The sequence below is a fragment of the Aquila chrysaetos genome, chromosome 4 (genome assembly GCF_900496995.4).
Source record: "Aquila chrysaetos chrysaetos chromosome 4, bAquChr1.4, whole genome shotgun sequence".
NCBI classification, from domain to species: domain Eukaryota; kingdom Metazoa; phylum Chordata; class Aves; order Accipitriformes; family Accipitridae; genus Aquila; species Aquila chrysaetos.
In genome coordinates, this window is record NC_044007.1 from 43,557,130 (window position 1) to 43,663,286 (window position 106,157).

The following is a 106,157-nucleotide window of genomic DNA, read 5'->3' on the forward strand; positions in this document are numbered from 1 at the left end:
ACGTTTAATTTGCAACAATTCCAACATGAGATATGCTCATGGGGCAGATCTCTGACACAGGTGGTAGTGGGGGGGTGTCAACAGCTTTCCCAGCCATTAAGGTTAATTAAAATAAGGATCAGCATTTTCCTTCTGGCACAGCCTCCAGCAGTGGACCCCTTGGGGGCAGGTTGGAGGAGGAGGAAGGCAGAGTGAAGGGAGGGTGAAGGGGGGGGGGGGTGAAGGGGGAGGAGATCTTTGAAACCACTGCTTCGAGATGTCAGGGGAATGCTTTCATGGGTCTGGCAGCTCTCTAAACCTCTGCACAGGTACAGGGAATCTGGTGGGTTTCAGAGAAAACTAAAACCACTGCTCCTTTTGCTGGCAAAGAAAGGTGAAAGATTACTATAAATGCCCCTCCCCCCGCCATTGAAAAGTAATAGTTAATAAATGCCAAACAGCAAGGTTGACAGAAAAATTTCTCTGGGCTTGTCTCCCAGGCTAGTTATTTTCAGGTTTGTATCCCAGATTTTGCAAATGTGAATCTCTACTCCAGCTTTGTGCCAGCATCACACCAACGCAGGGCATGTAATTAGCCACTAGCACCATAACAAGAGGAAACGTTACAATCCAGTTTTGTCACTGGATAGCAAATCAGCTTGCTGGCAGTTTGACCTAACTGAGCTCAGCTGGGTTTCTGAGCAGTGTACACTGCATTCAGCATATCCTCTGTAATAAAGGCATCCCTTTAATCAAAATCTGTACATTTTACACATGCCTGAAGCTCCTCTGTAACAGCTGAAAACTAGTGAATGAAGTATCACAAATTCCTGCATGTGCTAGACTTGCCATTTTCAAGCATCTTTAGGACTAACGGGAGCCAGGGTTTGTCTACATAAGGATACAATAAAGTTCAAAAGGCATGTCTGTAAAGTACTAGAAGTCAGTGTAGAATGTGGTCACATCAGCTGTGAAATCAGCCGTGTTAAAGCACAATTAAGGTTAAGGATGTTTTCTTCACCTGCGTATTCTAATGATCTTGTCACCATGTTAAGCTAATTAATTTACAAAGCTCCTCCCTTCTAGGAAAATTTCCTATTCCAGAAAATCAATATAATAGAGCTACTGCCAGTTCCCCCTTTCTCCACTCCCAGCAGCCTTACATTAGTGGGAAGAAGGAAAAAAAGAAAAAAAGTCTGGACCTATCTGTGTTCAAACATAGCAATCTCTAGTACTCAAAAGTCTCCAACCAGGTTTTACTTTCAGATTATAACCAGTAAGAGATCTGACTCTTAAATTGACCCCAGGCTGATGTAACACTTAAGCTCAGCATCAGTTTGGAACTGCAATTTAAAATGAAATGGCAGTCCTTCAGAGCTGCTCAGCTCTGCAAGTCAGCCAGGGTTTTTCCAGCTTGGGCTAGCTTAGAATGGTTCTGACTGTGATTTAAATTTTGTCAACACAGAAATGCTCTCTGCTATGTCTTCCCATGGCATTCAGTGGCCCTGAATTTCTGGCACTCTCCTTCTTTCCCTCAAAATTGTAGGGTTTTTATCTGATTAGCTCTAAATAATCTTGATAACTACTCAGATCTAGTTATTTCTTGAATTCATTGCTTGGAGATCAAACATTACATCACAAGAACTTAATCCTGTTCCAAATGAAGCCAAGGACAAAAGTCCCATTGACTTCAGTGTGTGCAGGATAAGGCCATAAATCCTTGAAAAGCTGAGTGTCCAATTTTCAAATTAAAACATAATGAACTTAATAGTCATGGATTTAAAGGCTGTTACATTTCACATCTTGCATGAGATTCTACAGCTGGGTAACAAACACTTTTAAAACTTTGATGCTCTGAGGGAGGGTCATTTTCTGGGAGCTCCCATCATTATCTATCAGGCCAGTACACAAAACACACAATGGAAGTGATACTGCCCTGACTGCAAACAATGTCTTTGGAAAGCTTCAAACAATTTCTTTGTAAACAACTGATCAGGGTAATTACATTTTCTAATCTGAAATGGCGCTGTGACATTGTTTCAGGTAACACATGAATCATGCTAAAGGGTTTTCCTCTGCTAGTGTTGGCTACTTTATCTAAGCAAGCTCTAGTCTAAGGATGGAGACCTAAGCCTGATGAAGCATTGTACTGGCACTGCAGGTAGTGGCTCCACCACCTGCCCCAGGACTCCTCCAATCCACTGCTACTGCTGGGCAGACAGCTCGCCAGGTAATTAAAAAACCTGAAGAAATAGTGGAGCTGTGCCTAATGCCTGATGATCCAAACTCATTCTCTCTAGGAGGTGAGGCATCAGATGGGACGACCTTGCTGCATATCTGAATGATGCTGAGGCCAGGTGAGAGCTACAGCTTCGCTTAGCAGAAGGCAAACATGGCTTTGATGACTTTGTGCTTGCTAATGAACACAAATGACCTAAACCACAATGAGTGTGTCTCCCACCACCTTTAAGCCAAGTTGCAATGTAATAATGTGGCTGTCAAATCCTCACCACTACATGGGATTGTGTTAACAAATTAGTCCAGGTTTATTTCACAAATCATGATTAAATACTTGCAGAAGCAGCAGCCCTAGCTTTCTGGTTTGTTTGGTTTTGGTTTTAACAGCAGTTACAATAGAAGAAATGCAGTATGACCTGCCCGTACAGTATTCTTTTATTCTTCAATCTCTTGTCATAGATGCAATCTGTACACCGCTTAATTTGTGTTATCATTGCCTTGGATATCTACCAGCTATGATTGTCATGATTAAATCAGTATTAACTTAATTACAAAGGGCTGTACTCAAGATAAACAGTAAAGAAGTGATCCAGAACAGTGAGAACTGCACTGCTGAGGATGTCTGGCAAAGGCCCTTCAGACACTTTGAGCTATCTTTTTTTCCCCCCAGCACATAAGTTTCTTTTTTTTTTCTTAATCCAGATGTGTTGTTTTTGTCAAATCACAGAAATTAGATCAGTCTGTCACCTCCAAGTCTGATCCTTGAAGCAAGCCCCATCAGTGCCTTTGGCCGTGATTTCTCTTTACTGCCATCAGCAGCTACATTTTTTGCTTCACTACAAACTCGATGCCACTGGTGGTCTGACATGAGTCAGACACTGAGGGTTTCCCTAATTTCCTCCTCACAGTGCCATGAACAAAAGACATCAGGATTTGGCGCACTTCCCATGTTCACCTCCTGTTCTAAGGTATTCCCATTCTGCAGGACGAACATGCAATCACTGATATAATTATGATGGAGGGAACCATTTAATCTCTGCTCACCTTTCTTTCTTGACCTTGCAGAAGTTTAGTTATGATTTAGACACTGGACTGTCCCAGCTGAATTCAACATCAAAACTCTCATAGATTTTAATATGAATATCAGTCCTTTTCTAATTGGGATAGTAATCATATATAGCTGACACAACAGCTGATGATCTAGCCTTTTAAAAAGTCTTTTAAAGAAATCTCATACTTTTCCACACATTTTTGAGAGTACTGCATAGCAAATATACATAAGTCACATGTGAACAGACAGCAAGGGACATTTCAGCATTTCAAGTGAAAAGCTAAGAGTTTTCCACAAATTATACAAGATTTGCTTAAAAGTTTAGGACCCAAACTAAGTTTTTCAGAGACTGTGGTCTGTATATTCAGCTGTTTGATACACAACCTGTGGCCAGCCACTATCTGTTCTCCAGGGAGAAGCCTGGAAGAACTTCCATCAGGTGTGTAAATGTCCTGGTTTTCCTCAAAGTCCTGCCTTCTCAATAGACTCCATTAGCATTCTCCTGAATACTATCAACAGAAAAGGAGACATGGCATTCAGTACAAAATTCAGTCCTCTGGGTTTTTTTCTGCCACCGGTGACAAAAAGAAAATACTTCCACATAATGAATCTTTCCTAATTTCTCATGCACATATGTCCAGAAATTTCTCTTGTTTTCCAATAGCAGGAGAAAGAGCTGTTATTACACCCTTTCTCACTTTCAAGAGCTGAAATAGGGTCCTGTTTATGACACATTTCCATGGGATAATACCAGAAAGGTCAGGATGAACTAACCGATCCCTTATGGTGACAATTTCTCCTATGCCAATTTGTTGTATAACTTTCCTTGTATTTTTTCTGGTATTTCTTCTGTAAATTTTCCCTAATTATTGAATACTTTGTCCAGAGGCCTGAAAATAACTTAATTAGTGTTGTGGCCTTTCTGTTCATTGGTATTTTCTTCATGTTGGCCAGTGGAACAACCATTTGCAATCCTCTCTGCTGCTTTTTGGCCTAACACAGGGTAGTATGCTCTTCTAAAGGAGTTAGACCTACCTAGCCTCATCTGTGAAGCATCAGGTAAATCCTGTCTGAGACTAACCACTCATATGCAGGTTGATTATAAAATGCAGAGGTTCTGTAGTGCAGAGCTGTTAGAAAGCCAAAGCTGTGGGATGCAGGCTAGTTTCTCATCCATGGGCTTCTGGCAAAAGTCAGAAAGCTAAAACTAAAAGACAGACACATAGAAAAGACCTTCCTCTGGAGGGAGGGATGATGGATTTGCTGATGCTGCATACATTGTACATCCTTTCTGGCTGACAAACTTCACAAAGTTCAACAGAACAAATGTAAGGTCCTTCACATGGGACAGAAGAAGCCCCTGCAACAAGGCAAGCTGGAGACCAACTAGGGAAGGAGCAGCTCTGCAGAGCAGGACCTGAGGTAGAGAAGTTGTTGAACATGGGTCAGCAGTGCGCCCTTGAGGCAACGAAAGCTAAGCACATGCCAGGCTGCATTAGCAAGAGAGCAGCCAGCAGCTTTTGGGAAGTGGCTGTTCCCTTCCAATTCGCACTTGCGAGGCCACATTTGGAGTACTCTGCCATGTCCACTTTTGGGTTTCCCAGTAAAAGAAGGCACTAACATGTTAGATCAAGTCCAGTGGAGGGCCACCAGGACTGTGGGGCATTCAAGGAGGGCTGAGGAAACTGGGTTTGCCCAGCCTGGAGAAGAAAAGGCTGAGGGTGGAGGGGGATCTGATTGTGATCTTCCAACTGCCTAAAGGGGTCCTACAGGCAAGATGGAGTCAGACTTCTCTCAGAGGTGTGCAGCCGAAGGGCAAGAGGCAATGGCCACATGCTGCATCCAGGGAAATTGTCAGCAAGTATAAGGAGAAAAAAAAAATCAGGTAAGAGTGGTTAAACCCAGCCAGAGAGGTTGGGGAATCTCCACCCTCATATACTTTCAAAACTTGACTAGACAAGGCCATGAATAACCTCATCTGACTTTTAAGTCAGCTCTGCCTGAGAGTTGGACTAGATGACCTCCAGGGGTCCTTTCCAATCTAAATTACTCTGTGATTCTATAAATAAGGTAGAGGTTACAAGGAAAAGGACCTAAATCAGATTCAGGAGTGGCATGAGTCCTTCCTGTGTTGAGGGGAGAGAACAAGCCTGCAGGCTGTTGCTACCGCTGACCTCTTAAGGGCTGGATGATTGAAAATCACTCCTGGATGCAGCAGAGCATGTGTTCCTGGCACAGCACTTGCATTGAGCCATTCCCAAGTTTCTCTAAGCAGTGGCCTTATCTGGGTGGAGTGCTGTCAGTCGGGCATTTTTTCCTTCAATTTTGCCTCACCCCTTGCCATCACAGTGCATTAAACCCAGCCTGTTGAAAGGACTCACCAAACTTCCACACTCCAAGAACAGGAGTGTGATTTTTTGCAATAATTTTAATTTTTTTAAATACAGTTTTCATTTATTGGGAAATAATTTGTACCTTTGATGACAGAAGTGTTGCTCAAGTAAATTGTACCAATTACATACAAATTCCTGTTTCTAACCTCAATTAAAACACCAGTTAGCAAGAAGAAACAAATGGACTTGCACTAGAAATATTTTCCTCTCTTTCTTTTAGCTAAAAATTATTCTACTTAAGATAAATAGAGCCATACATTTAATTATTCAGATGACTTCAGAAAGTAAAAGGCTCGAGTGACAACATTTTTCATGTTGGTTAATTAAACTGGTGGAATGTATACTCTGATTTCTAATAAAAAAAAGTTCTGATGCATTCCTTAGAAAAGCTTTACTCCACCATCAGCCACTCACCCAACACACACAACCCCCCCCCTTACCTGTATTGAATCAAAACATTTTACACTAACTAAAAAAAAAAAAAAAAAAAAAGAATTTAGTTTAATTTTCAGACTAGTCAGTTGGAGCAAAAAACTTTTTCTCCTAATAATACCAGCCCAACAGACTAATGACGCTGTCTTTTCTTAGCAAAAAGTATTGGTGTTTGGATTTTCTTGCTGTAAGTAAGGACACGTAAACCAATGAGCAGCCTTGCACATGCAAGTAGTTCTAGTAATGTGGCTTCACGTGGGTTTGAGTTGCTCCTGCTCATGTTTCATAGGTTTGGGGCCTATGAGAAGAGTAACAACCTATGGCAACTGTAAAAAGAAAAAGCTATGACTAATAAGTTCAATAGACTTTTTAGGATCGTGCATGGTTCATGAACAGTCTGTCACTCCATTGTTTCAAGTCCCCAAATTTTCACCTTTCAAAGAAGCTCTTTGTTTTTCTTTCTCCACCATAGAAACGTCATTTTGTGTTAAAGTCTCGCATTTCCATATATTCAGAATTTGACATTGGCATGCCACAGTTAGTCAGTTTTACATGTAGGAAAAAAGACAAGAGAAACATCTACACTACAAAATTATCAGCAGGCCTGAGAACAGGCTCGAGATGGGAAAAATCCATCATCCTGGTCCTCACTCAGTCTGTACCTTTGCCTTTTTGCCCAGGTGGAGCTCAAACTCCGAACACCCATATTGTGCTTATGATGTGCCAGACTCAAGATATCTTCCGGGGGCTGTAATATCACACCTGATCTGTCCAGGCTGTTGGAAAGGAAGCTCAGATCACATCACAGTGCAAGTGTGATCAGCCTTTCCCCTCAGCACACCCCAGCTGATTCCAAGCCTACACCCAGGGTGAATGTGGGCATGCATCGCACAGATGGCTGACAAGCTGAGTCTCAGGTAGGCTCATGGAAACAGCCTTGCCTGGCAGTGGAATTAGCCTCAAGCTGGTCAAAATCTCAAACATGATTATGAAATGTGTCCTCTGTTCAGCAGATGACCGTTTTATGAACTTCACTGAAACCTTTTCTGCTCAATCAGTTTTGTTTTCAGCTTGATTTGGGGTTCAGTTCCTCACTAGTCCTTACCCTATTTTCTTATAGTCAAGTGCCTGCTCTCTGAAATATGTTAAGGTGAGCACTTTTAGACAGAAAATTGACTTCTTCATTTTCAGGGGGACCCAGTTCTTAGCATTTTCTTGGCCTTTAAAACTGGGAACTCAAAAAGACATGCAAACATTACACACGATAAGACATGGAAAGAAAAGACTGCTAATGTTAGCTCACATGTCCCTAGCTCTTGCCTAAGTAGACTCCGGGGTCCAGCAAATCACACAGATTTTAGTGAATGCTGCCACATCCCAGTCCTTTTGCAACACATGGCAAAACTCCCAGCGATTTCAATAGGAGTAGGTTCTAACACAAAGTTGGCAAGCTTGGAAAAAAATAAAATAAAGCAAAAGTATTTCTAAGTCTTCATGTTAGAACAAAAAGCATTTTAGAGGCTCTATATCAAAAGTGAAAACTGAGGCTGGAACTTAACTCCAGCTTCATGCGTACTTCTAACCTTTACGCCAGTATACTGAACAGTTTCTTTAAATACAATAGAAACTCTGCCACTTTGAAGATAAGCCCTCACAGTTAGCTTAAAACAATAATTCTGTACTTTCTTTCCTGTTTCTAGATTTATTTTAAGTATTAGTATAAAATGTCAGAGTCTGATAGCAGCCAGATCAGTTTGTATAAAAATCGACTGCCTGTTTGTAGTATATTACGGGCTATATTTGACACAGGAAAGCACTTAATCATGAATGCTATCAGCACACCACACCCATCTTTGTAAGTGCCTTATAAGCTAGATTTATCACCATGAACTTGAACTGGATAGAGACAAGTAATAATTAATAATGCAAACCCCTTCTGCGGAGGTAGGGTTAAAGGTGTATTATCCACAATACGACTGCCAGACTATAGCTCAGAAGCTGTGCTCGTATCTATCAGTGGCACGGAGGCATCAGGACCGACTCTCTTTCACTTCGGACTGATGTCCAGAGGACTATTTCCACTGGGGTTATCAGGCTCATGTAAACAAAGTTCAGGTAAAAGAGAGAAGAAGTTGTCTCAAATATATGATCGCACAGATTCTGCCATTTTAGGTATTTTGTATCTCTCGGCTCATTGTATTTGCACAGCAGAACTGATGGCCCTTCGAAAACTTAAATAAAACACACAAACCCCTTTGCCATGCATTAAGTTTGATTTTATTTCACATGTCTAATTTTTTGTCTTTATTCTAGCTTTTGAGCTCTAATATGCCACAGTTTGGATGCGTGCACTTCAGAAACATCCTGAAAAACGCACACGTTGCATAGGGGATAGGACCTTCCTCCTTTTCTCTGTTGACTCATGCAAAAAGTACTGCTCCCTCCTACAGAGGCTGCCCCTGTAGCCGGCCCCTCCGTGTTGCTGTGCCTACCGCCGCGCAGAAGCTTTTCCAAGCTCACGTACAGAGTTGGCGATGGAGATGGGAGCCGAGCCAGGGAGGCCAAACAACTTCAGCCGTTCCCCCGGCTGCCCTCCCCTGTCCTTCTCATCTCGCCAGCTCCTGCCAGCCGCGCTCCCCGGAGAAGGGAAGGATTTTGGTGGCTGTAGGGGCTGCCTCTCCTCCGCGCTGCCTGTGACCCCCTGCCTGCTTCTTCCCTGCCACCAGCATGCTCTGTGCCAGCCAGCCCACGGGGGACGGAGGACAGAGCGGTGCAGCAGGAGGCTGGTGGGGCTGGGGCTAGACCAGAGATGCCTTTCTCCCCTTGGCAGAGCGTGTCAAAAAACCAAAGCCTTTGCAAACAAAGCCAGCAAAAAACGCTTCCCCAGAATCACAGCATTTGCAAAAGCTAACTGGGGAGTAAGCTGTGAAAGTCACTTTGAGATATGCTGTGGACATTCATATTTTCGGCACACGCTCTGAATACACACAAAAAGGAGCACTGTTATCTATTAATGACATTTGTTCACAGCAGCCCAGTTAGGAGCCACATTTTAAAATCTAAGCCCTTGAGTATTGTCTTGATTAAAAGAGAGGAATTTAGGCTGGATTTTATTAGTATATTAGTTAAACCTAGCTCAGTTACTTTTCCTTATAGAGGAAGACAAACCTTTTTACCCTGTATATCCTCACAACTTAAATGATACTTACTGGAACAGTGCTAAAGCCTCAAATGCTTTGCAAGTAAATGCATCCACAGGAGTGTTATGCATTTGTGAATCTCTTCAGCCTTCACAAGAACAGGGAAGCTACTGAAGAGCATGCTGGTGTATATTTCAGCAGTTCAAGAGAAATGCTGAAATAGCCATAAAAATATTCCTTAGGTAGAACATAATTTTGTCTCCAGTGAGAAAACACTCTGGAGTTTCCAAGGATCGGTTTTGTACCCCATCTAACAGATGTCTCCTTCAGCGGACGTTGCCCATCGTGCGGTGGTGAAGGACTTCTCCACGGTGACTCAGAGGGCAGCGTGCCACCTACCCCACTGAATCACCAACGCTTCCTGGAGCGCCCATGAGTTCCCAGGTGGCCCAACCTTGCCAGTTTGGGATGAGGTAATATGGCTGCAAACTAAACAAAGACAGAAACCACTGAATTGAATTCAAAGGGATATGGCAGAGTGAGATATTTTGGATCTCAATAAATTAAGGTCATTCTCATTCGGGGACAGGATTCTTTCCCCACCATGCAGAGCAGACACCCATCTATTCAATAACTTCTTTTTGGATGTTGCTAATAAATAATTTTTATTAAATTAGTACTCCCTTAATACACTTATTCAACTGCATAATGCTGTACCTGAAAGAAATAATGGGCTGGTACCCCTAATGATAAGTTTGAGCACTGAAAAACAACATGACACTAGGAAGTGTGTCTTTTACCTCATCACTCCAGCCCTAACTTTTTTAGTCACAAATGTCATTAGTGACCATACAACTGATTTACATCTAAAAAAATACAGATACATTGTCAGCTGAATCTGGCAACCAATACTCTGCACTGCCAATTCATTTATTAGAGGTAGTTACCAGATCTAAGCTCAAAACAAGGTACAGGAGAGAAAAAAAAAAATCTATTAATGAGATGCCATTGGTATTCAGAGCTTTACGTTACACAAGACATTAAATTAGAATCATAGAATCATAGAATCATAGAATGGTTTGGGTTGGAAGGGACCTTAAATATCACCTAGTTCTAACCCCACTGCCATAGATAGGGACACCTTCCACTAGACCAGGTTGCTCAAAGCCCCATCCAACCTGGCCTGGAACACTTCCAGGGATGGGGCATCCACAGCCTCTCTGGGCAACCTGTTCCAGTGCCTCACCAGGCTCACAATGAAGAATTTCTTCCTCATGTCTAATCTAAATCTACCCTCTTTCAGTTTAAAGCCATTACCCCTTGTCCTATCACTACATGATCTTGTAAAAAGTCCCTCTCCAGCTTTCCTGTAGGCCCCTTTAGGTACTGGAAGGCTGCTATAGGGTCTCCCCGGAGCCTTCTCTCCTCTGGGCTGAACAACCCCAACTCTCTCAGCCTGTCCTCATAGGGAATGTGCTCCAGCCCCCTGATCATCTTCGTGGCCCTCCTCTGGACCCGCTCAAGCAGGTCCATGACTTTCTTATGTTGGGGGCCCCAGAGAAAATTAGAAAGAAAAAAATCAGGATAAGGAAGATGCACAGAGCAATCAAGATCCCAGATCAGTTCACTCCAGGTAATAAGGAGGATAAGATATTGTCTTATCTAATAGGATAAGACTAACAAGTGGCTTCAGAAAAAGCAGGGCTAAAACTCTGAAAAATCTCATGGCTAAAACTCTGAAAAATCTTATAGAAGGCTCAAACAGTGGTTAAATACAAGGATTCTGAAAGTTGGAGGATTCTATGATAGACCTCACCCTCCAGGTCACCTGTAAGTTTCCCCAAAGCACTATTTAAGAAAATAATTCATATATATATGATGGATGCATTATACCTGGAGGTACATAAAACAGCAAAACCCACAGACAGATAAATAACAGAAAATAAAGGCAGTACTTGTGAAGTGGGAAAGCTTAAATTTGCTATTAAATTAATGGCAAGTGAATGGACACCAAATTAAATGGCAAAGGCCTATTTCTTCATACAGGTAGCATTAGAAAGAAGTATTAATCAATCTTAGCACATTAAATTGCTGAGCCAGCTCAGCCACTACTCACCCGTGGATTCCTAAATCTGCCATTCCTGCTGCGAGCTGCTTTTCAGGGGTTTGTGGCCAGATTTATCCTTAAGGGTACTGCTGTGACCTACAACTAATGACACAGAAACAGAAAACAAATTATTATGTCTAATAATCACTTCTAAGGCTACCAAGATCAATTAGCCCTCTTCATGTTTTTTTCTTTAAAGTGAGTTTGCATTATCTTTTTGTCTATCCTCTTTCGGTGTAGAAAGTGGATCACCAAAATACCTCTGTTTTCATTATGGCTTAAATGTTCCCCCAGAGAAATGGACATCAGCTGGAAAGGGGTTTTACAACACGAACACCTGGGAGGTCAGGGGCCTGAACTGAAGGCTGAAGAAGTCCCTTCCAAGTCTATGTTTGCATATTGCTGTTCTTACCTTCCATCACCTTGCCAGGCAATACTGCAAAGAGCAAAGGCTTCACCCTTGCCCTGAGCACTTAGTGTATAATTCAAGGGGTGAAGCAATAGCACTGGCCCTAAAAGAGGAACAGAGAGCTGTCAGTAGACATCCCCACTGGCACAGGCACCGAGCCTGGCTCCAAAACCCACCTATGAGCCGAATCCATGTCACTACCTCAGCACCGATGCTCAGCTACCCTGCTTGGTGCTACTAACTCTGGTGCCTACACCAGGCTGTAAAGCACCGGTATCAGCTGCCCCAGGGTCTGACCAAGGAATTTGTTCTTCGTGTGAAGGTGTCCAGCACCCACAACAGGACTGCTCTCTCCTGCTGCTCTGGCACACACACTTTTATGCAGTTAACCTTCTAAATGTCTCCCAGCAGCAGCAGCGCACTGACCTGCAGGAGATGCCCATGACCACTCGCCCGATGGCACTCACCAACGCACAGCTGCAGGAAGGAAAACGTTGGGAGAGTTCCCTCTCCAATGTCACCTGGCCAGGCTTTCTTCCCCCTGGCAATCTGGAGGTGCTGGCTGCTGCTCCCCAGACTACCCATATCCACACCTTCTTCTCATGGAGACAGCCTGGGTCCCAGGGAACAGACGTACCCATTGGCAACTCCACAAAGAGCCAACAAGAAGAGCATGTGGCTGGATGCCTACAGCTGCACGCTCCAGCCGTGGTCCATCTGGGCTGGGGGGCAGCTGTTTTGGGATGGGAGTGCACTGCCCCTTTCAGTCAGCTGCGCCCACAGCCCTCGTGATGGGCCCGCTCACGCAGCCCTGTGCTCAGCACACCAGGGGTTAGCAGGGGCACTACAAATGCCAACACTCCCTGCTTCTATTTCTCTAGTGAGGACCTGCAGCTGGACATCATGCTTGGGGCCGTCCTTTTTCTGGGGCTGCATAAATACATTGGGAATGGGAGATGGTGTCTAATCCCCACAAAGCTGTGATGTGCCTCACAGAAAAGTAAAGCATTGCCGTGGCAGGGTCGGTGCAGAAGGGCTTCTCTGTGGGTGGTGGTCTCTCTGGCTTCCCTAAATATAATGCAGCATTTCTAGTGCAGGGCAAGCAGCAGAGAGGGAAAAATCAAGTATATCCATGTATAAGAATTTTGGAGGTGGAAGTAGAAAGCTACCCAAAGAGCTCATCTCTCTTGTCCAGCACCAGGATGCATGAATAAAAAATGCCTTATAGACCCAGCATAAGGTATCTAATGCTGTCAGTACCCAGCACTGGCCACCCCAGCACCCTACAGGTACATAGCCAAGAAATTTAGTATTTGACTGTCAGTGTGATGTTAGTGATGGCAGAGATGGCTGGGTTATGTGCTGCACCTTGTGAGGAATGCTGATGATGCCCCAGTTGCAGAAATCATAGAATCATAGAATCATTTAGGTTGGAAAAGACCCTTAAGATCATTGAGTCCAACCATTAACCTAACACTACCATGTCCACTACTAAATCCTTTCCATTTGATTTCTCAGCTTTCACTCCTGTATTATTATTATTTCAGCCTAGTCACGGAGTCTTCCAGGGACAAGCAAACCCCAAATTCCTGACGTTAAAAAACAAACAAACAAAAGAAACACAAGCAGAGAGGAAAAAAAAAAAAACAGGAGGAAAACTAGCTGTCCTTTGTGCACTACAGCACAGTCAAAGCAAAACACACCCATGCTCCCCCCCACTTTGTAGTTCACTTTTAAGTCCTGCCGTGCCCAACAGCTGGAAGCTGTCTTGCTGTTGGGACTCTGCACAGGGATGTGCCAGAGATTCCCTCTTACTCCCTTGGGTGGGATGTAAAGAATTCCTCTCCTCATAGCTGGCATTCCTGCTGCACTGAGTCACTTTATAACCAAGACAATAACGTACAAGTCTCGTTCAAACATTCATAGGTAGATGCTGTGATTTTTTTCTAATGATATAAATATGAAAATGTCCATTGGCTATGAAGCTTCCTGGCCAAAACCTGTATTAAAAACAGAGTAGCCCATGCTCACCACCTGCAGTTAAGAGATGTACTTCCGTGTTCTTATCCCACCTCCTCAAGATTAATTATTCAAGACGCAGGAAGGGGATTCAAATTCACAGCATAGCTATTAAAATAAATTTTACTCCTGGAAGATGCAGGCATCAGTAATATGGTCACCTGCTCATTCCTCCTAGTAGCAACCAGCACAAGCACAAAAGTCTGTTGTGTTGTGTATGGTTCCTAAGCATAAGCCCGCCTGATGCTTTACCAGCAGCCTTAGAAGAACATGTCGTCTTGTCTGACATGTTTGTGCTGCAGTGGTGGGGTAGAAGTAGAAGGGTTTGGGGGATGTTTGGGGGTTGTTCTGGGGGTTTTTTTAGGTGACTAGTTGGAAATACAAGCATGAGTCAAAACCGAATATGTGTCACAAGCTGCCAAAGTGGTTATTTCTACTTTGAAGACATTATTAGAGATAGTTGAAAGCAAATATCCCTGTTACCACTGTTGCCACTGCTGGGTGAGATTCTGGCAGAACCCAGTGCAGACAAGAAGAGGAGGGGAAGGGGATGGTTCTGATCTTCAGTTCAGGTTCTGTGTATTAACAACCCACAAAAATTGACATGTTTGCATTTGTGGTTCTGGAGCAAACTGAAATGAAAGAGAAGTCTTAGCTACAGAATTAGGGTTTGCGGTTTGGACTAATTTCCTGCTGCCTTACCAGGCTGAGTTTGTCGATATTGCTGATTATTGTCCATCTGGGTTATGAGACTGTATCTATTCAAGGAGAGCATCAGATCTCTGTGTGCGCCAGAGAGACTCTGGGGTGTCAGACCTGTTTCACAGTGTGAAGTAGTCACCTGTGCTTGGGTTATGCTTTATTACACTCCAAAGATCTCAGCAAGCTTCTCCTTGTGCCTTTGCTCACATGAAGTTTCCTCCTTTCTGTGCAGATCTCCCCAACAGAAAACCCTTTCTCCTCTCAAGATTAATTAAATGTGTCAGCTTTTCATTATGTGGGTTTTAGATAATTTATTCAGATTTTTATAGCTTGTTCTTTTTTTTTTGCCCTGGAATCTGATGGAGGAAATTTGGAATTACAGGACAGCAGATCCAATTTAACTTGTACTCTGTGCAGAGTAAGGCTACCTTCCCATTCAAAAGTAGAGCTATGGAAAATAAGAGGGTTAACTGCTCAACAAAGTAAATTTTTGCTTAAAGTAGTTTACTGGTATTGTAGCCCATGAGTGAGAGAGGTACAGCTGCTCTACAGAGCAGCCAAAACTCTGTTGATCAGGCCAGACTCTTGGAATGTTCCTTAAATTCCTGGGCTACTTTGTGGTGGTTCAGTCTTTCTGATTTTACATACACAAAACCCAACAACTCCAGTCCCTCCACAAGGTCTTTGTTTCATCAGTGCAGAGCAAGAATCATTTTAGACTGCAGAAAAGTTTAGTGGTAAGCAAACACAATTTTTTGTTCAGTCTATCCAATCCCCATCAGAGACCCAAGGCCCTCCAAAAATTGACTCTGCATCTAACCACTTGTCCACACAGGAATGTGGATTCTGGATGACTGGAAATATATCAACACATTTTCACACGCAGATAAGAGCTCTATCTTCTGCAAGAAACCTGTATGCAGAGTATCCATGGGATAAGCTTTGGGAGCTATTTCACTACAAAAAGATAGATTTCTAAGTGCACGCTGATAGATACTAGAACATGCTAAAAGGACAGTGGTGCATGGTACAGGCTGATTTTCACAGAGCAGGCATCATCTGTGTTTAGCGTCTTTCTAGGCAAATCACTGGCTTTTAGCCAAGTAAAATTTTTTAAACACAAGAAAAATGAAATCACTTACTGGAACTAACCTACCGATTCACTTTTGGTCACTTTCACCACTCAGTCCAATGTCTAGGCAACAAATGACTCCTTTTCCTGAGCTAGTCAGGATTATGAGGTGCCAGCCAAGGCCAGGTTCTGCAGCGCTGCGTGGGAACGAGACACAAGCAGTAGGTGAGGAGCTCGCTGGGGAGTTGGGCTGGACCCTGCTGTAGGAGGGGCTATTTATTTATCCAATCTCTCATTAAAACACAAAACTTTGATTACAATGCATGAACACACACACAAATTTTTTAATTTTTAAAATTTTTTTAAGTAACATTTACTTACCTAGTACAAAATCAATTTTATGTGTAGCTTCCAAAAACCTTACGTAACTTCTTACTGTAAAAGTTAATACACACAGCTAAGATAACCTTTTCTTTGTTCCTTTTTTTTTAAAAAAAAAAACCAAAATCAAAAGCCAGATTGCAATGTAAGGAGTAGTGCTATACAATATTATATAGTAAGCACATGTCCTTTACGCAAAACTTTCATGTAGCTTTAAGTAGCACAGCAATTACAGCTCTACAACCCACCCAAGGTGCAGATGCCATGCCATGACTGCTGATGGGTGTGGGCCATGTGGTTCTACCAGTCATGATTTCAAGAGCCATTACACAAAATCTCTGCCTTGTCTCACTGTATAACGAAAAAAAGACTCCTCTGGTATTTCTGTTGTTCTTCCTCCTTCTTAGTGAATTTGCCAGTAACATTATAGCAAGCATGGATTTGATGTGGTAACCAAACCCCTACTAAGGGAAAATTTTGTATTGCTCATTTTTTGGGATACAGAATTAGGCAGCAAAGATGTTGCAAACAATCCTATTTTCCCACTGTAATTACACTATACTGATAGCAACTGTCCATCAACATGCAAATGTAATAAAAAAGTGCCAACTTCATTTTTTCTTAAACACAGAAGTAATGTGTAATAAGTTACTCCAGTGACCACTTTCCATAGGGAGAATTGATTCATGGCTATATCCCACTTAAATTTCCTGCAGTTTCTCCTTTCTGCCTCTGTATATTCACATTTGATTTTGATGCTCCAGCTAACACTGTTGTGACTAAAAATCATCTAGTGTTTCCTGTCTATGTATGAAGCCCTCTACATTAAAAAATTGGTCCTTTTAATAAAGAAAGTATGTAAAGATCTTGTCTCTCACTTTTTATTTAAAGTGTGTTGCTTTTATTTCTGTTCAAAAACACATAATACATTCTTGCTGCAAACCTCTGGAGGCTACACGGGGTTTTTTTGAAGATTTTTGTGAGCTCATTCACCAGTAACTTATGCATGAGCCTGCAAGCAGGAGCAGGTCAGGCAAGGCTCCAGGTGCTTCACCCACAACACTGTCTTTCTAATGGAAATGCAGAGCAATGTATCAGCAAGAAGGTTGAAGAAAATTTAGATTTCTTTGATCAGGCTCTGATGCACTCATTTAGTGCCGACAGTAGCCTTAACGCTGGGTGTTCCTCCAAATACTTTGCACCACTTCATCAGAATAGTGCTTTTGGTCCTGTCCCCTGAATGATCTCTTTTAACCAGATGAGGTGGTGGGTCTGTGGGAGTGAGCAGCTCCTATACACACTCTCCTCTCCACAGCCAAAAGAAGGGGAAACAAATAGCCACGATATGCTTCTAACCACAGCAATTGCTGCTTGCTATCGTTACAGCCATTACGTGACTCAGTGCTGGCTCCAGGTTGCTCTATAGATAGTATCATAGAAGCATCAGTGGACGTTGCACCGAGGACGTATTGCGCCAGACTCCTCCTCTGTTGATAATGAAGATCTGGCCACCGCTTTCAACATGACAGAGGAAACCAGATAAATCCTGCTCTGAAATGGAAATCAAATTCTCGTGATCACCTGAACATTTCTTTAGCCCCCACATTTCTCCTTTGTAAAGATGATTTTTTTTCATGAGTCTCCTTTACATAAGCATTTTACAGACAGCTTTACCTGCATTTTGTTTTATAACCCTGTCATGCTTGCTGCTCCCCCCTTTCTTGTCCATGTGTGTGTGCTTTTGTTACTTGTATTGTATAAGGTGCCTTGGGATATTCGCATCCTGTGCATTGTGTGGCATTGTGTTGAATAGGAGGTACAGAAATTAAAGGCAGGTCTCCTCCTACCCACATATGCCTTTTCTTTGCAGGTTTTCCTGGAAGTTTTGTGCGGGGAGGGAAGGGAAGAGGTAAAATATGACTTGGCTGAGACTGCCGGATGCTGAATCAGCTGCGATTGCCTCACGTTTTCCTTTCTTTTAAAATAAGGGGTACAGTTTTCAAAAATGCCCATCTGACTTCTCTACAGGCCCTACCCAGCCCATCACTTCTCAGTAAGTCACTTTTTAAAAATGGTGCATATGCTTCTAAGTCACATGGGCATCTTCGGAGTACTTCTTTATACCACCTTCTTCCTAGGTCTAGAGACTACGTGCTCTGGGATTACCAGAACCTGGTGCAGCTGCTGCAGGCTACCACAGTGCTCATGATCAGCCACAACTAGTTTTCCCCTCCCCGAAATATTCTTTGCAAAAAAAAGGAGGAGATAGCCACACTCATTAACTCAAAAAACCCACCACCACCAAACCCCCAAAACACACAACCTCTTAAAGCATAATTCTGTTCCTCTGTATTGCTCTGGTTAAAGGAGCTGATGCCTAAAGTGCTGGCTCCTTGCTGCTTGCACCTACACACACACTGGCACAGTTTGCTCCGATGAGGCTCGTCACCGATGGCATGGTGATGCAAAAGTCAATGAACCCAGGAGCAGCAAACAAGGAGTGTGGCATCAAAATCCTACAAGTGCCAGAGAGCGCCCTTTTCAGAAGGCTTACACATCCTGAGGTTGCAGACAGATGAAATCAGACATTGGTTAGAAGCTAATAGCAGCTCTCTGGAAGCATGTCATCTATTTTTAGCAGGGGTCAGTATTTTGCTTCCACGGCATCCCTATGTTTAAAAGAAAGGAGGAGTTTGATGCCTTTTAGTTAAAGGACCCACACCCCTGTAGCATCCAACCACATACATGGTGCTTATCCTTTCCAAGGCTGCTTCCCTTTTGTGCAGTGCACTAACTCACGCAGATAAAGGTTCATCCAGTCTTGCTCGCTTACTAAGGTAGCTACTGTGATCGGACACTTGAAATCCCAGCAGAAGAGCAGAGGAAAATGGAGTGTTAATGAGGGCTGTGCCTTCCAAGGTGTACAAGAAAAAGAATCGGCGTCTGACAAGCAAGGCCTTTGCATTCAAAGGTGAGTAAAGTAATTACCAATTGCTATTTTTCTTCTTTCTCCTTTGCAGAAATGTGTATATATTCCCCTGATCCAGCTAGCATTTGAGGTCTTGATAGCTGGTTTTATACGCTCTCCTAAAGGTTGTTAATTCTTCCTACACTGTTCCCAGTTAGATGGAGTACCTTATAATATAACTTCCTCATTAACATCAAGAGCTGTGATTATACAGTTGTGTTACCAAGGGCTTCAAAGACATGAAGCCTAAATATAATCTTACAGTACCTTGTTACAATACAAAGCACATCCTCTAATACATTTTTTTTGTTTGCATAAAATGCAGCACAATAATGGTTCACTTGACCTTTGCCCCCCCTGTATAGTTCATTTTAACATTGTTCGAGGAGCACAGAGTTTGCATTTTGCAGGGCACAGGTGCTCTGCCCCACACTGGAGGCTGAGGCTCAACCCGGCGGTGCGGTGCACCACTTCTCCCCCCCCCAGCAGCTGGACTCAGGGGACTGCTTTTGTGGTCCACCAGGAATTTCCTGTGATAGAATATCAGAAACCTACTGGTGACTAGTAGGAGGTGACTTCACAGGGCAAAAGTTCTCTCCCTACAATAAACATTCTCAGCGCCACTGTGGAGATTTCCTACTCAGACCTGACAGCCGCCAGCTACTTGTCATCTCGACAGAGAATGGCTCAGGGAAGGGATCGTCATGGCTTGCAAGCGTTTGTCACCTTAAAAGTGAAGCTGTGCCCCCGCTGCCACTTTATTAATGCCTCATGAGAAAAGGAAGAATTCAAACTACCCATGCTAATTTAAAAAATCCCAACAATATTGACTGAAAAAACTTCTAAAAATATAGAAATCCACAGTCAAAGACAGAATGCACTGTATCTATAGGTACCATGGTACGCATACAGTCCTTATATACCATGTATCCTGGTATCTATAGGTATCACAGTACACATACAGTCCATATACACCATATATCCTGGTATCTGTAGGTACCTTGATACACACACAGTCAGAGAACTAACACAATAATTAGGAAAACACAGTACTCTCTCTGTCAGCAGGTTTCCTTGGGAAAAAACCACAGGAATATTCAGCCGCCAGATCTCTTGCAGGGGACTGTCTTTTGGAAGATCCAAGTAGTAAATCTGAGCCTGACACAATTCCCTTGGCTAAAACTACTAAGAGGACTGTCGGGGGCACTAGATTCGTTTGGCTGGCTGAAATAACGTGCAACTGGGCAGACTGCAGTGAAGTGTACAGACTGAAATAGCTTTGGGGAAACAATACATTAATTTCCTGTGGAAAATACATCTATTAAAATGGAGACTAGCCTTGGTTGAGTCCAACACGGTAAAAAAGCGTTCTGTAAAGCTTGGAGGAAAATACAGCTCAGTGCTGGTTTGGAAGTAAAAAAGTGCTAAAAAGTAGTATCAGCCTCAGAATCAGGGTTGTGCCAGGGTCCTTCTTGGTAGAGGCAGTGAGAGAGAGCAAAGATTTCCAGAAGGTATCTTTAAGCTGTCTCACCAAGTCCTCCACATACTCTAGCACTTGTGCACAAACCCTGCAGCCTTGGTCCTCACCAAGTGCTTTCTGAGCAGGTTTCCTGTCCACTGGACAAAATTCACCCCAAAGCAGTGCTGATTTATTTTGCTTCTGAAATCTCATCATCAGCTAGTGGCCATTTCCACAGGTGAGTCTTCATCAGGGCTGGACGGAACAGATTTGTCTCACATCTCACCTTGCTCTGCAACTAACAGCACCGCATCAGGAAGAAGGAAGGAGGAAAAGGCAGTAAGAAACCTGTAGGAATACTCAGCAGCACTGGAGATGTTTGATGCTTCACTCCTTGTTTGTTGTTCCTGAAGTGCTCCTGTAGTCATCGATGTTTGCACAGAAATCACTGACTAGCCTGGTCAGAGCAGTCCGTGCCTGTACCCATAGCTCCCTGTGAGGACCAGGGGGTCAGCACTTCAGCTCCTTTAAGCATAGCAGCGAGGAGGAACAAAGCCCTGCTTTTAAGCATTGTTTCTCTTTATATTCTCAGATAAACTTTTATTTTTCCCCCAGCCACTTACAACCTTTAAAACAGCATGATTTCTACAAGAGCCCTCTCGGAGGGTTTAATTCAACGAAATAACATCTGCCTTACCCCACAGTCTGTTAATGATGCACTGGGAGACAAGACCATGTTATTTGGCCTCAGTGTACTCACCAAACTTTTGGTGGCAAATAGATGTTCCTGCTGAGGGAAGACTAAATCCATCTGTCAAATACTTCTTTTTTTTTTTTTTTTTTTTTTTCTGTGATGAAGGCTGATATTTTTAGTCTCAGTGACTGAATTTTGAGTCAGTCACTATGTACTCAGGAGGAAGAAACCAGTTTGGTTAGCTTTTTTCTGTTTCTCAGCAAGCAGAACACTGTATTCCATTTCTGTGGACCGTGACATCCCATGGCACATTAAAAGCCTTATTCAAACTGCAAGACAGCCATATTTTACACTCAGCAGGAGACTCTAGGAAGAAGTATGAGGCCAGGGTTATTCTGACTCTGGACAGCTTGTCAAACTGAGAGCTAGGAACAAAGCTTAGGACATTCTCTGCCAGTTCATGTGATCCTGAAATAAATAAGTAGAAGATTGCCTCAGCAGGGATTTTCTTTATATTACAAGAGACTCTGCATAGAGGAACGTTTAAATTGAGAAGTAGCTGAACCTGCCCTTGTGCTTTTGTTCTAAGTCTCCGTCCATTGTGCAGTATCGCAAAACCTGTGGAAACGCCGAGGACAGCTCTGAAATAAACAGGACTTTATATTCTTGTCCACACTTGAACAGAGCAATTGAACAGTAAGATCTCAGATTAGGTTCACTGATATCTGGGAACTCCTCTTCTAACTTGGGCCATGTCTCATGGGCTGGTCCATAGTTTTACCTCAAAACCATAAAAAAATCATCAGGTAGCAGAAGAGCTTGAGAAGTCCTTTACTAGTCTGCTCAGCATTTTATTCTGATTCTTTTCAAAGAGATGATGACAGAAACCACAATAATCACTTCTGCCTTCTGAAACAATAAATTGCATTTATTGAACTCTACTACAAAAATCTCATATGCCACTCATCACAGAAAAACACAGTACATTATATTTCTTATGGTTCTCCAGTTCTACTGTGCTGGAGAGGAGACACATATATTTCCACCTTTCTCTTCTTCTGTTCCACAGATGTTTAAGATAAATACAAACGGAAAAGGCTCTGCAAGGTGAACACTATGCTTGCTCTTTGACTTTAGCATGCAAGGCCGGATTTAAGCTGGGCAGAATCTGATCTTCTAAGTGTGCTGAACAACTTATCATTTTCTATCTGATATTCATTTTCTAGCTGATATTGCTCATGACTGTGTTGTGTAAATTAGAGCAATCATCCATGAGAAATAAAGTCACCAAGCTTAGTTTCTTGAATTTCACAATTAAGAGGCACAGACATCAAAGGGGCTTCTTGAGCAATTTAGTTCGCCCTATTCCAGAAGGCTTCAAGGTGGCTTCTCGTCTCCTGAAGCTCACTGCAATTCATAGGGCACATGCAGTCAACAAACTTTGCAGAGATTTTTGCCTTTGTACGTGACAGAAACTTTAAGGAGTCTGTTCTTCGTGCCATGCAGGAGAGATAACACATAGTTACTCATTCCCTGCTGGTATTAGCAAACTTCAGTCACAAAACTTTCACTGAAAATCTAAGCTAACCTTAGGGAAAAAGATTTCACCAAGTGAATGTGTCGTAAAAAGGTCTTGCTTGGAGCCGGGCACATCACTCCATGGGTACTTCATGGGGAAAATAAATCCATTGACTTTGGCAAATGACTACTTCCATCAAAAAGAAGCATAATAAATTATATGGTCCTTTGGCCCCTGCACCTACTACACTCAGTGGGTGTAGGAAGCCAAACAAAACAGCTCTTGCTTTTGAACATTTTTGAAGTTAGTAAACTTAATCTGGTTTTGTTGTGGCTGGAAGATCTCTTTTGAGAGGTCTCTAACATGTCACAGGAGATGTTACATTCTGTTGGGGCATGGAGGGAAGACAACAGTGATTGCTGTCTGAGCTTACATAGGCTGCTTTTCTTCTTCACCTTTGTCTTATTTCCGCAGGGCTGTAACCAGAGGAGTTGAGGACAACCAGTTTTGAAACCCTTGCTGTGCTTTCTGGAAGAAAATAGAAAACCTCCCAGAGTCAGCAGTGTATTTCCCACCTAACAAGGTATCTGCCAGTAGTGGACTTCAGGAAAGCAGCAGAGTTTATGGAACAATTAGGTTGCCAAAACCCAAACCACAAAATCTTGTCCTCAGCAGAGCTAAAACCAAGACAGTCTTTCTCTAATACACTTACATTGCACTACTATGCTAAAAATTTCCCAAGCTTGAGGAAATCTGGAGATCCTACTTCACTATACATTCACATCTTTCCTGAATGGGAGGTGAAAAGGAATTAGATGACTCACTGATGGTAAAAGCAAGATAGTTTGCTTTCTGTCCTACCTTAATGCTGCCTATTGCCAACAAGGAGGTGACACAGCTGTATGGCAGAAATACACTGCTCTCGCTCTTTGTGATCCTCGAATTGGCCATGTTGAGCTTGGGTCCACAGAACGGTACTTTACTTGATTTTAGGGTGAAAAGGAGAATAGATGTCTATTTCCCTTTCAGTAGGACGCTTGCAATGCCATGTTACACACATGGACTGCACATCACAAAATTAGTTTCCCATAACACTTTGGTTATAGAAATGAGCATGAAAATGTTGTGGTTTTGTATTGTATCTGATTTCCCAAGGCTACTGGTTCCAGTATTTGGCTGCTTGGTGTAGCTTTCCCACCTAGAAGACTAAATCTCAGCATACCGTCGGTTCCTTAATTTGTAAGCGGAGCGCTAGAGGAAGACGTTTACTCCCACTAAACAGTAACTTCATAAGCAGCTCAGTGGGGCTGTTTGTAGAGTGATGTAGCATCATGTAATTATTGAAAACTGGCCCGAAAATATCATGCTTAATGAATACTTTCCATCACCATTTAAATCTATTAAGAGAAAGAAAAAGTGTCCTTACAAGAAACATTTGCTTATTGTATTGTCAGTACTTCTTTTCCTGACAATCTTAAAGAGTTCACCACCACTTCATTATTTCAGTGTAATGAGAGTATTCATCTTACCATTTCTGACTTACAGATATCCTCAAAGACGGCAGTTTTTAACACCAGGAAATGTAAAGATAATAGAGTAGTGGCTTTCGCATTTACTGACCATTATCTTTCAAAACTCTCCTTTCCTTCCCCCCAAAGTTGTTGCCTCATTAATCTCCACGCGTGACTGAAAGCGTTAAAAGCTTTCACGAGCAATTAATTACAAAAAGACGGCTGGGGACATTTCCCACCGATTTAAACAGCTCGCTCTGTTGTGGCGCAAAGCACATTTTGAAGTATTCCTGCTTCGGAACACCCCCGAGACTTCTCCTCCCAAATTAGAGACTTTTAATCTCAATACCTGACCCAGAAATGGAGCCAAGCAGCTCGCCCCGGCGCTCGGGAGCCGTACGCGCCCCCGGGCCGGGGTAAGGTCTCCCCCCAGCGGCCGCTACGCTGTCGTCCTTCGTCCAAGTTTTTGTAGCTTAATTTGTGGGTAAAACCCCCACCTCACCCCGCTTCAGCCTTAATTCTAATTTCTTGTAAAGCGGTGGACGTGATGGGTGTACCTCTCGCTGTGTAACTCTGGATGCCCTTTCCTCCCGACAGCGGCGAATGCCACCGTACCCCGAAAGCTCTGCAGATCACCGCTGCGACTGACAAAACTGTTCCAAGTGGATTAACTGCAGATTCAGTCCTGTAAGTTGAATTTTTGCACGCTGCTTTGTTCCAGCTTTGTACCTGACTCTGCTTACATTCTGCATTTGTTTTCACTTGCCACTCCTAAACAAGAGAGATGGATTTTGTCACTCAAGTGTCAGAAAGAAACACACACCGGCCTCCTTATTCACTGATGGCACAAAACCCACAGGGCTGAAAAACACGACCGCAAGCTGGAGACTGCTGCCGCTCCCCTCCTTACCCCTGGCCTTTGTGGCGACGGGAGGCAGCCAGCTTAGCTCCCAGCCCTTGCAGGGCAGCCTGTGCCAGTGTTTTAGCAATAAGCATATTTTGGTGGCTAAATCCCCTTGGGAGATGCCGGGAAGTACCAGCCAGCCTCTTGAGCCCCCATGCGTAGCTGAATTACCTCCTTGTTTCCCACTGAGTCACACAAGCAGGTGCATTCTCCCAGCTCCAGGCAGGGCAGAAAAGGAGCTGGTTCCTCTCCCAAAGAAAACTAGTAGCAAAGACAGACATATTTTTTTAAGGCAATTTGGAAATGGTCCACATCTGCAAAACAAGTTTACGCAAGACATTATTCTTTATGTTTGTCTGAGTAATCAATAAAAGTCACAGCCACGTCATGCATAGCATAAATTAGGAAAAAGGGTGAATGATCATCTCACAAAAAGTTCGGAAATTATCTTGTCAATGAAAATCTTCTTCTAGGTTGACAGCAGCTTCCAATACTTTTTATTCTCTGTATTGTTTGTGCTTCACATGTATCTGTTTCTGACACCCATCAATAAAATCTGTCTCCCTTGTTTAGGAGTGGCAAGTGAAAAAAAATGCAGAGAGTAAGTGAAGACAAAACTGGAACAAAGCAGCATGTAAAAATTCAACTTGCTGAGCTGAATTTTTATTAAATAAACTTGGAATAGTTTTGGAAGTTTTAGACCTGTTGATGTGAAAGCAGAATGTTATAGTTATAATTTTTCTAACCTTAAAAGGCTGTCAACTTTGTATAAATTACACCACAGCTGAAGGGGTTGTTCTTACTACAGTTACAAGCAGCATTAAGACAGCTGTGACTGCCAAGTATTTTGGGGAAAAATGTTTCTGTTTTACTTTTGACAGGATATTTTGTGGATTTGATTTCATCGTTTCCCTCTCCAGTCAGTACCTTTATGTGCATCTTTCCAACAGCACCAGGGGCGGGAGACACGTGCCCTCACCCATGGCTTATGAGCAGCACCCCTGCTGAAGCCTGGCTTCTCTAGCTGAAGTCTGGGAGCTATGTTTGCTGGTGTCTAATGAGACGAAGTCACATTTAAGCCCATCTATCGTTTGGTACACATAAGCCTCTTCTCCCAGTCTGGCTGCTTGTCTTTAAGGGGCTTGTGGGACCTTTCTCTCTTTGACGCGTCCAATCCTCCATCAAGCAGAACTGAAACAGTTCAAAAAGTTTCAAAAGAAATGGCGAGGGATCCAAATGGATACGCAGATGGGCAAGCTTATGCTGTTGCAAAACAGTTCTTTCCTTAGGGTATCAGACTAAAACACAGGAAAACTTGACTAGCATTCTCTGAACCTGATTAAGGAAATCAGCTTCTGACTGTATGAGGTCATGATAAGAGCCATCATATTCTAGGAATGTCAGCTGTCATTAGTGTTACCTACCGAAGCATATCTCCTTTCCTCTCCTTTCTGGGTGGGCCTGCAGCTGAGAGCTCTGCTACCTATTGAAGAAGTGGCTATGCCAGCATCGCCAGCCCTTGCTCTATCTGTGCCTCCCAAACTTTGTGACCGATGGACTACTACCACCAGCCTTCCAGAAATACTATAGACTATCATGCATCCAGGTCAAAGTTTTACTTGAAAACTCTGTAAAGAATATATACAGGGATGGTATATTTTCAGCTGCCAGGATGCAGTTTGACAAAATCAGCAATTTATGTGCACCACGCATTTTACCAAAACAAATTAATAGCCAGGAATAGCTTGCTGATTGGATTTTGATTATCAGTCAAAGGGTACCAAACTACAATATTTTTGTAGTAAATAAGGGACATTGGTGTAGATTTGTTCTCAGATTGGATATGAAGAAAACCAAAGAAGATATGTAACCTAATTGATCCAAACAAATTAGTACAGAGGGGTTAATCAGAACAGAAATGTGCCATGAGTCAGGATGATCTGTGTCCTGTGGGAGCCTTAGACATGTCTTTCAAGTGGTCAGAGGCTTTAGCATCTTAGGAAGGATGGCACAGAAGGGGCTGAAATGGGCAAAGAGAAGAAACAAAACATCTGATTCCCAGGAAAACTAAATAGCCTTTAAAATTTCTTCCATGTCATAACTTTTTCATTCATATGAGACTTTTATATTCTCCCTTTAACCTCTTTCTTTTAGTGTTTTCTGTTCATGTCAATCATTTGAACAAATTGCTCAAACATACAAAAAGAAATTCAGTCATTCCTCAGTGAGCACAAAAGTTCCATCATTATTTAAGTAACACTGTAGTGTATAGCTTAATGCATAAGCCTATACTTCATCTTGATGTCTGTGCTTGGACTACTTGATAAGATTTTATAGGAAAGTGGAATTAGGAATTTTCAAAACTTCCTGTTTCAAAAAGGAGTCAATAAACCTATAGGCAGAAATTATCACAAACAGTTGACTTCTGATAAAGAATATTAGTGGGTAGCGATACAAAAATAGTGTTTCAGTGTAGAATCATGCATTTCATGGTGGTTTTCTGTAAAAAACCACCCAACAAACATACAATCTCAGCAGTGTAAAGTCTTCTACCTAAGGATTCATCAATTGGTATTTTTAGAACACAGCTCTGTAAAATTCAAGTGAATGTGCAGTGGGGAGACATCCTGAGTCATGAGAAGAAGAACTAAGATCAAACAGGTACATTTAGCTTTAACTTTCGTTTAACTTTAATTTTGGCTGTTACTGAAATTAGGAAGTGCCTTTGTACTTCGTATTTGCAAGTGTATGGTGGATCCAGCCGCATTATGAATAAAATACAGTTAAAATTCAAGTGAATTGATAGAAAAGCTTGTAATATAAAAAGGAAGTATATTTATAAGTGGCCCGACTCCTTGGATAGTCAGAAGTATCACTAAAGCTCTTGCAATTTTGTGTACAATACAATCAGAAGAAAAGCCACAGAGCTGCATGCCTTACTTGTTGGTTCCTACATTACCACATGCAAAGTTCTGACAAAGGCATGTGAGTCTGAAAGATCAGCCTCTTCTTTAGTATGATGGTAGTTGGTCGTATGAGCAGGCAGAGCTAGGCCAGTGACTGTCCTGGCTGGGTTTGCCATTAAGCGAAGAAAGGAAATATAATTCTTGCGGCATTACCACATGCAGCTGATAGCAGGGCCTTGCAGGTGAGCTCTGTCAGACGAGAAAAAAACTCCTCCAAGCCCCCTTGCTAGACCAGGAGGCAGGTCACCCCTTTGGCTCCCAACCCAGCTGCAAAGCAGTTCAACCCAGGGATCTGGGCGGCATGGGGAGGGCACACAAACTGCTCCCCATCCAGGTCACGGCACGGGAGAGGAGGACACGGCAGCACCTGCCTGGGTGATGGGGCTCGGGTGTGCCATCATCTCCAGGCTGGGACATCGCTGGAGGGCTTTATTAACTCCGTCTCAGCCAGACCCAATACACCACCATGCGAGGGAGGTTTCACGGGGAGTTTTGAACACAGGGGTTTGCTCTGAGTGGTTTCCCCTGGCTATGCCTGCACATGTTCCCATGTCTGCACTGCCAGGCTCCATACCAACCATTGTTTTGGAGCAGATGTATGGACCTAGCTCAACCTTAGGGCACCTGCTACTTGGGTACTACTCCTACCAGTGTAACTAGAGCAGCGCAGGACCGACAAAGACTATACAAGTTGCCTCAGGCTCTGAGTAGGTTTTCCAGAAGTGACATCTACCTGTCCACGGAGCCAGAGCCGTAACAGATGCCCTGCTTGATTCCCCGTAGGCACAAGAAGTTACTTTGGTACTGGAGAGCTTTCTTTTTCCCCATGACGCTGCTTTGAACAAAGGCAGGAATCCTGCACTTGTGGTCTGAAATAATGAAAACAATTGGCTTAGTCTGACCAATTAACAAAACTCCCGTTACCTGAAAAAAAAAAAAAAAAGCAAAAGAAAGGGAATATACACTGCATTCCTTATAAACTCAAAGATCTCATTCAAGGCCTTCAGGGTACCCAATATTTAGCTTTCAAAATGAAGAATTTGAACTCTCTTTTTTACTTATACCTGATCAAAGTCATATTTACCTGTTCTGTGACTCTCGTTCATAACTGATCATTATATTTTCAGTGTAAATGAAATTAAGTTTATAAGTCAGTTTTTGTGAATTTTTAGAATAATTATTTAAACTGACTATGGAAATGAACTACCCTTTAACCTTGTTTGTGGGGTCCTTCTGGAGAAACACCAAAGATGGCTGCAAACACGAGTAGGAAAACACAGTTTTCCCTTCAGGCAAATGTTACTGGGCGACAGTTTTGAGACACCCACTGAATTGCACTGTCAGTTTTTCAGATGGGGAAAAAGAACTGCGTTGTATGTATGTGTGTGGACAGTTTTGCTATTCTCATTCCTAGTGTCATGGCTCCATGAGGGGCCAGCAGGGCAGGGGCTGGCAGCCTGTCCTGTCCCACTGCCCCAGCCAGGAGCCGGGCACCCGGGGGCACCGGGACAGCCCCAGCCCCGGGGCATGGGGCATCTCCCTGGGGATGGGAACAGGTCACTGGCTGGTGGGTCAGGCAGGGATGACCAGGCTTGCTGGTCCCCTTGCAGCCCTGGAACAAAGCTGTGAAAGCTGTGATGATGGAAGAAAAAATAGGCCACGATGATGTGGACTGCTCCGCATAAAAAAATGAGTTTCTTGTACACAATGTCAGAGCACCTGAATCCCACACTTACAGAAAGACGATGGCTATGATGGAGGCTTGTATTGCTCAGAGACTGGAATCTGCTGCCTTTGACAGAGATATTTGCCTTGGGAATTTGTTAGTCCTCTCTCCAGAGGCATACCCCATCAGAGATAGTTAGCAGGTGAAAAATCAGTGGATTTTAGAATGCACAGAACCTTTGTTTTTTCATGGGCTAATTAGAAACATGCCACAGATACAGAACCAGAGCCATATGCAAAGTTCTGAGTCAGATATAAAAGATTATCTGAAGGAAAAAAAGCCTGCCTTTTCCGTTCAACAACACAGGGCTTGTGGAAGTTCCTAGTTATTTCATTCAGGAAGAATCAAAGTTTCCTTTCAGCCACAGAAAAACATTGAGCTCTGACTCTTTGTGTAGCCAAACACAGTGCTAGTAGCAAACAGTCATGCTGAATCAACCAAAATGTTTATTTCCAATATTTCAAGAAACATTTAAATGACAAAAGACATTTAAAAGACAAAAAATTCCTCCAGTCCCAAGGACCGCTCCAAGAAGGCTTCTTCAGGGCTTCAGTATGGGGTTTCAAGTGAAATGCATTAACATGGGGAACCACTGAGAACATCTGCACTCTACTTTTGGAGTCAGTGATTATTCTTATAAGGAGAAGACTGCTTTGGTTCACATTGTGGGGGCTGTTTCCCCAAATTTATATGGCTACTCCTTTTGGTAAAGGTCACACACAATTCTCAGAAGAATACTAATCTAGATAACCAAAGAAAAATCAGAAGCGTTCTGGAAGGGTCTTTCAGCTAGGTTTTACTCTTCCTCAGTTTGCTAAGGCACAGAACTCAAAGCATTTCCAGAAGGATCGGCAGTGATGATGGAACAGGTAGCGCTTTCCAGGTGGCAGTGTCATTGCAAGATGCTACCCCTGCTCAGCAGATTTCAGTAGACAGAAAATTCTGCAACTCAGAAAATAGCCCATTATGTTTGATTTTGGATTCTTCAAAACAGGATGAGCAAAGAGAATCCAAACACCAAGGTTAGCCATGATTTTATTAAGGAAAAAACCACAAAAGAACCATATTCTGAACTTACCAGTTCAGCCATCTCACAGTTTGCTCACAGCAGCTGCAATGCACAGCTCCCAGGAGACTACATGCAAAACCTTCACGGCTCCAATATCAAGCTTGAACAAGCTTTCAAGCTACCTTAACTTCATCGTTAGAAGAGTACACTAGAAACACTGAAAACAAAGGCCCAAAGTGATGATGAAATAAGTTAACTACTCACTTTGAAGTTTAAACCTTCCAGAAAGAGAGAATAGTGACTGAACCAGAATTCACTGAAATCCCATAGGAACAAATGCGTCTGGTCACTAGGTGTCAGCCTTGCCTGCACCAGAAGGACACTGGACCTTCTCCCTATCCCAGTGAGCAGTTGCAACTCTCAGCACTACAAATCATCATAGCAGCCTTGTAATTTGGGGAAAGGAGCAAAAGACGATGTTGTTTGTGTGGGATGCTTATGTACCTGGTAATATAGTATTCGTTACCCTCAGGTTTGGATGCTGGAAACAACAGCATGTTTCTTTCATGCTAAGGATATGTGACTGGAGGTCAGGTGCAGACACAGCAGAGGAGTTACGCTCTCAAACAATGAATAAATCAGCAGGGTATAAGCAATGAATCAGTAACTGTTTTGCAAGCTTCACAATATTTACTGTTTATCCTAAAGCACCCGTTCCTGGAATAATGCCATCACATGAAAATGCTGGCTCCCACTTCTTAAATTTGCTTCTAGCCTTGCTGGATACAGGAACAATGCTTGGAAACGAGGTCCCTGCAGGGCTGAAAATGCTAAGGACAACAAAGAAAACCTAAAATGTATTCTTTAAATAATTTCTTGAATACTTACAGTCCATAACAGTACAGTCAGCAAAAACAAAGAGTAATTAAATATGCAGTGGAGTTTCAGTAGTGTTTGCAGAATACTCGTACGTTCCTGATTTTGGAATCTCTTCAGATGGAGACTTTCATACCTTGATTCTCATGTTCCCAAGTCTGTGCAAATTATCTCTTCTTTTGCTAGGGCCAACTACAGTACCATAGCTGCATGTCAGTGCCCATAGTGGTCTGCTGCCATTGCAGTGTCCTAATAAGCTGCAAGCAAAGTCATCCAGCTCAGCTGAGAGCAACAGTTCATACTAGGAAAACATTCACTTTTCACAAGATGCAGCAAAAATTACTTGACAGGGTTTTACCTTCCATTTTCTTTTTTGGTTCTCTTAATAGACAGATAAGTTTTTCCACAACAAAGACAGACAAAATCATAGCATCCCAGTGCTTTGGTTCCCTCAGATAAATACAAATGGGTGTGGAAAAACTGACCCAGGTAGAATTTTGCAACATATTCACATCCTTGCTACGGTAATTCATCTCACGATCATTCCACAGTAAACACCTGTCTTTAATGGTGAACCTGGAAGGACTGGAACCTTCCAATAACAACAATAACAACAAAACCCAACAACAAAATCACAATTAGCCCAGACATTTCACAAGTCCTAGAAGTCAGGGTGGCAGCAGTGTCACCACAGCCAAGTCCAACATAAAACCAGTAGAATAATATTTTGACTGGAACAGTCTCAAGCCTAGTACATGGCCTATACCCAGACTGCCTGCTGTGGTGATTAGTGCGATTGCCTTGCCAAAAAGAAAAAAAAAAAAAAGAAAGAAAAAGAAGGGATAAATGGTTGCCTGTGCACTAAAAAACACATCTATGAGGTTTCAGGGACCCAGAAATCACTGAAAACAGGAGAAATAGCAAGTCCAAATCTGTAGAAGGATCAGTCCCAAATCTGTCTTTTATACAAACAACACAATTCATCACAGTAGTTGTAGAGGGGACCCTAAGAGATGCACTGGACTGCATGTTCTCAGAGAGCAGCGAGACAACATTTGTGTTTAGGTACTCAGTCACCTTCTCTATTACAAGCATCACTTGCTGAAGCAGACACCTCAGAGTGGTACTATTCTCCCCTCCCATTTTTTCTTTTGAAAATTCAGGTGACTTTAATTTCCATGCTTCGCTTACAGAGGAAACACATATGTTAGAGTTAGCACAAACATCAGCAACATATTACATGAGGGCCAAAGAAGGTAGGCAGGCAAATTTTGAATGGCAATACCAGTGCAGGGCTGGGAACTGGGAGTCATCCACCTTGAAAGAGTCAAAGGCTTCCAGGTGGGGTTATCACTGATTTCTGTATCCTGGAAAAGCTGCAGTCTCCAGTAGTTGTAAAATAATGCTGATTGTCTGATTGCCAGCCTTTCACCTCTTGTGGCTCCAAGATGTCCTCTGACTTGTTTTTTACTAAATCAGCATGCTTATTTTCAAAGACAAATACAACCTAGTACATCAAGCTTCAGAATTTCCCAATGGTGAGCTAGGCAATCCACACTGGTGATATGTGGATCCCTAAGGAGAAGTTCCAACCATCAACTTCAAGCATCTTGGGTCACTGAAAACACAGAGTGGCATTCAGCTCCAGATACTTAAGTTTTGGGTGTATACAAGTGTGCTATATGTTAAAACTATGGTCACAGTCAGTGGAGCCCACAGTGCAATTTAGTTGCTTAGATGTCTGCTTCAGGCTAAACACAGTAATTCTCCAGGCTCCACTGACTATATCAATCAGATTACTGGTGACTATGAAATGAGCTTGAACAACTGTCTACATGTGAGCAATGTAAATTTAGACTTGCATTAATTCTGAAGTTAAGACAATACCTCACTATACTAAATTCATAGGGAAGTTGGATTCCAACTTTTGAAGCTCTGAACCACAGCTACATTCAACAAAGTAAAGAAAGTATCTCCCTTGTCAGATATTAAGAGTGAATTTCTTTTCTTAATTTAAGGTACTCCACACCGGGAGCAAGGCAAACTACACCAGCATCACAAAAAAAATCCATAGAGAACAAGTGTACTGTAAATTTATACATCAACTTATTTTTCACAGGCTGCTCTATGTACACAAACCTCTAGCTGTCATCACCTGCCCAAGGAGTAACAATAAAAATATTAACATCAAGAAACGGCAGACTTTCAGGCTAACCTGCCCATATTTAGAGATTAGAGACCAGACAGGACAATCCTATCAGGAGACAGAATGAATCTTACAGAGGCTGGGTTTCCAAAAGTGCAAGAAGACTGATTGGGGCATTGATGTATTGAATGCAAAATTGCCTATCCATTCAGACTTGTACCTAGTGTGTGTAATTCTGAGTTAAGTGCACAGACACCCTTCTAGGGAGAGCTCCTTGACTCTGAGTAAACTCCGAATCCATTGCTCAAAGGGCCCTCCAACCCGGTCGGCGTGTGTCCTGGAATCTGCAAGGTTAACAAGTAAACAACATTGCTGTTGACATTTTTAACAACAAAAGCAACACCAGTCCAGGAAACTCAAGCCACGAAAAACCCTCTCGTATAAACAGATGCAGGAATGATCAACACTTTTCCTGCTCCAGAGGCACATAAAACAACCAGATTTTCAAACCCAGAGTGGGCCAGACAGGATGACACTGTGAGAATGATTGAGCCCTGTAGTTCCCACCACTACAACGGGAGAAGTGAGAAGAGACCTCGGGAAGATGCAGATGTGACAAGAGGGAATATTAACCAAAGGAGACAGAATAGATCTGAGGATAGTTTGCTTCCACTGAGAACCCAGTAATTGTTCAGGCAATGCCATATATTTTTGCTACAAAAGACCAATACGGGCCACCTGAGCTAGGAGATGAAGGAGCTTAAAAAGTTTGTAATTTTCCTCTAATGGGTAATAATTCTGTCACACCTGGACTTCTAACTACATCTTTTCATAAACTGAACCGTAACAATAAACTGAAGTACAGACTGTGAGTTATGCAAAACTATTCCCATCTGATCACCTATCAGGAAATTTTAAGAAATAAATCTGCATGTGGAATATTAAACTGGCCATTTTGGACAGACACAGCATCTTTCTTATTTTAGCAATGTGTAAATATAACACTTAAATATTTAAAATACGGAACTTGTGCAACAATTTCAAATTAAGAGACAAATTTTTACAGAACGTGAGTGTTCAACTGTGCAAAATTACCTTTGTATCAGCATTTTGAATTTTAGCAATAAAACAGAAAATAATAAAATAGCAATGGGAAGCTATCTTCATAATTGATCACTTTTATATGACTTCCTGGAGCACTAACATCAATTATACTTGTATGTCAAAACAATGTTGGCACACTGCCAGCGAAGATTCAGATCAGGGCCACTTATTTATTCATTTATTCCTTTTTGGAAATCAGTGAATGGCACAGTGAACTTTTGGTTGTTAAACACAAGTACTATAAGATGAAGTATAATGAATTAAAAGCCAGCATGATGTTGTTGTACATGTAACTAAAAGGGAAAATGCATATATTTTAACTTCCTTCATTTCGGGTCTGCAGTCAGCCACCTGTAAGTATAGTATTGACTGGCTGCTGTTAGTAAAGTCTATCTCCTAAGAAATAGGTGATTTCTAATTATCAAGGTATGATACAAGGTATGTACTCGTTCAAAGGCCTTTATTTTTATTTCAGTCTCGCATATGAAATCAGTTTTATCAAGGAACCATTCAAAAGTATGATGTTGTCAATAAAAATTGACATGGCTTTCAGTATTTTATGGCACAAATAACACTTCTTTTCCTCAGCTACCTGATAATGCTTTTCCGGTTACAGCAAATTGGGTGCTTCTTGCTGTGTAATACATTGTTGCATATGAAAAACCCCTATCAAAACAGGATATCCAAGGCAATCATTTATCTTATGAACATGAAAACACGGTACATATTCCTAAGTAAAAAGAATGGCCTTAGATGCCAGTGCTAGCTTAGAGCCTTGCATCAGTGAGCCTGACCCTCATATAAACAACAGTCCATTGGAAGGCTGTTTATTATGGATTTATTAGAAACCTTGTCAATAACTGATTTGTGCTTTTGATAATTCTGTATTCAGTTGCCAGGAGACTTGTGTTCCTGACGAGATAAAATGAACAGGAAATCCTCTATAGCCTTGTCACTTTTTTCACTAGTAAATAAAAATCAGAACAACCATTATAAAATACAAGCTACTGTAAACAGAAGAGAGGAAAAAAAGACAAGCGTTGCATATTTTAAATAAAGCAACATACAGCCCTTTTTGCCCTCTCCAATTATAAGATGATAAAAGATCACCTTTATAAAGCAGAATGACCGGATTTTGTGGAACGTGGCTGTTTTGGCTCCAAGGTATTTGTAGCGTTATAGTATCAGAGCCAGGATACAGCTGCCTTGTGACTAAGACGTCGTTCACTGAATAAGTGCTATCCAATCCCTCAACGTCACCAGACATCTGTTTCCTGTTTTCATTCTTTCTTTCACTGTTATCATTTTATCCAAGTTACCCTTTCACCTGAAAACCATTTAGAAACCTACAGAAACCAGCGCGTGCACGCGTGTGTATATCAAAGAAGTTGATTTAGAAAAAAAAAATTGCCAAGAGCAATTTGTTCATTTTAATACAAAGAGCAGGAGTGGAAACAAAGTTGCCCCCCCCCTTCTCCTCCCAAAAATACACAATGATACATAAACACTTTTGTCTTCTGGTCTTCACTAATATGACTAACTTCCTTCTTTGCTTCCAGTTAAGTAGCTTTCCTGTTGAGTACCACCACCTCCACAAAATACAATTGTGAATTGATTCATAAAAACAGAAACATTATGGCACAAATAAGGGAAGGCAATAAATACTCTTCCCCCCCAACTCCTTCCCAAATGGAGGCAGTAGTATTGTAATAACAAAAAGAAAAAAAAAAAGTATTACTTGTCATTTAAGGTTCCAAACCAACAATCATCAGGATGCAGAACAGGATACATCTAAAGTGAGAAAGTTATTTACTTCACATTCAAGTTAACACTAGCTATACTTTTTTTGGCACACAGTATTATTCTCAATGTGCCAAAAAAGTGTTGTGGACTTTATAAAATATGAATGTTAACGCCACTAAGACCAAATTCCTGCTATTCACAATCCAATTTTATATTGGTGTTGTTTTGCTGTTTCACCTATACTTAAACCACAAGTCAGGAGAACAACCATTACTGATAGCATCTAACACATATTAACAACGAACAATAGAAGCTGAAGCGTAAGTTGTCAAGAATTAGTGACTTTCCATTGTTAAGCTCTGGATTTCAGATTCTTTAAACAGCATGAGAATAGAAAACTTGTTTTATTTTGTTTTGTGATTACAGATGCTCATATTAATTGACAAGGCAGTTTGTTGAGTGAAGCAAAAATCTGGGCTGGTTGACAAACACCAACAAAATTCATCCACTTCTTGCTATTTTCTGAAAGAAAAAGAAGATCTTTTAATTTTTTTTTTTCTCACCCCCTCCAACCCTGAGGCACACCAGTGAAATACAGGTGTTATACAGGAGAAACAGGAGATTCTGGCACTCAGAGGGCTTTCCCTGGGAGATGGGATGGTTTGGCAGCTACAGAAAACCTTAAGTAGCATTTCCCAAGGCACATGAAAATTGGAAAGCAAGACTTCTTCTTGTGTTCTGATCTTCTGCACCATTTCCTGCATCCTAATAACAAAATTATCCTTATTTTAAAGCCAAATTCAGCTTCCATTAAAGTTCATGTAATTATGAAGCATCTCATTAACTTCTGAGGAGTCAGAGCAAGTTCTGATAGATTAACTTAGTCTCCTCTCTCATCTTCCAGTTTACTGCTTGCTTCACATCCTGGTTTCAGCTGGGATAGAGTTAATTTTCTTTTTAGTAGCTGGTACAGTGTATTTTGGATTTAGTGCAAGAATAATGTTGATAACACACTGATGTTTTAGGATAAGCGCTACTTAGCAACAATTAAGTTGAGGATTTTTCAGTTTCCCATGCTCTGCCAGCAGGCAGGTGTACAAGAAGCCGGGAGGGAGCACAGCCAGGACAGCTGACCCGAACTAGCCAAAGGGATATTCCATGCCATAGAACTTCATGCCCAGTATATAAACGGGGAAGTTTGCCGGGGGGGGGCAGATCACTGCTTAGGCATCAGTCAGTAGGTGGTGAGCAACTGCATTGTACATGACTTGTTTTTTTCTTTATTTTATTTTATTCTTTTTCATTACAATTATTCTATTTTATTATTGTTAGTAATATTTTTTTTTTTTACTTAGTTATTAAATCATTCTTATCTCAACCCACAAGTTTCACTTTTTTTCCAGTTCTCCTCCCCATCCTAGTGGGAGGGAGGGGAGTAAGCGAGCAGCTGTATGGTGCCTAGCTGCTGGCTGGGCTTAAACCATGACAGTTCATCATCCCAAATGCCCAATCCTAAGCTTCCTAGAATGAAACCTAGAATATTCTTGCATACTAATAGTAGAGTATTCTGGAGAGATTGACGAAACAAACATTTGTTGGAAAATATTTTTCAAGATTGTATCAAGTTGGTGTGATTAAAACAGTTTCCCATAAAAATAATTTCTTCATAACTTTTCACAACATCTAAATTCATTTGTCCACTGTCATATATGCAGTCTGTGATCAAGCTGAAAACTGAATCCAATTGCGTAAAACTGAATCCAATTGCGTACTTTGTCCATCACATCTCCATCCTTCAAAATCTACTGTCACTGCCTAATATTCTTTGACTCTTGATTCTGCTATGCATTTTTATTAATGACATCACATTTGTGTCTGGACAAGTTTTAAATTCTGTTTGAATAATAAAAGCCATTGATTTGTCAGGCATTGGAACAGGCTGCCCAGGGAAGTGGTGGAGTCACCGTCCCTGGAGGTGTTCAAAAAACGTGTAGACATGGCACTTCAGGACATGGTTTAGTGGGCATGGTGGTGTTGGGTTGGCAGTTGGACTCGATGATCTTAGAGGTCTTTTCCAACCTAAACAATTCTATGATTCTATGACTAAGATAGCTATCTTTTTTTTTTTTCTCCTAAATTTAGAAAGTTCTTTTAAACTGCATACCCTGTCTTTCTCAAATCCATCTGAAGGAATAAGTCAAAAATCAAGACCTCTCAAGCTCTAGTGCTATTGATGGCAGTGGCAAAATCCAAAACATTGCTATGGAATTGAAGAGGTTAATAAATTCCTCTGTACTTTGTTGTTTCTGGTCGTTCTTAATTTTCCCCATCTAAAAATAGATGGTCTATCTCTTAGAGGTATTCAAGATACCATTTTCTAAAACGTAAGTTATAATATTATGTAATACAACTGTAAAACTAATACTAGTTTTGTACTGCCACGTTTCTGATTTTAAATTTGGGGGGAGAGGGGAATATAAACTAATTATTAGGTCAAGTTATTCTTTGGAATCATCCTCTGAAATAAATGCAACACTGAAACATTTTGTCTGAAAAAATAACTGGCAAATCATTGCAAGAGAAAGTGCCCGAACACACACTTTATGTCAGACTCTACACTGTTTCCAAATGTTAAGATTTTTCATACACTGTATTATGACAATAAAGAAGTTGAGAGCTACACCAGAAGATTACATAAACAAAAATTTATGTTTTGTCTAGTGTAACAGGAGTCTTAAAAAAAACAAACACCACTTCGTATCCATTATTTCATACCCAGATGTTTCCTGAACACCTGCAGTTGTCTCCAGTCCTGAATTCATGAGCTATAGTATTTTAACAGCCTCTCATCAGTTGGTTTTAGAATTTTCTTGTCTGCCATGTTTACGATCCATCCTGGAGCAAGACCAAAAAATATCTGCCTAGGATCCTTGCGTGCACTTAACATTTTGAAGAGCTCATCCTTCGTTATGTCTGGTAAGACATAGCCGTATTTCTTGGCAAGTTCAAGCCTGGCTTCCGCAACCTTAGATGGATCTGCCAGGTAACCACGATTCCTGGCATCTGTGTAGTAACGGACTAGATCTTCCGGTGGAAGCATTCGCTTTGGAATAGGCTGGCCACGCAGAAAAAATACTACTGGCTTACATAAAATTTCTGTGGGTGAACATGAAAGAAAATTAGATACTATGCTTTATAATACATATTTAAAGACATTAAATGACACCTTCTTATTTAGTATTTTGTGCTAAATAGATTATTATAGTCTTATTAAAAAGCATCAAGCAAAAACCCAAATCTTAAGAATAATCTTGTTGAGAATGAGATAGTGGTTTACAAGTTTCACTTAACCAAACAAACAACTCTGTTTTAACTGGTATTTAGAGTGACAATCTGGATGAATCATTACTTCTAATATATTTAGAATGCCCACTTTGGAAAGACACATTAACTAAGCTAGATGCCACCATTTATTTAAAGGACTGACTTCCAGGTTAGAAGCAATGCATTTGCACAGCTATTTACACATTGTACCAACAAATGTCAAATTTAGTGCTTCTGTAAGTATTTTAAATAAAGAATCAATGGCACATGCACCTATTTAATCATTGTGAGACTATCCTCTCTTCCTCAAGTTTTACTGAATTTGGCAAATTACATTCCAGATCCTTTTAACCTTAGTATTTTGATTATTTTCTGGACTGGAAAAAAAGAAATTGTATCACTCCAGGGTAACATATTTTGCACACTAAAAATGTCTATTCCTCTTGTTCTCAGCCTCATTCATACATGAAAGCTCCATTATTGTCAATAAAAACTGCATGAATGAATATTAGGCAGGATGCAGCCTCAAGCAAAGCAAAGCCTCGTTCTTCAGTGAAAGTGTTCCGAAAACAATAGTCATTTTGACTGGAATGATTCTGAGCTTGTAACGTAGTTATTTCCTCACTTTAACTGGAAAAGTATTTTAAATTAAAAATATAAACATCCACCATGTTTTTTAAATCTAATTTTTTTCCTGAATTTTCTTAGTGTTATTAAACACGTGAGAAAGTTAGAAGACAAAAATTCAAAGAAACAATCTTTTATTAGTTCCTCTGTTTACAAAGCTACTTGGATTTCTTTAACTGGCTGATTGGTAAATGACTACTAACACTGGTAGGGCTAAACAGGTGAATGGTTAAAAAAAATCAAAACTGAGGATGCATTACAGTTCAACATTTGTATAACAACGCGTTGTTGAAGCTTTTAGAATAGAACTGGATTATTTTCCAGTAAGAACTATGTTTGAAACTATGATTTGGATTGTTTAATCTTCACACATTAAAAAAAAAAAAAAAAAAAAAAAAAAGGCAGAAATGAAAATAAGTTCTTACCCAAACTCCTTGGATCGTAGAACGATGTTGTTACAACACCTCCATTTTTTTCTATGGCTGCAATTGCTAATTCAGATGCCCACTGCACTTCAATATTTACCTTGGCTGAAAAAATATCAGCACCCTGTAAATTTCAACACATATTAGAGTACCATTAAAATGAGTATTTTTGGACAAACATTCATTCTTCTCTGCAAAGTTGTGAGAAACATTAAATCCTGCAAAACATTATTATTTGTCTGTTCCCTGCACCAAGGCAGGTAACCAAATTGCTCTAACTCAGTCACCTGGGTTGAATGAAAAAAACCCTCTGCCTTTCCAAAATATTCATACATTTCTTCCAGTACATTAGAGTCTTCTGTTTTAAAATACTAGTTCGACCTCTTGTTATGTGCTCCTTAACTATCATTTTGGTAGTCTCTCAGGTCTTAAAACATCACCCTGGATTTTTTTTTTTTTTGCGAACACACAGTGCCCTCTAGTGGATTTATTATCACAAAAATTCCACAGCAACCTAGTTTAGAGAAGCAAAGATGCTTCCAAAACATGGGAAGGACAATCTGACAGCCCGGTATGGAAAAACTGAAAACCCAAGGCTTTATCCTGCCTGAAGTAAAAAGTGTCTTGTATGCATACCTCCTCCACCAGCTGGACACCATAATCCCTTTTGAGAGGCTGCACTGTTACACCTCTGGCATTAGTGAGCTGTGTTAAGTCAATTGGTTGCATGGGATCAACTCTGCCCAAATCAATCAGGTACTGGAGCCTCTGAAGACTGAGGGGTTGATACTGACGCCTGCGGCTGGGGAGAGGAAAACAAAAAAAACCCAAACAAAAAAATGAGACATTTACAAAACTGAAGCTTTAATAGGAACTGGTCAACTGAGATTCACCACACTGTATTCTATTTTCTACCTACTCCTAGAACTACCAAGTAAACATTTAAAACACACCTATCCATAAACAAAAACTTTAATTTAATGCAAATACAAGCCCTAGTTACAGCCCAAGACTCCATTGTGCCTTCAGCTTTGCTCACACCCCCCCACCTCCAATATGACATTAATCATTTTGCTGTTGCTGAGCTCAATTTACTCCAGAATACCTCTCTACCTGCTGACTGGTTTAAGGAAGCAAGAAAGATGAAGAAATTAAAGTGTCAGCATTTCTTGGTAAGTCAACAGGATTCTAAATAGCTACCATCTTCAAAGGGAATCCAGTTTGGTAGCTTCACTGATACATTCAGAAAATTTGACAAAAAACCCCACAGAGTCAAAACCAAATATACGCTCTCCCCCACAAATTTAGTCAAAGGCTATCAGACAAATGCCGTATGTGCTCCTGCATAGCTTGCTTCTATCCAACAAGATTTTTTAGTCCATTATCACTGTACCTGACATCTCACAAGTATTGAATGGAATCTTGCTCAAAAGATCACCAAGGAAGAGAAATATTGAGAAAATATGCATTAAACCATATCCCCAAAGGAAGCTGGAATATTTTGTCAATAGCCATCAGCTTCTGCAGAATCTACTTTTGTGTTTTATGAAGTTCTAACTTTACTACACAAACCAATCCTTCGAACAGTTTTCCCAATCCCAGTGTCTATGCCTACTGCATACCATTTATGCTGATGCTCAAAACTGTCTCATACAATCAGTGTGACCACTGCTAGAGAAAATTTGTGAGTGGTAGCAGAAAAACTGAGAAGAAGCTTATCTCTGTTACTGGCAAGCTAAGACAGACAAGCAACAGAATTTGCACTGTCAGACAGTTCCTAACAGAGCAAAAGTGCTAGAAGTGGAGGAACACGACTGCAGAAAGAAGACTGAGGTGAAGATAAACAAGCAGAGACGTTGTCCAGCATGCTGCCATCCTGCCACAATAGCATCTTTCAAGTGCACTTACAATATTCACTAGAAAAACATTTACAATAGCCTGACATTGAAATTTTGCAAGCAACATTGAAAAGAAATTACAGAGCACTTTCTTTGTTTCCACATGCTGTCAGATGTGGTTGAAAAAAAGCAAGACCCTATTAATTTCTTGTCACTGCAGAAGCTTGGATTTTTGCTGTTGGTTATTCATGAACTTGTGACCATTGTTAGCATAAGAAGCTCAGTGTCTGCATTCTGCAGCATTTCCTTTGTAGGACTGCAGATCTACACTCTGCCTTCAGCTATCAAAAGTGCTTCTCATTTACTCTTTTAATAACTTAAGCAAACAGGAGAAAATGACAGTACTTGGAAATAGAGATTGAATCATACTTCAAAACTAGTAAGACTCACAGAGAAAACCTTTAATAACCAGGACAGGTCTGTAAGTTATACTGCATGCATAAAGAATGGAAATATAGAAAAGCACAGCTATTTGATGAAGTTATATCAGCAAATGAAACATGAAATCAAACTGCAAGCTTAACAATTCACAAACAAATACACATTAGTCTTTTCATTCTTGAACAGTCTGCTAGGGGTGGCATGTTTTTATTACTAATGCCTATAAGAGTATTTCATGGGTACAGAAGTTTTCATAACCATACTAAAAGCAACAAAATGGTTAGTGACCCAGGTAACATACATGCTATCTTAGGAAACAAAACCAGCTTTAAACAACAAAAAATTTTTAAACATCAAAATTTTGTAATTGACAGTGTAAGTGAAGGAAATGAATAAAACACTGGCATACAGCTCCCCAGCTAAGAACAGTGACTGGAGAAAAGACATGTTAGAAGAATAATTTTAAACGTTAAAAAGCTGGAAGATGGACATGGCATAAACAAGCACAATGTGAAAAGAGGACGGAAGTGTCAAACAAGGCAGAATGCATGAGGAGAACAATGGTGAAAGATGACTTAATGGCCTCATCCAGCAGATTTGCTATCAAAGAGCCTGTTAAGATCCTAGGTGGAACAGATGGAGTACAGACAGACAAAGACCCCAGTTTGCAGGGCTAAAAAAGTAGAGTAATGAAGAAAAGCAGAATTGTTTGGCTAGCGGCAGATCAGAGCTTAAGGTGAATAAAGCGAAGAGAAATAACAAAGCAAGGCTTTGGATTACATTTCCATGCCCAACATCCTCACTCAAGTCAATGGGACTGTTTCCCAGTCAGTTCACTAAGTTATCTGCTGCACAGACAGGCAGAAAGAAACAAGCATATATGAAGGAGTGGTTTCAGAGGTAAAAGGCACTCAGCTGTAGGAGGAAGCCTACATATGCCTGCTACATATGAGGGATTATGCAAAGAAAAGGGTAAATAAGCAAAGCTGTAAAACAACAGAAAATAAGTGAATTAATTAAAAAAATAATCTCACAAAAAATTGAACATTCTGCTGGTAAGGAAGCTAACAGTTTGAGAGGAATATCTCATTTTCAGTTAGGCCTGTTTTGGCATATAAGATTTTGGCTTCAGGAGGAAGATCCAAGAAAAGCAGACAATGATTAATTTCTGAGTAAATGTGAAGAAACTTACCTATGTCCCTCATTAAACCCATATTTTGGTATGGCCAAGTAAAATGGAGTTTGACCACCCTCAAAGCCTAATCGGGGGCGATTTCCTCTTTGTCTTTCTCCTTTGTGACCTCGACCACACTTCCTACCTCCGTATCTTCCACGGCCACGTCTTTTCTCCTTGAAAACAATCAATGATACGTTTAGTCAACTACTTTGGAAATAAATATCTATAAAACGTAAGATCTCAGAGATATAAACAACTGAGCAAAATGCTGATTCTCAAGCAAAATTAAGAGATAGCTCTTTTCTACGGGGAAAAATAGTCAGAAAAGCAGTTAATGTGATTTTTGCAGAGCACAGCTCTAGGTAGGCACCACAAAGAGTCTGAAAGTTTACATAAGCACATATTGCAATAAAATGAATACTAGTATTTAATCCTACCTCTTATAACCTGCACTCTCCAAGTTAGAGAATTGTCCTGAATTTACTATTCATATTTTCTCCTATTTCACGAGCAAGTTGCTCAGTGCTCAGAAGTTTCCAAACACTGACAATGAAAAAAAAAAATAAATAAAAAAAAAATTTAAAAAAAAAATCAATTCTACTTCAAGGGGCAGGGAAACAGACTGTATATGCTATGCACAAATATAATTCTTTTCACGGACTCAGACTTTCCAAAGAGTCTGCAACTGTTGCCATTTCTAGTGACTACAAATCAAAAAAGAGAAAATTGCATTTTAAACCTTTATTATTTTTTAAATTAAGACTGTGATACTAAGCTATTAGTTTCCTGAGCACTTTGAAGGAGCACTGCAGCCATAAGTAGCAGTTCAGCAATCTTCTTGCACTCACCTCCTATTTGTGCCAGCAGAAGCACTTGCACAGCCAAATGGTGAATGGGATCGAAAAGATAAGCAAAGGTAAAACCTTTTTTTTTTTTTTAAAAATTTAAAATCCACGTCAGTTGCACCATTCGGTACAATTCATGGGTATGCAAATATCTATAGGATGACAAAACAGGCAGTAACCAAGGGAGCAAATGAGCAGCTGGGAGCGACCACTATTAAATGAAGCGGTGCCAGCTCACTCTGACCTAACTAATCAAGTTTTCTGTGTAAGGTGTCTTCATTTAATTCATGTACTAAAAAATGTGCAGCACTAAGGCTCATTTTGATTTCTTCACGCTTTGTCAGGGATAAGATAGAGCCAGGAGCTTCAGAATCCTTGCCACTGTGCTGCACATGGTAGAGTTCACTGTTCAGCTCCAAGAGGCACGATCACATCTGTGCATCACTTTGATGGATCCATTTGATCTTACAAAGTTTTTCCCATTGAAGCTAATATTCACTGGAATGTAAACACATGTGGAAAGAGCAATGTCATGTTGCTAACTAGTCTCATATCTGCACAACACAATTCACACATTTGCTATTCTCCATTGTGTTCCTCAACGTGAATCAGTCAGGCTTGGAGACACGTAAAGCAACACATTCTAAACAGTATTTGTACTATAAGCTAACTTTGGTTAAATCACAGCATAGTCACTGTTGGATCAATAATAATGTAAATAATTCATTATTAAAGAGACTACAATACGCCCCTTCAATTTCTCATTTTTTGTATTCAACAGTCAGAGAGCCAAACTTCAAGCACCCCTAATCCTACAAACCACTCTATGCAGTTAAGACTGCAGCAAGGAGTATTGAGTAAAACTCAGGTCTGAAAACTGCTCATTACATCATGGTACTCGATTATTAGCCTAACACCACAAAGACATAAACTAGGATGTTTTATGCTCTTTATTGTGTCTGTAAGTTTTCCAAAGTTGTGGAGCACTTAACATGCACTGAAATATTAATAGAAAAGTCAGTACGGACATGCATGAGAAAAAAATGCATTAATTAATTTGAAATATCATCTGACCTAAGATGCACAGCTTACCTGTATTAATACTAAAGAGTATAGAGTTCAAGTGCAGATTTGTGCTGGACAGATTTGTGCATCCCTGCCACCAAAGGAAGCTGACTTGTCCCCAGCCCGCACGCTGTGCTTCTTTACTCACAGCACCTCTTGTGCTGACACAAGCAGTTGTGTGGCTCTGCATTGGACAAGTCAGGGAATTAAACTAGATGAAAACTAATTTTTGTCACTAGTTTTCAACTGGTTTAGTTCCCTGCTCTGGCTCACCGCACAACCTCTTGCAGCAGTACAAAATACAAAGCGGGTGTGAGCACCTGGAGGTAAATGGAGGGCACAGCTGACCCACCCACTCTTTCTGGCAGTTGCCTGTACACACACTAGATTACACGATGACTTTGGTTAACACAGGTACACTGCCAGTATCTGGTCACAAATGGAATCAAATCAGTACACTGACCAGATTTCAGACTGTCAGCAGAGCCAATCAAAACTTTTTTTTTTTTTGCTGCAACTTCTGTTTGTGAAGTCAAATGCTCTTAAATCTGCTTATCTGAGAACTTCCTTAATCACAGAACAAGGCTGTCAGACACCAAAAGAAAAATACCAGAGAAACAGAGCCGAGGTCACTTGTACAAACTCTACCTGAAGGCAAACAGTTAGCAGTAACATGGGGAAAAGAATGCTCATTTCCTAGATGGAGTTGCAAGTTACTTGCTAAAGACCCAGTGAGCATACAAAACCCCTCTACTTTCAAGATTTAAAAAAAAAAAAAAAAAGTGTATTCCTAAACTCAACAGCTACCTTGAAAAACAAAAAGTGCTGAGACCAAACACTACGAGGAAAGCATCAGTTCTAGCAAACCTCAAGTTCAGACTATCTCACAACTTCTGGATGCTAAGCCTGAAAATAGCTGGATTAGTTTGAAAAAGCTTAAGAATCACCACTCCAGTCCTGCACAGGGCTGCTTCTTCTAGTTCGGCTTGACCCTGGGCAAGCTGGGTGTACACAGCTCCAAGTGAAGTAACTTTACAGGGGAACCCCAAGAGCTGCAGGGGGGAAGAGTTTCCATTCTCTTGTCTTGTCACAGGTTTACAGGATTACAACTACGCAGCACTCACCAGCTCTGTAGGCAGCTCTGAGGAGCCTTAAGCACTGACAGGGAAGTGCTGCTTGGTGCTCCCTGCCGATTCTCTATTCCTATGACTTTAGCCCTTGAACCTCATCCCCCTGTTCACTGATATTTCCCCTAAACCAGATGGGCTTCATCCTGGTTTCTTTTCTTTACTCCTCTATCACTCTACAAGGAGACAGGGAAGAGAATGTTTAGTTTTGTTCTCGAGAAAGCAGGAGTAACAGGAATCGTGGGCTGGCATCACATTCCTTTTCTTTTTAAGCATTTTAACCTTCCCTTTTCAAATGTATTACTCTATCCCAGAAACAGTTGGTATTCCATACTTTTTTACTGTTTCCCTCTGCTCCCCAATGATGGCATTCTGAGGGTTAGCTAGGGCCACTCATCAGCCCGTTCTCTGTGGGGATGGCTACTCACATCGGCTACGAGACGTACAAAGGACAAGAACAGAGCCAACACGCACAACACTGCCACCCACTCCTCAGCCTTCCCATGCCTATTTTGGCCAGGCCGCTCTCCTGGGCCTGCCGCAGCCTCCCCAAAGGGCTTCTGACAGCCCTCGAGGCACCCGCCACCAGGGCCGGGCGTTCCCGCTGCCGAGGCAGAGTCCTGCCGCCGGAGAGAAAGCATGCCCGCGACCCACCCGACAAACTGCAGGCACTCACCGGCTTTTTGGAGCCTGGGCTGGGCCTTAGGTTGGCCAGACTGACCCTGGGCAGCGACCGCAGCAGCTCCAGAGCCTTGCTCCGGCCATTCCCGCTCATGTCCGCTCACCTCCCAAGGGCGGCAGCGACCGCCCGCCCGGGAGAGCTGCTTTACGGCAGAACCGTAAACCGCAACTCCCGCGCCTTCCCAACAGTGTCGCGCAGCCTCCGCCGCCGCCGGCGGGGGTCAGTCCCAAACGACATTTCGTTTTCCATTATTCACACAGATCTCAGCCGAAGTGTTTTAAAGCCAAGCCTTTCAAGCCATCAGGCTGCATCTAAAAACGACTGACTGACGGCGCGCAGAACACCGATCTAAGGAGAGTGCAGCGCCCCGCACCCATCCAAGAAGTTGGAAGGCAGAAACTGGCTGGGAACGTGCCTTACCGTTCGAGGCTTTCCTTGCACTGCTGCAGTGCTTGATCACCTTTACTGCTTTAACCTTAAAAAGTGGACCTACTGGAAAACCAGACAGCTGTGGGAAGGTAGCTAGTTAGTTAGTTACCCTCAGGCGCAGGCTTACCGGAGCGAAGGACGGAGCAGGGGAAGCTGCCGCTGAGAAGTTGCAGGGCGGGAAGGCCGGTTCCCGCTGTGACCGTCAGCCAGTACTCCTCAGCGTAATACCCTACTTTTGGTCCCCAAAATCCTGTTTGACCAAAACCTCCCTCCATGTTGAATGTCTGCTTCAGATTACGTCCCGGAGAAAAGGCCGCGCAAGAGCTCGGCCAGTTCTGAGAGTAAATAGGGGTGAAATGGAAACCATGTTGCAGGAATCTGTGAGTTTCAGTATGAAATCTGTATTGCTTCTTACCCCCCTCAAAAAAAAAAATCAATAAAATTACAATGTGACAATGCAGGTGAAATGGTGGTATGGACAATCATCTTATCAAAGTCCATTTCAGCCACTATGATAGGGAAAAATACATAGTTTAGAGAACACTTTGACTGGTAAAGCTCTCACTACTTTAAGCAGAACCTTGAAATTAGGTAGAAAACTATCACTCATATCTCACTGTAAAGAGACAGCCAACTTACAAGTCTTCGAAACATTCGTAATTCAGACGTTTTCGGCAATCCCTTCAGGATTTCAGCAGCTCAGTCCCTTGAACCTTTGTCTGTAACCGGCAGGCTGCCCCATGCCCGCACGGGCCATCCTGCTGCTGCCTGACTCGCCTCTGCCCAATCCATGCAGAGCTCGCGTTTCTCCAGTGACCCTCAGCCATGCTAGCAGCAACCGGGAATTCAGGTTAAGATCATTCCAGCTGTACTGACCAAAAGATTAAAAGCTTGGTCTAATTATGAGGAGATGACCGATCTCCTTGGCTGGAGGTTCATCGGCAGGCCGCCTCATGGAAGTGACATTTACGTGGTAAATAGCACGGTGGAGAGGGAAGACAAAACTTTGTTCATGTCCCAAAAGGATGCTCTATAGCAAGAGTCGGGTTCAGCATACTTGATAAGCACCTGACATAATGTGAAGCTCCTCATCTTTTAGGAATCTTTTATGCATAGACTTTATTTTCTTAACAGATTTGAATTGGGTACAGTACATGAGGCAAGAACGCATGCTAAAGTAGAGATAAATCAAAACACAAGAAGCTACCCACGGAAATAACTCAATTTGAGCAATAACAGAGATCCCCTGGCATAAATACTATGTATCAAAGCAGCCTAACAATCACGGCGAAAGAGGCTGCATGTTTAATGTTACGCAGCTGGCGCAAAGGCTTCTCCAGTATCAGCCGTGCTGTTAAAAATCTTAACGTTGGTGAGCAAAAGGAGCAAAAGCTTTGTGAAAAAACGTCCCTGCCTGGTATGGAACACGCCAGTGGGAAGATGTGAAAGAAGTATAGTGTGCATTCAGCTGCTGTTTGAGCTGCCAAAAAAGCATCCACGTTAGCCAGATACCACCCAGCAATTACAATGAGTAGATTGACTTTCTGGGAGGAAATATCTGACAAAGATGTATGGAATAGAAGACAAAGAACGAAGTATTTCATTTTGATAGAAATGTGTTTGCCATACTTACTCAGAGTCGGTCTACGTATTTGGAATGGACTGGAATGATCCAGTAATTTCAACACAGAGTGCCTGAATAGCCTAATACATTTCAAGATGAATAAGAATCATTGACTCTTCGGCTGTAAGCCAAGAGACTTAATTTGGTGATGAAGGCATCTGATCTGATGAGGACAAATGAGTTCTGTCTAACAATGCTGTTTGCTGTGTTTGTGCCCGTTTCCCTGTTTCCCATGACTTACTATTTTATCTTTACCTGTTTAAGAATACTGTAATTTCCCTTTTTCCCTCAGCCTCACAATACAGCATAAAAATGACTTTTACAGGAAACACTCAAACCACAGACATGTACAAATTATACTATAAAAGTCAGTATAATCTGGCACATCTATCTGGTTATTTGAAAGGCGTTTTACAGGTGAAAGACAGTTCAAACTCTCTGAAACCACTGGAAACCCGAAGACAGAAGCAGCGTTGCAGACCCTGCCTTTTCACCAGCGCACGCAGACTTGCCGCTTCTCAATGCACCAGGCTTCAGCCGGACTTCCCCGGCGGGGTTTCCCCGGCAGGCGCTAGCTGCCGCCGGTACGCCCCGCAGGTCTCCAGCGCCGCCCCGGCCGCAGTTCAGGCCGGCCGGCCCGGGACGGGACGGGACGGCGGGTACGAGGCCGAAGGGGGACTCGCGGGTGGCTGCGCCGGCTCCGCGGAGGGAGGCCACGCTCCCCCCCTCACCTCAGAGGCGCCCGCTCACGGGCAGCCTCCCCTCAGCCGCGCGGCCGCCTCCGGGCCCGCCCCCACCTCGCGCCCCGGGGCCGCCCGTCCCGCCGCCCCGGCGGCAGCCAATCGGGTCCGGGGATGGCCTCGGCGGGGGCGGGGGGGCGGCTGCCCGGGAGCGGGGCGGCGGCGTGGCGCCGCGCGCGGGCGGGGCGGGGGAGCGGGCCTGGCGCCCACAGCCCCCGGCCGCCCGCCCGCGCCCCTCCCACCCCGCCGCCCGCCCGCCTTCCCCCGCCCTCCTGGCCCGGCGCCCGTCCCGCCTCCCCGCTCCTGGCCGGTGTCCCGCTGGCCGCCTCGCAGCCCGGTGTATGTGCGGCAACAACATGTCGGCGCCGCTCCCCGCCATCGTCCCGGCCGCCAGGAAGGCGACGGCTGCCGTGAGTGCGGGCGGGGGGCGAGAGGCGGCGGCCCCCGCCCCGCTTTGTTCGCCGCTGCGGCCTCAGCCCCGGGCGGGGGGCGGCCGCAGCGGCCCGGCGGCCTGGGGGCGAGGCCGCGGTCAGGCCCGGCCCGGCTGAGGGCAGGCGCCCGTGGTGGTGGGGGGCGGGGGTATGGCGGGGCGGCCCGGCCCGGCCCGGACAGGTTGACAGGTCTCTGCCGTTACTTTCCTGCCAGAGCCGGGCCGGCCTCGGGAGCGGTGTCCTGCTCCCGCTCCCGCTCCCGTGGCGGCTGGAGCCAGCACCGGGCAGGGAGGGGAAGGTCATCGGTGTCGGCGGGGGCCCCGCGGTGTGCCGGGCGAGGGCGGGGTGCGCCCGCTGATGGCGGCGGGGAGGGGAGGGGAGGAGTGGGGTGGGAAGTGAAGGAAGCGGAGTTTCCTTTTGAGAAAGTCGCGTCGTGCTCCGAGCTAGCGGGTGTGATCTCCGGTGGGCTTCTGCTGTACGTGCGTTAGGCGCCTTTGTTGTTTAGTGATCTTACACCGCTACGTGTTTGGTTTTTTTGTTTTTAGGTCATTTTTCTTCATGGATTGGGAGATACCGGGTGTGTATTCTGATCTATAACATACCTAATAGTTACTATAGTTTGAAACATAAGGCTGCGTGTTTTAAAGATGTGAGCAGTTAAAAGTTGCTTAAGCTTCTTATTTTGCCCTTAATTGAATCCAGTGGCTAACAACAGATGAAATTTCACGTATGCTGGTGACAACTATTTATTTAAAATTTCCCAGCACAAGTCCTCAGAAGCTTTTTCTTCTCTCTTTTCAATCACTTACCTAATTTGGTCTGAATGTGATACCTCTTTTGTTCTTGAGTCAAACCTGGTGGAAAAAAGAAGGCTGTGGGTTTCTGATCTTTTGATTTCCTGAGAGTGGGTTCCTGGTTGTTCCTGTGCTTGTCTAAATTTAGAGTTCTTTTTTTTTCCAGGCTTGTGGATTGCTGGTTTGCTAGTAGGTGCAGTTAGTTCATGGTTTCTTCCTCAGTATGTCGTACGTACATTAAAATCGAGACTTACTTGATTTATCTACGCAAAGTCCTACGTGGTCACCTAATGTCTGCAGATTTCTCTCTCTGAAATATGGTCTTCAGACTCCAAAAAAACCCCAAACCCCCAAATAAGCTGTGAAATACCCTGTTCCTCTTATTTCCACGTTTGAGTAGAAATAGAAAGAGTAGGAAATTTCTGGGAGGCATTCTAGGTGTGGTGTAATGTTTCCATTTGAAGCTTGTGCATGGCGAGATGTAAGCATACATTCATTAAAGCCATTGAATTAACAAGTTAGGAGTGTGTTGAAACCTTTTTTGGTGGAAGACTTTAAAGGAATTGGCACTTAGATACTGAAAACAAGTAGCATGAATGCTTTGTCTATTGTGCTCCCTTATGGGCAAAATTACATAATATTTTTATAAGACTTCTGGTTTTGTTACCTGGAACTTGAATGTTGCTTCTAAATTGAAACTTGCAATGTTTAAGACAAATTTTTCTCTGAAGAACTGAAAAAAAAAAGTCAGCTGTCAAAATTGAAACTTGTGTAACCTGGACAATTAATAAGTTAAAAAGAGTCAAGTCCATGCACTTGGCAATGTTCTACAAGTGGAGATGTTTGCTTTCATTTGCTGTACTGACACACCACCACCTTGTTTGCATTATCGCTCTTCCTTTCTGCTGGTAGGATGCAGCTGAGGCAGCAGTACTGCCTGCATCTTGGCACCAAATGTACAGCAAGTGATTGCAGAATCTTTTGAGTCTTTGGAATTTGAGTCCTTGCAAATCGGGTTGATGTTGGTTTTGGCAAGGGGAAAAAAACACAAGAGATTTGCTCTTTAACATAAATTGTATTCCTTATACAAATGTGGTATGTCCATTTTGGTGACAAAGCTAATGCAGAGTCTCAAGCTTGCAAATGCACTGAGCATACTGGAATGTATGCCTTAACAAGTCATAACACCTCTGTGGAAATATGGTGATTTAGCTGTATTTGTTTCTCCAGTCCACTGCAGATCAGATTAGCTAAAACTGCTTTTGACATACTGCCATTTTTTTTAAAAAAAAGCCATAGTAGTGACCCAAAAAAGAATTGTCTAAAGAGAACTAATCAATAATTTTATAATTTCCCACAGTTTAAACTGACCTGTTCTACTTCATATGAATTTTTAAATTGCTCACTTCAGTTTACCAACTGTATTTTTCTTACTCTGAGAAGTGTCTAACAGAGGTTATGTTCTTTTTCTCTCTTAGCTCCTATATAAATGGCACTTAAAAATTGGTTCATACTTGTCAAAATCTGAACAAAAGGTACAGCGTAAAGGATTGTTCTAAGGAGTCTGCATAAATGTGTATACAATGTTGCTTTCCAAATTTGTCAAATTAATCTTCATAGTTAGCTAAAAAAAGTCCCCAAATTCTTACCTAACTAGTTTTTCTCAGTCGTATTTCTCCTTTAGATTCTTATTTGGCCTTCTGTCATACTGCAAATATCCTGCAAGTAGCATCACCCGCAATTTGTTAATAGTATATATAAAAGTATTGGTAGGAAGTAGGCTGAGATCTACAGCCAGTGTTTCAAATGTCTGTGCTGTTTGTGTGTTTGAAATGTCTTTAAGTTTAGGTAGCATACATTAACTTTTCAGAATGATATTAAAATGAAAACTAAACCAAACGTGTTTATGGCTTGTCTGCTGTTGGTCTGATTAGTTCAGCTGTGTCACTGATGAATTTGTTAAAGGTGTTTTCTGCTTAGAATCAACTTTCCAGTATCTAGTTTAGTGGGTGAGCTAGGAATACTGAATAATGAGAAAAATCAGGACATACAAGTACTATTGAGTGTACTGGAAAGCCAAATGCAGGCACAGGCAGTGGTTCTGCACAGGTTCAGATTTGGGTCCAGCTCAGTTCATGTCTCGATGAGCCCTGGAGTGAGTCTTTCGGAGCTGTTTATTTAAATTATGCTTTCCAGTTTTCTGGTTTGTAGGGAGCATGATAACTCATCTGCTGTGCAGATCTTGCATTGTTCTGTGCATTCATACAGCACGTGCTTGAGATTAAAAAAACCCACCTGCAGTCTGGAGTGTTGTTCAGGACTGCCTGAATCTGAGAGCATTCGAGCTCAGCCAAAGTTAGTAGGTCTGATTGATTAGGTTGGCTCCATGTGGAATTAGCTTAAATCTCAGTTCGCTACTCTCCCATATCAAGAAATTTGGTTCAGAAAAAACAACCTGGCTGTGAAAGAAGGTGCCTTAACTCTACAGGAGCAGCAAAGCAGCCTCTGGGCTAGAGCTGCCTGGATGCAGGATACCCGTGTTCGTATGTTGTAGCATCCAAGTTAATAAACCCACCCAGATATAGAGCAGGCTTTGCCTAGAGCCAAAGTGGTATTTCTGCAGTTGCGCTACAACTATGACAGTCAAATTAAAGTGTCCCTGGCTGTATGTATGCAACAAATACTCAGAGGCAGAACAAACCTTTTAAGTTTAGTACTATATTCATTGCATACTGCAGTTGATGTAAACATTTTCTAGAAATGTGTTTATATTGATCTAATTCGGCATATTTCATACTTGCTCTGTGCTGTTGCAACAGCATAGAAATAAGAGCTAAGCTGAAACATAAATGCCATTTAATATATTTTTTGTTAACAGGCATGGATGGTCAGAAGCGCTTGCAGGTATCAAAAGCCCCCATGTAAAATACATTTGCCCACATGCGTAAGTTTGTAACTTTTCTTGCTTTACACTTTTCTGTGGAGTTACTTAGTAAGACACTTGCACAGATGATGAAGTCAAATGGGATTTGGATGTCTGTGCATTTCGTTTTTATGTAAAAAACCCACTCTAAAATAATGTTGATGCTATTAAAGATTTTGTTATTTTTAGGAACTGCTGTGTGATTTACTTTATGGCAAAACTGCATTTTTATTAATATTTTGTTTTTGTTACTAATTCAGACTGAAAACATGTTTGGAAAGTTTTATGTGCAAAGTTAGATTTTTTTTTTTTTTACTATGTTTTCACTGGATTGAATTGTTTGTTGCCTTTCTTTCCCCAACAGTCACTTGTTAAAAGCCAGTCTTAAGAAGGAGTAATGTTTTGTATTTTTCTGACCATTAAATGTACTTTGTGTTAGGTACGTGTATTTCTTAAACTCAGATGCATGTATAGTAGGTGAAATTTCCCTGTTACCTGCAGAAAGTTTCAAAGATTCACAGGGTATTTGTATTTTCAACAAATAATGCAATCTGAGCTGTCTTTGTGCAATTGGAGAAGTGAAATACTTCTGAGCAGGGTCAGGAGTCAGTAAATAAAGCATTAAGATCTATCTAGTATTTACTTAATGATAGAAAAACTAATTAAGTATAATCTTAATTTATTTTAACACAAAATTCAGATTGTCTTTTGCTCCGGCAGTCTTGGGAGATATGGAGCAGGGACAATAGGGAGATAAGTAAGCAATGTTTTGCTGTATTACTGATTACCGGGCTGTGATTTATTTATTTATTTTACCACATGGCCACGCTTTGCTGAGCTGTTCAAAAAGAGCTTGGCAATATCTGCTGTTCTCTTTGCTTGCCCTTTGTCTTCTTTCAGTCCTTCCTTGCAGAACTTATGTTATGTTCCTCAGTTTCAGTAGATTAAAACTGTAGCCAGACTTGATCCATGGCATGGTCCACTGAAGTTGTCTTGGTATGACTGAAAAGATGCCGTACAGCAGCATAAGGGTGGGAATGAGTCCTGCAGTGAAGGCAGGCACTGCTTAAGCAGATTCTGCTGCTGAGAGAAGCATGTGTGGCCAGACTCGTATCCACCACTATGCTGCATTTTGCTGCTTCCTTAGGTTTGCTGATGCTGCTGTGTAAGGTGCCTTCACCCACTGAGCACATGTATGGAACTGTGATAAATAACTGTTACTTAGAAATAACTAAATTATATACATATATAAAAAATATGTATGTGATATATATGCACTCACACACACACACATATATATATAAAGCAGCCCATTAATGTTTTGCTTGCTCTCCATAGAGAGTGATAATTCAACCCTGAATATTAAATGTATTTGGGCTGGCAGGTTTCAAGAGAGATTTCTTGAAGAGATGCTACAAAGTAGCTAATGTTAATTAGGGTTTAAAAGTAAGGCAGAATTAGAGATATGTAATTTCATGACATAACTGCATCTGCATTATTAAATTTCATTATGTATCTTATGTCAGTGGTGTTCATTCTCGTTTCTAGGCCAGTTATGCCAGTTTCTTTGAACATGAACATGGCTATGCCATCATGGTAAGTATTTGTTCAATTGCAGACGATTCTGATCAAAAGATATCTAGAGGTTTGAACTCATTGTTCTTAATTAAAAATCATGAACAACCTGAATGGCTGGTTTTAATCACATGTAAGTACAAAAAGCTTTTTGCTTTAGTTCTGTTCTTATAAAAGGGCTCTCATGAGTACACTGTAATTCTCTGTGTGTATCTGTGGTAATGGTTATTCCTTAGGACTAAGCTGTATGTCTTAATATACAAAACCCAATTTAATTTACAAGTGTAGTTTATAGTCTGTGTTGTGTATGAATTCATAGTCAGTAGTAGTAGAGACGTGGAGTGGAAATGTTATTGCTACTAGTGAGTAATATTTGGTGGGTCAGTAGGGTATCTAGCAGCTGTTCTTTAAAACATCCATTCTGAATAGAGAACAAGAAAAATATGGTAGATTCCAATGGTCTTAAACCAGTCTTCTTCAGGTTTTGTTTTGTTTTGTTTTTCTCAAGTAACTTGTGTTTATTTTTCCTATGCTTCTTCTGATAAATTGTAATTCCTGCTGATATTTTTGGAGCAAATATCAAAACTGAGCTGCTTAATATGCAGTAAATTACAGAAGATATCAAAACTCAGAAAAGCTTTGTTGACTAGATCTAGCCTTTTAGCCACATTCACAGATTGTCCGCTAGTTCTTGTAATCTATGGGTGGTTGGTACTAAATAGTATGTCAGCTAACATTTTTATCTGGAAAATATCCCAATTTTATTATTTGTGTTTTAAGGAAGTGGAATGGGTGCTCTAATGTGTAATGCTCTTGTTGATATTTTTGTAAGGTTTGATATCATTGGACTTTCTCCAGATTCACAAGAAGATGAAGTTGGGATCAAGCAGGCAGCGGAGAATGGTACGCTTAGGAATAATTTTTATGTCTTAAAGTACTTCTGTGTATTCTTAAAAATGAATTATCAGTCTGAAACAGATTTTCCGAAGACAAAATTATTAGGGGAAGTAATACGTATATATTGTATTATTGCTGGTCAAAGTTTAGCTAAGTGCATTTTTTGTTGTTTTGGGTTTTTTTTAAACTTCATGAGTAAGTAGAGTAATTCACTGGTATAAACACTTCATGCTCTCAAATATGAAATGTACATTGGAACCAGTGTACTCTTTTTGTTTGTTTTGGTTTTTTTGGTTTTGTTTTTTTTTTTTTTTTAAAGAGCTTCTGGGTAGCACAGCAAGTTAGAGCTGTATGAGCATCTACTTGTGATGCTGGATAGTTAGAAGAGGATACCATCTTCCTGGCAGTAGGGCTTTTGTGAGACTTACTTGCATGTTTTTCTCTTTGGAAATGGTACACTGGCACTGGAATTTCTAATCATGCTCTAGATCTTTTGATACTTTTTAATGTATAGCAGACTAGATTTTCCCTTCATTAGCTTTCTGTTGACATCAGGGAGAACGTCTCTTTCCTCTTCTAGACTTTCAACAGAATGGAGTGGTTTTTAACTACTGGCCTTTATTTATGTTGCAGTTAAAGCACTGATAGATCAAGAAGTAAAAAATGGAATTCCTTCTAATCGAATTATTCTGGGAGGCTTTTCTCAGGTAAGGAATGGTTGGAAAGAACCGTATCTTTTTCTAGGGAAGTAATTTAGCTTTCCTAACATGGCAAATCCAGACACTTGAATTGAAAAGAGCTGATGTTAGGTGTTTCTAAAATTTTAAGGTGTCAATTTTCCTTTGCCTTAACAAATCAAGTTTTTTAGTTTTCTGCAAGTAAATACTGTTCACTGGTAAATGAACATGCATGTGGAAAAAAGGTACTAAAATTAATAGTCTCTTTAAAGTTTTTATGCATGTAACGTATGTAGCTTTGCTTGAAAATCTTGCTAGTATTTTTAATTTGACTTTAATTTGGTAGATATTTGGTGGGTCTGGATTTATTTGGGAAATTCTTCCCTTCATACTTGTAACATACCATACCGTGGTAGGTAGGTTAGATTAATTGGTCCATACACCAACTCCCCAGTCTGCATGCCAGTAAATTAAAGTAGTGTTAATACTGTTGTGAGTGATAGTGCTTTATTTCATGTTTGTTTGGTTTTTTTTTCCCAGCTGTTAGTTACAGTAAATTTGCTGGTTTACTTCTGAATTGATCACATGAACTTGGAGGGGGGAAAAAGGCAAAATAATTGTTGTACAGGAATACTGGTTTTAGTATTGGTTCTAAGGAAGAATAGATTGGAATAGAAAAAGGCCTTTAAAGGAGAAACCAGAGATCTTGAAACAAGCATTAAAAGGACCATTACCATCACCATTCTAATACTTATATCTCTTTATCTTAGGGAGGTGCTTTATCATTGTATACAGCTCTTACAACACAACAAAAATTAGCAGGTGTTGTAGCCCTCAGCTGTTGGCTTCCTCTACGGGCTTCTTTTCCTCAGGTATTTATGTTTCTTTCCTAAGCTAATTTGCACTCAGGGAATGAATATATTTGAAGATTGTATCTTGTGCATGAATTAGCGGCCATCGTTATTACCGAATATTGACACTTGTTTCATAGCTCAGAAGGTTTTAAAATAGGGCCCTGGAGTTTTAGAGGTTGGCAAGTAGAGAAAATGAGGAAATACTCAGTAGCTATCTCTTCTGCTTAGAATGACGTTCCTAGGAAACTTAAGGGATATGGCAAATTTTCCTTGAAGATGAATTTTTTATTTGCCATTTCTTCCATCTGCAAGGCACTATCTTACTAGAGACTAGGTATTTAAACAAAGTATCAGGTTGTTTACTTGGCCTGAACTTAATGTGTTGTCAGGCACAGAGCTTGCTTCATAATGAATTTGCAGACTATATATTGTGTTTTTTTCCTTCAGAATTCAAGTTATTTGTCATGCCACAGGGCGTAGTGCCATGGGGTTATTTTATCTCGAAGATGTTAGCCTTACCTCCACTTACCGTCTTTTTCTTCTCTTCTCCCCTCTAATTCCACCCCTAACAGGGCCCTATCAGTGGTGTCAACAAGGAGATTGCTGTTCTTCAGTGCCATGGAGACTGTGACCCATTGGTTCCTTTAATGTTTGGTTCTCTCACTGTTGAGAAGCTAAAGAGTATGATAAACCCAGCCAACATAACCTTCAGGACTTACTCTGGCATGATGCATAGCTCATGTATTGAGGTAATTTTCTTAATATACAATCTTTTAGCTGGGTATGGTTAATTTTTTTTCCCTCAAAACAAATATGTATTGGGTGGGGTTTTGGGGGGGTTGGTTGTTTTTTTTTTGTTGGTTTTTTTTGTTTGTTTTTTTTTTTTAATAACAGGTGCTTGATGCAACTGATTTATTTTAGTGAGTAACTCAATGCCTGGCTGAAAAAGCATCCAAGGCAAAAGTTTATGTGACTAGTGGGAACTTCCTCATAAGATTGTATTTTTGGGACTAAGCTAGTTGGTCTATAAAATACTGGGTTTTTTAATCCTAATTTTTATTTGCTTGCTAAAAAAAACCAAACCACTGAATTGGAAGGCAGATTCTCACAGCATAAATCCAACTTGGTATTTTGGAGAGAAGAATCCTGTTAGTGCTACGGATGGAGACATCGAAGGAATAGGGAGGGAGGGTTAACGCTATGGAAGAGGCAGCCTCTGAACCTATATTTATGGTTCTGGCTCAGCAGGCAGCTGAGCTGATGTAATGGCTTGCTGTTGCCAGAAAGAGGTGGACTAGTTCCCTCTGCTCATGACCTTGTGGCCCTGTCTTCCTTCTCGCACCAGCTCTGGAGCTGATCAGAAACTTCTTTGAACCATTTGAACTTGCTAAAATGGCAAAAGCTGCTGGCTTCAGTTCTTGCAGCTGTAGTGAGCTGAAGCATCAACTTACAGAAAGTAAATGGTAGGAACAGGAAACAGAAGAGGAGGCAAAGAACAAATCTGCCATTTGTCAGCAGCAGTAACTTTTTTAATTTGGATTGCTGCATCTTGTGGGAACTGTACCTTTGGACAACCTCTCTGGGACATTTACCAAGTTGTATTGTGTTTAGGCAGTAATAGCACTGAGTTGTCACACAAATATATTAATAATGTGCTCTTTCTTACAACATTGACTTAATGAAAAAAACTTAAAATTAAATTATTTTTAACATGGATTGGTTTCCCACTCTAGTTTGCTGTATTGCTTTTCCTTAAGGAAGGAAGCATCATGAAGGTGAAACTGAATGGTTAGGAGGACAAGCTGCTGGCTTTTCACACTGCTGCTAACTTGCAAAAGTTTAAAGTATACACAAAGCTATGGCCTTAGCTACAATGAAATCCTATCCATGCTGAGCCTGGTGCTATTCAGATCACTTGATTAATATGTAGTTTGCCTGCTCAACTTCAGAGAGAGAGAGAGAAAAAGTAGTCTTTGATTTTTTTTCTTGTATTTTAGCCTCTTCTGAGTGCATAGTGCCTTGAAGAGTTATCAGCCTTGACTTGAGTGCAAAGTGGTATGATTTTATCAAGTAACTAATTACTCAGTATTTGTAGCCCAGCTGGTCATTATAACTGAAATGTTGAAACATGATTGAATGTTGAAGTGTATTGAATTGAAGTGTAGTTGAATCTATATTAGTAGGGAACTTCAACTAATACATACTTTTATCTTTAAACAGGAGATGATGGATGTAAAACAGTTCATAGACAAACATCTACCTCCTGTAGACTGAAATGATATGTGAGAAGCCTTCTACATAAATACACCAGCATCAACTGTGGTAGAGTTAATCTTTTCATATGCCTGATAGGAAGCATTACTTCTATACCTGCAGTGTTACTACTGTGTTGCAAATTTATACTTAGGATGAGGATTAAATAATACACATGTACAAGAAACTATAATTTTTTTTAGTATTAATCATCCACTGGTGGGACTATATGAATGAGGCAGCTAGGTAACAATGACAGAATGTAACCAAAGCATACTGTTTTAAGATGTCTGATTTTCTTTGATTGCAGAATTTAAAACTATTTGTACAAGTAATTAAAAACTAAATCTAAGCAAGCAACATAAATGTGACCAGTTTAGTTATACCTGAGACATGATTTGTTCTTAATACTTATAGAAAACATACAAAAAATTTCCTTTGTGTTACAACAATGTAACATAGTGGGCATATGATGGTAGAATAAATGCTACCAAGGACAAACCTTTAAATATTAAATGTTAATTGTTACTCCAGATAAGGAGGATTGTTCTCCTATGATGCCTAGAAGTCAGCAAAGGTATTTCTTATATATAAACCACCTCAATTTTTAACTGTTTTCATACAGGCAGATATTGTGGAAATTCTAAAGGGACTCATGCCTTATTAGACAGTCATTTGTTGCTTATTGTCTTTTTTTTTTTAACTATAAACTCACGTCAAATGCTGACTTGGAAAAGAATTCTGAAGTGCATAGGATTAATCTGAGTTTCATTTAAAAATTCCTGTTTCGTACTGAATATCTGTCTTGTGCTTTAGTCTTTGTAGCTTTCATTTGTCCAGAGATGTTGATGTATTTCACGTGAGCAATTCCAGCATATAGTTTTGATTTTTCTGTCTGCTTTGGAGTAACTATAAACAAAGCAGCTGTGTAGTTTTGTGTATTGTTGAAGTCTCATCTGTAACACAGACATTGACTTAATTTGAATTCTTTTTTAATAGAAATATAAGTGCAATTGGGATATAACTTACTTAAACTTCACATTGATATCATCTAATACTTTCTTTTATTGCATGTTGAGACTTGATTTTTTTCTGAAAAAGAACAAAGAATTTTATTTTCAAATATATCATTCTGCATTTCCATAGATCAGTATAGCCTAGGAATATGAAGACCTACTATGGGAAAAAAATCTACAAGATACAGAATGTCGCTTCTTTCAGAAGCTTAAAATTCTAGAACTCACTGTGTTACAGAAACTGATGCACACTCAAGAGCTTTTTGCAGTTAAGAGCCATAAAATCCATACTTTACTTCTGGAAACAGCTGTTCTTCTGTAGAGTTCAGAGGCTGTCACCACACTAGGAATGTTTAAAAAAATGCACTACAGTTTTTACTGCGTAATATGCTGCATAACAATGCTCTATTCTATATGTTTGCAAGCAAAGAATATTCCTATTTTGGATGCATCTGTCGTGTCAGCACTGTGCTTCATACCTGCATTTAAGGTACATTCTCCTCTCCCAGCTTAATCAAGTGGTCCTCTTACAGTATATATGGATTTATGTCCAAGGCATCTGCCAATACAAATGCATAAATAGGGAATTATGCCTTTATATCCTTTCTTTAACACAGCTGCTGCCAGAAATCTGACTTGTTCACCTAGTGTGAGTTCTCAGTTTACAGTACTTTTTTTCATATGTATCCCACTTCATTTTTAGGAAGCTGTTTTTCTTTTCTAATCCAGTTTCTCTGGATTATTAAACATCTCTTAATATGTAAATTGAAAAGGAGTTTTTTTCTAAATGGTATTGAAACACTTTTAGATATTCCATCTGTGTGGTTGAGAGGGCATGTCTATTAACTTTGAAGTTTAATTAGTCTTTTCCCTCAGTCACTCTGTTCTATAGATCTGCCAATTTGTCTTTCAGTTAATTTAGTTCACAGAAGGAACCATAATATTCTTATTGTAGTTGTGCCAAAGTTCTTTTGAGAAAACAGTGTGTCCTAGCTTGGAGTCATTCCCAAATTGCATTAGCTAATTTTGCAGTCCTGCTGAATTGCAAACTTGGTAAGCAAACTATATGTTATTTCTGCTAGTTTTTAGACTTATCCTCATTCCGCTGTTGTCTAAATAATTCCCTGAATATTGGCATGCTTCCAAAGTTCTTGCACAAGCTTCTAATTTTTCCTTTGTTATTTTCTTGTTCTGTTTGTAAATTGTTTGATAATGCTGTTCAGCTGTCTTGTTCAACTTCTAATTGACTGTGTCCTCATTTCACATATTCTTTCTTCTGTTAGAATGAGTTTAAAAAAATATTTCTACGATGTTAAGATGAGATCAGTCCTAGCTTTATTCTGTGTTAGCTTCATAACAGTTTCTTCAGTTTGGTGAACTGGGTTCACAGCTTGTGGTCAGTTTCCAGTACTTAAGCGTTTTAATCCAGGCCAGCTTCAACTGCCATCTCCATGATGCTTTCAGATGTTTTTCTAGAAATGCTTTATGTGCTAAATTTGTTGAAATTTTCAGCTGTCATAACAAGTTTTTTTTTCATACTGTTGTTTTGCTGCTTGCTTTATCTACAAAGAGCTGTGTTACCAAAGTAAACGTAAGTGAATGTTGTGACTTACTCTGAATTTCTGCATTCTAGGAAGAATTCCCCTCAAGTGTTTTTTTTTTTTTTGCAGGAGTGTATGTGTATGTTGTAGTTGGGGGTTGTTAAAGAGCCCAGAAGCTAGAGCAAACTTCAAGGTTGTATCCTGTTTCTTCCCATATTACAGTGTGTATCTTGAGCTCCTGTCTTCTGTAACTTCCCAGCTGGTTGGAAAGCTGTGTGTATGATCTCGTAGCTGAACTTCTTCACTACCTGAAGTGATTTTGTGCTGGGATTGTTGTTATAAATGCTTGTATTTTTAGGCTGAATGATAGCTCGGTCTGGTGTGGGGGTTTTCAAAATTCTCTATTACAATGGAGAAGTTGGACTATCAGTGTTCTAAATGTGAATGTCCTAGCCTCATAAACTACAATTTGAAACTGTCCAATAATAAAGTTTATTTTTTGTAATGTTAACTTTCCCCAAAAGGAGATGATGTCTGTCAAACCTGCGAAAGCATTGATACGAAAATACTGTGCTTGCAGATCAGTTTGTTTCAGTGGGTATCTAAGTCCCTAATGTGTTTTTAATTTCAAAATGGTACTTCAATTTGACTGCAGTTTTGTGCAGTCTGACTTGTTGGAATATGTTGCCGACTTTTTAAAAAACATGTTGACTTATGTATTATAAGCCAAATCTTCCAGCCACTCTTGAGGTAAACCTGTACTGGGGTCTGTACTGAGGTGAGGGCTGTATGATTTGGTCTCTTCCTCCTATCTTGTATAATTACAACACAGTAGATTGGTGAAAGTACTGTACACTGTAACTGGTATTAGAACTAATTAAAACATGTTCTCTCTAATGGAGTATACTGCACTTCATTGAAATCGTTAGGATGCATCTTTTATGTAGAGGTACTATTTGCGTTGATGGACATGACTGAGAACAAGCTGTGTAAGAAGTTAATGAAGCCATATGTACAAGGCCTGTGTATCTTAAATTTTATAAAGAAATACTGAATGGTTACTCTTTTGTGTTATGAAGTATAAGCCATTTATATTTAATATAAACATCTAAGATGTAATTTACTTAGTTTACTCATTTTATTTATGATAAGAAATCTTAACTTTGGAAATTATTTCTGTAGTAGGGAAAATGTAAAATCTTTTCGTTTTTATCATTGTGAAATAAATTTCAATCAGTGCTTGGGCAAGTACTAAAGACTTTTTCCATACTTACCTGAAAGAAGTTAAGCTTTCGTGTGCTGTGAAACAGGCATTTCAGAGGCTTCTTGCAAATATATTGCATCGTAATGTATGCATGATGGTATAATACAGAAGAACGATGATTTGTAGTTACTGAAAAGAAAAGGAAAAAATATCACTTGCCCAGTTACATTTTTCTACCTCATTGAGAGAATGCTAAGTGTGATTTGATTTTTTTCATATTCTGGGTTAATTTTATTTTACCTTGTTTTCTTGGAATTTGCAGTAATTTTGAAAGGTGGAGGAAATTAAAATAATTTCTAGTAATGTTATTCTAGGCCAGTAAAGAGCCAAAGTCTTCTCACTGTGTATTGCTACACCTTTCTCTGGGGGTTCTGTGGTGTTGGGGAGCCTTTGAAGTTATATTAGGTTTGGCATACATACCACTTAACATACTTGTTAAAGAAACAGTTTTCAGGTCAGGGGTTACATGTGCTCTTTAGGTTGACTGTAATACTTGAGGCTGACCAGTGGTATACTTAGTGTGGGGCCCTCTAGAGAAAACTTGAGATTATCTGGGAAGGGATGCTGAAGAAACTTGAGAGGGATTGGGGTGTACATGTAGTAAAGGCAGGCTTTCCCCCTCAAGCAGTTTAAAGCAACTAAAAGGCCATTTGGCTCCATAGACTGTGATGTCTAAAAGTCAGGGTGAAGTACAGTTAGGAGGTTGATGATGCCATGGTTTATCCCCAGCCAGCAACTAAGCCCCACACAGGCGCTCACTCACTCCCCTCACAGTGGGATGGGGGAGAGAATTGGAAGGGTAAAAGCGAGAAAACTCGTGGGCTGAGATAAAGACAGTTTAATATGTAAAGCAAAAGCCACGCACGCAAGCAAAGCAAAACAAGGAATTCATTCACCACTTCCCATGGGCAGGCAGGTGTTCAGCCATCTCCGGGAAAGCAGGGCTCCATCACGCCTAACGGTGACTTGGGAAGACAAACACCATCACTCTGAATGTCCCCCCCATTCCTCCTTCTTCCCAGCTTTATATGCTGAGCATGACATCCTATGGTCTGGAATACCCCTTTGGTCAGTTGGGGTCGGCTGTCCCAGCTGTGTCCCCTCCCAACCCCTTGTGCCCCCCCCAGCCTCCTCGCTGGTGGGGTGGGGTGAGAAGCAGAAAAGGCCTTGACGCTGTGTAAGCACTGCTCAGCAGTAACATCCCTGAACTATCAACACTGTTTTCAGCACAAATCCAAAACATAGCCCCATACTAGCTACTGTGAAGAAAATTAACTCTACCCCAGCCAAAACCAGCACACATGAATGTGTGGAAATGCATGTCGGCTGCAGTGCTGTATGTGAATATATTGTGGCAATTTAAGGATATAAGAATAGTTAGTAACAATAAAGATGCAATACTAACTATACAGAGTAATTTGTTTATATTTTATGAAAAACTTTTTGAGTAATGTTCAGTTTCTATTCACTTTCAGCCCTGGCATCCCTGAGGAGATAATTGTGAGGAGAAACATTGCCTAGAATTAGCATAGTAAAAAAATCACGACGTACTATTGTATTAAACTTTATCAAATATAGTATGAGACCACTGGTGTAAGTGAAGAAGGTGACTCTCAAGAAGTTTTCAGAATGTCTGTTGGTTAACTTGGAAATGGGATTCTTTGAAGAATAATAGCTGTACAACAGATTTTTTTTTTCCTTTTCATTGCTTGCCACTCTCATGTTACCACTGTTTGCCTTTGGGATAACAGGTTTTATTAATTCTGTTTGAGTGAAACAAGTGCCTTTGATGTAGCTGATTAAAGCTGATTTCAACAAAGTGCTTGTATAATTTAATGGACATCCACAAAGTGAATCAGTAGATAATGGTTTTCTCTTAGTTCCAATTACTAGAAAAGAGCAACCCGTAGCCTCCTTTTTCTCTGCAAAACTTGTAAAACTTAGAACTTCTAGCAAGGTTCACTACACTTCAGCAAACTGGCTTCAGGCATCTAAGTGGGAGGTTTAGCTTCTCCAGGTGGAGAAGGTAGACTTCCCTCAGGGGTCGTTCAAGGTTCTTTTAAAAGGCTACTTGTCTGCATTAACAGATGGAGGAGATGGGGTCTAAAAGTTGGAGTCTGAATGTTCCCTGGTTATGAATACGAGCAAACTCTTAAAATAGCTTCTGCTTGAAATCATTTGCTAGCTATGTTGTACTATGTAAAATTATTGGGGGATCTTTAAAAGGCTTAAATGTTTTCAGTCTATGTACAAAAAATAAGGAGAGGTTGCCCCAGAATAAAGAAGTCTAATAATGTGACCTTAAAAAACCCCAACATTTTCTTAAATTTTTTTTGTATTTAAATGCTTCCAGTTACTGTTTCTAAGTTGAAAAAATGTGAAAACATCTTGAAAATTAACTTAATAACATACTGCAAACACCATAAGTTGAAAATGATACTTGGTCTAACTTTAGGCCATACCATTATAATATAGAGCTAGTGTGAGGAAATAAAAAAACCCCAACCCATCTGCTGAATAACCATAGAAACAACTAATCAAGATGCATGTTACTGTTTCAGAAATTTTTGAGGAAAATCTTGCAGTTCCAAGGAATCGGAACTGCCATTTGCTACAGGTCCCCTCGTGTATCTGTGGTTGGACTCCCCTCTTCTTCCCTGCAAAGGTTGGGGGTCAGTCGGCTGGTTCAGACCAACTGAAATTCTGTTTTGGTAGACCTAAGTCATTGTTACGCTGAGGGCTCGAATAAAGAGGAGAGGCATAAGGGGTATAAGACACGGTTACATAAAACCTTTTGGAATGCTATGAATGTTACATTTTGTGTAGTTGCACTAACACTTGATGAGAGGAGCTTTTTCCATACAGAATGTTAGTCCTGAAAATGGAGGATTTTAAGTGCCATGCTAGGAGTTCAGAGATCCTTCACTACAAATCTTGTGTGCGCTACTGTTTGCCCCCTCCGTCCCAAATTTCTCAGGATGCTGTCTCATGTCAAATGAGACTAGTTAGTAGAAATCTATCACATTTCCTATGTGCACCCTCTTAGGAGAGCCATCTCTGCCTATTAAGTCTTAGTATTGTGGAAGGTTGTGTGGTCCAGCAAATGACAGGCTCTAGTGAGTGAGTTAGACGCAGGCTCTTTGCAGCAGCAGGTATATGATACCTTTTAGAAAATGTTGCAAAAGAATGGTGAGAATATGCTGTAACAGGTAAACGCAGTGCAACAGACAGTGCGTTATTTCTTCTAATGGGCTTATTTAGGAGAAAGAAGCTAAACAAAGGAAAAGGTTGCATAGTTTAACTTTTGTTTGGTGTCTTTTCCCTCTCCTACAGTTATTTGGACTTACAGTGGCATGTTATAGAAGAGATTGATGCTGTACAAATCTGCTTGGTTTAGAATCAGCTAAAAAAGAACCATGGAGAGTGCTGCTGTGTATTTCTTTGCAGTAAAGAATTGCTGTCCTGAGGATGATAGAGCAGCTAATATGAAGAATCTGGTTAGTACTGGTTCAGTTAGTTGAGTATCATTCTGATATTGTAGCATACAGTACAAATAATGTGAGCTGTATTTTGTTTTCTTTTAATGCATCCATTTGCAAAAAAGGATACGCATTACCATCTGATTAGTCTTTGATTTCCCAACTGAAATATTTCTCTGATGCTACTTTTATTAGTTTAGATGTTAAATAAGTGGCACATGCTTTCCCCTTACAATCTTGCAGCAGGGCTTATATAAGTGCTATATAGCATTTAATTTACAGTTATCATTTCCTTACCTGATACATTTTGGATGTTAATAGATTTCATCTGCATTTTTTAATTCTTTCCATGCATTTCCAACAAAGAAGGTGTTGAATTGTATTTATTTTTTTTTAATAATATTGGAAGACTTCATTCCAGAACTTAAATGTGTTCAAACTAACCATACTGACTGATCTGAGATTTTTAGTTTTCTGATAGTGTTACTGCACCTACCATAGAACACGTACAAGCTTGTTTACCCTATAGTGTAGCAATAGCGCTCAGCTGCTAACACACTGAGTACTGCTTTTATCATTGATGTGGTTGTGGGAGAAATGATCACAAACTTCATTTGAGGTTGGCATCTTAGTTAACCTGAGTTGATTATTACAGGTACTAGGTTACTGCATCTAGATGAAATGGAATTAAAGCTGAACTGGCACGATCCCTTAAATGTGGGTGGGGATTTTATTTTTTATGCTATTTTATTTTTTTTCTCTCCCAAATCTGTCCCTGAAAGAAAAGGTGTTCTTTTCCTTAAAGAATCATTCCTTTGGGTTTTTTTGATTGGGCTCCCCCCTGCCCTCTTTCGGCAGAACAAACAAAAAAGCTGCAAAGTTTCTTGTATGCTTGTCTAGTTCATGGCCCAGACCTAAACTGTGAGAAGATCCTATCTAGGTCCCAAATAATTTTAATTGCTTCTGATATGTCTCTGTATGTGCAGGTCTTTCAGCTGGCAGATGCTGTGACCATTGTGTGCATTGAGCACGATGTAGAAGTGCCTGAAAACCACCTGTCTCTATACGGCTTCAAAACACAAGACAGTCTTGCTGCAAAGTATGTGACACATCATTGCTGTGGCAGTTCTTGCTGTAATCGCTTCCTTGAGTGTCGTTTTCAAGGAAAAGGCCTATCTCAGCTCTTCTCCAAAATGCGTATTTTTTACAGTCCTCAGTTACAACTCAGGCATCTAGAGCATTCAACTGCTTCTTAATAATAGATTTGAGCAGGATGTGTAAGCACCCTCCCGGCTCTTAGTAGGGGATAATCTTTCTGTAACCTTCAGATACGCTTACGAAGTAAACACTTCTATTTTACAGCGAAAATGGTTTAACGATGCTGTTCTTTTCGACAACAAATCACAGTAGCAAGGCACGTAACTCAACTGATGAACAGAATTTCATTGACAGTACATAATATAAATTTGTTGAACGTTGTAAACGTGGCATGTCCCACTGGAACATACACAAGGTTCAGACCAGCTTTGAGTCTTCGAACCACGGTAGCACATTACAGCGTGATACTTGGCCAACGCAAAAGTTTATCTCCAACTCTGTTGTACTGACTCTAAACTTGCAATTTTAGAATAAATTCGGGATTTGCAATTTGAAATCCTCATTCCATTTTATCCAGATGTAACTCCTTAAAGTCTGTCCCTAAGAAAAACCTTTGCCGTTAGAGGGAAGAGGGGGTTTTCCATCCGTTTGAAGCTAACAAAATCAAGTGTCTGCCGTAATTCTGAGCCTTCTGGCAGCTGCAGAAAAGCTTGAACGCAGGAAGCGAGTTACTGGTGCCGTGTTTGGCGGAGTTTTTTGCGTTGGATGAACGGGACCGCACACCGAGACCGGCTGGCGGTCCGTGCTGCCTGCAGCCCGGCGTTAGCGACCACGCTGTGAGCTGCAGAGCGTGGGACATCGTCGGAGGTCAGAGCGTTTAACTGTGCCGCAGTCGGGCTTTTGGGGGGGCGGGGTGGGGAGCGAGACTCACCCACGAAGCCCACGCTCCCCCCGCGGGGCGCTGCCGGTTCCCCACGGCTCCCGCCACCGGCACCGCCCCGCCCCCGCGGCCCCGCCCCCGCCGGCCGGCGCGCCAATGGTCTCGGTCTGCCGCAGCGCTGCCTGGCTCCTGTGGCCGGCGCTCGACGCGCGCTGTCTGCCGCCGCCGCCGCTCTGGCTGCTGGGTCGGGGAGCTGCGCCGCGGCCTGCCTCCGCTCCTGCCCGCAGAGCTCGGCGGCGGCCCCGGCCGCTTCCCGCGCTCCGAGGCGGGGGTGAGGGGGCTCCGCTCCGCTCCGCTCTGCTCTGCTCCGCTCCGTGGGCTTCAGCTCCCGGGCGCCGCGCCGGGCCCCGCTCGGGCCGCCGCAGCAGCCATGACCACGGAGGACGAGATCATCCGCATCGCCAAGAAGATGGACAAGATGGTGCAGAAGAAGAACGCGGTGAGCGGGGGCGGGACGGGACGGGATGGGATGGGAGGCGGCCCGGCGGCGCGGAGCTGCCGCGGGCCCCGGGCCGGCCCCTCGCTCCCTCCTTCCAGCGGGCCCGGGGCTTTTCCCGCTCCCGCCGCGCGACGCCCGGGGCCCGGCCCGGGCCCCTTCACCCGCCTCCGCTTCTCCCCGCCGCTGCCTGGCGGCCTCGGCGGCTTCCCCGCCGCCTCGCGCGGCCGGCGGGGGCACTCGGCTCCCCCTACCCCGCCCCGCCGCGCCGCGGGGGGATGTGGAGCCGCCGGCCGGCGCGGCCCGCCCGCTGCGGGGGCCCTTCGCCCTGTCAGCCGGCCCTCGCCGGCGGTTGCCCCCGGCCGCCCTCCTCCTCCTCGGCGGCGGCGGGTCGGAGCGGTGCCTCCCCCCGCTCCAGCGCGGCGTCGAGCCCGGCGCCTTCGGCTGGGGAGGAGGTTCCTGCCCGGGCACCGGCCCTGGCCCTAAACGGCGTTTCCCTCCGCTTCCCATTCGTGAAAATGGCAACGTTGGCCGCGGCGGAGAGCAGGACGTGAGATAAGAACGGTGTGGGAAGGGCAGTCGGCTGGAGGAGAGCGCCTGCAGAGGTGGTCCCCTTCGGGTGGGTCGTTCTCGCTTTCAGGCCTGAACGCTGGGGTCGTTGGTGAGGTGTGCAGACCGAAATACGGATGAGGAACCCTAATCCTGCTTCGGCAGGGAGGCCGGAGTTGTGCGCACAAACTTCTGAAGGAGATGGGGGATGTGAGCCACTTTGTTCCAGATTACAAAAAAAAAAACAAAAAAAAACGAATAGCACTTTAACTGTGTTTGTTAATTCAGGGTATAACTTATGCCTCAGAATGGAGGTAGAATATAGTTGGGCAGAATTCAGTTAGCTTGGTTCAAGTGTGTCCTGGTTTCAGCTGGGATAGAGTTAATTTTCTTCTTGGGAGCTCGTACAGTGTGTTTTGGATTTAGTGTGGGAACAGAGTCAATAACACACTGATGTTTTAGTTGTTGCTAAGTAGCGCTTATCCCAAGTTGAGGATTTTTCAGTTTCCCATGCTCTGTCAGCAAGCAGGTGTGCATGAAGCCGGGAGGGAGCACAGCCGGGACAGCTGACCCGAACAAGCTAAAGGGGTATTCCATACCATAGAACTTCATGTCCAGCATATAAACTGGGGGGAGTTGGCCCGGGGGGGATCGCTGCTCGGGAACTAACTGGGCATCAGTTGGTGAGTGGTAAGCAATTGCATTGTGCATCACTTGTCTGTTCTTGGGTTTTGGTTTCTTGTTTGGTGTCTTCTTTGTTTCTTGTTCTTCTTTTTTTTTGTTCTTTTCATTACAATTACTATTATCATATTTTATTATTGTCAGTTATTATTTTTTTTTTTACTTTAGTTATTAAATCGTTCTTATCTCAACCCATAAGTTATACTTTTTTTTTCTGATTCATCTCCCCATCTTGCTGGGTGGGAGGGCAAGTGAGCAAGCGGCTACACGGTGCCTAGTTGCTGGCTAGGGTTAAACTATGACAAAGTGTTATTCTCCTCTATGCCCTTGATACAGAACTTAGGTAGATAACTTATAACCTCTGTACTATTATACCTACAAAAACATCAAGATAAGTAAAATCAGTGTGCAGCAACAGCCAAATACCTCATTATGGTTACACATAAAATAGCATACAAGTAAATTGTAAAGTCTGTTTACTACTTTATCAGGTGGGCACATTGTTATTCCCTTGTAATTTGTGTATTTGTGACTGCTGCTCTTCCTGCAAGCTACTGTTTTAATACACAAAGTTAAGGTTTTTTTCTTTATGTTATGATAGTGCATTAAATGCTCAATATTGGTGATAGTTCATAACTGAGCTGTGTGGAATTTCAGTTTATAGAAGTATTTTTTTTGCTGTTTAAGATAACGGAAACCATAAATAACACTTAATAAGATTTGTATATTTGTAGAAATATTGATTGCATTGAACCAAAGAAATTTGTTTTGTTCAGCATCCAAACAAATTCATTGCAAGTACACACAGGCCATACTTTGCTATGTTTCGAAATCCTTGATGTTCTGTAATATTGTATGGGTTGGCTCTGATACATTTGAACCCTCTAGTGATACAGTGTGGCAACAGGAGCCTTGTCTAGTGGAAGGAATTTTTTACAAGCAATGTTTATTCATTTGATTATTTTTTTCCTTTTTGTCCCCTCCCTCTTTCTTTTTATTTCTATTCCCCATGCTTTTCAGCACAAAACAATTCACTGTCTCACTTTTCTGACTAAAATTGAAGTAGTGGCTCTTTCCTATGAGGTGTTGAAAGGGTGAAAACGTACCGACTGTGGAATGTTTAAATATTGTGGTAATGAGAATGATAAAGTGCAGTCAGTTCGATTTTATTTGGAAGACTTCTGACAATAGAAAGAAAATGGCAACTCCCAGGTAGTATGGGAACAACCGTTGATGCTGGGGAGCAGCACTGCAGCGATACCAGAGATGCTCCTGGTGACCACAGTGTATTTCTCTGTGATCTGGGAGGCTTAGGAGTTTGGATGTCATTCCTAGCAGCAGCAGGGGACGTGTATTCATGCTCTAGTGTGTGTAACCTAATTAGCTTTCAGAGCTCTAGGGAGCGGTGCAGTGTCTTCGCTGGGCTCAGCATCGGCCTGATGTGGCCGAACGCAGCGCGCGCAGCTGGGCCAGGCTGTGCCTTGCTGGAGCCAGTGGCTGGGTCTTCTCCTCACCACTGTCCCAGGAGCGAGAGTGCGGGCAGCACCAGAAACAGTTTTGCTTTTGAGCTCTTCCAACAAAGTACGTTCGTTCCAGCTTGTTACCGCACACAAGCAGCTCTGTTGTTAGTTTGATGCTGTCTCAAAAACTTTCTAAGGCTGAGGGCTTGAGCTGCCTCTGAGGCCGATAGTGGAGATCTGACAGTTTATCCAAAGCGCGTGTGTACGCTGTGATAAAAACCCTTAGCTATATGATAGGAGAGGAAGTACATCAGTATTAAACCCAGGAGATGTCTCTGTGTTTTTCTTACTAGTATTTGTCATTTATAAGGTATTTCTTTTATAATTGCACAATGTGATTTCCTACCTAATCCTGCCCTGCAGTTAAAATGCTAACTTCAGCGAAGTTATTAAGATCATCTCTATGAAAAGGTACTTCATTGTCTCACAAAGATGAAGCTGAATTGAGAAATGCATTCTTACATAAGTACCTGCTGGATAATGATGTTCCTGACAACCTCTTGTATTCCTTTCTCCATTTTTACTGAACGAGAATAGGTATTTGGTATATGTCTTTGAATAAGGATGATGCAACCCATCAATAAAAGGAAAAAAAAAAGAGCTTTCATACCTTTTCACTCTGAAGTTGTCAAGACTCAGATGGCAAGAGATGCTTTGTCTCTCATACCAAAGGTGACTCTGTGGCTTGTGGCAAAGTGCTGTTTGGCATTTCTTTTGATGAGTTGAAAAGGCAGGCCGTGCAGACACCCTTTCTGAGTCAGACTCTTGGTGATTTGCCTTGACTAAGGATTTAATTGTAGCTGTGCTCATTTCATAACTTTTTTTAGTGAAGTGATATATGCAGTTCTTTTGTTTTGAAGGACAAAATAATATGCAATGTTGTATTTAGTACACTGTGAGATACATATTTCTGCTGTTACTTCAAATATTGGTTGCATGTATTACTCCTTCAGAATAACTGTGACTGGATTAAAACACATGTAGTGCCTTCCTTATAGCTTTTGTTGTATGCAAGTACGCTTTTCTTTCATTAAGCTGCTGTAGTGAATAGGTATGAAAAATAAGGTTGCACCCATGGATTAAAAAAAAAAAAATCAAGAACAGTTGAGTAAGTTTTGAGAAGAAAATGTAAAATTGTCCACCTTATTAAATGTTTGCTTCCTTAAGTAGGACAGAATTATAACTAGATAGCTCTCCTGTCTTCAGAAACGTACTCCATTTTCTATCACCTGAAGCATAGCTTTAAAATATGAATATAGAACGTTGTTCTGGTGTTATGATCTGATCAACTGAGAGAAGCTGAGAGGAGTAATCTACTAAATCTGTATGAAGCTGACTTCTGTTAATTCAAATAACAAGGTAAACTGGAAGCCAACCAGCCTAGCGGAATGGGACATTGCCTTTCATTTTCTATAAAATTGTAGAAATGCCTTTAAAAGAAGATTAATAATAATGTTCTTAATGGTTGGGTTTTTTTTAAACAGAGAAGTCTTACATTAGAAAAATAGGAATTATATATCTTACTGTGCAACTTCCACTCTGGTTTTGAGAAAAAGAGGGCATTTGACTTTATGCTAATAAAAGTGGTTATGAAAAACTGTTTAGTTGCTGTGACTTAAAACTCAATTTAAATTTAATTTTAAAGCATCTAATTCTTGGTACACTTAATTTATTAGAGTGAAGGCTTAGAAAGTATTAGTGCATTAGAAATTTTGGTAATTTGGTACAGGAAACAGTGTGAAATGTAGGTAACATCGTTAACATCTGTGTAGAGAGTACCTGGGTTTTTTTAGTTGTTGCATGGTTTGTTAACCTCCTATGTGTCAAGTTACTAGTTTTGGAAAACGTTTAGACTGTGAATAATAAAGTTATTTTGATACGTACGATTGGAAAGGGATTTTACAGAGGCAAAGAAGTTTTGGCTAGACTGTGTTTCTAAGGTGAGGTGAAGAGAGTTCTACTTTGCATTAAGTATCATTGTTATGCTGAAATTGCAGGCTACAATAACCTGTGTTTATTTTGAAATCACATACTGTGTACAGTTTGCTAATAACTTAATTGTTTTGGAGGTAAGTGTTGCCGGATTATATTTTTGAAAATGACACGTTGACTTTTGTCTTTTTTTTTTTTTTTTTTTTTGGCTAAGACAATTTTTTTGAAGTTGTTTTTTTTTTTTTTTTTTTTTTTTTTTTTTTTTTTAGCAGTGAAGATAATTAACTTGCTTTACTTGGATCTATGTTTGCACAGAAGAAACCACGCTTATGGCTGTTTAGAGAAAGAAATGGCTTAGTATGCTAACTCAATTTAGCACCTGAAAACAGCACGACATTTCCCAGTCTTGCATCATTGCTACTAAAATTCTATGGTTAAAAATGGAGAAGTTTTGCATATCATGAATAAAAGTTAAATAAGACTTTTTGCTATGATGGCAAAATAGTAAAACTTCAGTTTTATGAGTGAATTAGGTTTGTGTAAGGGTGGGACATAGCAAAATGTTTGTTTTTAGAGGCTTCTTTGCTGTCAGATGTGTTTAAAAACCAGAGGTTGTAGCAGACATTTGAAAGCATCCAAAGCTGTGCCTGTTTGGATGTGACACAGAAGTTCCACTTTCATCTTTCTCAGCCTTTTGGTGGTTATTTTATGTGTTATCTTTAGTGGTTAAATTGTAAGACCTGCAGATTCAGCAGGAGATTACAAGAGTTTCCTTGCAACAGGTGTCATATTAGAAGTTGATTAGGGAGAATTTAAAAACAAAGGCAAAATGCTTATTAAAGTAAACAAAATGGGATGAGTTGAGAGAGAGGTAAGGAAAGGAATCAAATTCCAAAGACCTGCAAGATAGAAATTTTGTGGGGTTTATTTCCAAACCTCATGAATTTAAATAACAAAATGGAACACCACCCCACCCCCCACGGCCCAAAAAAAAAAAAACAACGCCCAAAAAACCCCAAACAACCCAGGAAGGTAATGGGCTTGGCTGGGGTAGAGTGACCCCTTATATGCCAAGGCAGTTGCCTTCATACCTGTTCATAGCTCACAGGTTCAGAACCATATGCCCTTCAATAACAGCAAAATCATCTCAACCTTTAAGTGGTTGCTATAGTCTGACAACCCGTGTGCACAGTAAGAAGTGGATGGTACAGAGCTTTGCTTAAGTAGAAATGGTAAATCATCAAGGATGTAGAGGTTAAAGTAAATTATGGAGCTCACATTTTTGAAAACTTCTTAAGTAAGGCCAACATTGCAAAGGAATGGATTGTTAGTCAGAGTAGCTGTGTATAGAGTTTATTAATGCCTAACAGTATGATCTCTGAAATTAATTCGTCTATCTAGAAAGTTGCTGCTTACATAGTATTAGTTTGTAACTTTCCTTATGGTTTTAGCAGGGGAAAAGGAAAAAAAGAAAAACCCATGACAGCTGAATAATAAACAAGTGCATTAGCTCAGATGTTATAGCACACTAGGATGGGCTCTGGCTTCTAGTTTGGAATATGTTGATGCTTGGCCAGTCTGGTATAGGCTGAAGAGTGTTGTCTGCACTAATCTATGCAGCCTAATCTATGTATTTTATTGAATTAATATTTAAACTTAATAGTTGAAAATAAGACTTGAAAGCAAGTCTTGCTCAGCTTTTTTTATTTGGCCATTTGTTGGTATACACAAAGTTGTCTCTTTTTTCTATTGGGGAAACTATAGCTGTGTTTTAGTAAAATAGTGTAATCCGATCATAGTTTTTAAACCAGTAAACTTTTCTGGCTTTACCATACCACCACAAATACAGCTAAGAATGTTGTCTATGTATGTTTCATATATATAGTTACATGTGCATATATATGTCTGTGCATTATTGATGGACTACACAAAGTTTCTCAGCTCCAAGTTCTTGTGCTAAAACAGCTGAGGTTGTTCTGAACTGGAAATTGCTGCTGTTGTCTGGCTTGTTTCTGATGCTGTTAAGTCAAGTACCCTTGAGGCTGTTTTCTTGAGGATGTGTGTTGGTTAAGTAGTAGTTGACAGAATGCTTTAAATGGCATTTGAATTATATGGGATAAAAACTCTCTAGTCTTTGAGGGAATACTTTGATTTCTGAGTTAAGGCCTGTTAATGCTTAGAGTTTGTGAAGCAGAACGTTCCTTGTCCTAGAGTTGTTCTGTGGGTAAATGGGAAACGGATAGTTTGAATCTAGTCTGGGACCTTGAAGGCAGATAAGAGTATGTTGTTGATATTCTATTTTAAGTACCTGATTGCTACTAAAATTACTTTTTTGTCTTTTTTTCTTTCTGTTTTGTAGGCTGGAGCTCTCGATTTATTGAAGGAGCTTAAGAATATTCCCATGACCCTTGAGTTGTTACAGGTATGATTTTCTTGTTGTTATGTTGCAAATGTTAACTCCATAATGATGAAGGTGAAGCCAGCAAATTTGGAAGAAGGTTGCACTATTAAAGTAGATTCCTGTGTAGAAACTCGTTGAAAGAATCAGTGTTATTATAAGGTAACTAGTCTTATTTCACCCTGATTTAGGGCACTTAAGTGTTTTCTTCCAGTAGCAAGCTCTTAAAGCTTATCTTTGTGTTTAAGTTAAGAATAGTGAATTTTGTTGTGGACAAAGGGGAAGACCTGCTTATAAACTTACCTTACATATAATCTTAGGTTCTTACTAACACAAATGCGATATATTTACTTCCCTCTGAAGGAGAATGCACCCGGTTACAGGTGATACCTTCTTTTCTTATGTAGTTAGTTCTGGTTTTGGATTGTAAGTGAGGAGAAGCATAGTTCATACCTTCAGGCAAATTGTATTTGACCATTTCCTTCCTCACCCCCCATTCCCCCCTCTTAGTCTGAGTAGTGTATTTCTTAAGGTAAATTATATTACTGCTACTCCTCCCCTTTTTCTCCCCTGGGCAGGAGTGTTGGCGTGGTACAATCTCTCTCACTTGCATACATACTGTAATTTTGCTTATATCTACATCTCTACTGTAGTATTTTATATATTATTTATAAATTCTTCCAAAAAGTAACTCAGTGAATTTTAGTTGCATGTCAAGCTTCAGAGTTTGTCATGTAATTCATCAATGAACAACTTTTGTTCCAAAGTAACTAGATATTTCCTATCTCTGAAAATTTTCAAATGGCAGAGCTAAATGTAAGACCTGATTTACTGTGGTAGCCACTTAAATTGGAAGAGACTGAAAGCTAACTTTTTTCTAAGTGATGATTAATGGTCACAGATACAGAATTAACTATGAAGTTCAAATCTTAAGTGTCAGTAGCAATGTCATTTGTTACATGTGCATCCTACATATTTGCAGAATGTACTTAGCATGTTACTGCTAATTCTGTTTGTGACAAACAGGAATTTGAAAGTGTCACCTTCATGCATGAACGAGCATGGCTGATGATGATGCTGCAGCCTTCTTCCCTGTGTCCAACCTTCTTCCTTAAAAAAAACTCAAACCAAAACCTTGCCGAAAAAAACCCTCAAGCCCCACAGAAAACAACAGCAAAACCCAGGAAACCCCTCTGTTAACCTGATCATTTTGAGTTTCTTTGTGCAGGTCTTAATACAAAGTATTTGTGTAATGATGTTTTTTGCCTTTAGAATGAAAAATATCTCTGCAAGTGCTCTGGAAATTCTGTAAATGCTGCTATGCAAACCTGTTCTGCTTAGTGTGAAGAATGAGACTAGAAGGAGAAGCTTTACACCAAACAGCAGAATAATTTTACCCTTGAACCATGAGGATCTGAAGAATGTACAAGTAGATAGCTTATCCTTTTTTTAGTTGCAATGAAAACCTTAGTAATGTTGTCAACAGAGGAGGACTCTTAATCTTGCTAAGTACAAACTCAACTGTCTGCCTTTTAGGGCACTTGTGTGACCCTGACTTAATTTATCTAGGGTTGCATATTAATTTTGTCCAATTTTCTGTCCTACTTGAAAGAAGCTTATTTATTCCCATCCATATGACAGGTACCTGTTTTTAGAGTGAAATAATAATTGCAGTAAAAGATTTTTTTTTTTTTTTTAATCTGTATTGGGGTGGGCACCATGTGAGTTTGTAAAGAAGATTTCTCTGTGTTACAGTAGGTCTACAGGGGTCAGGTATTTTTTAGCATACTGTTGCATAGTAGATTGACTGTAGCTTAGTTAAGTTTTTCTTAAGTATCCACTGCTGTATTCAAAACAGTTCTGCTGCATAAGATTGCATTTAGCAACATGTTTAGACTCAAATTTACATTATTTTTGTTGAGAGTTTTATAAATATGTAAAGTCTTCTGTAAATTTTCTATGTTAGTCTCCCCAATTTGCTTAAGCAATGGAGGACTCAGAGCAACAGTTGAAATGCAAAGCAATTGTATGCATCGCTCTGGTAGTGGATCATTAGTGTGCTAATATCAGGAAGGGTGATGATCATGAGAAAGTGGGAGCACTAACTTCCTCTCTGTAGACTGAGATACCTATTGATGTGTTTGAACTGATGAAATGCAGGACACAAGTGAAAAGCATACTTCCACACCCATTTTTAAGCAGTTTTGAGAGCTGGCTACATTGAGGAAAAGCACTGCTAGCTGATATGATAGTTTCATTATTCCTGCGTAATAAGAAAAGTGATGATTTTTCCTGTAACGTGACTGTTGCTTCAGTCTGAGCTGGCAAGGTCCTCTGAACAATTTACGGGTATGTGGAATAGGAAGGTGCGCATCAGTAGTCTGGACTTGTGCTTGTGTCTTTCTCGCCTGATTTTTGTCACAGAAAGTGACAAATAATTACAGACAATAATATGACTGTGTCATATCTAACGAGTTTTATGTAATCAAGCTGATCCTTGCTCAGCTAGGCAGGGAGCCAGTAGTCTTCCTCACATGTGATTTATCTGGTGGTCAGAATTGCAGATCTGTTTAGCAGCCGCACAGTATTAAAGGCATCGTTTCCCTGGTGCTAATTGTGGGTAGTGCGCAGCTAAACAGCTAGAGAGACAGGCAGTCTTTATTTTAACAAACAGGTTTTACTGGAACTTACACACACGTATGCAGAACTAGGCTGTGATGTACAGTCCTTGTTAATGACTTCTTGCCAGTTCGTTGGCAAGCTGGGGAGACCTGGGAATCTGGGGATGGTTGTTCTTCAGGGGTTGATTTGGCTTTGCTTTGATCCAGGTGCTCACTGATTCTCTGTCCTCATACTCTCTTACAGTTTAAAGTTGGTAACACCTCTGCTTGCTTCAGTGGTTGCTTTTCTTCCCCAGCTAAGTTCCTTACATTTTCATATTTGGTCTGGTTTAGAGAAGAGTAGCTGCCACCATATGCTTTGTTTTGGGTTCAGTCATAAGTTACTTCCACTAATTGTTGCTCATACCAACTGAAGGCTGGTTGGCCTACAGCTTGAGTGCTCCAGGGGTGAAAACAGCTGTCTTATGCTGTCTCTGAGCCTCTTTACTCTCAGAAAGCAGATGAAAAGTGCTCTAGAATTTGAAGTGGGAAAGTGTTATGGTTTAACCCCAGCCAGCAACTAAGCACCATGCAACCACTCTCTCACTCCTTCCCCTCACCCTAGTGGGATTGGGAGGAGAATCGAAAACAAGTAAAACTCGTGGGTTGAGATAAGAACAGTTCAATAATTGAAATAAAAAGTAAAATATAATAATAATAGTAGTAGTAATGAAAAGGAAGGTAACAAAAAGAGAGTGAAATATAGCCCAGGAAAGACAAGTGATGCACAATGCAATTGCTCACCACCTGCTGACTGATGCTCAGCCAGTCCCCAAGCAGCACTCTACCCCTCCCAGCCAGCTCCCGCCAGTTTACCTACTGGACATGACACCATATGGTATGGAATACCGCTTTGGCCAGTTTGGGTCAGCTTCCCTGGCTGTATCCCCTCCCAACTTCTTGTGCCCCTCCAGCCTTCTTGCTGGCTGGGCATGAGAAGCTGAAAAGTCCTTGACTTAGTATAAACACTACTTAGTAACAACTGGAAACATCAGTGTGTTATCAACATTCTTCTCACACTAAATCCAAAACATAGCACTATACCAGCTCCTAGGAAGAAAATTAACTCTATCCCAGCCAAAACCAGGACAGGAAGAATGATCCATTAAAAATGCATTTTGGACAGGGTGAGGAAAACTTTCATATACCTGCACACTTACAAACTGGCACAGAGATAAAGCAATTCCACAGGCTACACTGGGCTAGGCAGAAATACTGGAGTTTTCCACTTAAAATGGTTCTCACAAGAACAGCTCTGTAGGCTGGAAGACCTAGGAAATGTCAAATGCTGACAGCTGGTTTGTAATTAAAGCACAGTCATTTTGAGAATATAACACTGATCTTTTGCGATTACCTGTGTTAGTTTGCAGGCAAATAAATTGGTAGGTCATTCCTTCCCCTCTCTTTAGGCAAGGCCAGATCAAATGCTTTATAAAAGCAAACAAATGAACTATGTTTATGTACTGCCTTAAGAAAGCTGGCAGTTTAGACAGTTACCATAATCTGTTTCTCCTGTGTGATCAGAAGAAGAAATTAATTTATCCAATTAATTTTGAGTTTTTCTTGAGGTTTTGAGTTTTACTTACCTAAGTAAGTAACCTAACCTAAGTTGGTGTCTTGTCTTTTTGCTGATGAGAGTAGGCTGTGGTTGTGCCCAGTTATCAATGGAAGGTTGGGGTTTTTTTTGTAGATACATTTTTCTCATTCGGGTATGGTGAGTATTTTATGGAGTTCCAAGCACATGTTATTCTTTATTGTCTGAACATTATGTTGGGAGTATGTGTTTAAAATGTCAAGAGAGTTGGCCAGTACTGTTAGTCTGAGCGAGTGGAGTCCATCTTGAAACACTTTAGTTACAGGTAACCATCTGTTTTCTTTAATCCAAAATACTTGCTTAGAGCTGATGCTCAGACCTGAGGTTATCTGATGTGTTTCCTTCGCTGAAATAGCTACTGAGTTTTTTTCAGTACATTTCCAGTCATTTAGCACATCCATGGTGCCCCAAAAAGTGTTGTGGGGGTTGTAAAGAGTAATTTACAGGAACAAATCATTTCCATTTTTAGCAAGCCACAAAGATTTAACTTTTCCTTTAAAGGAGAAGGAAATTTATGATGAACTACTGCAAAAGTAAGAAGAATAATTTATATTTAGTGAGTCCTGTACATGGTGAATGCAACAAACCCGAGCATCTTAAGAACAATTTAAAAAATTAGTCATCAATCAAAATATGAAATGATAATAGACTACTTATTTGTATTGTTAAACGCTTTTCTCGTCTCATGAAACTAAAAGTGTGAAAATGTTCTACTTGTTAGATTAACATGTTAGTCAGAAGTCTTCTAAAATGAAACTTTTGTTGCTGTTGCTAAATTTATGTCATCTTCTGACTCTTAAAAGGAGTGGATTGTAAATTAATCTCCTTTTCACTCTATAGGTGGCAGTAGTGCCAAAGGTTTAAAGCCTGTCACTATCTTGGCCTTTTCAGAGCTAGGTTAGTCTTACTGTTTCTATCTGAAAGCAGAACCCTCTGTGCTTAAGATTTTAAAGAATCTCAGTATTGCCAAAATTCTTAGGAACCTAAAACGTGGTCACTCCCAACTGATATTACAGCTTCTTCCACAGCCACTGAATGGGAATTCTAAGAGTATGAAGTCACTGAAGCAGTTGGCAAGCTTCTGATCATGCCAAAATAGAAATACAGTCATTGCTTCACAGAATAATGAGGTTTTGAGGCTAGACCCTTTGCTAAAAATTTTATAGAACATTAAAATGTATATATGATTTTCATGTTAGATGTTTTGAATGTTGTACTTGGTTTAGGTAAGTAGTTCTGCAGTGCTTTTTGAAACACTTTGGAAGCAAAAATCTTCTGATTGATGCTCCTTAACCGCCGCCCCCCCCCAACCCCTCTGGCATGGAGACAAATTGTGGTACTGTTGTATTTCTTTTTAAAATGTCCGTGTTGTTAAAATAAGTTTTGTAAGCATTCCATCCTGATATTCTTAAAAAAACAAAACAAACAAACAAACACCCCCCACCCCAAAACAAAGAAAAAAAGAGACTTTAAAAAAGAAAGATACTTTTAAAAAACAATGTCAAAGTATAACTTTATATATGTTTACTTGTTAAATTGTCTTCATGTCACCTTTTATAGTATATATTTTTATTTCTGTTGCAGTCTACCAGAATTGGAATGTCAGTGAATGCGATACGCAAACAAAGCACTGATGAAGAAGTTACATCTTTAGCAAAATCTCTTATCAAGTCTTGGAAGAAACTGTTAGGTATGGCGACACAAACTTTTTTTTCCCCTGCTCTTGCATGTTTTAACTGTATGCAGTCTTCATGCAAATGCTTGACGCTGCCTTGCTTTAGATATATTTGTGCTGCTGTGTGAGTATTGAAACTTTCTGAACGGATGTAGTTGTTTTTTTACTCACAGATTACCACCAGTACATTACTGTGAAAGTGTGTTCAGAGAAAATTTATTTTTATTGGGGCTGGCAAGCAGTAGAAAGCCAGCTTCTGTGACATGACTCATTTCTGAAGTCTTGTTGCCTGCTGTTGAGCTAGAGTGACTGTATTGCAGTACTAAGCACTAACGAACCTGTTCTTGACTACTTCCTTTGTCAAATACAACAGGTACTCTGGAGAACTTGTGCAAAATCTCGTATGAGAGTGTGGAGGCTTTGAAGTTTGGTTATAAAGTGATTTGTGAAGAGGAAAAAAAAAACAGTAAAAAATTGACATTAAAAATCTGTTAGAACTTAAAGGTAGTGAGAAATAGATCTGCACTTTCTAAAACCTTCATAGTTTTAAACAGCTTACTAATTAGTGAGTTAATACTTTTTGTTTAAATTCCCTTAAAGCAATGAATGCAGTTAATGAAACCTTTCCGTTAGCAGGGTTTTATTCAAGGGTGTTTTGTAGTACCTGATGTATTTGAAAACACTCAAATCTCAAACTGTGTCCAGGTATTTTTATTCATACACTGTGCTGTACTCTATTTTGTTTCTTTGTATCTAATTTTAGGTAAACTAAGATTTAGGAAGCTTAAAAGTTTAAAATAGAAAACAGTTTACATTATTTTCTACTGATTTAAGTATTTGCCATTCTGTCTAGAAAAATATGTTAGCTACCAGGAGGTGTTACAAGTCCTCTGCCATTTGAAGTCAGCCTCATTTTTATCAATTATGAAGTATTTTATCAGATGCTTTACTCTCTTGTAAATGGTGTAGAAATTACTTTGTATCTATCTGATAGTATATGTATGTAGAAATGGACAATTTTTCACAGCTTTCAACTTCCATGTTCTAGTAAGAAGCAACAACCTCTACAGCAGACTTTTTTTTTAACCTACCTTTAAAAAGTTAGATAATAGTAATTAGGTAAGTTTAGTAATTAAATTTAGGTAATACTAGATATGCTGATAAAATACTTTCTAAATCATGATAATGACTTTTATTATAAATTAAATGCATACTTTATAAAGGATCTGATCAGAGTTCACTGGTAAATAGTGAAAATTATATACTTTCTGTGTTTAAATTTCCACTTAGAACTTGAAGTCCAACTGTATTATATCCAGTGCATAAAAGTGGTAAGATATATAAGTGGAGAAATGGACTTGCATATTAACTTGAGTTACTCTAAAGACTTCTAAAAGCAGCAGCTGGATTGAGTGACCTAGCTCTCAAGTTACTAATTGAAGTTTAAAAAACCAAAAAAGCTCTGTCAAAGTTTTGTGGTGGTGTTTTTTTTTTTTTTTTCCTCCAAAGATCAAATTTTTGATACTGCAACTTAGTTTAGGCAACAAAGTAGAGGAGATACGCTTCCCCCCCCCCCCCCCCAGAATTCTCAACTTTTGGGGGTGCCCTCAGATACTGCTTTTGGGGGGGGGGGGGGGCTAACCCTTCTGGATATTGCTGTCCTTTGAGCAAAGGAATTGTTATTTATTTATTAAGACAGTAAAAAATAGTCTTCTGTCTCTTTTTTTTTTTTTTTAACACAATATCTTAAGTCAGTCAAACTTGTCTTAATATATTGTTACTTATAGCTGACTGATCTTTAAGTGTTCAAACATTGTGAAACACAGGGAGTATTATTCCTACCTGAGGACCAGAGGGTGTTCATGCTGTAGAAGTCTGGGATAAGTTCGTGGTGCCTGATGGTCACAGCAGGTCAATCTGGGTGTAGGCTGCTGCTGAAAGGGGTGGTCCTGGCTTCCCTTCTGCACAGGTGCCTCCTTTCTTCCTCCTGTGCTGCTACAACTGGTTCTCAAGTGGCTATCCAGGAGACCAGAGCTGGGAACTGACCAGTTGGAAACTAATTGTTTTGTTCATTTCTTCTGGCTTAAATTTCAACTGTATCAGTTTTTTGGTCCAGCCTGTTTGCGGTTACTGTTTCCTGCACAGGGATTCTGGCAGTAACATACAGTTGGGCCAAGGTGGATCTTTCCCTTTTGATGCCTTGCTACATTCAGATTGTTTTAAGACAGTTGGGAGACTCTACCTAAAGCTGCTTGCATCAGGTGAAGTCAAACATGTGAGGAACTGGAAAGTAAATAGCAAATATTTGACCTTAATCAGAACTGAATGCTTTCTTCTTGAGGCAGTGGGTATGTGACCTTTGCTCATGCTCTAATTTTTGTTACAGGGCAGATATTATTGCGTGTACATTATTGTGCCAGGTCTAGTGTGGCTGTGGTTGTGCACTTGCTGTATAAAATCAAATTCCTGAAAATACAGCACTACTTGTATTCAAAACTTAATGCAGTTAAATTCTCCTTGATTATAATGTAGACCTTATAATAAAGCATAGTAGGGCAAATGTTTCACCTCTGGTTTCACTGCTTAGTAATTCATTAGAACTTAAAAATCTCATAACTGTGCAAGATAGGGTATCTGGGCTGCGTGAAATATGGGCTGCGTGAAATATGGGTGGGAATCTTACAAAGTACTCTTATTCTGTTTTATCATTAGTTTTGACTTTCTCAGAAGAATACGAAATACCGTATGTTGAGCTGCTTGAGAAATCAGTTTCGATTATGCTGTTTATAGTGCATGTAAAATGGTATGGATCAAAGATGGCAACAGAAGCGGACAGCTGTTAATCGTACCAAGCATTGTACTCAGAGATCTGAAGTCTTTGTGAGTTATTTTTATAAATGACATTTTGAATTTAGGCAAGAATTGTTGACTGTTCAGGCTGCACGTACTGTTTAAGTTCAATGCTATCAGAACTTAGTTTTAAGAATGCATGGGAAATGTGAGAAGAAATCAAAGTAAGGTTGTAAATCGCTAGATGTTTATAGCTTGACTAGAGCTATGCCAGGTTACCAAGGGATTTTTCAGGGGGGTCAGAAGCTGCCCAGCAGAGGGCTTGGCTTGCAAGCCTTGTCTGAAGTGACTCACTGAGTGAGCCACAGTGGAAGATCGTTTTCAGATGTTGCTGTCAGAACGTTAAACCACACAGCCGAGTTGGTCACAATTTGCATAAGGAAACAAATTCTGCTCTCAGAATAAGATACAGCTCAGTTATAACATAGGATTTGCAAATAACGATTGTTTTGCCAAGTAGCTGAGTATATAAGAGTATGCTATGCAGATAATGAATCTATGCATACCCATTTAGGTTACTAGGAGCGTTCTCTTATATTAAAAAACAACAAAAAAGTCCTTTAAGGAATTTAACATTCTCCATCACAAATAATTACTTACTGAACTCTAAGAGTATACAGTGAAAAAGAATGTCCAGACCTCCAAGTAAACTTAACTCCAGTAAGTTTATGTACTGAACTGGAAATGCAGAATGATTGGACAATAATCATAACATTAAGTGCAAGTGTGATCATCTATTGCCAGTACCAAAAAAGGGGCCAGAAACATTTTGAAATGCCTGTTTCAAAAAAGTGCATGCCTGAGTAATTTTATTTTAAAAGAATAAGTGCTCAATGTTGTCAAGAGAAGATAGCACCAGCCAAACTTCATAGAAGTGTTTTACTCAGATTACTTTGTTCATACAATCCTTTGTTATTTCGAACCTGGGTTTGATTCTACTGGAGCAAGCTGGTACAGTCTGGGACTATCTTACAGGTATGTTAATGCTGTCATTGGGTAAAGTTATTCAAGGACATCTAGTAACCTACTGGCTTTGCTCAAAAAAAATTGTTGACAAAACAAGTTCCTAAATTACAGTCTAATAGTATTTAAGAGTATTGTTTACTATGGATAAGAAGAGTACATGTCTCTTGTAAGATATCAAGTAGAATCAAGTGCAGAAATAATTTCAGTAGGTTCATTTCCATATCAAGTATGAGCTGTGGAAATCACCTCCTGTCAAATGTGTATTTGGAACTGTTCCATGTACTGTTAGTACAACTATAATTTGTTAGGATTATCAATGGAGGGATAATAACACATGATGCAAATTACATCATACTGTATAGGAGAAAAAACATATATAGCGAAAAATTAATGTGTCATGCTTCTTTGTCACTTATGATAAAAAAAAAAATCCTTAAAAAGGGCAACCAGTTAATTATTTTGTTGTTTATAGATTTTAGATATTATTCCTCCCTATGCTACTACTAGGAAGAAGCTTTTCTGATTTTACCTTCATGTCTTACTGCATCTTGCAGAGGAATTGCTGACAAGTGTAGCTGCTTGTGCAACTCAAGATTATTTTGGTCAGGGTCTAGAAAATAGGGCCTAAAGACTTATTAAATATGAGGGTCATTGTTAAATTAAAGACTATGCCATCTGTTACCTATTCTCATATCTCTTTCCTTTAACTTATTTAAACTGAATACTCGGAAAACTTTCCAAATTTGGTGGTGATATCTGAATCAGTAACATGCAACAACCCACTAAATTAAATTCTCATGTGCTTCCAGGGAATAACTAGCCACCTTTCTTTAACATTTCTGAAAAATTCTTACTTTAAAAAATCTCATCATTTAAAGTTAAATTTATAAATTCATAACATTATATATTTTTATTTCATTTTTTTTCTTGTTACTAGCAAATGTCTTGTTAACTTGTAATATAATTGGAAGAATCTACGATGAAGCTGTTAATGGTTTCTAACATTCAGATTAATTATGTTATCTCTGGCCATATATTATTACATTAAAAATTTTGTTCTGGTAACAAAGAACACTGTCATGTCATGTTTTACCCTGGAGAGATTATTTTGCTGGAAAGGGTACAAGTATCTTTCAAATTAATTGGAAGTCCCAGATAGAAACTGCAGTGCAGCAGTCAGAATTTGATAGTCTTTTTCCAATGGCTAATAGTCAATTCATGTTACTAGCTTGTTCTTTGTATTTTAAAGAAACATTAATACAGATTAGCTTATGTTATTTAAAAAAAAAGCTTAAAGGTTTTTTGTTTATGGCCTTCTGAAGCTGCAATAGCTAAAACTGTGAAGTTACAGTTTTCAATCCTAAAATTGAGACAATTTCAATTTGTTTCTGAAAAAAAGTTTTGGTAAGTTTTAATAGCTGTATGAAGTTGAAAAAGTAATTGTGCCTCTTTAAAGCAACTTGTAATTTATATTATATAAATATTATGATGTTCTGTAGACTTCCTGATATGAATCACTTGCTCAATGGAATTTTTAAATATCTTTCACAGAAGGGCCATTTCTTCCATCTTAATTTGTTAGAATTTCTGCGGTTGGTTGTAGTTCCCATTAGCTGTCATTCTTCCTTTGCACTAGAGTCTAGCCATTGCATGTAAATTAAGTTAATTAGTAGAGACTTTTAGTTTCTCAAGGATAACTTTTTTTTCCTTTCCCCAGGGGACAGTTGAAACGCTGTCTAGCAGGCTGTTAATTGCATTGTTCTTTTGTCAATATGGTATTTTAATAAAATAAGAAATACCTATTAATGTGTGAGTTTAAGAATAAATACTGCTTGACACTGGATCTCTTCTCCTCGATGCTTAACAATTTATGATCCATAAGAGTGAATGACTTTAAATGCTTAGGAGAGTATTTCAGGCAAACAGAGAATACTGTTAACTTTATTTTCAGATTTCTGAAACTGGATTAAACAAAAGTATCTGTAAACTCTTAAGTGATGAAAGAAGTTGTAGTTTTGAAGACATATTTGCTGAAGTTGGTCCAGTTGTCTCAGCTGCTGAAGTTTGACCTTGGTTTGACACATGCTTGCACAGACTGGTCTGCAGGTGTAGGAAGAACTGTGCTTTTATCTCTTGCTTTGTCCCTGTGCCCCCCTGCCCCCCGTAAGTGAAAGCAGCAGTCGGGGTATTGGCAGATGTTCTTAGGTGCCTGCCATCTCTGATGAAGTGGTGCTGCACTAAATGGAAGTGTTTGATAAACTAAAACTAGGTGCCAAATACACATGGCAGTGTATTTGATGCAAAATAAGTGGGAATTACCTAGGTCAGCTCTGAATTTGACAACTTGTGTTCCAGAAAAATATATGGACGTAAATGGGCTGAAGCAGAGCTCAGCTCTAAGGCAGCTGTGCTGCTTTGCAGAACCTGAGCTGTACCCCAAGATACCTGTTTGATCTATCAGTTTGTCTTAAACCCTCTGACAAAAATGATTATGTAGTTAAAAAATGATGAGGGTAAATGAGATTACATGCATATTTAGAACATTTTTAAAAAATTATATATCATGTGAGCATTTGTTGCCATAGAGAGTAGTCATGTGAATATGCATGTTAAAAATGGGATTTGTTTTCCTTCTCTTAGTATTGTGTACTTTAGGTGTCATAGCAAAGAACTTCTGTGATCCAGCCTCATTTGCTTTCTTAGTGATATTACTTTTTTATAAATAATAGTTGATGTGTTGATACCTTTATTAGGATTTTTTTGAATTACACCTTTAGCTTATTAAAGACAATCAGTCCAAGCGTATCATCTACTGTGTTTAGTTATCCTTTTTTTCTTTAATGGAGAAATTTATCAAGGATTGAATACAAAGTTAAAAACAATGGCTGAAGAAATCACTAAAGTTTTAAGCTCTTGAAGGCTGGGAAGATATTCTGGAGTAGTATCTTTGTGTGCTTGCCTGGTTCCTATACTGTTTTGTAGGCATCTATTTTTAGGTACAGCCACAGGCAGAATAGTAGATGGGTGCTTCATCTGATCCAGTATGGCTGTCTCTGGTCTCCTCTTATAATGATGATGATTTTTTTAATGAAGAGATATTCGATTTGATAAATTCCTTAACTCAAAAATTAAGGAAAGGATCAAAATCCTGTCCAGTTTAATATCTTTTCTGTGTAGCTTTAAATGAAATTGTTCCTATTAAAAATAAGTCAGTACAGTAGTTTTCTACTCTCTAGGAAAAAAAAAAAAAAAAGCTCAGTGCTAGAATGAGACCTGAATTTGTGTGTTTCATACCACCAAGTTCCCCTGGGAAATGTGGGGATGGGGGTCTTCTGGAAATGAGGATACTTTTACATACTTAAACAAGGATTTTGATACCTAGTTCAGGACATCTTCATGGAAAAGACTGAGCCTTATCAGATTTCCCTCCTTTTCTTGGTCTGTTTTTAGTTCTTTTTAAAGTTTGTAATAGATGCTTATCCCAATAATATAGTCTATGGATTTAGAAGTGTAATGGCAGCTTTATGAGGGCTTAGAGAGAGGAATTCACAAAATCTGTCAGTGAGTGATACCAGTCTTTCTAGGCTTTCTCTGTAGGCTGTGGAGAGAGTCAGCCTTTCTAGAGAGCAAATAAAAGCAAAAGTTCCATTTAGCCATTCTGAATTCCTCTTTACAATAGAAGGGTGTATGTGTTCTCACTAGGCTAAAGCTAAATGTTGTGATTGCCCCTTTTAATAAAGGCTTTCATCTTTATTCTTTATAAAATCATCATTAAATGTAGCCTGTATGAGGAAGGCAAATTCAAATATTTTTAAACTCTAAGGCAAATAATTTAAAAGCCATCACAGAAAATACTATGTGCATGTCTGGAAAACTTCAAAAGCATATGAAAATGTTCTTTATATTTTTTGGCAACCATGGTAGCTTTCATACCACAGTTCCATTTGGTTCAGTCCTTTGGTAGAAATTCTATAAATATAATAAAAAAGAATGGCATGCATTTAGTAGGAACTTGTATTTAAAACATGGAAGACAAACTCTAGAGACTTGATGCAGTAGTTTAAGAAGTTATTGTCTCCCTCATGCAGCAGAGGTGGCAAAAATAAATCATAAAAGTCTACATTTTCATCATGTCTTCACTGCCAGTTTAAACAGCTGCTGGACTTGACTTGAAGGATCTGAAGTGTTGTCATATTTTCCATTTGCTGGGTTGGGGAGGGTGTTGCGGAGTGGAAGGCTGTACTGCAAGAGAAGGTCAAAGCAAAGAGTGGGAGCTGATAGCATTTCCAACTGGTTCAGGAGAAATCATCAAAGATATTTTACCACTGCTTTAAATTGGTTGCTATTTCTGGGTAAAAGAGTTTCTCGTGTTTTGTATTTCCAGATGGACCTTCAACTGATAAAGATTCTGAAGAAAAGAAAAAGGAGTCTGCATCTTCCTCGCAAAACAGCCCTGAAGCAAGAGAAGAAAGGTGCTTAATTCTTCATGAGTATACAAATAATCGCACTCAGTGTAAATTAGGTAAATTAGGTAAATTAACGTTAAACTATTTGGTCCAAATTTGTCATACTTGAGACAGCCTCCACATTCTTTTCTGAAATACATGGAGTTGTACAAGAAATGGTGTGTTGTTAGGGAAGTAAGTCCTGCTGCTGCTGACATTAAAAAAAGATGAAAGCCACAGGTCAAGATATGGCCAGACTAGTTATTGTTTATTTTGTCTGTCTCATCTGTCAAATATTTCTTCTTCTCTCAATACTAGCACTGAGCTTTGAGAACTGTAAAACAACTTTCAGTCACAGCTTTGTCGTAATTGTATATGTTAGAGGTTTAGAATACTTCTTTTGTCTGTTAGCTTTCATGTTTAATAAGCCATCTCATTCTGCACTTTTTTTGGTGAACACAAAATATATGTTATCAGAAAAATGAGCCCATGTTAATGACACTATAGGAGCTGAAGAACATTTGCAAAATGGTATCTGCAAGCCCATTTCTTCTATACATTTCTGGTTCTAGTGAATCTGTTTCCAGTGGCCATTTTCAAATTGAAGTTTAACCTCTAACCATTTGTCCTGATGCAGGCTGAAAACTTCTTGGTTTGCAAGGCTATGTTAATTGTTTGTTTGTGATCATGGTACCATGTCAGTACAGTAAGCAGACTGAAAGCAATGCATTCACTGCAGACTGAATGTTAGTGTGTTGCACCTTCACTGTTTTTTAAAGTAAAGTTCCATGGGAGAAAAAAAAACCAAACAAACATTTCATGTTAATGTAGAGAACTGAGAATTAAAACTTATATGCCACATAATGGAATGAAATACTTGCTGTGTCTATTGTGTGGAATACCCTGGTGAATATTCTAAAGATACTTTTAAAATTGTATTGACTCTAGAGCTATAAGTAGCTTTACACAGGTGGCCTGTGTTCTTTTTTTGGAATACCATCAAATAGATAGAGCAAAAGACCTGTGTTTTGCCCTGGAACAAAGTTATTTGAAGAGGGGGAAAAACATTAATATTAGTTTTCTTTTTGCCTTTTTTTAGCAGTTCAAGTAGTAATTCCAGCAGCAGGAAGGAGGAGGGTAGTGCTCCCTCAAATTCTTTCATCCCTTCTTTTCCCCGGGCTCCAAGCACTTCGGATTCCGTACGAGTGAAATGTAGAGAAATGCTCTCTGCAGCTCTCAGAACAGGAGGTGAGCTTTGTAGACTATATTTTGAAGTTTAACTATTTCCTTCTTCTGTATTTCAGTCCTTCCCACTCTATTTTTCTCCTGCCCTGTAGGGTGGAATAAACCTTGTTTATGTCCATTTGTGTGTATATACCCATAGGCCAGTTCACCCGAGTTGCAAGTAATGAGTAACCTTGACAGCATGGGAATGTACTGAAATACATTTTTGTTGCTGATGATGTGGGATGTTTTGTGGCTTCTGTTCATCTGATATCTTGCCTACAGTGGAACTGCTTTTCAGGAGGTTATTACCTCCTTAATGCCTCATTTAAATCTTTTTGTGGAAGCTGCTACTTTTGTCTTATCTCTGACTGAGAGTGCCATTATATACATACCTGCCTTTTTTACACAGAGATCCTGTGGGCCTTCAGATTTCGGTTTTCGAAGGCTGCCTTTCTGTTTTGATTTAATCCTGAAGTTTCATTGAGATACTCGCCGTAAGAGAGTCTTGCATTGCTGTATCTTCATGCCTTTTGGGCATCTGTAAATTCCTTGGCTGTTTTTTTTTTTTTCTCTTTCCCCTTCATGTACACTTGGGTGTCTTTAAACTGACAAATTGGATGATATGATAGATAAGGAGCAAACTAAAAGTTGGACTCCTCAGAATGACCTGAATTTTTCTTGTGGCTCTTTCTCTTCTACCTGAACTTATGACCCAGCTCCTGTTCCTCCGTTCTTAGCTTAGTGTAAGCAGATTTCTGAATCATCTGTTTTTACCCCCTTCACTTTTATTCTTTCTTTTAATTCACATAAATTCAGATACAGACAGTAATCAAAGCTGACTAAAGACCATGAATTTGTGGTCCTCTGGATATGTAGTTCATAGACTTCTAAAATAATTTGTGACCAGAAAGTTGCATATAGCATCTTAGTATTCATAATTCTATGCATTCTTAATTTTAGCTAGTTTTCCAAGAACTCTTTTTGCTATGTTACTTTCTACAGCACATATAAACTGATCATCCATGGGTTGAATGCCAATCTCAAAAATTAAGGTTATTTTCTCGTTTTATGGCTTTCTGGATGAGATTGAAGGAGAAATGGTGTTTGGATTACTCATTGAAGTACACCCATGTTAAAATGAGAAGGAGGAAAACACATACTGTATCTAATTTGTCCTAAGCTATCTTGGAAAGGCAGCTGTCTTTGAGTAAGGGTTTTGGTCAGAAACAGTAAACAATTATCTTGAGACATTTTAGGTCAAGTGTTGCATTGTCTTCAAGATTGCTGTGGTTTATTTCTTCTAATTTACATGTCTTATGACACATCTCTGCTTTGCGTTTTTTTTTAAAATATCTAATAATACGTTTTCTGTTATTTAATTACTATGTTTCTAATGAAATCTTTCTTTTGCATGCACGCAAAACATTAATTGCTTATGCCTGTATTGCGTGGACTGGAAGAATTGATGAAACACAATAAGAAATGTTTTCTTTTTATAATAGTCTATTCTACACACAAATATGCTGTGGAGATGGGTATTTGCCAAGCCTATTAGAATATATAAAAGTTTTGAAAGGATAAGTATACAGTACATTTAAACTTTCCTATACAAAAGGAAAATTCACTGCAGTTGTTTCATAACTTGCTGAGTTTCGGAGTTTTGAATGGGCTCTCAGGGGTGTAGAACACTGATGAGATTGTCAGGTTGCTAATACTTTAATATTTGTTTTCCTCAGATGATTACATTGCTATTGGTGCTGATGAGGAAGAGCTGGGTTCTCAAATTGAAGAAGATATCCTTTGTTGTACATCTATGTGCTCTAGAACAAGAGTATTTTTTAAAAGCATTGATAATGTTGAATTACCTTGATTTATATATTGAATATTTTTAAATTTCATTTCAAACAAAATAGCAAATGGTTCAACACATCAGTGCAGAAATGTAGTGTTTAAAAAAAACAGCACAACCTAAATGATTTGCTTTAAAACATGTACAAATGTGCGTAGGTGAGTGTGTGGGGGTTTTTTTCAGTTCAGTATGTTTTCCTTGCAGCAACAACATTATATCTTACTGAAGCATTCTGACATAAAATGCTGGGCTCTTCTATGTTATTTTTAAGTCTTTTCTTGTTAACAGTTTTAATCTTTTTCTAATGTCTTTATTTCATTTTCTACAAATTTCTATTTCTAAATTAATTTGGAATTTTCAACAGGGTTGTTCTGGTAGCAGTGTTTGAATAGTTACAGAGCAGAGGTCTGAGCTGCTTTTTATTTTAGGGGTTTTGTTTGGGGGGGGGATATTCTTAAGCATAGAAATAGTCTAAGCTTCATGATTCTAACTTGCCAATATCCTTCGGTAATTACAGTCAGCCACCGTTCCTGTTAAGGAATTTCCTGTTTCTGTTGCAAACCCTGTTTTAAGATTCTGTTAGTGAGCTGCCAGTGTTTGAATATTTGGTTTAGAAATCAATTAATACTCAGGATGAGGTCAAGGAACTGGACAGAAATTTATGGGTGACTTTTCACGATTTCAATTGAGATCCTACTACCCAAAAAGTCATGTTTCACTGACCATGTGCTAGACTATGATTAGACTTCAGAAGACGTGAAGTCTGCTGTGTTGAACAGGAAAGTAACTGTTGGTTGAGGTGGGGGGAAGGACTTGATCAACAATGGAGAAGTATATTGCTTTAGAAAAGTTGCCCCCCAAAATGAATCCTTTCTGTTTTACTTGTTAATGTTTTGTTCCTTAAATCCAATGCACCTATCTTTCAAGAATTAAAAAACACTGATATGAAATACAAAAATAGGGTACGAAGTAGAATAGCGAATCTCAAGGATGCAAAGAATCCTAACCTAAGGAAAAATGTGTTATGTGGGAACATTCCTCCTGACAAGTTTGCCAAAATGACAGCAGAGGTAAGTAAAGCATAGGTCTTGAACTATTTCCCTGTTGGACTTACATCCTGGCCTGTATGTATTAGCCGTAAAAATAATTTATGTAAGCTGCCCGCACTTTTGAAAGACTGTGGCTTGTCTGTGGCTTGCAGTCTGAATTACAAGGCTGTGTTGGGGCAGAGGGAATCAAAGTGGTGCCTGTTAATGGTTCCTAAATATCTGATTTTGTCTGTAAGTCAGAAGGCAGGTAAGCTGTAGCATGTAAATTTCCTGAAACACTGTATGTTGTGCCATTTTTAAAAGGCCACATGATATGTCCGTGATAGTTTTTTAAGTTTAGGAAGATGTAAATATGACTGTGTAGTGACTCCAAGCTGCTTACCCATTCACCTTTCTGGATATGTAAGTTAGCCTGTCTTCCCATTTGTTTTCCAAATGCTGACCTCTGCTGTTACGCTTCTATGCAAGGTATAGCACTGTCGTTTTAAAGATCAGTCCCTCTCCTGTTGGCATTTTCAGTGTTTATTTAAAGCTTATCTCTTGAATCTATCTCTTGAATACTTAAAGTGATTTTGAAAGAAACTCTTAACAATAAACAGAAAAAGCCATAAATGATAGGGGAAAGAAGCTAGGAGAATTGCCCTTTAAATCAAATTAAATTTATGTTGTTGAAAGAACATTTTGGACACTTGAATAGAAATTACCATTCAGATGCCCATTGTCTTTACAAATCAAAATAAATCTGGGAAGTCAAATGAAAAATAAGATTTTTATGGGAGAGAAGAACAAAAGCATGCTTAACATCTGGTTTCAGTTTTGTAGTTCTGCTTGTATGTGTTGGATGCTGCCCCCCAAATCAGGTATAAAGGAGTATCTTGGAGACTGAAAGAAATTAAATTTATGATCAATTAATGAAAATCATGATTAGCTTTATTCTAAAGGAAAGTTTTTTGGGTTTTGTGTTTTTTCTTTCTGTAGGTTTACGTAGAGGTTAGGGCAAACAGGCTGATAAAGGAATGTGTAAAGAAAAGTAGATTGTATCTTCAGTACGTACTTCGAGGGTTTGGTTTTTTTTTTGTTCTACACATGTGTATGCACAAACATACGTTTTGTGTAGTCCAGTGCCCGTTCTTTGTTTCAATTAATGCCTTGGATTAAAATTTTAATGGCTAAAAAACCTCTTAGTGTTAAGATTACTTCTAAAGTGAAACAGCAGTAATACAAGATTAGCATTCCACATCTATATGGGATCTGAAGTAAAACTTTATTGAAGAAAAATGGAACAACTTATTTTTGCTGTTCACACTTGATTACTATACATTGTGGAGATCCTGCACACTGAACTGTTTTAAAGGAAAAAGAAAATTGGTCAACCTGAGCTCTTCGGTTAGTGTTTTGAAACTAAGTGTATATGACTTCTGGTAACATATGGTAAATTATTGCTATACTGTATTTCTCAGTACAAATATGGAAACAGTCGAAATAGTATAAATTTTTCCTATAATAATCTTCTGTAGGTCAATGAGATAATTATGCAAGGATCTAACCTAGGGAGAGGATCTTTTTCCTCCTCTCTGGAGAACTTTTAAGTCCTCTTCTACCTTGTCTCTGTATTACATTTCTGAACTTCAGCAATGCATTTGCATCAAAGTTTCTAGATGTTTGATATTGTAATTTTTACTGGGTTTTTTTTTTTCAGCTGTTTAAAAAAAAAAAAAGAACATTTTTAACTTTGTAGCTTCTGTGCTGTGAAATATCCCAACTTAAGTCTTGTAAAATTAAAAATGTGTAGAATTACTTTGCCCTCCAATAGAGTTGTTGTTCATGGATTCTAAATAAAAAATGGGCTCGCACAGTGGTAACAACTTGTTTAAAACTAAAACTTTGTAGTAAATTCTGTCTGTTCTTCATCCATAACAGGAAATGGCAAGTGATGAGCTGAAAGAAATGCGCAAAAATCTGACCAAAGAAGCTATCAGAGAGCATCAGATGGCGAAAACAGGAGGTACCCAAACTGATCTGTTTACATGTGGCAAGTGCAAAAAGAAGAACTGTACATACACCCAGGTACATGGTTATTCAGACTCCTAATTTTCCTTTTTCAAAGCTTAAGTCCTAGATAAAGATTGTCAGAGAAAAAAGTTTTAATTACAAAATGAACTTTTAACACAATGCTAACAAATTACAAAGTATGTGAAGACAGTTGGATCTACTTAGGTGTGCTTACATAAAGAATGTTTGTTGTAATAATTTACCAAAGATTTTATGTAAATCCAAGCTGAGTATCTATATGGCCTGAAACATCAAGTTTCTTTTCAATGCTGAGTTTTTGCTAATTCTTATTACATCTTATTAGTATGGCTTTATGTGGAGGAGAGCTAGTTTACTGTTTTTAACGTGTGTAAACTTTTCTTTACAGAGGGAATAAAGAGCAGAAAATAATGATACATACTTATAAAGTATATATACAGACATATATATTTTTTTATGTATATATAATCTACAATTTGAGTAACAGTAGACCCTGATTTACAATCATTCCTACAACCTTTTTCTATTTTAATTAGGAACTATGTGCAAAAAGGGCTTTAATTTGTTTAGCAGTGCTTCAAAGCATGTAATTTTGATCATAAGACAGGTGCATTTATAATTTAATATTTTATATCAGGTGCTTTAAGTAGAAAGCTGTTTTTCAATCATGAGACTTTTAAGCTGTTGCATCAGTAAATGCATGTAAAGCTGTACTGAACAGGGACATGGTTTAATGGTGGACTTGACAGTGCTAGCTTAATGGTTGGACTTTATGAACTTAAAGGTCTTTTCCAACCTAAATGATGAACATGTAGTTTTACTGCAGAATCTTCTCCTAGAAGTATGTACATGGTTTCTATGCTGAAGTTGATATTTTAGTGCTATTAAATATGTCAAAATGTAAGTTTATGATTGTTTTATAGTCTAGACAAAAAAACCAGTTTCAATTGATATGGAAAGTTAACTTGTATTTTTATCTAAATGTGTTTCCTTAATGTTAAACTTTGATTTTAAACATTTACATTGAATGCATACTAACAAAGGTTGAAGATACTAATTTTCCTTTTCCGTTCTGGCCCTTGCCTTTGCCAAAGGTTCAAACTCGCAGTGCTGATGAACCCATGACAACATTTGTTGTCTGTAATGAATGTGGAAACAGATGGAAGGTAAGACTGTTAGACTGCTCTGCATATTTGATAGCAGAGAGCCAGGCTGTGTGCTTAATTTTGGTGTACAGTAAATGACAAATGAGTTTCTGTTGACTTTTGGGTATTTCTCAGGCCGTTAATGATATTACATGTTGGTATTGCAAAATAGCTTTAGGTTAGAAAAGTATTTTTGACTGAAGGTGTGAGATCACACAAGTAGGGTGGTAGCAAAGGAGAAGTCAGGACATTGCCTTACTTCTTGTGACATTTAGTTACAGTACTGCTTTGCCATACAAAATAGTGGCAAGTTAGTCACTGTGTTTTCTCTTTCTTCATCCAAAGATAGTCTACCAATTTTTAATCTCTGCTTTGATGAGTGGAATAGGCCTTTTTAGACCTTTTGTTGTTGTTTTTTCTGAGGTTTTTTTGCTACTCTGAAAAGAAAAGGGGATAAAAAAAAGAGACGACTGCTGCCACATTCCTGTGTCAGGATAAGTGTAGGGCAGTGATAACTTGATTTAAATTTTTTTTTTTTTTAAGTTCAGGAAATGGAAATTAAAAAAGCTTCTGAGGAACACTGGTAGTCCAATAAAGTGGACAAACACTCAAATGAAGGCCTGTAAAATTTACAACTTAAGATGTGATAGCATGCAAGATGAAGCATGGTACCGTCGTTCTGTTATTTTTCTGTGCTAAGAATGCTGCAGCTCTGTAGAAGCATGTTGCATAGCATACATTAAGATTACAGCATTAAAAAAATTTTTTATGCATCTTGTTTTGCATATCTTATTACTGAATATTGTTCAAATCTATAGTCCAAGATACCCAAATAATTTATAAAGCTTAGAAATTCTTTGATGCAGTACCTGGAAAAGTTCATTTGTCCTTAAAACCTTCTGTAAGGTGATGGTTATAAAAGTGTCCATATAAAGATGCTTGAGTGAAGGAATGGTTATGATATAAGCAAATGCTTTAACTAGTAATTTCCATAGCCTAAGTATGGTGTCATATTTCTGTTTCTTCTTGCAAAGACTTAGAAATAAGCTGTATGAAGATCTCATAAAAATTCTTTTCTTTTGACAGTTCTGTTAGAAGAAGAAATTGTCAAGACATCTGGACCAGTATGAAAGAGGATTTTGTAATTAGCTTTAAAAACTAGGCTAAGCATCTAGCTTCCTGCAAATGAGAGGTTTTTTGAGTTTTGGTTTTCTGTTTTGGTTTTTTTTGTTGTTTTTTTTTGTTTGGTTGGTTGGGTTTTTTTTGTTTTTTTTTTTTTAAAGCAGCGTACATGCTTGAAGTTAGCCTTTGTTTTGACACAACCATCATTTCCTTAAATGCCTTCCTATAGCTGATAGTCAGTAGGGCCAGGTGAATTGTATGGTGAATGTTAAAATATTTTTTCATTTTTATAAGTAAGTTGACATTAAACTTTTACCAATTAAAAATTTTGGTAATTGGCTTGTTTTTTTTCTAACTATGTGAATAATGTACTGTATTTTTTGCGATCTGAAACATACAGACTCCTCCCATATGTATTTTACCTCTCCACGTTTGTTCAGTTGTAAGAATGGAATTTGTTTATTGCTGCTGTGTTCACTAGTTTTTGCAAAGAGAAAAGGTATCTAACTTCATCTAATTACATTAAACTCAGTTGTTAACTAAGTCACGATTTAGTTAACTCTCTAGTTTGTATGTACAGTTTCTGAATTAGGACAAAATTTGTGGTCATGGAGTTTGGAAATTTATTAGTGGCTATGATGACCTCTTTTGCAGTGGTTGGTTAAGCTTGTTTATGTAACCAGCTTTGATCAATGCAATATATTTTATTGCCCAAAGCATGTATTTTACATTCTATCAGTAGGTATTATTTCTAGGAATGTCTTAAAATAGTTGGTTAAATCTGATTTGAGTGTTCAGTTTTGCTTAATGTTCTTGACAACCAAATTTGGTTTAGACTTTGTAAATAAGCAAAGGCATTGTGTTGTAGGCTGTCCTAATAACACCAGCTAACCAATTTATCACAATATAAACTGGCTGGGGAGGTAATATTGAGTTCGCTTCATATAAATTACATTTATTTTGTTCATGAACTGAATTCTGAGATGTAGAGTATCTGGTGTCAATCATAGACCTGCAGGTGAGAGTAAATTATTAAAGTTACAGTCTTTTCCATATGTAGAATGATATAAACACTGCTTTGTTACAGCCTGCTTTCTAACAGCACACATGTTTAGAAGTATTTTCAGCTGTGCTTTCAAGGAAGAACATGTCAACGTTTTTAGAAGAGATTAAATTCTTTCATTATATCTAAGTTTATATTATTTTATTTATCGAAGCCTGGAGCTGAGGAGGTCTGTCCTGGCAATGTATAAAGAATTCATGGGGGGATGGGCAGAGTATGTGCAGTTCCTGGAGAATAAATTCCTTGACTGTAAAGGAAAAACAACATTTTCTATGTTGAATATTTTTTGCATGATGTTGGCAATTGTAACCAATGAGTTGGAAATAGTATGATGACACTTGAGCTTTGCAAGACAAGAAGTGTTTGGTAAATACTTTGTAGAGCAAGCTTTTCCAGTTAACTTGTGCAAGGAAGGAGAAGTGGCTTTTCTGCTGAAAGGAAAAATGATTAGGGTAGAAGTTCAGTTACAAACATTTTTTAGGCAGAAAATCGTTCAGCATTTAAAGTTTCTTGCATAACTTTATATAAAAAACGTTTTAAACTCAATTTATTTGATACTAATGCCCTAATTCAGAAAACATTCTTTTTTTCTGCGAACAGATAGGGTTTATTTTTAGCCTGTGTGTAGGTCCTTTGGCAGGGATTGCCTCTTAAGAGTTACTTAAAGATGCATAATTGACTTTAAGTTAAGACAGCAACAAACTAATTACAGACATTTAATATCAATGACAGTGCTTTGTTTGTCCTTTCTAAAGGAACAAGTCTGAAAAATTGTGTTAAAAATGATTGCAAATTAGATGCCAAGTAGACCTAAATTTCCACTGCTGTTCACAGCATATATAGAGGGCAGGCACAGGTTGGTTTGCGTAATCTTCCTCATGCTACATGTCCTCTATGCCTGATTGTGACACTTAGGAGAATTACCTTTTGAGAGAATACAGTAATTGTCTTTCTGTACTTACCGAATTATATCTGGACTTTATTAAAAGAAGTAGAACTGTGATAGTGGTTTCTGTGATGTTGGTGTATCCAAGTAGGAGTTTGAGTAAGATGTTGTTTCCCCTGATGTTACCTTATGGCTGGGCAACAGCCTTCACTCTTTTGGTCTTCTGTCCCCAAGGAAAAAAGAACAGTTTCTTTCTCGCAGTGAAAGATGAAGTCCAAGAACGAGATCCAGAAAAGATCATAGGTGCCTAAACTCTACTTGTATTTCATTTTGGTTACCCAAATCCAAAAATAAAACTGCCCAGCAGTGAGCTTTGGATACACCTCTGTTCAACAGGTGCTTCAGTTTTCCCAGTTGTCTGAAATTGCCATCCTCTATTGGAGAGGATGCAAAGTCTGAAGGATTTATAGGAGAAGGACATAGAGGTGGGGCTGGGACCGGGACCGTATCTCATTTCCCCAGCTGGCTGTCTTATCTACTGAGCTGCAGTTGTGCTACGACTGACCCAATACATTTGGGTATTTTATGCAGTTAAATGTGCTGGCAGAACCGGTAATGAATCTCTCCCATTCAAGACTAGCAGGTTTGTTTATTATCTTTATGGACGTTTGAATCCTCTCAGACGAAAGAGAGGCTGGAACATAGTTGCCCTACAACTTAAGCTAGTTTTTACACTAATCTAGTAGAGAAAAGGAGGGGGCCATGTTCCTTTTAAAGTGTGTGTGTAGATCTTTAAGGATGCCACCTTTCTTCTGTAAGGAAGGCTAGAGGTTTCTGCTGCTGTGGATTCTTTGTTAGAAGGCATTTCCTCATAAGTAATCCTGCTCAGGAGAAAGTGTTTTTAAAATATCTTGTACTGAAAGATTTTTTTTTTTTTTTAATAGCACTAAGCAGAAGGTAAATATCTGCTCAATGATCTTGGCTTTTGTGAATCTGACTTTAGAAGCCCTATTGCACTTTCTAAGCATTGTGAAAGGGTGCCTGGTTTTTATCCAGAGTTAAGGATTCCACTTGTGGTCACATATGTGAATTTTAAATTGAAACTTACAACCCATACCAGCTTAGGTAGAACTTAAATTCATCAACATGAAGTCGTCATTCTGAAAAAAGTGGTTGTATTACCTTTCAAACGCATGCCTTTTGAAATAGATCATTAGTAGTCATTCATATGAATAAACCTGAGGACTTTTACCTCTTCAAGTACAGTTTCATACATCTGTATATTAGCTTTTGTTTCACTAGATCATCACTAATCTTGAATTGGTTTACCATTTTAAAAGGTTTGGGATTAATTAGTTGCAGCATTAATGTAGAAAATGTTTCATTAATGTCATTGAAATGATACTGATACCTTTCATGGCAGAAGACGTATTCTTAAGTACTGTTTAGAGCAAACTTGTTTAAAAATTACTTCGCGTTGTCTTATCACTTTCTCTTTTTCAGATATCCTTTGTAATCAAAAGGTGCATAAGTACATGATGTTTGTGATAAATTTTAATCTATCTTTATATAGTAGAGCCCTTCAGGATATATATATAAAATTTTCTTTTTCTTCGTTTGTATTGTGCTAATGACTTTGAAATTTAAAGGTCAGTGTAAAGCACAATATGTTGGCTGAAGGAGCCCATGCAATTTTAATGTTGCTTAGCAGGCCAGTAAAAAGAGCAGTCTTTAACAGTATGCATGTACTGTGGGAGTTACTGGTTTGTGCAGTGCAGACATTGAAGAAAGAATACCAGTGGACTGAAAAGTTGTTAGAGCTTAATGATGTCCTGCAGTTAGATAAATGCCAAGACAAGCCAACTGTGCCTATTTCCAAGCTAGGATGAATTGATTTTGTGGTAATTTTACTTGATGAATTATAAATAATACCTTGTGTCAATATGATTATTTTCTCCTGCTATTCATGCGACACCTTGTCTATAGTAACTTTTCCTTTTCAGTGCAACTCACTTTTGCCCTGAGAAAGGTTTGTGTATAACGACCAAGTATATAGTAATGAAGTGTAGTTAAAAACCTGTTTTCTGTGCGGGTGGGCTTTTGTTTTCCCTTCCCCCCCCCCCCCTCCCCCCCCCCTCCCCCCTTCAATTAAATCCAGCATTAAACAGCCTTAGAATAACAAGATATTTAGGGAAGTGGATTGTTTGGGTTTTTTAAGAGATACTCTCAGGGTATCTAGGGACCAGCATTCTGCCACTGGTGTTGAGTGTAAGCTTAAACCTAAACCACAGTATTAAAATTTGTTAAGATTTTTCAGGGAAGATGTGCATTGCAAATGGCAGCATATTGTGATGCAGAAGTAAAATGAAAATTGCCTACAGAATTTTAATTGCTTAGAAGTTGTGGCACATGGAAAATAAGCTTAGAAATTATTATTTTCTTCTTTTAAAAATCTGATGTTAACTGTAGAACTGCCCAAACCAATATAGTTTTCTCGCCCCTCTAATTTCATTGCATCTTTTTCTTTCTTGCAGAATAATGGAATATATTGTTTGATGTAAAGTACGAGTGTTTGGTTTGTCTTCCAGCTCTTAATGAGGTATCTTTGTAAGGAAGAGAGATAACTTAAAAGAAATGAAATCCTCCATTTCATGAAATGACACACTTTGAAATTTTTTTTGATGTGTGTGTCTGATCTTTCCAGCAACCTGAATTTGACCTAGTTAAACTTACTTTGTCAATTTGAAGTTTTAGAGCACTCTTACCTGCCCTGATTAAAACAAGTACAGCATTGTTAGTTTGCAAGCTCCCTATGAATGCTGCCTTACCAATATATCTAGTTTGTTTTGTTGAAGTTACTACCTATCAAGTAATACTTCATGTAAACTGAAATTGTATTGATAGTGCTTTGGGTATCTTTACTAGAAATTCAGCTGAGATAACCAATGTTGGTACGTTAAGTAGTGGTGACCGCTAACTGGACCGTGTATTAAGTAGCGGTATATAGAAGGGCTTCCTCTGAACTTAGTCATCCAGTGTTCTGCTACAGAGGGCAAAAGCACTTCGTTTTGCTGTCTCTCAAGTTTTTTGGTTTACTTTTTTGTGCTGACATGTTGAATAGTATTTTGTTTTTGGAAGGCGATCAAAACTGGTCCACAGCTATTGTTAACTTACCGTGTATTGGCTCTTCTCCTGTGGTGCTGTGTAACAAAAAATCTCATTGTTATTTGTTCAATAATGCCAATGCAGTAAGGGGATAACATGTCTCCTGCCGAGTGCATTGAGGAAACAATTAAATTGATCTCCTAAATTCTGCCTTGTTATTCCAATTTCCTTTTTTTCAGAGAAAGTCCCCATTTTGTGCTTTTCATAGTGCTGGAATTAGGCAAAGAGTAGGTTTTAGAAAGGCTACAGTAAATGTCACTGAACTATGCCTGTCTGGTTC

At 39.8% G+C, this 106,157-nt stretch overlaps 3 protein-coding genes across 8 annotated transcripts; 2 read left to right on the forward strand and 1 right to left on the reverse strand.

The window, feature by feature from the left end:
• Positions 1-36,933: 36,933 nt before the first annotated feature.
• MRPL15 (mitochondrial ribosomal protein L15) lies at positions 36,934-48,270 on the reverse strand. 2 transcript variants are annotated; one of them, XM_030012030.2, is made up of 6 exons: positions 48,094-48,270; positions 44,396-44,553; positions 41,561-41,726; positions 40,925-41,048; positions 39,324-39,704; positions 36,934-37,070 (listed from the first exon to the last, which is right to left on the reverse strand). In XM_030012030.2, the coding sequence occupies exons 1-5, from the start codon at positions 48,190-48,192 to the stop codon at positions 39,367-39,369; spliced, it is 885 nt and encodes a 294-aa protein (XP_029867890.1). In that variant the 5' UTR covers positions 48,193-48,270; the 3' UTR covers positions 36,934-37,070; positions 39,324-39,366. The 2 variants fall into 2 exon arrangements, with proteins under 2 accessions (XP_029867890.1, XP_029867889.1); XM_030012029.2 differs by lacking the exon at positions 36,934-37,070 and having other exon boundaries at positions 39,134-39,704; positions 48,094-48,248.
• A 2,868-nt stretch (positions 48,271-51,138) lies between these two features.
• LYPLA1 (lysophospholipase 1) lies at positions 51,139-64,750 on the forward strand. Of its 3 annotated transcripts, XM_030012934.2 has the most exons (10): positions 51,139-51,302; positions 51,869-51,900; positions 54,996-55,061; positions 56,589-56,636; positions 57,448-57,518; positions 58,146-58,219; positions 58,960-59,061; positions 59,616-59,792; positions 61,264-61,365; positions 63,983-64,750. In XM_030012934.2, exons 1-9 carry the CDS (start codon positions 51,234-51,236, stop codon positions 61,315-61,317), a joined length of 693 nt encoding a protein of 230 aa, XP_029868794.1. In that variant the 5' UTR covers positions 51,139-51,233; the 3' UTR covers positions 61,318-61,365; positions 63,983-64,750. The 3 variants fall into 3 exon arrangements, with proteins under 3 accessions (XP_029868794.1, XP_029868793.1, XP_029868795.1); XM_030012933.2 differs by having other exon boundaries at positions 51,140-51,302; positions 61,264-64,750; XM_030012935.2 differs by having other exon boundaries at positions 51,225-51,302; positions 54,996-55,021; positions 61,264-64,750.
• A 6,215-nt stretch (positions 64,751-70,965) lies between these two features.
• Positions 70,966-102,090, forward strand: TCEA1 (transcription elongation factor A1). Of its 3 annotated transcripts, none has more exons than XM_030012929.2 (10): positions 74,382-74,492; positions 78,112-78,174; positions 83,989-84,094; positions 92,280-92,367; positions 93,443-93,588; positions 95,304-95,360; positions 96,332-96,486; positions 98,386-98,532; positions 99,591-99,662; positions 100,728-102,090. In XM_030012929.2, the coding sequence occupies exons 1-10, from the start codon at positions 74,385-74,387 to the stop codon at positions 100,734-100,736; spliced, it is 951 nt and encodes a 316-aa protein (XP_029868789.2). In that variant the 5' UTR covers positions 74,382-74,384; the 3' UTR covers positions 100,737-102,090. The 3 variants fall into 3 exon arrangements, with proteins under 3 accessions (XP_029868786.1, XP_029868789.2, XP_029868788.2); XM_030012928.2 differs by having other exon boundaries at positions 74,386-74,492; positions 93,440-93,588; XM_030012926.2 differs by lacking the exons at positions 74,382-74,492; positions 100,728-102,090 and adding an exon at positions 70,966-71,073 and having other exon boundaries at positions 93,440-93,588; positions 99,591-100,715.
• The last annotated feature ends 4,067 nt before the right edge of the window (positions 102,091-106,157 follow it).

Excerpts from the sequence above, each read along its gene's own strand:
- MRPL15 (XM_030012030.2), bottom strand. The coding sequence starts at position 48,192 with ATGAGCGGGAATGGCCGGAGCAAGGCTCTGGAGCTGCTGCGGTCGCTG. Across the intron at positions 44,554-48,093 it reads GCCCAGGCTCCAAAAAGCCG|GAGAAAAGACGTGGCCGTGG; the intron begins GTGAGTGCCTGC and ends ATTGTTTTCAAG. Across the intron at positions 41,727-44,395 it reads GGGTTTAATGAGGGACATAG|CCGCAGGCGTCAGTATCAAC; the intron begins GTAAGTTTCTTC and ends TCCTCTCCCCAG.
- LYPLA1 (XM_030012934.2), top strand. The coding sequence starts at position 51,234 with ATGTGCGGCAACAACATGTCGGCGCCGCTCCCCGCCATCGTCCCGGCC. Across the intron at positions 51,303-51,868 it reads CCAGGAAGGCGACGGCTGCC|GTCATTTTTCTTCATGGATT; the intron begins GTGAGTGCGGGC and ends TTTTGTTTTTAG. Across the intron at positions 59,062-59,615 it reads TACGGGCTTCTTTTCCTCAG|GGCCCTATCAGTGGTGTCAA; the intron begins GTATTTATGTTT and ends CACCCCTAACAG.
- TCEA1 (XM_030012926.2), top strand. The coding sequence starts at position 71,005 with ATGACCACGGAGGACGAGATCATCCGCATCGCCAAGAAGATGGACAAG. Across the intron at positions 84,095-92,279 it reads GTCTTGGAAGAAACTGTTAG|ATGGACCTTCAACTGATAAA; the intron begins GTATGGCGACAC and ends TTGTATTTCCAG. Across the intron at positions 92,368-93,439 it reads CCTGAAGCAAGAGAAGAAAG|CAGTTCAAGTAGTAATTCCA; the intron begins GTGCTTAATTCT and ends GCCTTTTTTTAG.